This window comes from Chelonoidis abingdonii, chromosome 8, assembly GCF_003597395.2.
Source record: "Chelonoidis abingdonii isolate Lonesome George chromosome 8, CheloAbing_2.0, whole genome shotgun sequence".
NCBI lineage: Eukaryota > Metazoa > Chordata > Testudines > Testudinidae > Chelonoidis > Chelonoidis abingdonii.
In genome coordinates, this window is record NC_133776.1 from 59,371,064 (window position 1) to 59,511,547 (window position 140,484).

The 140,484-nt window shown below is 49.4% G+C and overlaps 4 protein-coding genes, 7 non-coding genes and 1 pseudogene across 18 annotated transcripts in view; 8 read left to right on the forward strand and 4 right to left on the reverse strand.

The window, feature by feature from the left end:
• Positions 1 to 18,960: 18,960 nt before the first annotated feature.
• LOC116820085 (40-kDa huntingtin-associated protein-like) lies at positions 18,961 to 22,243 on the forward strand. The gene has a single exon (XM_032772309.2). The coding sequence runs from the start codon at positions 18,981 to 18,983 to the stop codon at positions 20,001 to 20,003; it is 1,023 nt and encodes a 340-aa protein (XP_032628200.1). The 5' UTR covers positions 18,961 to 18,980; the 3' UTR covers positions 20,004 to 22,243.
• A 1,871-nt stretch (positions 22,244 to 24,114) lies between these two features.
• DKC1 (dyskerin pseudouridine synthase 1) lies at positions 24,115 to 41,327 on the forward strand. Of its 3 annotated transcripts, XM_032772311.2 has the most exons (15): positions 24,115 to 24,221; positions 25,115 to 25,179; positions 27,589 to 27,675; positions 28,476 to 28,567; positions 29,583 to 29,767; positions 30,539 to 30,603; positions 31,473 to 31,599; positions 32,271 to 32,401; positions 33,336 to 33,479; positions 33,876 to 33,996; positions 35,592 to 35,710; positions 36,786 to 36,889; positions 37,507 to 37,564; positions 38,392 to 38,553; positions 39,215 to 41,327. In XM_032772311.2, exons 1-15 carry the CDS (start codon positions 24,206 to 24,208, stop codon positions 39,287 to 39,289), a joined length of 1,551 nt encoding a protein of 516 aa, XP_032628202.1. In that variant the 5' UTR covers positions 24,115 to 24,205; the 3' UTR covers positions 39,290 to 41,327. The 3 variants fall into 3 exon arrangements, with proteins under 3 accessions (XP_032628202.1, XP_032628201.1, XP_032628204.1); XM_032772310.2 differs by lacking the exon at positions 39,215 to 41,327 and having other exon boundaries at positions 38,392 to 38,742; XM_032772313.2 differs by lacking the exons at positions 37,507 to 37,564; positions 38,392 to 38,553; positions 39,215 to 41,327 and having other exon boundaries at positions 24,119 to 24,221; positions 36,786 to 36,893.
• On the forward strand, positions 30,988 to 31,228 carry LOC116820104 (small nucleolar RNA SNORD17). The gene has a single exon (XR_004372552.1). It is a non-coding gene; the product is annotated as a small nucleolar RNA SNORD17 (small nucleolar RNA).
• LOC116820103 (small nucleolar RNA SNORD83) lies at positions 32,078 to 32,153 on the forward strand. The gene has a single exon (XR_004372551.1). It is a non-coding gene; the product is annotated as a small nucleolar RNA SNORD83 (small nucleolar RNA).
• On the forward strand, positions 32,456 to 32,592 carry LOC116820106 (small nucleolar RNA SNORA36 family). The gene has a single exon (XR_004372554.1). It is a non-coding gene; the product is annotated as a small nucleolar RNA SNORA36 family (small nucleolar RNA).
• On the forward strand, positions 34,691 to 34,939 carry LOC116820108 (small nucleolar RNA SNORD17). The gene has a single exon (XR_004372556.1). It is a non-coding gene; the product is annotated as a small nucleolar RNA SNORD17 (small nucleolar RNA).
• On the forward strand, positions 36,087 to 36,162 carry LOC116820105 (small nucleolar RNA SNORD83). Its single transcript, XR_004372553.1, has one exon. It is a non-coding gene; the product is annotated as a small nucleolar RNA SNORD83 (small nucleolar RNA).
• LOC116820107 (small nucleolar RNA SNORA56) lies at positions 37,190 to 37,325 on the forward strand. Its single transcript, XR_004372555.1, has one exon. It is a non-coding gene; the product is annotated as a small nucleolar RNA SNORA56 (small nucleolar RNA).
• Positions 41,254 to 84,771, reverse strand: MPP1 (MAGUK p55 scaffold protein 1). Of its 5 annotated transcripts, XM_032772316.2 has the most exons (13): positions 84,332 to 84,580; positions 69,280 to 69,423; positions 68,803 to 68,881; positions 67,167 to 67,252; positions 65,317 to 65,385; positions 56,683 to 56,879; positions 56,068 to 56,174; positions 53,285 to 53,365; positions 51,742 to 51,822; positions 49,913 to 50,115; positions 48,555 to 48,629; positions 48,182 to 48,293; positions 42,457 to 42,542 (listed from the first exon to the last, which is right to left on the reverse strand). In XM_032772316.2, exons 1-12 carry the CDS (start codon positions 84,431 to 84,433, stop codon positions 48,228 to 48,230), a joined length of 1,290 nt encoding a protein of 429 aa, XP_032628207.1. In that variant the 5' UTR covers positions 84,434 to 84,580; the 3' UTR covers positions 42,457 to 42,542; positions 48,182 to 48,227. The 5 variants fall into 5 exon arrangements, with proteins under 5 accessions (XP_032628205.1, XP_032628208.1, XP_032628210.1 ...); XM_032772314.2 differs by lacking the exon at positions 48,182 to 48,293 and having other exon boundaries at positions 41,254 to 42,542; positions 84,332 to 84,771; XM_032772317.2 differs by lacking the exons at positions 48,182 to 48,293; positions 84,332 to 84,580 and adding an exon at positions 79,994 to 80,060 and having other exon boundaries at positions 41,254 to 42,542.
• Positions 84,772 to 88,672: 3,901 nt separating this feature from the next.
• On the reverse strand, positions 88,673 to 92,810 carry LOC116820088 (uncharacterized). The gene is made up of 3 exons (XR_012656433.1): positions 92,454 to 92,810; positions 90,382 to 90,511; positions 88,673 to 88,880 (listed from the first exon to the last, which is right to left on the reverse strand). It is a non-coding gene; the product is annotated as an uncharacterized LOC116820088 (transcript).
• Positions 92,811 to 101,567: 8,757 nt separating this feature from the next.
• Positions 101,568 to 140,484, reverse strand: part of F8 (coagulation factor VIII) — a 67,441-nt gene continuing 28,524 nt past the window's right edge. The window contains exons 12-26 of one of the 2 annotated variants that reach the window (XM_032772321.2): positions 137,681 to 137,831; positions 137,118 to 137,327; positions 128,436 to 131,802; positions 126,633 to 126,798; positions 122,602 to 122,814; positions 121,192 to 121,420; positions 120,771 to 120,953; positions 119,699 to 119,815; positions 115,477 to 115,548; positions 114,267 to 114,352; positions 111,326 to 111,481; positions 110,656 to 110,800; positions 109,645 to 109,793; positions 108,406 to 108,582; positions 101,568 to 103,496 (exon numbers count right to left, since the gene is read on the reverse strand). In XM_032772321.2, the coding sequence (XP_032628212.1) occupies positions 103,341 to 103,496; positions 108,406 to 108,582; positions 109,645 to 109,793; positions 110,656 to 110,800; positions 111,326 to 111,481; positions 114,267 to 114,352; positions 115,477 to 115,548; positions 119,699 to 119,815; positions 120,771 to 120,953; positions 121,192 to 121,420; positions 122,602 to 122,814; positions 126,633 to 126,798; positions 128,436 to 131,802; positions 137,118 to 137,327; positions 137,681 to 137,831 (5,577 nt within the window). In that variant the 3' untranslated portion in view covers positions 101,568 to 103,340. The remainder of the gene's footprint in view (positions 103,497 to 108,405; positions 108,583 to 109,644; positions 109,794 to 110,655; positions 110,801 to 111,325; positions 111,482 to 114,266; positions 114,353 to 115,476; positions 115,549 to 119,698; positions 119,816 to 120,770; positions 120,954 to 121,191; positions 121,421 to 122,601; positions 122,815 to 126,632; positions 126,799 to 128,435; positions 131,803 to 137,117; positions 137,328 to 137,680; positions 137,832 to 140,484) is intronic. The other variant, XM_032772322.2, reaches the window with a different exon arrangement.
• On the reverse strand, positions 117,187 to 118,354 carry LOC116820102 (tRNA (guanine-N(7)-)-methyltransferase pseudogene; annotated as a pseudogene).

Below are 140,484 nucleotides of genomic sequence, written 5' to 3' on the forward strand. Positions count from 1 at the left end.
ACCATCTCAGGGCAAGGTAAAACACTCCCTCTATTTAAAAAAAAACAAAATGGACGATGTAGTGAAGGCATTGGTGCAGGCCACTGCGGCCCAACAAGAAGCTACCAGGGTGCAGACAGCTGCCCAGTAGGAGGCAGTGCGAATACAGCAGGAGACAAATCAACTACTGATGAGCCAGGCGGCTCAGGATCAAGCCACCCTGCATGAGGTTGTGATCCAGCTAAAGGCCCTGACCACCCTAACGCACAGCCCCCATGGGACTCGGCCCCTGCGGGCAAGCCACTACTTACAGAAGATGATGGTGGATGATGATGTAGAGGCATATCTCCTCGCATTTGAGAGAATGGCTCAGTGGGAGGCCTGGCCCCAAGACCAGTGGGCTGGTATCCTGGCTCCTTTTCTGTGTAGGGAGGCACAGAAAGCATATTTTGATATGACAACAGAAGCAGCTTCAGATTACCCCCAGCTAAAGGCAGAGATCCTGGTGAGGTCCGGCGTGACGACAGCTATAAGGGCATAGCGGTTCCATGAGTGGAAGTACCGAGACAGCAAACCACCGAGGTCCCAGCTGTTTGACCTGATCCACTTAGCCAGGAAGTGGCTGTGCCCCGAGACTCACTGGCCAGAGGAAGTCGTGGAAACCATAGTTGTGGACAGGTACATGAGAAGGCTACCGCCGGACATACGAGGATGGGTCAGTCAAAATGATCCCTCCTCCTGTGATGAGCTAGTTGCTCTCGTAGAGAGATATCTAGCAGCCCAGGAACTTTCTCGGACCACCGGGGAAAGGAGTCTATGTACCAAGGGCCCGAGTTGCCGTAGCTCTGGGCCGAATTATGGAGGGGAAGAAGGAGGCCGAAGAGCGGCCAGAGATCTTGGAGGGACTTAGGGACTGGGGGAGAAAGATGGGGGGTAAGGCCTAACACCCCGAAAAATAGGGGGCTGCCCCGAGCAGGGTACCGATGTTATGCATGTGGAGAGATAGGGCATATAGCTGCCCAATGCCCAAACCTAGAAGAGTCCATGCAATGCGACCTGGGAAATCTAGAAGAACCATGTGACCTTATAAATCTAGAAGGGTTGCAAAGGTCCCTCATAGATATACTAGGCCAGTTAAAATGAATGGTATAAAGACCACCGCGTTAGTAGGCTCAGGAAGTGCAGTCACGCTGGTCTCGGGAAAGTTGGTCGGGCAAGATCAACTATCCCAGGCCAAGCGCACAGGACTATCCTGTGTCCATGGGGATGTCAATTACTGCCCGACCATCCCAGTAAAGATAGAGATCCTAGGAAACCCAACTAGGGTGACAGTGGGGGTGGTCCTGAAACTCCCCTACCCAGTCCTCATAGGAGGAGACTTCCCAGGGTTTGGCGGTCTACTTCCTAGAGGGAAGTCAGAAGAAGGTAACAACCCAGAGAGCAATGGGATGGCCTCGATAGTTAGCAACCCCCTGGTCTTCCATGAATTTGCCCAGGATTTATTCTCACCCCCTGGGAAGACCAGGAAGACTTGGCGAGAAAGGTGGGCAGATAAGAGGAGGGGAATGAGAATCTTGACCCAGAACCAGAAGCCTATAGTTGTAGGAGAAAGAGTTGGCCCGACTGACAAGGGGACTAGGCAAGAGGTCGATGAGCCCGCCAGCAGCTGGGTCCAGTTCCCCAGGAACCTCCCTCGAGAGGGAGAGGGAAATAGAACCCCCTGAGTTTGGGCAAATTGGACCTTCACTGGAGAATTTTGGACAGGATCAGTCCAATGATCCAGTATATAACAATATTTGTAAAGAAGTAGTTAAGGTGAATGGGGTCCCTGTGGAAGGAAGAGCCAAGGATCCAGGGCCATATTATATGATAAAGAAGGATTTGCTATACAGAGTAGTCCGGATCCAAGAGCAAGTTGTGGAACAGCTCCTAGTACCACAGAAACATCAGAGGGGCGTGATGGAGCTAGCCCACAGCTATCTGTTCGGGAGGCATCTAGGGGTAGATAAAACCCTGGATTGAATTCTGCAGAGGTTTTTTTGGCCTGGAATATATGCGGCAGTCCAACGATATTGTGCTTCCTGTCTGGAATGCCAATTACATGGGCCCCGACTCCGCTTAAGGGCACCTTTGGTACCTCTGCCGATTACTGAAGTCCCCTTTGAGCAAATAGCTATGGACCTAGTAGGTCCACTAGAAAAATAAGCCCGAGGCCATCAGCACATACTGATGGTGCTAGATTATGCCACCCGATACCCCGAGGCCGTTCCCCTATGGAATACCATGTCCAAGACCATAGCTAAAGAATTAATCCAAATTTTTGCTAGAGTGGGAATACCCAAAGAAATCCTGATGGATCAAGGAACCCCTTTTGTATCTAAATTAATGAAGGATCTATGTGCAATGCTACACATACGGACCCTAAGGACATCAGTCTATCATCCGCAGACCGATGGCCTCGTCGAGTGTTTTAATAAAACATTAAAGAACATGATACGGGATGAGAAGAACTGGGACACCCTGCTACCGTACCTAATGTTTGTGATAAGGGAGGTGCCTCAGACTTCAACTGGGTTTTCCCCATTCAAACTGTTATATGGTCGCCATCCCCGTGGTATACCGGACATTGCCAAAGAAAGTTGGGAAGAACAGCCAAACCCAGGGAGAAATCTCATCGAGCATGTGTTACAGATGAAAGACAGGATAGCCCAAGTCACCCCGTAGTGCAGGAGCACATGGAGAGGGCACAAGGGGCCCAAAAAATATACTACAATCGCCAAGCGACAACTCAGAAATTCCAGATGGGAGATCGGGTAATGGTGCTCATACCCACAATGGAGAGCAAACTCCTGGCCAGGTGGCAGGGGCCATACAAGATAATAGAAGCCGGTGGAGAGGTCGATTACAAGGTCCGACAGCCTGGTCGCCAGAAGCTGGAACAAATCTATCATATCAACCTGTTGAAACCTTGACAAGACAGAGAAGCTCATGTGGTCACTCTAGGGTCACTGCCCCCTGAAAGCAACCCGCCTAGCCAAGTGGGAATATCCCCAGAATTGACCCCTGACCACGAACTGAGGTGATCCACATGATCAAACACAACCAGGATGTGTTCTCAGAAAAGCCAGGCAGGACTACTGAGGTTCACCATCAGATCCTCACAGAGCCTGGAGTGAAGGTGAATGTCAAGCCATACCGGATCCCAGAGGCGAAAAGAGAAGAAATCAAGACAGAAGTCTGGAAAATGTTGAAGAGTCTCATAGCCAATGGTCAAGCCCAGTAGTCCTAGTACCTAAGTCGGATGGCAGTATGAGGTTTTGCAATGACTTCTGGAAACTGAATAAAGTGTCCTAATTTGATGAGTACCCTATACCCCAGATAGATGAGTTAATTGATCAACTGGGAAAAGCATGATTTTTGTCCACCCTTGACCTGACCAAGGGTTATTGGCAAATTCCCTTGGCCAAGGCTGACAAAGAGAAGACGGCCTTTTCAACACCAGAGGGACTGTATCAATACACCGTCCTCCCTTTTGGTTTACATGGGGCTCCTGCAACTTTCCAATGGCTCATGGACAAACTGTTGCATCAACATGGCAAGTATGCAGCCACCTATCTTGATGATGTCATTATACATAGTCCAGATTGGGAGACACACTTGGGAAAGGTGGAAGCAGTCCTGGACACCTTGAGGAAGGCGAGGCTGACTGCAGATCCCTCCAAATGCACAATTGGGCTAGCCGAAGCCAAATACCTCGGGTATATAGTGGGGAGAGACGTGGTGAAACCCCAACTCAACAAGTTAGAGGCAATACAGAATTGGCCCCGACTAGTTCGGAAGAAACAAGTCAGAGTGTTCCTGGGGTTAGTTGGATACTACAGGCAGTTCATCCCCCACTTTGCCACCGGGGCATGCCCGTTAACAGACCTAACGAAAGCCCGTGGCCCAGACATAGTAAGATGGTCTAGCACGACGGAGGAGGCTTTTGCAGATCTGCAGACCGCCCTCTGCACCAACCCAGTGCTGGTAGCTCCAGACTGGGAGAAAGAGCTTATTTTGCAAACGGATGCCTCTGAGGTTGGGTTGGGAGCAGTTCTTTCACAAATGGTTGAAGCGGAAGAACACCCAGTCCTGTTCCTCAGTAGGAAACTCCTGCGCAGGGAACGTAAATATGCTGTATTAGAGAAAGAATGCCTGGCAGTAAAATGGGCCATTGAAAGCCTTTGCTACTACCTACTCGGACAGAGGTTTACCCTCGTCACGGACCATGCCCATCTGAAATGGATGCACCAAAACAAAGAGAAAAATGCAAGAGTGACAAAGTGGTTCCTATCACTACAACCCTTCCACTTCAGAGTACAACATAGGTCCGGAATCAAGCATGGCAACACGGATGGCCTTTCAAGGGTACACTGTTTGCCGACCCAAGTAGCCCAACCCTGTAGTGTTGAGCAGGGCGGGGGGGATATTATATGATAAAACATCAGGACAGAGGACAGACAGCTACAAGGGAGGGGTAGAAACCAGTCTCAGAGTGTTAAAAGGCCCTCCTCCCTATCAACTGGGGGATAACTACGGGTCAATCAGGTTCAGCTGAGAAGGGGTTACCAAGGTATAAATTAGAATCAGCTGAGAGGGAGCTACCTGAGATTAATTAGGATCAGCTGATTCCAACTAAGGGCTGCCTGAGACCTTTGTAAACCCTCCCCTGGGAGGAAGGACGGGGGTGGGGGGAGAGAGAAGGAGCCATTCTGCCAGGAGGTTAGGAGCAGCAAGACAGCGAGCCTCACCAGGAGGAGAGGCAGTATTCTCTCCCACAAGGGAGACGTATACTCCAAAAAGGACTGGTGGAGGAAAGAAACAGACTTCTCCTGGGTCCCAAGGGGGAACCAGATTACCCAAGCCTATCTCACCAGGGCTAAAAGCAGCGGAGGCTGGGGAGACCGAGAAGGTGCCTTGTATGAGTAAAGGGCAGCAGAACTGTGCTTAGCCTGTCCTGATTGAGGAGGTCACCCTCAGTGCTTAATTTGTTCTGAATAATAATAGAGGTTTGTCAGGGTTGAGCCCTGCCCCCTCTAGGCTTGGAAGTTTATAGCCCCAGCCCCACATCCATTATGAAATTAAAAAAAAACTTGCTTAAGCCCCGGCACCTCTTTCATTACAAATTAAGCACTGATCACCCTCAACTGAACTGCAGTTGCTAAGCAGGGGGTCTGCATGCCAGATCCCAGTGGACAAAGAGAGAGATAGGTGGAGCCCACGCTACCAAGCAAAACACCTGTCCCCCACCCTAAGAGTCACAGGCACTATTTGACATGTACCCCCTCCCCAGCCCTCCATTGTTTAAAGATAGAGCTGATTAAGCTCCATAGAGAGTCTTTTGTCTTTTTAAGTGACCACTAGAGCTGAAATCACTAATAATCAGGCATAAGTGCTTAGACCAGCTGCTGGACAGTGTTTCTGTGGAAGACATTGCTGGCCCAGCCTGTACTAGCAGTGAGGTTTACCTGCTGAGAGGTGAAATCACTGAGAGCTGGTGGAACCTCATGAGACCGACTTGCAGAGGTCACAGTGGCAGGTGGCAGCAGAAGGTGACTGCGCACGGCCATTGGCAATGGAGCAGTGAAGTGAATGGTGGCACACAAACAGCAGCAGCCAGAGCCAGTGGCTGGAGCAAGTGGTGAGCGGCTGGAGAAACAAGCAAGGTGTCTTCTCTCCCCCACCCTCTAATGTGAGAGGTGAACTCACATGAAAACTCCTCTGTACTCTGGGTATCCACTGACCAAAGACAACAACTCTGAGTGGGGTGCAGTGGAGCGAAAAGGGAGGGGCATGTTTGAGGAACATTTGGTTGTTGGACTACATTTTAGTGACTTTGCTCCAGAATGCTAGATTTGTGATTGGGAAACATATAAATATACATTTCCTAGTAGGCCAAGATTTTTAAAATACATTATTTGCCAAGGTCGTTATTTCACATCATCGCTATCTCAAGAAGTCATTACTTTGGGGAGCTTCTGTACTAAACATTTTTATTATATTATAATTAATTTGTACATAAGAATGGGCAAATTGGGTCCCACCAGTGGTCCATCTAGGCCAGTATCCTGTCTTCAGACAGTGGCCAATGCCAGATACTTCAGAGGGAATGAACAGAACAGGGAATCATTGAGTGATCCATCCCCTGACATCCATGCCCAGTTTCTGGCGAACAGAGGCTAGACACTCACAGCATGGTGTTTCATCCCTCCCCAACCTGGCTAATAGCCATTGATGGACCTGTCCTCGAGGAACTTATCTAGTTGGTTTTTTTTGTTTGTGTTTGTTTGTTTGTTTGTTTGTTTTTGAACCCTGTTATAGTTTTAGCCTTCACAACATCCCCTGCAAAAAGTTCCAAAGGTTGACTGTGCATTGTGTGAAAAAGTACTTCCTTTTGTTTGTTTTAAACCTGTTGCCTATTAATTTCACTGGGTGACCCTGTGTTCTTGTTTTAAATGAAGGGGTAAATAACACTTCCTTATTCACTTTCTCCACACCAGTCAAGATTTTATAGACCTCTATCATATCCCCTTTTAGTCATCACTTTTGCAAGCTATAAGGTCCCAGTCTATTTAATCTCTCCTCATATGGAAGCTGTTCTGTACCCCTAATCATTTCACTTCCTCTTTTCTGTACCTTTTCCAGTTCCAATATATCTTTTTGGAGATGGGGTGACCAGAACTGCACACAGTATTCAAGATGTGGGCATATCATGGATTTATATAGTAAAAGTGGAGGAAGGAGCTTGGTTTGGCAGACTGATCAGCAAAACCAATGCTGACAACCTACATGAAAAGGCTGCAAAACACCAGGCCTCTGGACTGCATCAAAATGCAGAAAGCCTTATAAGCCTGTCACTGTCAAAGACAATTTTAGAAGTACTGTTAAGCACGCTAGAGACACAACAGGGTTTATGTGAACAAACATGGCTGTGGTATCTCTTGCTTAAATAGAAATACTTTCTATTTAAGCAAGAGATACCACAAACCATACTGGAGGCCAATGTTAAGTCCACTGTCACTTGTTAATTCTGAAGTTGGACAGTGGTTCCGAACAAGACCGGCAAATGCTCACTATCTTTCGGCAAGAAACTCAACTGCAACAGTGAAAAACCCCGCAGTTGAAAAAGTAAAGAACTCTCTCACCACATTCAGAAAATGTGCATACATGGCTGATGAACGCACCAGTGCAAATGGGCATCAAGTATTGTGTATGTTATCTTGATGTCAGTGACAGGCCAATAGATGCATTTCTAAATGTTCAGGTTATAGAAGACACATGGTCCGCATCTATGACAAACCACATCTTAGAAGAATTAAATGCTTGTAAATTAAACCCCAAACAGAAGGCTGCTTGTGCATTTGATGGAACTGCAAACTCCTCTGGAAGACATAGTGGAGTACAAGCTTAGCTCAGAGATAAGTGTAACCCTAATCTCTCCTATATACACTGCAGAGGCCATTTACTCCAGCTAGCACTAGTACGAGCTGCAGACTCTTCAAAAGACATTTAAAAAGCCATAAATTTAATGTCTTCATTATATTTTGTTTTCAGCAAGAGTCCAAAAGGACTGAATGTCTTGGAAAACATAGGAGATACAGTGGGACTGAAGTTCAAATTAGGCCAACCTGGGAAAATTGATCCTTGGCTGTTTTAAAATTCTTACAGCTGTGATTACTGGCTTTGAAAAGTATCTACCGAGAAGGGATGGATCTAAATAGAAAGGCTGGTGGACTACTTTTGCTAATAAGTTCAGAGAAAACTATTGCCGTTCTTTCTCTTGTAAGTCTACTGTTGAAACCACTTGGGTCATTAAACAATGTCCTCCAGGCATCTGCTACAACAGTAGTAGGTCTTTGTCCAGACACAGAAGCTACACTTGGATCAATCAGAGAAAGATCCATTGAAAATGTATTGGAAGAAACAAAGACTTCATTGCAGAAGTTGACTAATGAAGGCACTTATACCGAATACTTAAGTGAAGAGGATAAGGGTTTGTTAAGCCAGCTGAAAAAGTACACAGACTTGATTCTTACAAATCTACAACAGCGTCTTCTGGATTCTATTCAACCTCTACATAGCTTTTACTGATGCCTGTTTTATGACACACTGACAGTTGAATGGAGTGAGATGCTACCAGCAATGGGGCTGTCATGTGATCAGGACAGAATAGAGAATTTGAACACAGAATGGAATATTGTATGGCAAACAAATGAAGATTTGACTTCAACTTATTTATTATCTCTAGTGGTTTGACCCAATCTTTGTGCTGTTTCCTTGGATGGAAGTAGGAATTCATCTCTTGCTACTCCCAGTCACAACAGCTATAGCTGATGATTCTTTTTCCTCACTGAATATAATTTTGTGTTCTGAAAAGTTGCCTTCTGCCTGATTATGAGCATATCATGAAGGACTGGAAGTACTGGACACCAAGAAGCCACCAAAGATGAATGCACTGTATTCAAGTAGTTTATTAACAAAGTTGTGCAAAATTACAACAGGCAACCAATAAGGATGTAGATGTAGTGATTCACAGAAGGCTTGAGTGGCCAACTTTAATATTTGTGATGATTTTAAAACATGATTTAATCTAATAAAATGCTTGTGAAACATTTTTCATTTTTTATTATGGTGCCATACAGCCTACTTTCACCCTCATGTGGTCTCATCCCTCTTCGGCCTTCACCCCACCCTGTATATTTGAACACCCTTCCTAATTTCAGTTCCTGTAGAAAACACCTTGGCCACTCCTGGTCTAAGTGCTATCTCTGAGAAGTCTCTTTTGAATATGGTTCCTGGGATAATTCCTGGGAGTGTGTATTCCTTTAATGGGTCATCAGCAAGTCTGGCTCCTCCACTGTTGCAGCTGAAAGGCTGGTTGTGGGTGTTCCCAACCTTACAACATATTGCAGTAACACACACACACACAGCAAAACTGCATAACTTCCCACACAATGATAGCACATACTATCCAACAAGATATTAATGTTCAACAGATCAAGCCTTTTAAAATAATACCTCAAGGCATATTTTGTGCCAAACAGATCATAATTATATGGCAGTGGTAAATATTGGGGTTCCAAGGTGCTGCTTTGAAGCACACCATGCTACACCTCAAAGAACCCATGCCAGGTTTTATACTCAGCCCAGTGCATGACTGGGGACAGTTAGTGCCAAAGGGATAAATAAAACACCTAGATTAAATTTATCTCATCAAGTTTCAGCGCCTGTATTTAAGGGGTCCCAGTTGCCAGGACACAGGCTCTGCTGCTAGTGCAGAATCTGCTGTGGAGACACTCTGGGGCCCAGCTGACCTCATGAGCCAATGATGCTCTGGAACCCTCCAGACTCAAGACGAAATTCAATATTAAAATAAGCAAATTCCCCTGCATACAATTTCCACTTCGCTGGATTCTAGCTCATGAACAAGGTTGCGTTCACCCACGCAGATGCTAATCGCTGTACCGGGAAGGGAAGCGAAAGTGGGGGAGGACAAAAACAACAACGTTCCACAGCCTCTCACCTGCCACAGGAACAGGTTCAAGCACACTAGGGACGGCAAGAAATGAAACCTCATATACGCCTCCTTCAGTGGGGCTATCCCTATTTAAAACCTGGGGAAGCTGAGGCACCAAGGTAACTCATCAGAAAGTCTGTGGCAGATTCAGGCATAGAACCTATGGATCTGATTTGCCATCATCTTTTACCTCTTACAGTCACTTACACCTATGCAAAGTGGATGTAAATTGCTACTATTTGGATATTTTATAACCCAGGTGCAGGGTAATGGAGAATTGAATCCAAAGTCTCTTGACTCTCAGATCCCTACTTTAACCACTGGACTGCACAGCCTCCACTGCAAGTGCAGTGCTCTTGCACCATACCCTCTGTAAGTCTCGCCTTAACAACATGCACCAGCACCCAGATAAAGATGGTGTGAGGTTTCTCTTACGGCTGGGCGGGAAGGAAAGATAAGCAGTTGCTACAGCTTCTGCAATCTGCTTTCAAATGAGATAATTCACATGGAGGGTCACTCCATGAAAGTAATCACAGGTTAAATTAAAACGAGCAAGAGAAATAGTGAGGCCAGACACTCAGCTGGTACATTTCTAGGCCCAGCGCCAGTGCTAGGCAGAAGTAGACTAAGCAATTGCTTTGGGCTCCCAAGCAGCTCAAGGGGCCCTGCTATTAATTATTAGCATGTGTTGTGAGGGACCCCCCCTCAAATATTCCTGCTTAGGGCCACCAATGGGCTAACACCAGCACTGTCTAGGCCACCATCCCCCGCCCACTATCAGGATGTATAAAGTCAACCCACTCTCTAGGCCCCCTCTGCTTTGAGCACAGGGTCTAGATTTGCTCACTGCTAACACACTGCATCTCTGTTGTGCTAGTTGGATGATTTCCTCCCCCAGTGTTCCCATCAGGCCTGGTCTATGACATCTGCTTGATGCCATGCGCCCCCTCTCCAGCCGATCCTTGACATTTCAGAATTGATGCATCACTGTCAGAGCTGTGGTGCGTGTATATGAGGTCTGAAGGGGCAGGAAGCATAAAACGGAGACTGGGGCATGGGGATTGTGGCTCTGAAGAGTGAGTCAGCTCCTAACCTGCTCACACAGCAGTAGGAAACCCCAGCAGCACTGCCAGCTCAGAGTGCTCTGCATTCTCTGAAATGGATGACAGCTCTGCCTTTAACGCCTTTCCGCTTGTTGGTTGCTATGAGATCACTGGTGGGATCAAAGGTCACGAGTGCTGGATTCCGATGCTTTTGAAAACAGAGTTCAAAATGATAGAACGAGAGGACAGACCCAAGTGTTGCCAACACACTAGAAGTTCATGAGCTCTTTGTTGCATCTGATTCCTTTGTGCCTACCCTGAACTTGACGCTCAGTAATAGTGTCACCAGTCATGACTTGTCTGATCTTCCTGCTGCCATAGCCCATCCATCGCTCTCTGGGGTGTATGGCTAACAGTGCCATACCCTGACTTGCCTTTCTGTACTATAGGGTGCTGGTATCAAATGCTGACCTGTCTCTGTGATAGGTTCAATGGAGTGCTCTCTTGCTCTCTCTCTCCAGTGCCACCCATCCACCCCTTTCTCTATAATAGAGTCCCCACAGTTGCCTCCTGTCATTGCCTGTCTCTCTGTGGTGCAAGGATGTTGTCCCCACTATTTCTGTAAACTGCACTCGTCAATATCAGCAATGGCTCCTGCTCTTCAGATCAAATGAAAACCCCATCGAGATCAAAAAACTTAAAGATAAATCTCAGAGAAAGTCTAAACACTGAGTGAAGCCTGATTTCTGCACTGACTGTGGTGGAAACTCAGCACAGAAATGTATTCTTTAAAACTTCCCAGGTCTGAAATCTGGGTGCACTGAAGCTATCCAGGAGCCTGCAATATCAGCCACACCAGCTCTCTGGGTGCCTAATGCACTCCTTGCAACGCTGAGTGCCCTGAAATTTGTGTGTGTGGTTTTGAAAACTTGGTCTTTAATGTTATAATTGCTCCCCTGCCCAGCCTCGCCCCATCCCACCCTTCTCACTCAGTTAGTCTTTTTATCTATTTGCATTTACAGTCGCTCAAAACTACGTCAAGTTACCACATGTGATGGCCAGCATGGAAACCACACTTGTTCATAGCATTTGGGAAAACAAGCTGAGGAAGCCTGTGGGCAGATCTCTGGGCCCCCTCTTGGGGTGTGTCAGCACAAGCTGCATTCAGCATAACCAAGTCCTTCCAGTGAGCAGGCTAAATGTCACCAAAGAAACAATCTTGTTTCCATTGCAGGTTACTGTAGCACTGAGAAATCCGAGGAACCTACCCAGAATTTCCTGCCCTAGTGCAGCAAACCTAGTCAGCCTTGCACTGCTCACAGTGAAGAGAGGGCTGCCCACTATCCCCAGCCAAACAGCAGACACCACTCTCTTGAGAACTCCATTCAGCATTACCTGCAGACAGCCAGTGTGCTTAAAGTGGATGAGGTTGCAAGGGGTCATGGAACTAGCACCTCTCTGAGAGGTGGAAGAATCCTTCCATTCACCTAGCTGCTTCTACAGTGCGGATTAGGTGGACCTCACTACATTGCACAGAGTGCAACATTTTTCACAGCCCTGAATGATGTAGCTAGATCAAGCTAATTTTTAGGTGTAGACCTGGCCTTACTTGTATGGGTAGTCCCATTGGAATTAGGTCACCCTTGTGAATAGGGGGTGGACAGTCTGGCCCAAAGCAATTATTCTTTTCCTCCTCAGTGCTGTTCAAAGTGCAAAGGAGATTGTTTTGGCTGACATGCCTTGAAACAGGAAAAAGGATGGAAAGCTGGAAGGAAGGGGTCCATGGCAGTTAGGAATGAGACCTGAGTTCTGCAAACAGGAAATGAGATGCTATAAGGCAGGTTTATGACCATTAAAGGTTTGGAACTGACTCTCTCTGGCTAATGAGAAAAACTGCTCTCTAGAGGTCCCTCTGGGATACTGGCAAAATGACAGATATTACTTAACGATTCTTCTTTGAGTGCTTGCTCATGTCCATTCCAACAGAGGAGTGCGTGCATCGCCTGTACCGTTGCAGGACATTTTTCTCCTACTGGTATCTGTCAGGTTGACTCTGGATTGGCACCTCCATGGTCCAGCATATAGGCACCTGCCCAGTGCCTCCTCAGTTCCTTCTTTCCACTCTTATCTGTTGCTCACCAAGCAATACCCCATAGTGATCTTCTTCCTGCAAATAAATTGTAAATAAGTGTAAATAGTTAGTTAATAGTTAGAATACTTGTAAACTCCTGCCCTGCGGGGCTAGTCTGCCCGGTCTCCAGGGCATGCCTTGGTCCCAGGGCTTCAAACAGTGTGTGGCATGCTGCAAACACATGTCAATAAGTGATCCCCACAACAGTTATTTGAAGTGCCTAGAGATGGTCACATCCAAGAAAAGTTCCAGATTTGTAAGAATTTCAAACCTAAATCTAAGAAGAAGACAGGTAGTTAACTGAAATTCCTCCTCATGGTGGTGGTGCTGTGCCCCTCTTCGGAAAGACAACCTGACCCAACACCGAGGGCTTCTTTGACAAAAAGCACGTTGGCATCTATTAGAGAAACCCAGTGTGGCCTGGGTACCCCAGTACCAACCGCCTCCCGGCACTGACACACCTCTCTGGAAACCAAGAAGGCAGCACCGACAGCATGGCACCGCTATCCATCTCTGGTGCCGAAGAAGAGGACAAAAAAGTCAGACTGGGGGCATTCCTCCATGAGAAAGACCCGCATCGGGCCACTCCGAATCAGTCACAACTCAACTGGAGCCATTGACTCCAGACCCAGCAGAGGACCTGTCAAGTCTGGTGCCAGTGGACTCCCCTCATAGGGTGAGCCATGAGGGGGACATGACCCTAGCAGTACCATTGACACCAGAGGCATGTGAGGAGGCGCAGAGCCTTCTGACCCTCCCAGGACCGCTCTCTCCTCTGGACAGTTCAGGCACCGCAGGGCCTGGTTCCAAGAAGACAAGCACCATCCTTGGGCAAGCCAGCAAAGATGGTGAGGCACCGCCCCCAGTCTTGCTCATCTTCGAGAGGCTCAACACTGTGGTCATGTTCACCACAGCTGCATCACTTCTCACCACAGCACCGATCTCATTCTCAATGCTGTATGCACTCCCAGCCTCAGTTGCAATTGCAGCACAGCTCATGGTCGTGCCACCACTCTGAATTGTGGCACCACTCCCCATCATGCCTAGTTGGCAGCCGGTATCAAGCAGGGTCGGTCCTGGGGCCAGTTTTGTTCAACATCTTTATTAATGATCTTGATGAAGGGATGGATTGCACCCTCAGCAAGTTCACTGGTGACACTAAACTGGGGGCAGAGGTAGATATGCTGGAGGGTAGGGATAGGGTCCAGAGGGACCTAGACAAATTGGAGGATTGGGCCAAAAGAAATCTGATGAGGTTCAATAAGGACAAGTACAGAGTCCTGCACTTAGGAAGGAAGAATCCCATGCACCGCTACAGGCTGGGGACCAACCGGGTAAGCAATAGTTCTGCAGAAAAAGACCTGGGGATTACAGTGGATGAGAAGCTGGATATGAGTCAGCAGTGTGCCCTTGTTGCCAAGGTGGCTAAGGGCATATTAGGCTGCATTAGTAGAAGCGTTGCCAGCAGATCGAGGGAAGTGATTATTCCCCTCTATTCGACACTGGTGAGGCCACATCTGGAGTGCTGTGTTCAGTTTTGGACCCCCCACTACAGAAGGGATGTGGACAAATTGGAGAAAGTCCAGGGGAGGGCAACAAAAATAATCAGGGGGCTGGGGCACATGACTTATGTGGAGAGGCTGAGGGGACTGGGCTTATTTAGTCTGCAGAAGAGAAGAATGAGGGGGGATTTGATAGCAGCCTCAACTACCTGAAGGGGGGTTCCAAAGAGGATGGAGCTCAGCTGTTCTTAGTGGTGGCAGATGACAGAAAAAGGAGCAATGGTCTCAAGTTGCAGTGGGGGAGGTCTAGACTGGATATTAGGAAACACTATTTCACTAGGAGGGTGGTGAAGCACTGGAATGGGTTACCTAGGGAGGCAGTGGAATCTCCATCCTTAGAGGTTTTTAAGGCCTGGCTTGACAAAGCCCTGGCTGAGATGATTTAGTTGGTGTTCGTCCTGCTTTGAGCAGGGGGTTGGACTAGATGACCACCTGAGGTCTCTTCCAACCCTAATCTTCTATAATTCTGCGATCACCACCCCACTCCCCATCACAGCACTGCTCCCACAGTGGCATCACTCTCCTTTTTGGTACCATTATTCAGCACCAAAGAGCACAGCACCCCATGATCGCTTAGGAGCAGGTCCTCAGGCTCCGAATCACAGGTGGAATCATAAATCTTGCGAGGGAGAAGACTCTAGGCCGATCATATATGCTCTACTGCCATGGCTCCGGGGCTCGTTCTGGCAGCATGGCCTCCTGGCCAGTGGCAGATGCCACTCCAGTGGCTGATGTGAACCCCTTGGATGACTCACATGGCCCAGGGCTCCCATACTCACACTCAGCAGCCTCAGAGATGAGGGCACCCCTGCCATCCCAGTCGGAGAGGGGTTCCTTCCCAGGGCAGAAGTTCGAGACTCTCAGGTCACAGTTACGGGTGATCTGCTGGCACCAGAGGACGTAAAAGGTACTGTTGTACTGAAGAAGTTATGACAAAGTTAAACTAAATTAAAAGATGGTGATTTGGCCCCAGCATCCAGTATCTATCACCTGATAAAATAAAATCCCTCACACCCCACCCAGCACCCCAGGTAAGTAAAACTTAACCCAAGTTTAAGGTGCAAACAAAGTGTTATTATTTGGGGAAAGTGAACACAGTTAAGCGGGAGAAACAATAAACAGAGTAAAACAGCACAGTGGTCAGAACTGGTTGGGTCTGAAGCCCGGCTCCCAAATTAACCCTTAGAAAACTTTGGGTATCCCTAATTAGAGTCCTTTTTATATTTGCAGGGTGACGGCGATGACTGACAAGTGAACAGTGGACAGCTGATCGGGAACCTCGTCCCTGCAGCCGCTGTTGGGCTCCGGACCTTCCACTGCCTTAAGATGGAGTTTGCAGGAGAAACATGGGACCTGGCTGAGATGGAGCAGATGGTATGGCTCAGGACACGCTCAGGATCCTCATGGATGGTTTGCAAGTGAGTGATGCTGACGATGTTGACTCTCGAAGCATGTGCAAAATGACGGGTTCACAGGCTGCCTCTATGGCAGACAGCCACCACTGCTGGGCGCAGCATCCTTATATATATAACTTCTATGACACAAAAGTTCTGTAGAGAAGGGCTGTTGTTTAGCCCTATTCAATATGGCGATGCCAACAAGATGGCATCCAAACCATACATGTGCATAAGCAGCACGCAAACATCATAACATTAACTCATTATAGCATAAGGATTCACATAACAAAACAAAAACCTGAAAAATAAGCCTAGAGTCCAGTAACTGTACAAGCCTCTTCGTCATCTTTGCCTGGTGAGGCAGTAGCAAGTATGACCATAGCCCCGATGCAAGATGATTACAAGGCTCACCAGGAGCTCTTGCATCGGATGGCTCAGAACCTCAACCTCCAAATAGAGGAGATAACAGAGTCAGCCCTGGCCCTGGTAGAGCTAAACAAGTGGAGAAGAAATACTTCATACTCCACAAGATATACGAATACCTGTACATTCATCCCTTGCCGGGTTCCCTGGTTGTTGCTGCAGCCAACAAGAGGAAAAGGCAAGGGGAACAGGGACCGTCACCCAAGGCAAGAGGCCAGGAAACCGGACCTTTTAGGGAGGAAAATATACTCCACGGGGATTCTCCAGTTAAAAATCACCAGGCGTTGTTCAGCAGGTATGACTTTAATTCCTGGTTAGCCATGCAGAAGTTTAAGGAGCTCCTACCATCAAACTCTAGATCAGAGTTTGCTGCCATGGCAGACGAAGGCAAGGCCATAGCCAAGCCATCCCTCCAAGTGGCCTTAGATGCCATGGATGTGATGGCCACGGGGAGGTTAACAAGACAAAGCTCCTGGCTTCAGTCATCTGGCCTATCCCATGACGTCCAACAGACATTACAGGACCTACCATTCGAGGGACAGTCCCTCTTCTCAGGACAAACAGATGCCTTGCTTCATAGTCTAAAAGATTCGAGGGAGATGCTGAAGTCACTGGGCCTTCACACTCCAGCCCCTCCCCTCCCCTTCAGCCCCATCCGGAAGCATTACAAACCTCAGCCCATGCACCATTTTTACCTGCCACAGCACCAGCAGAGACAACACTTTGGTCGACAAGGTAATAAAGGCTTCAGAAAGAGACAAAACCCTCACTCCTCATCAGCCTCAATGTCTGCGTCCACGAGACAATTAATGGGCAATAAGCAAAACTATTGAAGGTGCGCCCAAGGACGGTGCACCAGTCCATAACCTGGATGTCACCCAGAAGTGAAAGAGGGCCCTGGGTCCTTTAAATCACCGACAGAGCCCCAGACAGCACGGGCCTGGCAGCACGGAAAGGCTGGCTGGGGGATGCTGACCCTCAGCTCCACCCCTTCTACCCAAGGCCTTGCCCCTTTCAGGGCCCTGGTTAAGTTTTTTTTTATCTTACTTTCACTATTGATGTCACCTCTAAGTTTGTGGACCGTTTGTCCAGCTTTTACTGGGCATGGGCCAACATCACTTCCAACCGATGGGTGCTTCAAATGGTAGAAGTGGGATATACCCTGCAGTTTATTTCCTCCCCTCCTTCCCACTTCCTTTCCCTGTCCCTCTTCAGGGACCCTTCTCACAAAGATCTCCTGACCCACGAGATGCAGTCATTCCTAAGGATGGGGGCACTGGAGGAGGTTCCCATGGAGTTAAGAGGCCAGGGGTTTTACTCCTGCTACTTCCTGATGCAAAAGTCCAATGGGGATTTCAGACCCATCCTAGACCTTCACACTCTCAACAAGTTCATGAAGAAGCTGAAGTTCCGCATGGTCTCCCTAGCCTCGATTGTTCCTTCCTTAGATCCAGGGGACTGGTATGCCGCCCTCAACTTGAAGAATGCATACATTCACATAGCCATCTTCCCAGGCCACAGAAAATACCTTCCATGTGTGGTAAACCAGAATCACTATCAGTTCATAGTGCTGCCTTTTGGCCTGCCGAAGTCCTGAAAATATTCACGAAATGCATGGCAGTGGTAGCAGCCTCCATCAGGAAATGGGGAGTGAAACTCTTCCCATACCTGGATAACTGGTTGGTCAGCGTCAGTCCAAAGAACTAGTAGAAGGGCACAAAGACTTTGCACAGTCCATTTTCAGGAACTTAGGTCTCCTGGACAACAAACACAAGTCCACCTTCATGCCCATTCAGAGGAATAAATTTATAGGAGCGGTTCTTGACTCAAAACAGGCAAGGGCCTCCCTGCCAGAGAACCATTTCAGGGACACTGCAGCTCTCATAAATGGCCTGAAAGTGTACTTACCATCATAGAAAGGTGCTGCCTGAAGCTCCTGGGGCACAGGGCACTTATGTGGTGCAGCATAAATGACTCAGGCTGCAGCCTCTCCAATTATGACTGGCATCAATATACATACCAGGTCATAACCTGCTAGACAAGGTTGTCACACTTCTGCTGGTGTTAATCGGAGCCCTTGGCTTCAGTGGTGGCTGGATCAAGACACAGTGTGTGCGGCATTCCCTTTGCAAAGCCTGCACCTTCAAAGAAGTTTTTGTTTTTGCGGATACAGGCTAACCCAGATACCACTCCGAAACTTTGTTGTTTGCTACCCTCTTGTTTTGATGTGCTGGGAGCTGGGAGCCTCTTTGGACCGTTTTTATGTCGTTGGGAGGCCACTAGCCTATGCTTGGACTCTGTGAATGGATACACATTAATGAAGGCTCTGAGGTGAAGCAGGGAGAGCTGGATGTGCGGCTGAGTATGCTGGCGCATTCGGGGAGCTAGTGCTTGTCCCGGATGAGGTGTGCCCCTGGTTTGTGGGGCCTGCCCAGCACCGAGCCCGTGGGCTGCCTGTGTCACTGTGGAACGGTGATGCTGTAGCTCGGAGGGGCTGGGACATGCGCCCTGGGCCCACGATGGGGTTTCAGGGCCGATGAGCTGGGCTGCAAGGATCTGGGGCTGTTCCACGACAGGTTGGGCTACCACACCCCTGTTCCGCCTCACTCCCCAGGGAGCCCCGACCCCCCCGCCTCTCGGGGCTTTGGGGAGCCGAGCCAACGCCGCCTGCAGCCCCTCCCTGCACAAGCGGGGGGGGCAACCCCCCCGTTCCGATCCCAGGAGCCGCGGAAATCTCAGCCCCGCCTCTTGCCTGTCCTGGGGGGTGGAGCGTATTCTCGCTAGCCACGCCCCTTCCCTGACGGGGTCGTGCGCAGCCTCTTCCGCTAAGGCGGCTGCCCATTGGCTGGAACGCGACGGTTCCACTTCCGGGTGGAAGCCGGTGCGGGGATGGCGGCGGCAGGAGGCTCGGGCCCGGCCGGCCCTGGGGTGCTGGGAGCGGCCGGCGCCGGCTGGGACGGGGACTTCCTGGCGCGGTACCGGCTGGTGTCGGCCAAGCTGCGGAAGCGGTTCCTGCGGAAGCCGAACGTGTCGGAAGCGGCGGAGCAGTTCGGGGTGCTGGCCCGGGAGCTGCGGGCCCAGGAGAGCCTTCCCTACGCCGCCTGGTGCCAGCTGGCCGTGGCCCGCTGCGCCCAGAGCCTCTTCCACGGGCCCGGCGAGGCGCAGGCCCTGACCGAGGCCGCGCGCCTCTTCCTGCGCCAGGAGCGGGACCTGCAGCAGCGGCTGAGCCTGAGCGGCGGCTTCGGCGAGCATCTGCAGGCCTCGCACAGCTGTTTCGCCTTCGCCGCCCGTCTGCACCTGGAACTGGGGCAGCCGGCGCTGGCGGCCGGGCTCTGCCTGGAGCTGGGCTCGGCGCTGCGGGACATGGAGCAGCCCGGCCAGGCCGCCCCGCACTTCCAGCGCGCTGCCGAGCTGCTGGCGGCCGCTGAACTTCCCCTGGAGGCGCTGCACTGCCTCGGCGAGCTGGCCTCCTGTCTGCTGCTCACCCGCGACTACGACGGAGCCCTGGCTGTGCTCACTCAGGCGCAGCTGCTAGCCCAGGCCGGGCCCAGTCCACCCAGCGGTGCCTTCCTGGAGATGTTGGTGCGTTGCGAAGTGTCTCGGGTGCTGCTCCTGCTGCTGCTCCAGCCGCCGCTACCCAAGCTGCTGCCCGAGCATGCCCAGACCCTGGAGAAATACTGCTGGGAGGCCTTCGAGAGTGGGTTGGGAGCTGGGCAGCTCCCCCAGGCAGGGTACCTGCCCCCGGGCCTCTTCCTCCTGCTGCAGTCCACTGTTATGGCCTGTCAGGAGAAGGACCTGGAGGCGCTCAAAGTGCTGCAGGCCGAGCTTTGGCCACTGCTCAGCCCAGAGCAGAACCACCTGCTCCACCTGGTGCTTCAAGAGATGATCAGCCCCTCTGGACAAGGGGCCTGAGTACCCCCACTCAGACTGGCTTCAGTTGCCTGCTGCCACTTCCATAGGGGAGTCAGTCTCCCACCAGAAAGAGGCCTGCCCCACCCACCTGCTGCTGCCTCAGTGGGACTCTGAGTGCCGCCGCCCCCCCCCCCCCCAACAGCATCACCAGGGAGATAGGCCTTGTCCACCTTAAGCTGCCATCTCTATGGCATCTCTGCACCATCTGCCATCTCCACAGAGGCTAATTGCACCTTCACTGATCTGTTGCTATCTCCCTCATGTAGCCTGAAACCCTCACCAAGCATTACTAGAGAAATTAACCTCATACACCTACTGCGACCATCCACAGGAGAGAGGAGCCCCATCTGCTACCCTGGGAAATGGCCTTCCCCTCTGCTGCCTTTCTCGGCATCACCACTAGCATGACTTGTTTCACCCATCATGGGATTCTGTTTCCCACAGTAGCCACATAGAAGGTTGTTCCATTTTGGCCCATTACCACTACACAGCCTTGGGTCATCTTTCTGCTACCATCTGCATGTAGGAAAGGACCATGTGAGCTAGAGACTATTTTCCCATTGGAGACAAGGAACTTGGACATGCCAACGCTTCCTCTTTACTACTAGTAGTTAAAGATCTTTCCTTTTTCAGCCCCAGTGCAGCCTCTTTGCCATTCTCCTCTCACTCACAGATTCAAGACACCTGCTACTGCAGGAGATGACTTGATCCATTAGAAACTGTATGTATGCTACTACAGTTTGAGGTAGTAAGAGGTGGGATTCTTGCCATTTTTTTTCAGAGACTGCAAATGGCACTCATTTTCCAAACAGTCCACGAATGCCAGGATTCAGTCTTTTTTTAGTTTAAAATTCTCACGTTTGGAGATGTAATGTCTAGTGCACTTTTTCTGTATCAGTGTAATTCACACATGAGCAAGCTGGTAAAAATATAAGTTTCTGTTTAAAGTGTTAAGTTTAAAAAAAAAAAGTAAACTCATAACTCTTTGCATTTAAAAACTAAATTGGAAGCTAAAGTTTTATTCTGTACCTTGTGCTCCAGGTTCTGTTTCAATGTTGGCATCTGTTGCCTAAGAATTGTACTTTCTAACTACCTGGCTCTTGGTCCTAGCTCTTGCTCTATTAATATTATGCTGTAGATAGAACTCTGGAGACACCAATTTATCCTGAAGCCTTGTAGTTCTTTAAGATGTAATTCAGTAAATATTGTAGAGTTTTAAAACTGTTTACTACTCAATGCAGATATCACTAGCTACAACCTAGGCATTATGGGGAGTCACTGCTGCTGGCTCATTAGCCTCACTGCCTTGTTGGTTTCATTCAACAAGTAGGTAAAGATGGATGCAATGTGTTTAATTTTGGCATTTCCTACATATACTATATTACTTTATCAGGCCTGTTACAGCAGTTTAAAGGATTGTATTGGTGTAGGGGGAACATTTTCTTTGGCTCTCAGATATGTTTTTGCAACTCCTAAAGGGTATAGGAGTTGTGCATTCAGAATGGAGGGTAAACTTCAGCCTTGATGTATGTTTGAAAAGAACGTGAACTTTGATTAGTTTTTAGCACTTTTAACATTAACTTTTTCTATTTTAATGATGAAATAGAATAAAAAATTGGATAATAGACCCTTTCTGTGGTCTAACGAACTAAACCTGGGCCTAGAAGCCATAGATTTCTGAATTTTAAATCCTAGTTCTGCATTGTGACTCGGTAGTCTAAGACAAATCATTTAATCTTTGTGGGCCAGCTTTCCTACTTGAATTTCCATTCCCATTTTACAAATCTCTGGTGTAAATTTAATGTTTGTATGGCACTTATGTGCTGAAAAATGGTAACACTGCCCTGAGAAGAGCATGTTGCTGGCCATCTTCTGGAAAGAATGTTTTTCTGCAGAGGATGAACTTTAGTTGTGCCTTTCTGGGGTGGGTTCCCTTTAATCATATTTAGGCATCCTAAAGAAACAATGTTTTATTTTTTTTCTTTTTGTGAACTGGATTACCTTTGACACAAATGGCACCTTGTGGACCTCAAACTATGTAGTATTCCTACCTAACATGGTCGTCTGTATAAATAAAAGTGAGGCTGTTTTGGAAGTTGCTTAAAAAAATATTTCAAGTCTTTGTTGTAAGTGGAGACAAAACATCCCTGTAAAGCATTGGAAATTGATGAGTATTTTGTGTCTTTGTTGCTTTATGTGCAACTGCAAACTGATTTATACATATAAAAGTGAACTTTACATTATTTCTTAAATGTTTTGAAATGTAATCTTTACTGGCAGATGTTTTGAAATCATCAGTGCATTCACTGAGGTATGACTCAGTAAAGGATCTTCTGCAGAAAAGGATCTAGGGGTTACAGTGGACGAGAAGCTGGATATGAGTCAACAGTGTGCCCTGGTTGCCAAGAAGACTAACAGCATTTTGGGCTGTATAAGTAGGGGCATTGCCAGCAGATTGAGGGATGTGATCATTCCCCTTTATTCGACACTGGTGAGGCCTCATCTGGAGTACTGTGTCCAGTTTTGGGCCCCACACTACAAGAAGGATGTGGAAAAATTGGAAAGAGTCCAGTGGAGGGCAACAAAAATGATTAGGGGGCCGGAGCACATGATTTATGAGGAGAGGCTGAGGGAACTGGGATTGTTTAGTTTGCAGAAGAGAAGAACGAAGGGGGATTTGATAGCTGCTTTCAACTACCTGAAAGGGGGTTCTAAAGAGGATGGATCTAGATTGTTCTCAGTGGTACCTGATGCCAGAACAAGGAGCAGTGGGGAAGGTTTAGGTTGGATATTAGGAAAAACTTTTTCACTCAGTGGTGAAGCACTGGAATTGGTTACCTAGGGAGGTGGTGGAATCTCCTTCCTTACAGGTTTTTAAGGTAAGGCTTGACAAAGCCCTGGCTGGGATGATTTAGTTGGGAATTGGTCCTGCTTTGAGTAGGGGGTTGGACTAGATGACCTCCCGAGGTCCTTTCAAACCCTGATATTCTATGATTCTACTGAAGCATCTATGTACTGGAACTCAGAATGGAGTTTCCTGTCTTTATTATCCTGAAATAGTCTTCAGCCGTCAAAGCTTGTGTGTGTGCTGCAAGGCTTGAGTCTAGGTGCAGTGCCAGAAGGCAGGATAAGGGGGGGAAATGTTCGAGAGCTACTATTGTATGTTACATCTTAAAGATAAAACTATGTAAAACCAAAACTGCAGGTATCCCTCCTCTAGGGAAGACTCATAACCATGTACTGAACTGTGATGGGTGGGAACAGAGTGCTTCAAAGCACGCTGAGGCTAAGGGCTATCATAGGAGTGCTGAAAATGTTTTAGAAGGGCTATTCTAAACATAAAAAACTCTGTTCCTGGTTAGAGATTGCTTATTACATACTTTCGCATGGTGTGTGAGTCTGTAACATGCTCATACTCTTTTCCTTCTACTCTTTTAATCTGTATTATGCCTTTTTAAAGAAAGGAGAAACACCTCCTCCCTCCACTCCACCAGAGTTCACTCCTACCTGCAGCATCACGTTTACGACAGCCCTAGGGCTTGGCACTAGTCTAGTGATGTCTACAGGGGACTGACAGGAGCCAAGGCATTAGGCGTTTCCATAGCGCTGGTACGCCTTTCCCTTAAAGTGAAATGAGCATGTGCAGTGTAAACACGGACTCTGGCACCGCTTTCCTGTAGCAGTAACTTTTTTTAAAGATGTTACTGCTTCCCACATGCCGAAGAGTCAAATAATCTGCTTGCCTTAGGGGAGGTCTGGCGATGGCGCTCGGACCTGACCTCAGCGCCAGCTGGCAGGGTCAGTACGGCCCTCCCCGTGGTGTGCGGCTCCGCCAGGGAGGCACGTTCAGTATCGCGGGGGTGGGAGTGCCGAGGCGGCGATGCGGGTGGTGGAAGGGGGTGACCGGCGCCCCGCAGGAGCGGGCCATGAGGGGCGGAGGCGCTGTGCCCGGAGCCTGCCAGCAGGCTGGCGCCCCCTGCAGGGCTGCTGGCCCGTCACGTGACGGGAAGCGGGCCGGACGCCGCCTAGTCAGGTGGCGGGAAGCAGCACCTCAACTCCCCACCCCTCGCGGGGTCCTTGAGCACGTGATAGGGACGGCGCTTGCGGCGGTGCATCTCGGGACGGGGGCGGTGCTCCAGTCTCTCTTTCTGCGCTGTGGCGGGTGGCGGCCGCACGCGGCTCAGGGAGCGCGCGCAGCGAAGATGGCGGACGGGGAAGGTGGGGAGCCTGGCCCGATCAGGGGTGGTTCTGTCTGGCCCGAGCGTGGGGCCGGTCCCGGTCCCGGTCTCGGTCTCTCTGGCTGTCCCGGGCGTGGCCTTGCTCCGCCGCCTGGGCCGCGATCCGAGCCCTGTCGCCACCTGGGGCCGCTCCGCTCTGCCTGCACGTGGCTTGGGCGGCCTTGAGGAACTCGGGAGCCCCTGGAATTACCTCCGGGCACAATCGCTGGTGCCGTAGTGACACAAACCCGTTTCCCAGGCCCGGCGGGGTGTGCGCGGGTCGCGGGGTGTGCCAGCCCCTCGGCTTTCGTTCACCCGGGCTGTGTTGGAAATCTGTCAGCCGGCGTGTGTCCGACTGCGGGCATCCCGGCACGTGGCTCTGAGACTGGGCGGTGTGAGCTTCTTCCCGCTCCTACCCCGTTAATCTCCCTTCAACATTGACTCTGAAGCCTAATGAAGATATTTTTCATGCCCTCGATGATTATTTCATTGCCCATTTTTGTCAGAAGTTGGGAGGGGGGAGGAGCTCCTGTAATTGGGGTTGCTTCGGAAAGGAAAATGGTAAAAAGTGGGAAAGAGACAGATGGGGAGGAGGGAGAGAAAGAAAAGACAACGGAAAAGGAAGAAAATTGCAGTGTGGAAATAGTTGCTCTTAAATATGTGTTGCCTCTGAGTGATCTTGAAGGCAACAAAGAATTGAACAAATAATAAAGTTGCTTCTAAACCTTATATTGAACTAAGTAATCTAATTTTTCGGAGAGAAATGTTGCTTGTTTGTTAATTTTGCTGTTTTATATGCTCTTGCCACAGGAGGTTATCCTAGTTTAAAATGTTTGGATTTGGATGAGTTCTGGTATGAAAAATATTTAATGTACCTCTCTGTTTCAAATATAGGTTGTATAGCTAAGAAGCAGAAAAAGAAAAAGGATAAGAAATCTCTACCAGATGCAGATGTTGCTGTGAGTGGAGCTTTTTTTCTCTTGTATGGCTGAATTTGCCTCCAGGCTAGCTTGGTGCCTTGACTTGATTTCAAGTTGAGCAAAATTCTTGTTTAGGGAAGATCTTGGAACCTGCTTCACCAGTTTTCAGTATTTCTAGAAAAGGACTCAATGGCCCACTTCTGGAATCTCTTACTGTGTGAGTAATGGTTTAACAGTGTTTACTCACCTGCAATTTTAGGTCTTTAGTTGGAGGGTGGAGGGGACAGAAGCAGCAGGATAGAAGGTGAGTCGTGTTGTTTCCTGCCTTGGTTTTGGTGAGTGCTGCCCATGGGAACTCAAGGACTTAGAATGAAAGACAATTGGAGTCTTTGTCCTGAATCAGCACCTCTCCTTGCTCCGAGTGTGCATAGACAAATAGAACTGCCCTGAGTGAGGGCAGAAAACTGTAGCAGATTTTTAAATTCTTTATCAGCTTTGATCCCAGAGAATTTATAGTGTTGGTATCTCTTGGAGTAAAGCTACTTTTTTTCCCTGCAATAAAAGTAAATCTCTTGAGACTAAAATGGCTGCTTAGGATCCAATGGCGTGATGTATTTGCACTACAGCTGACTACAGGTTTAGTATTTTGCTTTCTGCCACCAACTCTCTGTATACATTTTTTTTATGAGTAATGTACCGAATACCTAAACCAGTGGTTCTCAGACTTTTTTTACTGGTGACCCCTTTCACACAACAAGCCTCTGTGTGCAACTCCTTTTATACATTAAAAACACTTTTTTATAATGGTGTTAAATATATAAAATAAATGTTGGAGGCTAGCAGGGTTTGGAGTGGAGGTTGACAGCTTGTGACCCCCCATGTAATAAGCTCATGACCGCCTGAGGGGTCCCAACCTAAATTTGGGTTACTGCTGATTATGCGGTATATGTTTCTTATGACTTTAAAAACAAACTTTGTATTTGTGGATAATCTAAGCCAGGGGTAGGCAACCTATGGCACGGGTGCCAAAGGCAGCATGTGAACTGAGTTTCGGTGGCACTCACACTGCCCAGGTCCTGGCCACCGGTCCGGGAGGCTCTGCATTTTAATTTAATTTTAAATGAAGCTTCTTAAACATTTTAAAAACCTTATTTACTTTACATACAACAATAGATTATATATTATAGATTTATAGAAAGAGACCTTGTAAAACCTTAACATGTATTACTGGCACACAAAACCTTAAATTAGGGTGAATAAATAAAGTCTCGGCACGGCAGTTCTGAAAGGTTGCCGACCCCTGATCTAAGCACTGTACACAGATGTACAATCTTTTGTCAACTCTGTATTATTTGATTTGAATATTAACTTAATTACATTTTAAATTCTGTTCTTATCAGTTTAATTAATTATCCTGGTTGGGGGAGGGAGGGAGGAATGCATGTGCTTAGAATGTGTCATTCAAAAGAGAAGCTGTCCTAAGTTGGCCTTTATTCATTTTTTAAATGGAAATAATCTATTATTGGATTGGGATTTAGTCTTTTTTTTTTTTTTTTTTTTTTTTTTTTTTTCACCCATTCACTCAGTCATCTGAAATCGAGAGAAGCAAAATAGCCTTAGTTAAGCAACTTCTCCAATAAAGACACTGGCTAATCCTGTCTTAACACATCACAATTTGAAAAGAGAAAAATGCTATGTCTACACTATAAACGGCTGCAGCTATGCTGCTGTAAGGTCTCCCGTGTAGCTGCTCTATGCTGATGGGAGTGAGCTCTCCCAACGACATAATTTAACCACCCCCAAAGAGTGGCGATAGCTGTGTTTCCTGGAGAGGGGCTTCTGCCAACGTAGCGCTGTCCACACCAGCACTTTTCGTTGGTGACATTTATGCCAGTTGGGATGTGGTTTCTTTTACACCTCTGACCAAAAAAGTGCTAGTGTAGACATCGCCTAAGTCAAGTGTTTGCTCTTCTGTAATGCGTCAGAGATTCTGCCTCCTATGGTCTTTTGGAGAATAGCTTTCATTCTCTGTTTATGACAATCCCACAATCCAGGGGTACGGAACTGAAACTTCGCTAGTGTTTTAGTGAGTGAAGAGAGCAGACTGGGATTTTTCTGCATTCAAACATGTAGCCATCCTTTAGTACTTTGACTTGCCATGGCGCTCTGAGGAGCTGCTTTGCATCATGTTTCATTACTTCAGTTCCAGCACTCTTCAGCTATACTTGGTATTATAGCCATAATCTCTCTGGACAATGATGGGTTTGCAGCCAAGTGGTGGTTCTGTGGATATGTTGCTTTGGTGTAGCTGTTATTGTGTAAGATGTGTTAGTAATAACTTGTGAATGTTGGCAACAATACAAAAGACTTGCAGTTGTAAAAAAAAAAAAGAGATAAGGCGCTTTGCATGTCAACTCCACTTCTCTGACCTGTGATATTTCTCCCCAGGACATACAACACACAGAGGAATTCTTCATCAAACCTGAATCCCGAGTGGCTCAGCTGGACACATCTCAGTGGCCCTTGCTACTGAAGGTAAAGAGGATTATAGGATTCAGTCTGTATGTATACAGATGTGTGCCTTAGCCTGCCAGCAAAGAAAATAGCCTGCATGGGAACCTAAGGCAGAGGGCAACCAGTCTTACACCAGGCTCCATGACCCAAATGTTGAAAAGCGCTTTCACTTTTGTGCCTGATCTGTCAAACTGCTTATCATAGAATATCAGGGTTGGAAGGGACTTCAGGAGGTCATCTAATCCCACCCCCTGCTCGAAGCAAGACAAATCCCCAGTGTTTTTTGTTTTGTTGATTTTTTTATTTTATTTTTTTTATGATTTTTTTTAACCCCAGTTCCCTAAATGGCCCCCTCAAGGGCTGAACTCACAACCCTGGATTTAGCAGGCCAATGCTCAAACTACAGAGCTATCCGTCCCCCCACTGCCTTATAATCATCTCTACAGGATTTACACCCGTCCCTTCTTTCTGCATAGGGATGATGTTTGTATAAGTCTCCACAGAGACCCTCATTCTGTACACAGGCACACTGGATTTGCTCTACTTCATAAAGCTTTGTTGTTCTACAGAGCTTCTAACCTTTGCATAGAGTTGGCCTTTTCTTGCTGTTGAAAGCATCCTTGAGGCTGCTAAGTCTGTTTCTAGGACTCTGCCAGTATGGGAGAGGCATTTTCAGTTTATCATAATTTAAATTAGGTCAGATTGTGTGGGTGTGTTGTTTTTTCTCATCTCCCCTGGAGAGCTGCATTCTAGGTAAAATGGGATTTGTTTCTAAAGACTTACTGTATTTGTTTATGGTACATGTTGTTTGGATTTTGTAGAACTTTGACAAGCTAAATGTGAGGACAACGCACTACACACCCCTTCCCTCTGGCTGCAATCCCCTGAAGAGAGACATTGCTGAGTATGTTAGGTACGTTTGTTGGGGAAAACTGTAACTTCTGTCACGGTTTACACCCTCGGTGTTTGGTGACTCTCCCAGCTTAAGTAGGTCTGGAAATAGTTAGTTTTTCTCCACTGTTGTTGGCTATACAAAATTCCTCTTTAAATTTGGTTACCAGTCTCACACATTTCAATTTGTTCTAGTTACAGATTTTTTTGGGGTAGATTCAGAAATGGAAAGTAGAGTAATGTTATGGTGTCTGAAAGCTATATGGCAGAGGTTGGCAGCCTTTCAGAGGTGGTGTGCCGAGTGTTCATTTATTCACTCTAATTTAAGGTTTCACGTGCCGGTAATACATTTTAATGTTTTTTTAGAAGGTCTCTCTCTATAAGTCTGTAATATATAATTAAACAATTGTTGTATGTAAAGTAAATAATGTTTTCAAAATGTTTAAGAAGCTTCATTTTAAAATTAAATTAAAATGCAGAGCCCCCTGAATTGGTGGCCAGGACCCGGGCAGTATGAGTGCCACTGAAAATCAGTTTGTGTCCCGCCTTCGACATGCATGCCATAGGTTGCCTACTCCTGCTATATAGCTTGTCCTTCCCAGCATGGTTCGCTTCCTGTTATTGTATAGTGGGTATTGTTAAAGAGACACAAGTAAATATACATCCACTGTGAAGACTTCAGTGGAGATGTTTGGTCAGGCTGGGGAAGTTTTCTCTTGTAGTATATATGATGCAGTCAGGCCAAGGTGGCAGCTAGGGCAAAATCTTCAAAAACAGAAGTTTAGAGTTAGGCTGTTTAATAAAAGTCCTGTTTTAAATGTAGAGCATCTAGCAGCTCCTTTGACCTCGGTGAGAGCTGTTGGTTGCTCGGCACTTTTGAAAATGTTCAACGTTATGAGGATCTCCTTTGGATGTAGTTTATGTAGTTTTTTCTTGGCTGCAAAATGTCTGTCTTTAGAAGCCAGATGCCTTGGTAAAATACAACTAGGATATCAAATGGCATTGGAGTTTCTAATCATCTGAGTGGTGTGTTCCAGGACAGGCTTCATTAACCTCGACAAGCCATCCAACCCTTCTTCCCATGAGGTGGTTGCCTGGATCCGGCGCATCCTACGGGTTGAGAAGACGGGCCACAGTGGGACTCTTGACCCCAAAGTGACGGGGTGTCTGATTGTGTGCATTGAGCGAGCAACACGGCTGGTCAAGTCTCAGCAGAGTGCAGGCATGTCATTTACTGCATTGGGGTAGTTTACTCTCTAGTTCTTTTAAAAGCAGCAAAGAATCCTGTGGCACCTTATAGACTAACAGACGTATTGGAGCATTAGCTTTCGTGGGTGAATGCATCTGACGAAGTGGGTATTCACCCACGAAAGCTCATGCTCCAATACGTCTGTTAGTCTATAAGGTGCCACAGGATTCTTTGCTGCTTTTACAAATCCAGACTAACACGGCTACCCCTCTGATACTAGTTCTTTTAAGTGGTCAGATGAAAGACAGACTGACTGCATTTTAATGATGAGCAGAGGATTCCAGTTCCAGGCCTCTAAAGCCTGCCTATTTCTAACTAAGGTTTGCTGTCCATTATGGCAGAATACAAAGCTGGGATGAACTGAAGGCCTGGTATTCTGATTTAGTAATTTGCTTATAGGCACTAGTCCATTTTCCTGAGCTTTGTGCTGTCACCATTTATTTAGCTGATCGGGTCTTGGAACAGCAAATTTTAATTTACACGCAAGAAGTGACCATTACTTTTATTCAGACTTGTGCTGTGCTGCCCTACACAATGAGTCTGGCTCCATAAATAAACCTGCAGCTTGGGTTTCTTTCTTAATAGATTCAAGGAGTTAGAGCTGTTTGTGCTTGAGCCTCTTCTAGAAGTCGGTGGCTGTTAAGACTGGCCTCTACAGATGTTTGAATTGTAATAACACCGACATGGCGGTGAACAATAAAATGCAAGTGGCCACTCCTGACTACTCTTCTGTCATTCTTTCAGGCAAAGAGTATGTGGGAATCATTCGGCTGCACAATGCTATTGAAAGTGAGATTCAGCTTTCCAGGGTAAGTCTCTGAATGCCTGAGCCCAGGTTGGCTTCCTGCTGTATTGTCTCATCAATGTACCTTGGAGATGTGGGTAGGAACATTCCTTAAAGAGCCATTGAGAGCATTTTGTTGCAGTGGAGGTAATAGAGTAAACAGCCCCTAATAAAATCAAAAGTGTGCAGCATGACATCATGTTACTTAATCAGCTGCTTAATTTGCATTGGTTCACTGTATATTTGCTGTCTTGTTTTAGTAGAATTGTCCTTAACAATTGCAATTCTCCCTTGAGTGTATGGACCTCAGTCCTTGAGATGTTGAAATGCCCTTGCTGTTTCACAAATGCCGTGATTGTGCATTTTAGAAGAACACGTTAAGTCTCCTCCTAGCAGGCATGTGGTGTATGTGAAGTGGTGATGAATCCATTCTCAGAGTGCTGCTGCAATGCCCTCCCTGCAGCATGCAGATTCCTGTTCTAGGATCCCCGTGCTGTGCAGCCTCCAAATACCCTCCAGCCTTTCATTGTTCTGCTGGGAGCCACTCGTGTGTCTGGCTAACTCTGTGCAGGAGAGGGGTAGAGCCAGCTGGGTGGGAGCCCCTCTTCATGGAGGCTCTGTCTCAACTAAGATAAGTGCTGTCTGATCACATGCTGCTGCCTGGTAAAGTAGCCCCATTGGTAGCTGGGGGAGTAATTCCTATCTTCGAGGGGTGCTTAAGTGGCTCAGATGGGCTTGCTTTAATGGAGTATGATCAGATACAACATGTGATATACAATTGGAAAATGATTTTTATTCCTAAATAGCAGCATGCTCTTGTGTCTAGATGTGCCGCTGGGATGGCATGGGTTGCGAAAGGGTGAAGGCTGACAATTCGTCTGCTTCTCCCCCTAGGCAATAGAAACTCTGACCGGTGCCCTGTTTCAGCGACCTCCCCTCATTGCAGCTGTCAAGAGGCAACTGAGGGTCCGAACCATCTACGAGAGCAAACTGGTAGAATACGACCCTGAGAGGAGATTAGGTAAAACAACACCTAGGTTCTCTGATAGCACTTCAAAGCATGAAAGTGCTGTTGTGGACTCTCCCTGAGAGGCTCTAGTGAACACACCACTAGAGTGGACTTGCTGTTCCTCTTCCAGGTGCAGTGATGAGCAGACACTGGATGGTCCCATTTTAAAATCCAGGCTTTAACTTGTTAATTGAAACTGGTTTAAAAGAGGTGTGTTCCAGACTGAACGCCAGAAGGGATGCAGTACACTACAGCCATCTAAGGAAAGGAAAAGTGCCCTGTGTTGATGATCCTGGGGAAATGTGATGAATGCCTCATTATGGTGGTCTCTGACAGAATCCCACCAGTGCGCCAACTTCCATGTGGGATGAGTTTCTTCCAAGTCCAGAGAGATGCCCTTAGACTGCCAGTCCCCACCCTCTGCAAGAGCTAAAATTGTCTTGAATATTTTTCCCATGATAAAAGTTGCTGAACTCTTGTTCCATGAAGAGCCAAATGATGCAAAATAGATGACATTAGCACTCTGTGCAAAGATGACTTACATCTATCACCCAGTACTGATGGCTCATTGGAGACACTGAACATGGAGCCAATCACAGGGCTCACTTTAATGCTTACAGGCAAGTGGTGTTAAATTCTGGTACCTGTGGATAGCTCAAAACTCTTCTCTCCCTGTATTCCAGGTATCTTCTGGGTGAGTTGTGAAGCTGGCACTTATATCCGTACATTGTGTGTCCACCTGGGCCTGCTGCTGGGGGTTGGAGGCCAGATGCAAGAGCTCCGGCGAGTGCGCTCGGGGATCATGGGAGAGAAGGTAGGAGGGTATGGCTGGCTTTCTTCTGAAAGGCCCTTGCTGTAAGTTATCTTTACCCAGAGTGTTGAGTTCAGTTCAGGGCTGCTGTCCCTGTTCTGGTAATTAAACTTTGGGACAGTGAGTGGCTGGGAGTCATGTCAAGATGATGGGAAGCTTTGCTTTCTGCCACTTCCGTCACTCAGCCCACAAAATGTCCACGAACTGAAAGAGCTCAGCTGCTTTCTTGTTGCGCTCTGGCTTTGGGCTGTTCAAGGTATCTAATGTAGGAACCATACTTGGATTAAAATGGGCACCTCTTTGTAATGTCCTTGAATACTGCTGTGTTGGGGGTGGTATAAAAACGTAGGTAGACTTTCCAGCATGGGCACAGATGGTCTTGGAGTTTGGAGAAACACTTCATTTGTGAAACAAGTTCTCTGATCTCTTCATAGCAGGAAGCCTCTTGGTGCAGCCACTTTTCCTAAGAGTCTGTGATCTTAGTGCCTGTTGTACTGCATCTGGAGTACTGAGGTTTCTGATAGGGTGCTTACTGCCACTGCAAACAGCGTTGTTGTGTGCACTATTTGGGGCACTAGGTAGCTCAGTCTTTCACATGCTGATGTTTCATGTGTGGGAAGCTAAGTTCATTTGCGGGTCGGGTCATAAATGAGTTTTTTGTGTAAACATTGTATACAAACTTGGCAGTTTGGTCAGGAGGGTCCCAGGACTGGAACAGCAGAGGTCACAGCAGAGGGGTGCTAGCAGAGTTATGTGGGGGAGTTTGCATTGCACTTACCTGCCTTGTTTATAGCTCTTGCTAATTCTATCTTCAACCCCTTTTAGGAACCCCAGAATTCATCAGTGCTTTTCCTGTTTGTTTTAGCCATATTTTCTTGGTCTGATTTGATTGGGTGGCTGGGCCAAGGGTTAACATAGGGAGCATCTCTCTCTGCAGGACCACATGGTGACGATGCACGATGTACTGGATGCCCAGTGGCAGTATGACAACAATAAGGATGAGAGTTACCTGAGGAGGGTTATCTTCCCCTTGGAGAAGCTGCTGACTTCACACAAACGGCTGGTTATGAAGGACAGTGCAGTGAGTTCCTGCATGGCTTTGGAAAATGTCGTCAGGTGCTGGGACAGTGGGGTTACACTAATGCATTTCACCCTAACTTCACCTCTAGCTTGGACAACTAATAACAAATAATTTTGGTGGTGGTGATCCAGATCCTCATAAACAACCACCGGCATCTCTTTCAAGGAGGCAATGTGCAGGTCTGAACAGAGGAGTAATGGCCAAGTCGTGAAGTTGGGGGTGGGTGGGGGTAGACTCTCAAGTCATATATGAAAAAACATTTTATCACTGGGGCAGCACCAATTGGTATTTAGAGTGGCAGAATAAATTTGCAGAGTCAGTGTTAGGCATTGGTTAAGATCATCAAACTTTACATTCTCAACCAGATTTGTCAGTCTTCCTCTTCCACCCTTACAGGTTAATGCCATCTGCTACGGTGCCAAGATCATGCTTCCTGGTGTTCTGAGGTATGAAGATGGCATTGAAATTAATCAGGAGATTGTTGTCATCACCACTAAAGGGGAGGCCATTTGCATGGGTAAGAAGAGGTCAATGTTCTTCCTCCAGCCACCAAGCTAGTTAGTTGGCAGTAAAGTCAGGGCAATACAGCATCTTCAGAAGCTTGTAACAAACATTGGTGGCCTGAGCATTTCATAGGGGGCGGGATGACACTCACCATGGCCGGGATCTTTCCTGGAGGGAAATAATTGGATGCTCTCACTGAGAGAACTCTGACTTGCTACCCTTAGAAGTGCGAGAACAACATTGCTTAGAGGTCAATGATGCCAGCTGAGAAATAATGGCTTAATTATAACTCTGGTATCTGTTACAGTAACAGATTTTTTTTATTGCTCTATAACAATGTATTTTTTATCAATTTAAATTCTCACAGTTGTGCGAAATTATGGGAGGACAGATAATTACTTAATGACAGACATTAAGATTCAAAAAGTTAGCGTTACAACTGTTAAAACACATTGTCAACATTATATATCAAAATGTACAAATATCCTTAAATCAAACTCTAAGTTTTTAGGCCAAGAAAGAAATCAATGGAAATATTTTATAGTGAAATTGACATTTATTGACACCTTAGCAGTAAAAGTCTAATCCTTCCAAGCCTAGGTATACCCCCTCCATTAAAATAAAAAACCTGCAGAAGATAGCGAGGTTTTTGTTTGACTTCTCTCTACTCCATTCTCATGTCCTGGGCTTTCGGGCACACACTGTATGTGAAATGATGATGAAGTTTATCCATTCTCTGAGTGCTGCTGCACTGCCTTCCCTGCAGCACCTAGATTCCTGTTCTAGGGTCTCTGTGCTGGGTAGCCTCCAAACATCCTCCAGCCTTTCAGTGTTCTGCTGTGGGCTACTGGAGGGTTTGGCTGGCTGCCTGCAGGAGCGGGACAGAGCCAGCAGGGCTGGAGCCCCTTTCCATGGGGGCTCCATCTCAACCAAGACGAGTGATGCTCTCTGATCACATACTACTGCCTGTGAACTCCTCTTTCCTAATAAATCTAGTATAAAGAAATGATGCATCTTGGATGGCTGCTGAATGGGTGTTTACTGTTATTTTGTAGTAATGCTTTTTTATTACCAGATACTTACAGCAAAGAATTGCCTGGGTAATAAGGATTAAGGTGCCATCCTGACTGGGCGCACATCTGGCAATGAGCAGTGCTCTGTGTGTGTGGTGCTTATGCCCTGTATCCAATACAGGATACCACTGAGCAGTGTAACAGTTCACTTCTGGCTGGTCTGTGAACCTGCATCCAGTGTTCTAGTGGGGGCTGAGCCACATAGTGGTTGATGAGCCCGCTACAATCTTGGCTACGAGAGCTGAGTCTTTTAGCTCAGGCAGTAGGTGCTCGTGCTTTTAGATCTAGAGTTCTCTGGTTTGTACTTCCCCGATGATAAAACCAGATAGGGAGTGAGTTACAAGTGGAAGCTTGTCCCGGGGTCGAGTTGGATGGACTTTTTGGGTAATTGTGTAGGGGCTGATGAAAATTGTCAATCTTGGGAATGCCATCTCTGCACCACCATAACGTTGAGTCATAGGAGATTGACTCCAGTAGCTGGCCAATATTCCTCTTGGGCCTCAATGTTCATCCTTTTTATTTTCCACTAATGCAGCTATTGCCCTAATGACCACTGCAGTGATTTCTACTTGTGACCATGGAATAGTGGCAAAGATCAAGAGAGTGATCATGGAAAGAGACACTTACCCCCGCAAATGGGGTCTTGGACCCAAGGTGAGACTAAGGGTGGAAGGCTGTGTGGTGGTGGAAGTGTCATTCAGCTATTGAGAAATTGGGTTTGAAGCAGCCTCTTACAAAGCTGCAGGTCCCAGATAAAGGGTTCCAGTTTGTCACCACCCATTTCCAAACTTTTGTAGTTTGTCTAAACCCTCTGGACCCAAGAAGATTAGAAAGGCTTGATCAGCTTTGTTCCTCCTGTGGGACTGTTAGGCTCCTTGGGCTATGTCCACACAACTATAACCATGTCCGAGGACTGAGCTGTCCCTAACCTGGTTAAGTTTGGTCTAGTTGGTGGTGTAGACTGGATCTTGACTAGGCTAAGCCAGGGTCAGACTGATTTTAGTCTGTGCTGCGAATCCTTCCAGGAAGAGCCAAATGATGTAAAGTAGCTGACATTAGCACTGTGTGCAAAGATGACTTAAATCTGTCACCCAATATTGATGGTTCGTGGAGGAATTAGAAAGATGGTCCATGGCCCACTCTTGAGAGGCTGAAGTAGTGTCTGTAAGAATGCTCCAAGTGCTCTAATGAAAGGTGCCACTGAAATTCAAAATAGCGTTAGAAACACAGTGAATCATGGGCGTGTGGCAGAGTACTAAAGCCTGTCAAAAGGGACTCCAGGAGCAGCAGAAATACTACTTCTGTGTCTCTTGCACAAGTCCACTTCCCCGATGCACATGTGATTAGCATTCATGTATAGCTGGGTCTGTAACAGTAGAAGACTAATTCCAATTTGCTTGCAGTTCCTTCTCGTGCAATGAAACTCTTATAAGCAAACTGGGATGGTAAAAATCTTTTCTGGAGTACTACTACTTTAATTAACCAGTGTTGCAAATAGAAGAATGACATCAGCTAAGAAATAAACTCCTAAGCAACAACGATAATTTGCCATGAGCTATCAGAGGCTCCTTGAGGGCATATTTGTCTCTCTCTGGCCTGATAAAGGTTTCATTGGGAACTTGGTTCTCTTCCACAATGTCTCGTCACATGCTGTTTGACTTCTCCAAGTAGAAATGATAGCTGCTTTGAAGCTAGAATGTGACCTCTTCTCTCTGTATTGTCACACCAGGCGAGTCAAAAGATGATGATGATCAAGCAGGGCCTGTTGAGCAAGCACGGCAAGCCCAATGAGAGCACGCCGGATTCCTGGAAGAAGGAGTATGTGGACTACAGGTAGTGCACAGTGCTTCGGAGACGCGTTTGAAAGACAGGGCAGAGGGGTCAATTGCATGCATTCAGTCTCTGCTGTGCTATCTTAGCAATATGCCCCAAGAAAATGGCATCCTGACTTCTGCTGGAAAATGTCAGTTTGGGGTACAAAAGGTCACCGGGGTTGAATGTAGCATGTTAAAAATACTGTCAGGCAATATAAGGCCTTTTCAAAGAATGTTAATTGCAATGCAGTTATTTGCCCTCCCTAGGGAGCACTGCCCTGGAGGAACAGCAGGGGGTGCTATTCCAGACAAACGAAGTGAGCAGACAGTTATCCCTTTCTAGCTTGATATCTGTGGCTCTAGAGGGAGTCAGTCTGCCAAATTAAACAGAGAAGGCTCTGCCTTTGTCCAGCACGGTTAGGCACTGATGCGGGCTGCAGGCTTTCTGTACACCACCGAGTGTTATATAACTGTGATCAGAAAAAGGAGCTGTAGTATGTCAACTGTGTAGTAGCAGGAGGCTGAAGGATGTAGTTTGGTTTGCAGCAAGCATCTAGGAGGGAGGGTAATAAATCTGAACATACAGGATTGATCGGCAGTACTCACACATCCGACTTGGTGTTTTCCTCCCTTCAGTGTTGCTGTAAAGAAAGAGGCAGAAGCCCCAGCAGCCATTGCCGAGAGGGTACCAAAAGTAAGTATCAAGCTACTTTCCTTTGACATCCGTTTCAGACCTGCGTATTGTCAGATGAACATCTCTGCCTTGGCAGATTGATCCTGTGACTTAGTGCTTTCTTATGTTATTGCTTTGGGGAAGGCAGAGTTAACATGAACTCTCCTTTGATTTGCCCAGCAGAGTGGACTTTCACATGCAGTCCGTATTCTGTGTGGTTAGTGTTACATCGGCAGGCTTTGAATTTGTTGAGGTACAAGATCTGGGAACAAGAGCCCTGAAGATGGCTCAAGGCCATGGCCCAGAATGTGAATGCAGAGCTGTGCCGATGGGATTCCAGAGGCCATGGGCACCAGCCCCTATTCTGCTCTGTGCAGTTCAACCCAGTTGAAAAAGCCCAACCAGCATGTGTGTGTTACCAAAGGAAGCAGGTTATCTCTGGGGACCAACCTTGGACCTGATTTTTGGGCTCTGTCACTTTGTGTACAGATGACACAGCAGAGACTGGAAAAATGTGGAGCCCTAAGCTGTAGATGGAATGATGTTATGGGAAGAACATGAGGGAGGGGTGTGGCAGGGATTCTTACAAAGCTTTCAGGAAACCATAGACAGGTTCCAGCAGATCTATAGTCTCATCACTGCTTTTGTAATGAGGGAACTTGACAGCATTACCGGGAATAAGGCTTGCTCTTACCACGCTCCTGAGGGTGCTGAGGCTAGGATAGGAAGGCAAATTGAGGAGGTGGCCTCAGGATTATGTGGGCTCTGTCATCTGTACTCCAGACAGGCCTCCTGTTACTGCTCAGCTGGGAGAGAGCTGATCTGATGCTGACTTTACTCTTAAACAGAGAAAGCGGGAGACAGAGAGTGAAAATGAGGAGACAGCAGTGGTGCCGTCCTCCCCGGCCACTCCGCTAGCAGAGGAGCAGAGCAGGAAGGAAAAGAAAAAGAAGAAAAAAGAGAAGAAAGCCAAACAAGCTGCTGAGAGCGAAGGAGAGCTAATGGAAGTGGTAGGTAGCTGGATGGTGCCGCAGAGCAGGCCTAGGAGTGTGGCTGCATGGCATGACTTGTACATCCCTCCCTGTGATACTTACAAAACTCGACACCTATTCAGTTTGTCCATGTATGTTGCTGCTTTCCCCCATCAGTATAGAGTTACAGCACTGCAAGTGTCCTCAATATAGCTAAGCTCAGTTGGCACCATTGTCTGCCCTTGGGGGCTGGCCTGCTGTGGCTAAGCAGATTAACCTGTAGGGCAGGGTGTGGAAGCAGCTGTTAACGTTCAGCTTGTTTAATGGGTTAGGTATAATTTGCCCCGGGGTAGCTTTCTCACAATTGTCTGGCAGAGATTATTACGCTTTCCTTTGGCATCTCTGGAACTGTGCACAGTTGGAGATAGGGCAGCATGCTAGATGGCTATTGATGTGGTGTGCCAATTGCTTCTCCAGTGTACTGGGTGCATTGCATGCCAGGCAGATTTTGTGTTAGGGAGCCTTGGATGGGGGAGGGGGCAGTATGGTATGTCACTCTTCCTTCATGGATGAGAGCTGCTGGGGGGTAGTTAAGATGAATCCTTCTATAAATAGCTCATTAGTCCTTGCTGAAAGGTGTATCGCAAATCAGCAGTGATTCCTTCCCAACCACCCTTCCTGAGCTCCATCTTCTCTGTAGGCCAGTGACACCAGCACCAAGAAGAAAAAGAAGAAGAAGAAGAAACAAAAGCAAGCTGAAGAGAGCTCGGAGTAAGTGGCTAGATCCCTCCCAGCCAGACGAGGCCGCCTGCTTTGGATGGAAGTTGGAGAGTCCTTAACAAAAGCTATTCCCCAGCAATGCAGAAACACTGACTGCAGTGGGGTGACGAGGCTCCCGATCCATTGCTTTATACAAACGAAAGCATGTCTGCAGGGTGGCTCAGCAAGCTCACCATAAGCCTCTCCTCATCCTGTTTTAAGGGTGGCTGGAGGGAAGAGTGCAAAATTTACCCACTGGACTGTTCTGCTAAGCTGGTTGCCTCAATGCATATAAAACTGTTCTCAGGGAACCAGCAGCTTCTGCTGAAGATGAGTCCTCCTAACCCCCAGTGTTTCGAGCTATTTCCACAGATGGAGATAATGCCCCCCTTCCTAATCCTGCCTTTCCCTCTGTTTGTGGGTCTGGGAGCCACTACCCTGACAGTCACAGAATGTTCTTACAGCTGAAGGAATTGGCCTGAGCCACTCATCCTCTTGGAGCAGTGTTAAGGGTCTGGATGATCAAATCGGCTATTTTAAGTGCTTTGGTTTTAAACTTGCAATGCTTGGCTTGAGTTTCAGCTAGCCAAGTGCTAGTGTCCCCCAGAGGAGAGGAGATGTTTTAGGTACACGTTTTGGTTTGTATAGGCTTAGAATTTGTGCTTGAGGTTTCTTCCATTTTGTTTCATAGTGCAAGGACCTGGCTCCATGTGCTGTTCACCAAACTCCCATTTCAATGTTATGGCTGCCGTGTCCACTGCTGCCTCGGCCCTCCTTTCCAGTATTGGCACCTAATCAATTCTGGGGGTTGGAATGGAGACAGGCCAGGTATGATCGGGAAGGTGTCAACTGTTCATACACTTTCTCTAAAGGGTAGTGTGTATGGAGATTGGAGGTCTTTGGCACCAGCCCTCGGCTGCTTGAAGCTGAATGTGCTATGGGCAGAAGATGGTCTGTTCCAAACAAAGCACCCAAGTTCTCTTGCTAGAGTGCCTTGCTGGTGCTGCTGGCTGACTGGATTTATCCCTCTACCGGTTTTCCCCCTTGAGGGAGGGGCTAGGATGCTCTGCACTGAGCTAATACCATCTGAAGTAAAGGCCTAAAGGTGCTTAACTTGTGTTGCTCTTTTTCCCTTGTCCAGTGCTAGGGAGACACACAAGTGGTGAGCACAGCTGGAGGCTGTGAGGGATTTAAGGGAAAAGAAAGTTGATTTGTATTTACTTTTTATAAAAAAAAAAAAAAAAAAAAATAAACTATTTTTCAAGTGTTGACTTGTTGCTCTTCAAGCTGGGTAGGAGGCAGTGCCTCAGTTAATTGGCTACCTGCAGACAGGCCTCTTCCCCATTCTAGCCTTGATGGTGCCTCCTTTCCTGTGGCGAAGGAGCTGCAGGGGAGAGGATAGTTGGTGCTGGCTGCTAGGACTGCCTGCAATGGTAATGATGCTGCTCTGGAATCTTCTAATTGGAACTGACTAAATTACTGATTGGTTTTGGTCAGCACCTGCCTTGGCCATCTTAGAACATGAGATTTTTCCAGTGGAAGGCCCTGTTCCCTTAAAACTGCCCTGAGGCTGTTTGTGAACCAACCCACATGCAGCAGCCTCGCTCCTACTGCTGGCCTTGCCCTAACTTCCTTCACAATAAGGCTAACTTGCTGTTGGGTGGGAGGGGAAGGGCGGTGAGCGCTGTCAGTATGGGTGAAGAAATCTCCTCCCAATTGAGTGTGGGGAGTAGTTTGAGCTTGTGCTGGTCCTGTGGCAGAGAATAAGCAGAGCAGTGATTCCCTCCCCCCTTCAGGGTCTGTATGGAGCAGTCCTGTAGATTTTTCTGCTCTTCAAGGGTAAAGAGGGCTGCAGCTTTGGGAGGCTTCCAGGCGTAGGGAAGATCTCACTGCAGTTCAGCTGGTTTCAGGGGGAGCAGTTTTTTGGATGGATGCTGCAGTGACCTGTTGAGCTCAGCACAAACCATAAAACCAAGCAAATGCTTCAACACACTTTTATTGCTGCAGGGTATTGCCTTGCTGTGGACTAGAATAAAGGTCCCTATTGCACATAATCAGGTTTTTTTGGCATCCTTAAATTGCAGATTTCAAACATGTTAATCCCCTTTCCTGCTAGCCTCCCTGACAATAAAGCACTCAAACTGGTCCTTTGAGCTTGACATTGATTATGGCTTGAAGAACTGCTGCTCCAAGTGGGCCATGTTGTTGCTGTGTAATGCAATGGGTAGATAACTGGGTCCAGTCAATCTAATTTACTGATTCCAGGGTGGTGTTTTAATTATTGGTGTCTGACTATGGTCAGAGGTGGTAAATCACAACTGCACAGGCTGACTCAGGAACTCCACACATCCAGCATGGAAGACCAGCCCCTAGGGTGACTAACTCCAGCTCACAGTTAAAAATAACTAGCCCTTCTGATTTGTGAGGAAAACCCTTGGACTACAAGCTGTGGTATCACTAGCTTAGCCTGAAAAAATAGCTCTGTGGGATTTGAACTGCCCCTTCCTCTCATGTGTATGCTGACTCTGAAGACTAGTGCTGGTAGGGCCAGGGTTTTTAAAGGTGCATTCTGTCCAGCTGCATCATGTAACTGTGTAAATGGCCAAAAAATGTTCAGAGCTCCTGGTGTTAGAAGTACCTCCATCCCATCTTCCTCAAGAGTGAAGCAAAGCACAAAATAGCTACTACTTATGGTGAGGTACTAGAGCAGGCTCCTATTTTCCCCCTCAGTCACTGGGAAAGCTTCCCTGTATGATCAGTAGGAGTGTTGCTGAGTGGAGGGGTACTATATGGCCCCAGCTGTGTAGCACTAGGGTACAGACCCTAAGATAAAATAGAATTTCTCCCCTAAACAACACCCCAGGTTGGAGGCTCCACCTTACAGTAGCACTGATGCATGAGGACTGGTGGCTTGTGGCCTGAGCTTGGTGACCCCTGTACTCCTACTGTGGGCATAATAGACCAAGTCAGACTGTGGCCATAGAATATTAAAAGAGAAGGGGGCTGGGTGTTGAGCTATGTAGATCAGAGGTTTCCATCATCCCATTCTGCAGGATGGGAGTAGCAGGAAGCTGCCAGGGTTGGACAACTGCTCAGTAGACCCAGGAGACAGGCACCCACTGGGGTGAGCTGCAGGCCTGCTCAAAAGCTTCTTGTAGCACCTTGAGGCTCTCATCCACACCATTGTTGACTATTGACAGGTCAAAGTAGTGTGCGTAGCAGTTGCAAATGCTCTCCGAATCCTTGCGTAGTTGCTGCAAGGCCTCCAACTGCAACAGAAGAGAGCCAGTGAGCTGAGGCTTGTGGGAGGGGTAGTGTGTCTGTGCAGAACCCCCAGGTCCAGGAGGTTGAGGCAGGTGGGTTGCCCCTATTGGTTTGGGAGGTACATGATGCACTAGGGGAGGGCCTCTGGCCCAGATGGGACATTGCACCCATGTCTTAGTGCAGTGGCTTGTACTGAGTACTGGTCTCAATAGGCAATGTCCCCTTACTCTTACAGCAAGTTCCCCTTGCAGGGATACTGCATTATGCCCTTACCGCTGTATGCACTGCAATTATAGCAGCTTATTTAGAGACTTGCAGGTGCTTCCTAAAGCTCTGGGTGCTGCATGCACCACTCCCTACTTGAGAAAGCTAGCTCTGTTTTGGGTTTTCCACATGCTACAGGCTCATGGCAGTCCTAGCACAGTGCACAGGAGCCAGCTCCCTGGGCTGGCCTGCAGAGGACATATACACCACAGTGCAGGTGGCAATTCCCATGTGAAAAGAAATCCCTTCAAGCTGGGTTACCAGAACACTTTCCAAGCAGTGTTATACTGGTCTAACTTCCCAGATGGGCACACAAGAATAACAGCACCTCGTCGCTATGGCGTTTTGAATATGCTATCAGCTACAGCAGAAGGCAGCATCCCTTCCTGACTGTAGGTGTCCCTCAGCAGGGAGATTAGACCCATACAGTTCTGCTGGTAAATTTCCCAGGGGAGACAAACTTCCTGAACCTGACTCTGGAGCAGAGCCCCAAAGGCTGAGAGGTGGGACTCTGGACAAGAGGTCTGTTCCCAATCCAGCTGCCAGCCAACAGCATGCGCTCAGGGAATTTTACTTACCCCCCACCCCTCAGTTTATTCAGGCAGCAGGCGCTTTACAAGTTGGACTATCAGTCTCTGTTCACAGGCCTCTCTGCCCCACTTTCCTAGCACCTCTACTGTTGAGGGCTACCTTTGGTAATAGCAATCGTCAGAGACGGCTGCATGGCACTCTGCAGCACCCCAAACTACTGCAGGCGCACAGGAGCCTACTCCAGCATCCAATTAATATCATAAATGGGAACTCCAGTACAACTTCCTTCCTGATTCTCTCTTTCAGAAGGGCAGTCTGTATCCAGAAAAATGAGGACTCTGGTGGCACCTTAGAGACAAACAGATTTATTTAGGCATAAGCTTTCGTGAGTGGGTTAAAAACAGAAAAAACACTTCTTCAGCTGCACCCACAAAAGCTTATGCCCAAATAAATGTGTTAGGCTTTAAGTGCCACCGGACTCCTTGTTATTTTTCTGATTCTTCTAACATTGTTCTTTCATCTCTATCCCTAGTAGCACTTGAAATTAATATGGTTCTTCTGTTTACCAGCATCATGAGCTCAACTCTGGGCAACAGTGAATTGCTGCAGCCTGTGCCCCTCTGGGTGGCGCTCAGCAGCCAGAGCATATTTAGAAGGGAAAAATACCCCAGCTCCTTGCCCTCTGAGCTGCCAGAGGTCACGTTTTGGCTCTAAACTCTCCCCTTAACTTACTAAGCAGTCACCTGAACTGTGAAAGCAGGCTAAATATAGCACTTGCTTCACCACCCAGGGCCTGTCCCCTGTGGCAGGAGACAGTTCTTAGCAATAGTAGCTCAGCCTTGTTTCACACTGGCACCTTCAGCAACTGCAGCCAGTGCATGGGGTAGCAGGCCCCTGGAGCCAGCTGGCCCACAACTTTTCAGGTAGCACAAGAGTTAGCCCTTACGTAACACCTTCCATTGGACAGCACTTCACAAACACACACTAATCACCTTGCGGGTGGCACTTCATTCAAAGACTACATCAGCCCTCCGGCCAGTGATGAGTTGCTAAAATTTTAACAACCGGTTCTCTATAAAAAGTTCTGATTTAAGGGCTGTGCCATAGTATGTATTTTTTGTACCAACAGGGTTACCATACATCTGTATTTTCCCAGGAGGAATTTTAAAAATTCCGCCCAGACGGTGATTTAAGAACCAAAAAGCCTGATATCTCCAGGAAAATACAGATGTACGTTAACCCTACCTAAAGTTCTTTTTTAAAAAGACGGGCCTGAACTAGAAAGGAGCTCTGTTTCACGTGTGGGTCCCCGCCACTCCCTGGGGGTGTGCTAGGGTGAGCAGATGGCCCAATTTTATAGGGACAGTCTCGATTTTTAGGTCTTTTTCTTATATAGGCTCCTATTACCCCCCACCCTGTCTCGATTTTTCACACTTGCTGTCTGGTCCCCCTAAGGTGCGCACATGTGTGGGTCCCAGTTGCTCCCTGCCCCCCTCGTTGAAGTAGATGTGCAAGGTTACTGCCCTGGGAACTGCAGGGCACCAGTGGGCATGGGGCAGGGCTAGCTGGAGGAAGGAGCTGACTGCGGGCAGGGGTGCGGCAGGTGGTGGCTGTGGGCAGGGGTGGCTGGGGCAAGGGGTGGCTGCAGGCAGGGGGGATGCAGCAGAGGGTGGCGCGGCAGGGTGTGGTTGTGGGCAGAGGGGATGCGGCGGGGGTGGCTGGGGCAGGGTGTGGTTGCGGCGCAGAGGGGATGGGCGGGTGGCTGGGCAAGGTGGTGCGGGCAGGGGGATGCAGGCAGAGGGTGGTGCGGCAGGGTGGTGTGTGCTGGGCGGATGCGCGGGGTGGCTGGGGCAGGGCGTGTTCGGGCAGAGGGATGCGGCGGGGGTGGCTGATGGGCAAGGGTGCTGCAGCAGAGGGGATGCGCGAAGGGGTGGTGGCAGGTGTGGTTGTGGGCAGAGGGATGCGCGGACGTGGCGGGCAAGAGGGTGGACTTGCAGCAGGGGGATGCCGTTCGAGAGGTGGCTTGGGCAGGGGATGTGGCAGGGGCTGTGGGGCAGGCGGGATGGCTGTGGCAAGGCAGGAAGTACAGCAAGGGACTGCTGCGGGCAGGGGATTCGCAGAGGAGATCGGCAGGGGCTGGCATTGGGCAGGAGCGGGAGGGGGATGCAGCGACGGCTGCTACTGGCCAGGGGATTGGCAGAGGGGCTGTAGGCAGGGAGAGCAGCAGAGAGTGCGGAGAAGGGGATATGGTAGTGGCTGGGGCAGGGGGATGCGCAAGGTGCTCGGGCAGGCTTGGCTGTAGGCAGGGGCATGGGCTGCTGGTGGCAGGGAAGATGCAGCAGAGTGCTGGAGCAGCAGTGCGCGGGCCGGGAGTGGGCAGTGGGATGTGATCAGGGCTGCTGCGACAGCGGCGCGGCAGAGGGTGCTGCGGGCAGGGGCGACTGGCAGGGGCAATGGGGATTTGGCAGGGCGCTGGCTGGGGCGGGGGATGCGGCAGAGGGTGACTGGGCAGGGTGTGGGTGTGGCAGGGGAGTGATGGGGATGCGCATGGGTGTGCTGGGGCAGGGTGGGATGCGGCAGAGGGTGACTGGGGGCCAGGGGGATGGGATGTGCAGGGCTGCTGGGCGCAGGGATGGATGATCAGGGCTGATGGGCAGGGGGATGCGGCAGAGTGACCTAGCGGCAAGGTGGATGGGATTGTGGCAGGGGGCTGCTGGGCAGGGGATGGATGTGGGCAGGGCTGCTGGGGCAGGGGGATGCGGCAGAGGGTGACTGGGGTGCAAGGGAGTGGGGATGTGGCAGGGGCTGCGTGATGTGGCAGGGCGGTGCTGGGCAGGGGATGCGGCAGGGGTGGCTGGGCAGGGGGTGAGGACGGGCCGCGGGCGGGGGTGCAGGTACTCACACCGGGAGAGCGGCTGGGAGCAGCTCGAGCAGCAGGACGCAGCCCAGGCCCAGCAGAGCAGCTGGGGAGCCCCAGGGCCAGAGGTCCCAGGAGCAGCAGCAGCAACAGGGCCAGGGGGCAGCCCACATGGCTCCCTCAGAGAAGCGCAGCGCCCCCCGGCGGCTGGGAGGAGGAATTACACGTTTCCCGGCCGGAGCCCATCAAAGCTTCCGTTGCCGGGAAGCCAGTTAACACGGGTTCTAAAACCGCTTAAAAATGTAACAAGCGGTTCCTGCGAACCGGCGCGAACCGGCTCCAGCTCACCACTGCCTCCCGCTGTTACATCCTCCTGATCAGACTGGCTGCAACCTAATCCCCAGCTCCAGGCCGACTGACAGCCAGCCCTGTCCAAGAGCTGGAGCAGGGGTCCTGGCCTCGGCTTGTTTACTCCTCTAGGGAGTAAACAAGGGAAAATGCAACATCCCACAGGGCTGACCAAGGCCCCCCTCCACTTCCCATCCCCCACGCAGGGCTGGCATTCCCACTCGCCCCCCTGCACATTCCTCCGTGCCCTGTTAGGGGTCACACCCCGCTTTTCTGGCAAAACTGCATTTGTCCACTTTGATCCAGTGGCAAGAGCAAACAGGACAAATGCCCAGTTTTGCCAAAAGAGTTGGGACGGCTGGGCTAGGGCTTAAAAAATGGCCTGTCCTGGCCAAAACGGGATGTGTGGCCAATCCTGCTCCTTTCACCCCCTGGTTTCAATGTCCAGCTATGCTCAGCTCTACCCTGCCATTGCCATGCAAACACCCTGCTTAGCAATGGGGTAGCTTAGCTGGACCACTAAGAAACCAAGAGGGCTAGAAAGACACGCGCCTGCTGCAAGCTGCAGCCTGGGAGCCCAGTGCTTTCTGAACAAATCACTGCATACCACCCCCCCACACGCTGTCATATTCAGTCGTAAGGGGCAGCAGCTAGGCTAGCTAAATAATCAAGAGAACATACGCTGTTCCATTTGCATAGGCAAGACTATTCAAGGCCAGGACAAAGGGACCCATCCAGCAGCACACCTAAGCCAGTCTCTCATACAATGCCCATCACCTGGCTGCTGCACAGCACCGGAGACTGCACCATTAAATACCCATGAGATTGAAGAGGGGCAGCTGATCTGGGTGTTACTGTTTTGGGCTGGCTGCAGTCTAATCGGTGTGAGCCCCACTGACAGCAGGAAGGTCTCTGCAGCTAGAAACTACTGCGAGTTGACAGCGCTTTGAGTCTAGGAAGTGCAATGACGTGCACAGGGAAGGAGAGCCTGAGCAGGGCAAAGTCAGAATCCATGAATGCCATGCCAGGGCCCCTTAGGGAGCCATCCAATTGGAAACTCAGCACCTTAGCTGGGATTCATTCATGAAGGAGAGGTTTTTGGGGAGAAGCTGCTGACAAACCCTCCGCCCGCACTGCCCCATCCCCTGTAATTCCAGTCCTGAGACAGCCCTCCCCTCCCCAGTTCTGGTGGGGGAGAATGAAGCAGCAGGGGCACCCTCCCCAGCTATGCTGCTGTCTGGGTGAAGGTCTAGCTGCCTTCGCTATTCCTATAGGCTTGGAGGCAGCCAGGCACTAGGGGAGAGCTATGGAAGAACACACATGCTGGACAGTCTCACTCCCTCGGCTCCAGCCACCACAATCCCTCTGAGGGCAGGGGAAGCAGCCCTGGGGGAGGGGCAGGTTTGCCTCATCTCACCTCCTAAGGGATTCCTTTTGCAAAGTGGGGAGATTGGGACCCACTGGGCCCTGGGTGCTGGCAACTGGCTGAGGGGGAAGAAGCTGTGCCCAAGTCTCTTGTTCAAGTTCAGGTAGCCACCAGCCTGAATGGGGAATCAGCTCCCAGCCCCCTACAAACAGCTGCTGTGCTCCCAGCTGGGGGGTGAGGGGGGAAAAGCACACCCATGCTCACAGCTTTGGAGTTACCTGGTGCTCAGCACTTTATCTCAGGGAGGTTTAAGTTTGGGGTATTTCAGGTGAACTCCACTCCTGCAGCTGGAAAACCCAGACACCCAACAGGGAACATGCAAGCTGGTTTCTGAACAGGGGACAGGACAACAAGTCCCCAGGGAGGAAAGGGAACAGAAACAATTGCTTGGGGTGAACTGTACCTTTGGGGTCCCACCACTGTGAGGAAAGGTCTCTTCATCCCCCCGGCCACAAGCCACAGTGGCCACGGAGGGGTGCAAAGAGGCAAATGTGCGCGACAGAGTGAGTATGGGAGGACATCAGGCCAGATGCACTGGCCAGCGTCACGCCTGCGTAATCGCTCCACCTCCCGCCACACCACGGCACCCACCTGATTGGCCTGGTCTGTTGGTGCGATGAAAACAATGAATGGGGACAGCTCGGCAGTGCGAACAATCTTTAGAGTCTGCAGATGGGGGGGCGAGGAAAGAGAGGGATGAGGAGCAAACGAATCACAGCTGCTCTTCAGGGCAGGGCAGGGCAGCTCTGCCAGGAGCAGAGCGCATGGCCCTTCCTGCCTTGCAGAGCACTGCCAGCTCTGCTGGATCCCTGCTGGAGGCCAGGATCCCCAAACATCACACTCAGGGCATCTGCTGGCCTCAGAGGGAGGCAGACAGCTGGCCACAGAGAGGTGGGTCAACGGCTGGCTGTGGGGCTGGAGACAGCTTGCACTGTTGCTGCTAGAGGCCTTTGGGCTCCAGGCCTGTCACATCAGCTAAGTATAAATTCACTTTAAAAATCCTTAGCTTGGGATGCAGCCAAGGACTCCGACTGCACCCTTCCAGGAGCTGCCATGCGGATGCTGGCCCTTGGCTGCAGGAGCAGCTGATGTTCTGCGAGCTAGACAGTGCCGACCTGAAATAGTGACACCTGAGGGCAGAGCAGAGCTAGCTCGATCTACCTCTGCAGGCCAGCAGCTGGTGACCTCTGCAGCTGTAATTATCCTCTCTCATTCCATTAGAAAGTTCTCAGGGACCCACAGAACAGGCTTCATCATTAAGGGCTGGAACAGTCAGCTCTGACTGAGGGGAGAGGTTTGCCTCCATGCCCCCGTCATTAGCTGAAGGCAGTAAGTCACTGAGTTGGGGCACAGACTCCCCTGTCTTTTCCACCGTGCCCTGGGGATGGATATGCCAATCTTGTGGCAGCTTCGCCATCTGCCTTTATGTTTTGCTTCTAGGAGGCAGGTGCTCCCTGCCATATCTGTGCAGCAGGAAGGTGTGGGGCCATCAGCAGCAGTCTCACCCAAGGTATCTGCCCAGTATAGGGGCACTAGGTGGAGTCCATCCATTGGTTTTATCTCTGTGGTTATTTTCCTCCCTCTATGCTCTTCCCCCCTGGCTACTGGCAGGTCCATAGCTCAGTCCAGCTCACTGCCCTCTACAGTGTCTCACTCTCCTAGCCAATGGCCTGCTCTTTCACTGCCTTGCCTTTTCACCCAGCCCCTCCTTGGGCTATGCTTTAAGGGATACATTTTTTATCCAGCCACTAACATCATGCCTGCGAGTAATGGGCCCCAGCATTCTGCCTGCCCAACTGGTGTGCACAGTTTGGAAGACAGGGCTAAAACCTCGTTTGCACCCTCAATTGCAAGTGTAGTTAAATGTAGGTGCAAAGCTGCCCCCACAAATTTTAGAGGTGCTTTTTCCAACTCTGACCCCTAACACGCTGCCCCCGTCCCCTCCTCACCTGGGGCTCAATGTCCAGAATGGCGACTTTATCCTGCTGGTGGATCTGATGCACTGTTTCAAACTTGGTGCCAAATATGTTTCCCTGGTAGCTCCCGAATTCCAGGAACTCATTGGCAGAGATGTCCCTGGTCATTTCCTCAGTGGAGATGAAGTGATAGTCCTTCCCATCCACCTCGTTCTTCTTCTGGGGGCGTGTGGTGTCTGGATGGGCGGGAGAGCTGGGTGACTGACCTGTGCTGCCACCCCACAAGGGAACCAAAGGGGCCAGCCAGCTTGGGCCAAGGTGACTACTGAACAGGAAGACTGTGGAGAGGGTGACTGCTGTGCCATTCTGCACCATGGGAAGCCTAATGCGTTCCCAAGAAGTGGGGCTCATCTGGGCCCTAGGGAGGCCAGGAGAGGGGAGCCAGAGCCAGAGGAAGTGAGCAATTGGTGAAGAGAGGCAGGGCCTGCACCAGCTTTAACCCTTTGCTGCTTGGGCAGAGCATGGATTTGCTGCCTGTAGTGCTTTGAAAGTTGCTCAGGTGAGGTGATCTGGAGCACTTCTGCCTCTCGCCCTCCTTACCTATGTCAAGGGCCTCCCAGCCCTGCCCCTAGCAATCAATAGGGCAAAGCTGGCGTTATTCATTGGCCAGCCAAAGTCACTGTAAGCAGCATCACTTGGGAAGAAGGACTCATGTTAGAGCCTGGACTGGACTGTAACTCTTCGGACAGTTAAAGTTCTATTGGTAACAAAAATCAGGCCCAGGAAGACCTAGGAGGCCTGCTTTGTACCTGACTAGGTGTCATGTTGATGGTGTCATTTAAAGCCAAGGGAAAACACTGACCTACCAGCTCTGAGGCCAGGCTCCTGACACCTCTTGTTCTATTTCTCCACTGCTGGCAGGAGGCTCCGAACAGCCAAGATAACCCAATGAAAGCAACCTCCACCAGCCTTTGCGTGCATACCAGGCCATTCCCAGCATGGGCCTGGCTGAATGTGCTCTTCTCCAGCTGGCCTTGCCATGTTTTCAGCACTGGCACAGCTCAGGAGTTATGGCAGGACCACAGGGTAATCAGCCCAATCGCTTTCCCCTATGGCAAAGAAAGATGCCCCAGGGAAAAACAAGCTGCCACCTTGCTGGAAAGTACAAGTGTGCTGGAGACGCTGCAGCCCCAGCTGGTCAAGGCAGGCCCCATTTACGCAGCACACACCCTGTGGGACAACACCACCTTCCCTAAATATGACTGCAGGCAACCTCCAGAGCCACTTTAGCAACACTGACAAACCAGACCAGACAAAACTCGCTCAACACAGTGGGTCACTGAGACATCCAGTGGCAGGAGCTTGGGTCTGATTTCAAGGCTGATTGCACTGAGGTTGTGCACTCCTGTATCTATGAACACATAGGGCTGAAACATTCTCTGATGGCATTTAGGGTGGTCCCGTTACTCTCGTGAGTCACTCCAAAGGAGCATCAATCACCTCTTCCTGCCACTTCATCCCCACAGGGGTTCTGCACGCACCACGGACGGTACAGAAAATCTGGTTTAGGAATGCCTCAGAGCTTCCCTATCTTTCTTTTTTAAACAGGGACTATTTTTGGTATCCCTCACCCACTAAAGCCCAGTGCTCAGTGACCATGAGCTCAAAGTGTGCAGGGTTCAGAGGGAGTTGGAGCAATCTCTGAACTTTCCCTGAAACAGCTTTTCTGCACATAAAACCCCTCAGCTCTATGCAGTCTGCAAGCAAGGCTAGGAGTGAGCACTGGGAAACTTGCCTTCTGAGGGCTTTAAAATGGCTAGTTCTGGTTGTAGAGCCCGACCTCACTGTGGGGGACTACTTACATGGAGCTGGATACCCAAACTTCTCTGGGTTCTTGCTGAGCAGGGCATTCTTAATGTGGCTACGACCTACCCCGCTTGCACCTGTGCAGGAGGATGAGAGAGGGATGGGAGATCAGTGCTCCCCGAGAGAGGCTTTTCCTGTGCTGGAGAAGGGGAGAGGGAGATGGCAGGAGCCATGTCAGGGGGGTAAGAGAAGAACTCCTATTCATAGAAAGGACCTCTGGCAGAGAAAGCAGGTAGGGATGGAGCAGGATGAGTTAGCAATGGAAATTCCATCCCTGTTAGGTCTCCCAGAAGGAATGGGATAATGACTGCCCAGGCCAGATAGCTGAGCCTCTTCCCCCCTTTGGAACGGACCAGACGCTGCAAAATGGGAGACCCCATGCTTTTCAATACAGCCATAACGCAGGGCAACACACTTCCAGTCCCAGAGCCAGCCCACTACTTCTCCATGGACTGGGCCAGGCATAGCCTCGGCACTGCCAAGTTACGTCTGGATCCTCCTAGGTGCCTAACGCCCAGTGAAACCAATAGGAGTTAGGCACCAAAATACCTTTCAGGATCTTGATCTTAGTGTCTACACAGTGGCACTCAGCAACATTAATCCAAATTACCGAAAGGAATGAATTTAAAATGAATTAATTCAACCACATCAAATTCCCGTGTGGACTCTCATTCAGAATTAGAGCAGTCTTAATTAAGTTTTGTTTAAAGTGAATTAAGATAAATCAAATTAAGGCCACTTTAATTCTGAATGAGAGTGTCCACACAGGGGTTTAAATGTGATTTAACTAACCCACTTTAAAAGCTAATTTAGAATAACTTTCCTGAGTGTCCCCATGTAGACATGCCCTGAATCTCATACCAAGGGATCTGTGCCATGCAAGGCTCAGGACATGGATTGAGTCCCACCCTGAGGTTTAAACAAGAGGCAGCTTTATCATTCTTTAAAAAAAAAAAAAAACCCCACCCCCTCCCACCCAGGGCTGGCTGCTCTTCCTCCAGGTGCCCTCTGCAGCACAATTCGCACCATGACTTGGGTACTGCTAACAGTGCCAGTTTCTAGATGCCCGACCTGGCCAGCACAGCTGTGCCTGAGGATGCCAGTTCAGCTGTTGAACGAGGGGATGGTAACTTTTACTGCACAGCCAGCAGGGGCAGCTCAAAACACGGGGAGAGTGGGGGTTTGGGGTGACTCTTGCAGCACCCCAAACCCTGACACAAATCTCTTTAGAATCCAGAGGACTCTCAATCCGAGGAGAATGAATTTTATTCAGGCCAGCTCTAGGTCATAAATCCACCAGCTGATGTTGTTTTAAGGATCAAGGGCTTGATCCAAAGTCTGTTGAAGTTAATGGAAACACTCCCATTGCCTTGAGATCAAACCTGTGTTAAAGGAGTAACTGACTAACCCTCAGCCAGCAGGGTTCCCCAGTGGAAATGCTCTATCAGGTTCTGTTCTGTCCAGGCCATTGTCAGGGTCGGAGTGGAGAGCGACAATGGCCAGAAAACCACAATGTGTACAGAAGGGGCAGGGCCATACCTATCAGTACCAGGGTCTTCCTCTTGAAGGCTGGCAGCTTCACCACCTCCTCATACGAAATCACATCCAACTGGTCGAAAACTGGGAGGAGAGAGGGGAAATGGAACCAAGAGAGCATCAGAACCAATCCAGATGCAAAATCAGGGCACATCCCTGCCCAGGGCCACTGGGACATATTGGCATCGATATAGAATACCACCACATAGCTCTCATATTGCACTTTGCATCAGTAGATCTCAAACTACTTTACAAAGGTCAGGATCATTAGCCCTCTTTAAAATATGAGGAAACTGAGGCACAGAGAGGGGACGTGACTTGCCTTTTGGGGGGCACAAAACTATTTCCAAATTCAGTGAATAGTCTGGGCTGGAAAAAAAATGGAGATTTTTTAAAGTCAAAATGAAATGCTTTGACTTTTCCTTCCAAAATGGCATTTCATTTAAACGTTTAGCTAATTTTTTAAACAAAATTAAAAAAAAAAAAAAAAGATGGCGCCCGAGAGTGAGAGGGAAAGGCACTCTAAAACAATAAACCCAAAATGATTTTTTCTCCTGGCCAAAACAAAAACAAAAACAAAAACAAAAACAAAAAAAAATAGGCTTGCTTTGAGCCTTTTTTTTTTTAAAAGATTTTTTCAGTTTGCCCATGTACCAAAAAATATCAATTATGCACTCAGCTCTGGTCCTGAGGCTCCCTCCTAGGTCACACTGCATCCCTTAGAAACTCAGCTGCAGAGAGAAATCAGCAAATGGTAACTTACTTTGGCGATTAATATAGGGAAACTGTTGTGACAAGGTGTGAAATAAACAGCTGATCCTCTCCTCTCCCCATTCAGTTCTGCCCAGGAGTCTGGACCCCAGAGGAGCCAAATTGGAATCTGCAAGACTAACTCTTATCTGAAGGAGTTATGGGGATCTTAGTTTATTCCCCTGAGGGAGTTGTGGGGATCTTTATTTATCCCCTTGATTTATTGCCCTGTTTGTCACCGTCTCCCAGTCTGCAGGCCAGGCCAGGTGCCAGCATGTCCCCAGGCTCTGGTCACATGACTCTCCACCCCGCACCACTCAGTTCTCTGGGGCATTGTTGGCACTGGCTTATTACAGGTCAGTTTCAGGTCCTGGTGCATTAACACCTCACTAGTCAAGCAGATCATCACTTAACCAACAGCGTTTGTTTGCTTGGCTTGGCTTGGCTGGGCTGGGCTTCTGGATGAAGGTGGTGAATAGAGGGGATTATCCCTGATTGAGGAACAGATTTCTGATCTGTTACAAAGTTTTAAGGAGAGGTGAACTGAAAACCGCTGACTTGCCAGGACCTGAGTGCAGGATTTGTGATGCGTCTGATGACGAGGGCCATAAATTAGCTCAGGGCCAGATTTCCAAGGTCTCCACTCCTACAGTCAAGGCAGCTCAGCACCAAACAAGGACCAGAATTTTAAAGGCGCTCAGCACCCATCACGTAACCACTGTGCTAAACTGTGGCCCTGGCTGTGGGTGCTGAGCCCTTCTGAGCATTCCAGCCTGTAATGTGTCACCGGGGTGCCATGGCAATGCTCGGGTGTCACTATGCACAGTGTAAACGATGACACAGTGCAGGGGAGAATTGGGCCCATAATTCCTAATGCAGAGCAGAGAGCTGCACTTCTGGGAGGGCAAAATCCCAGGGGAGAGGGAGCAAAGCAGGCAGAGATCAGGTGGGGGAGTCTGCAGGAGGGGCTGGACAACAGGCTTCACATTATCTTTAGTTACGGGTCTCTGTCCATCCCTCCTGAACTGGGATTTAACTCTGCACCCATCCCCAGCTAACACACTTGGGCCTAGAACAGCTGTAAAAACTCACAGATGGCTTTTTTACAAAGCTGAATGCCTAGTGGCAGCACCCCCCTCCTCCCTTGGCACCAGCCGCTGGGAGAGTTGTTCCTACATAGCTCTTTCGTTCAGTCAGGCTGAGAACACCGCTTGTTTAAACTCAGATGACATCCTCTCTCCTCCCTGCGTACACCCCAGTCCATGCCTGTTGCGACTCCACAGCAGCAATGTAAACAAAGCCAGCAAGTCGGGTGCTTTGCAGGCTGCTTTGCAAACAGGAGGAGACAATGTAAAGAGATCCCCGAGGGGAAAAATAATAGACTGTCATTTACCAGATGACTCAGGGTCATCTGACTGATTTGTACCCGAGGGGGCTCTTCCAGTAAAGTCAATGCCAGGCACGGCGCTGGGCAAGATGCCTTTCCTCCTGCTACCCTGGGGGTAGGTGTGGTAGCCTCCAGTAAGGAGACAGCTACCAGAGTGCGCACGGCCATGCTGTGCAGCTCTGACTGCACTGTTCCCAGGAGGGGAAGTTAAGAGATCCCAGGAAAGACAGAGGGGTAGCCGTATTAGTCAGGATCTGTAAAAAGCAACAGAGTCCTGTGGCACCTTAAAGACTAATAGACATATTGGAGCATAAACTCTCGTGGGTGCTTATGCTCCAATACATCTGTTAGTCTTTAAGGTGCCACAGGACTCTCTGTTGCTTTTTACAGGAAAGAGTTTTCACACGACCAGGGAGCCTATTGCAGAGGACATGTGGATCCCAGCCCCGTCACCAGGCTGCAGCACCCTGCGTACGCTGTCCAACCGATGAAACGACCTCACAGAGCCAGTGCTTGGTCTAAGCACCAGAGTCCTGTGAGCACTCCTGTCCTGCTGCCCGATGGGAAGGTGCATTGCGGCAACAGAGCTGCCAGGGTTGATCCTGAGCAGCAACAGACAGGGACTAATACAAGGAAGGAGGCTGCTTACTTGAGCTGTGCTTGGCCAGGTATTTGTCTTTGCACTTCTTCTTTTTCCCAAAGGGGCTGCAGCTCTGGGCTTCGCTCTGACTGCACTGGGTTGTACTAGCCACACGCCTGCAAGAGGAAAAAACACACGAGCGATGGGGGGGGAGTTCACATCAGGTCAGGTTTTGGTCCAAACCTAGCAACCCCCAGAAGCATCAGGATTTCCTCAATGCACAAGAGTAAGGAAAGGATACTCAGGGCTCACGCCAAAGGGGTCAGAGAGTATCTGCTTGCCAGATATAGTGTCCACACCAAGGTGATCAGGGCAGCACCAGGCTAGACACATGGGTCACTGTGGTCAAGGTCAGAGGGCGCCAACAGCCCATTCCAAAAGACACCGTCTACCTAGCTCTCTGCACTGAGCAGCTGGGCTCAGCTTCTCCAAGGAGCGGCACCTACACCGGTCTCATCTCTGAAACACATTCCACATGGATGCAAGGTGTGGATTCTGAGCCACCAGCTCATGGGCAGCTCCCATGCTGGAGATGCAGCACTTGGAGCTGTGCACAGAGCCTGCAACTGGGAGTCCCCCAGCCCCTTTCCCCCAGCTGCTTTCACCAGCAGCTCTGGAACATACCATTCTTGCAGTTCAGGGGAGGGGATCAGCCCTGCTGATTCCGTGGAGGACCCTTCTACCCGGCCCTGCCACCAGTTGCTGTCATCCTTGTTGATGATTTGGATGATGTCCCCGGTCTTGAACTTCAGCCCCGCCTCCTTGCAGGGGATCAGGCTGTCCATCTTGGGATCATAGTCAAACTGGGCCCTCATGAACATCTAGAGAAGAGGTCAAAGATCAGCTGGTCAATGCCACGTGCTTTCGGCTCTGCCATTTCTGCTACGCGACTCCTGTGACGTTCCCCAGCAGTGACTATACAAGATGGGGTAAGAAATTAACTGGCCCAAACCTGAGCTGCAAGTGTCGGGCACATCCCCATCTAATCTCCCCTTTCCCTGACCCCCTTTTCAGATCTTATCTGCAGACCTGATGAGCTAGAAGAGATGCCACAGCCTAGAGACAAAGGGGCCCAAGCACCAATCATTAGATTACGTCAGGGGTGGGCAAACTACGGTCCACGGGACCGTCCTACTTGGCCCCCGAACTCCTGGCCAGGAGGCTAGTCCCCAGGCCCTCCCCTGCTGTCCCCCGCCTTCCCAGACTCAGCTCGCTCACTCTGCCACCAGTGCAACGCTCTGGGCGGCCGAGCTGTGAGCTCCTGGGGCAGTGCAGCTGAAGAACCCAGCCTAACCTGGTGCTCTGAGCTGCGTGGTGGTGGTGGTGGTGGCGGCGGCAGCAGCATGGCCTGGCTCCAGTTGGGCAACGTGGCTGTAGCGCCGTCAGCCACCCGTGCTCCAGGCAGCATGGTAAAGGGGTCGGGGGTGGATAGAGGGCAGGGAAGTTCGGGGTGGTGGTCAGGGGGTGGGGGTGTGGATGGTGGTTGGAGGTGAAACATGGGACTGAATGGGGGCAGGGGTTCCGGGGGGGCAGTCAGGAAGGAGGGGGGGTTGGATGGGGTGGCAGGGGCAGGGGTTCTGGGGACAGTCAGGGGACAGGGAGCGGGGTGTGTGTGGATGGGACAAGGGTCCTAGAGGGGCCGTCAGGGAATGGGGGGGGTTGGATGGGGCCACAACCCCCTCCCCTAACTGGCCCTCCACACAATTTACAAAACCCGATGGGGCCCTCCAGCCAAAAAGTTTGCCCACCCTGGATTACTTACACACTCCCCTAACCTCCTTGGCCAACCCAGTCAGTCAGTCTATGGGGGTTTAATTCTACCTGAAGATCCACCCAAAATCTAACTCCATGCCTTCCCCTGGCCATCCCAGCAAACTGTGTGTCCTCTGACTCTGGGAATCCCTTGGGGAAGGAGGAATGGCATCATTCTTGGGGAAATCTAAGAGACCAGACAGCAAGTGTGAGGCCAGCACTGCCAGAGGTTGGGGCACAAACAGGGAAAGACTCACCTCCTGGGGGTGAACAGGAAGTTAAAGGTGGGATGAGTGGGGCAGAGGGAAGAGAGAGCTTTGAACTGCACATTAACCGCTACAGCCATTGCCTCAAAACAGGACCAATTCTCCTTCCCATTTCTAGTCCTTCCAATATGGGATGAGCCGGAGCAGATCAGGACCTTGTGGTCTAGTTGTCTCAGGTTCTCACCCTGCCGCTGGTCAGTCCCTCCACACATGCTATTTCCCCTCTCTCAGTGCTAAGACTCTCACTATTAATCAGAGCTAGTCCAAAACCTAAACGCAAGTCACTGAGAGCAGGGCACAGACAGGGTTACTTGGCCTGGAGCCAGCCAGATAAAGTACAGTAACCCAACAGCAGGCGGGACCGGGGGAATTCCTCTATATACTAAACATACACAGCTCTCTAGCAGGCACGGACTCAGCTATCTGAACCAAAGGGGCAGGAGAGCTGGCAGCCATGATACCATCGCTTAGGAGTCAAGTGCCAGAAGCCACAGAACAGACAGTGAATGTCTTCAAGCACAAAGGTCTCCGCATGAGCGTCGATTTGGGGAGTGAGGGCTGGAGTGGAGAAGTTTCCAGGGATGGGAATGACCTGATCCCTCATAACTAGACATCTTCTCCCATCCAGCCCTGAGGCAGCAGAGACTCTGCCCAAGGCAGCAGGTCTCAGAGGTTGGGTTTGTGTGTCCACACGTCCCCAGGAACAGCGGTTTTCCTGAGATTCTACCTTTGCTGTGTAAACTTCTCCAGCTGCTCCCTGGCCACCTCTCGGAAACTCACATCTAAGCTTCGCAAACATGTCCATCACACTGGCTTTAGCAAGCAGGGCAACCCAGAGGGCTCACCACTGGGGACCTTTACAGATAGAAAGGGCTCAGTGTGTGAGTACGGTCCTGTACCACTGCCCAAACCAGCTCCCTGCATCTCTCCTGTGGCATGTCTGTTCTGTGAACATTGCAGAGCCCAGAGCAACTGCAGAAGAGGAAGTTCATCATTAGCAATACCACTGGTAAGCTCCACCCACGGGGGCTTTCTGGCTGTGGGAAGAAACTTGAGCATAGCTGGGATTTTGCCATTGAGGGACAGCTTTGCAGGCACCAGACATTTGGTGCTGAAAGGTGGTGGTGGCTAAATCCACAACCCACGGAAGACCTGAGGTGTGTGATCAGCATATCCCATGATCACAGCTTGCACGTAGAGATGCTCATCACTGAGCGGCAAACCCGTAAGCAGGAGAGCTCTACTGGCCAAAGGAGGCCCCCTGTTTGAGATCAAATTTACCTTCATTCCACACAAATGTGGAGTTCACTCAACTGTTATTGCTGCGAGTTATTTGCCCTGGGAATGCAAAGCCATGACACTTAGAAAGTTTGCAGATGACACCAAGCTGGGAGGGGTTGCAAGTACTTTGGAGGATAGGATTAAAATTCAAAATGATTTGGACAAATTGGAGAAATGTTTTGGAGGAAACAGAATGAAATTCAATAAGGACAAATGCAAAGTACTCCATTTAGGAAGGCACAATCAGTTGCACACATACAAAATGGGAAATGACTGCCTACAAAGAAGTACTGTGGAAAGGGATCTAGGGATCATAGTGGATCACAAGCTAAATATGAGTCAAAAGTGTTACAGTGTTGCAAAAAATATGAACATCATTCTAGGATGTATCAGCAGGCAGGGCCGGCTTCAGGCCGATTCGCCCAATTCCCCGGAATCGGGCCCCGCGCCTCAGGCACCTTTTAATTTTTTTTTTTAAACTTACCCAGCAGTGGTCCTAGGCTGCAGCAGCATTTCGGCGGCGGGGGGTCCACTCCGGGGGGGTTTCGGCGACATTTCGGCAGCAGGGGGTCCTTCGGTGCCGACAACAACCCGGAGCAGACCCTCGCCATCGAAGTGCCGCCAAAGCCCTGGTCCGCCGCCGGGTATTCAAATCGGGCCCCGCCCTTCATAAAGCCTGTCCTGTCAGCAGGAGTATTGTAAGCAAGATGTAAGAAGTAATTCTTCAGCTCTGCTCCGTGCTGATTAGGCCTCAGCTGGAGTATTGTGTCCATCTCTGGGCACCACATTTCAGGAAAGATGTGGACAAATTGGAGAAAGTCCAGAGAAGAGCAACAAAAATGATTAAAGGTCTAGGAAACATAACACCTGAGGGAAGACTGAAAAAAAAAAATGGATTTGTTTATTCTGGAGAAGAGAAGACTGAGGGGGGACATTATAACAGTTTTCAAGTACATAAAAGGTTGTTATAAGGAGGAGGGTCATAAATTGTTCTCCTTATCCAGTGTGGACAGGAGAAGAAATAATGGGCTTAAATTGCAGCAAGGAAGGTTCAGGTTGGACATTAGGAAAACTTCCTAACTGTCAGGATAGTTAAGCACTGCAACAAAATTGCCTAGGGAGGTTGTGGAATCTCCATTACTGGAGTTTTTTAAGAGCAGGTTAAACAAACACCTGTCAGGGATGATCCAGTTATTACAAAGTCCTGCTTGAGTGCAGGGGACGGGACTAGATCTATGAGGTACCTTGCAGTCCTACACTTCTACGATTCTGTGATGTGGAAGCAGAGAACAGTGCAATTCGTGCTTGGAAAAGAAGCTACTCCCACATGCTGTCTGGAGTAAAATATTCTTTTTTGTCCCATCTTTAGACCATGCCAGATCAGAGCTCTGACAAGCAGGGCCTTGGAGATCTTCCTTCCTGAGCAGGATAAACCAGACTTTCTTTGCACAACATATTAAAATAGGGGTTGGCGAAGTACTGTCCACAACTGTCCTCACTTTTACTATAGAGCTGTGGCCTGTGAGATAACAGGTCCCAGCACGTAGTACACACAGTATCCCTTTGTTGCCAGAAGGCCAGAATTCTAGGGATCAAGATGGAGTATTGCATGCTGGGACTTGAAGACTCTGTGAGCCACATCTCGCACTAAAGACCATAAAGGGTCCCTGCAAGTGAGGCTCTCAGACTCCAGATTTGCTAGTGCAGCTCCCTCCATTGGTCAAAATTTGGATGGACCAACCTGAGGAGAGGCTGTAAAATACCAGTGACACTGGCCAATCTCTTGTTAACATAAGAACTCAGCGGGTTGTGACACCCTGTATTCCATGTTCACTACTTTATATGGCTAGAATATATTTTGTACAAAATATGCTTTGTGAGGTATCATTTGAAAACTCAATCTGCTGAATATTATTATCCTGTTGAAATATGCGTAAGATCACTGCATGTCAAATTATGAGATTTTGCTCTATGATCGTTACTGAAATATGTTGTAGTTCTGCGTAACACCTACAAACTAGTTTCTGAGAGACAAAGACTCACCGAAATATCATCATAATCAAACGAACCCTCAGGGACTATCACCTAGATAAGCAGCCATACTCTGGTAGGAAGGAAGGTGTAAGCGAGAACTTTACATATTAGCACTGGGAAACAATTGGAGGTCCCATGTAACCAGACTGTCACCTGACTCCCAGCTGGGGGCAATCCTCAAAGAAGGGAAAAATGGTGTAAGAATGGAGACCAACCACCACACAAATTACCTCTCCTTGCTACCTTACATCTCTCTGCTCATAACATCAATGAATACCTGAAGAACACTGAATTAAAGGGAGTGGTCCCAGGCCGAAAGGAAATCAAGTCTGTGAACTGAGAATAGCTTGCAGCATCCGGCGCGATGACAATGATATTTGCTTCTAATCTTATTTGCCTTGGCAAAGTTTAGGAATCAGCTTAGTTTTAACTTCTTATTTCTTTTGTAACCAATTCTAACTTTTATCCCTTATCACTTAAAATCTTTCTCTAGTTAATAAACTTATTTTATTGTTTTATCTAAGCCAGTGTGTTTGTTTGAAGTGTTTGGGAAACCTCTGCTTGGGATAACAAAGGCTTGTGCATAAATATTGCCCTTTGTTTGAATGTCAGACTTTCTATGAGCTTATATTGTCCAGGGGTCTACCAAGCAGTATAAAATGCACATTTCTGGGGAGATATGCAGTATCACCCTGTATTTATTCATGGATGGTGGGAGAGCATTCATGTATACATCTGGGAGTGATTTTACGTGCCAGTGGCTGTGCATGACCAGGCCAGAAGTGGCTGTTCTGACAGCAAAGCAGTGTAAAAGGCACCCCAGGCTAGAGAGTTAAGGGGACACAGCATTTCAGCAGTCCAGACTGTACCCTGGGGAATGCCACATGGGCTGAACCTCCCAGCTCTCTGAACCCCCAGTTGTCCAAAGATGGGGTGTGCGTGTGTGTATAGAGATATTTAATTCTGCCTTTGAAATAACCTAATTGTAAAGTGGGTCCAAATCAGAGCACTGGATCTAAAAACCTCAAACATTATCTGGGGCCTTGTTCAAACAGGAATTGTTTTGGGGCAGTTCTCTGGCCTGCATTATGCAGAAGGTCAGAGTAGACAATCACATAGTCTCTTCTTTCCTTGGAATCTAGGAAGTGAACTCCAGATCTGAACTGCACGTTGGACCTGTCTCCCCCAGAGGTGTAACCCAGATCCCAGTGGTGGAGTTTGAAATCTAGGCCAAGTCTGAATTTCAGAGCTTGCCTCTAGCTCTGGTTATGAGGTTACAACAGGTGGGACCTGTTTGCTCTTATCCTTCCATTCAAATCATTCATGGTGGTTTAGTTCAGAACGGAACCACCCCTGCAGTCTCTAAACAGCAATCTGATTGGCGCAAACTAATTGCTCTGCTTGGGGTTGGCTGCTTACAAGATGGGCAGAGGAGCTTGGGCAGAGGCTGGGAAGGGATAGTTTCGCTCCAGACAAGGTGATGGGATTTGCTTCATAGTGTGTAACCCTGTCAATCAGTCATACTGTGAAGTGACAGCAGCCATGAAGGACAGAGAGACTGATCACAATGGGCAGCCAAAATTGAAGTCATTAGACTTCCTAGCACTGAACTGTCACAAAGAAAGGCAGCAAGAGTGTCTGTGCATGGCCATTCAATGGCATAGACTGCTCCAGAACCCCAGCCAAAATGATATAAGGAAGAAATGAGAGAGACAAGGTGGGGGAGGAAGGAAATATCTTTTATTTGAGCCACTTGGTGAAAGAGACAAGCTTTCAACCTCACACAGAGGGAAGAAAATTTCAGTCTTCTGGGGAACAATGTCTCAGTGAGGAGGGTTTGTTTGTGCAAGATACTGCCCTGGTGTCCCCTCTCAGCAGAGCCTAGGTGCCTGCACACATCTGTTATTAAGTCAGTGGCACTGCAGCTGGTTTTGACAGCAACAACTAGGATAAGTCTCTAGCTAGAGAAGGGAAAAGAGGACAGAGCTTAATAAATAAGCAGAGATCAGAGCTCATCCTGGCAGGAACAGAGACGAAGGGGAGAGATGGGGAGGAGAAGATATTCACCTTTCACCTCATTGCTTAGAGAAACAGATTCCAGTAGGAGATGTGTGACAAAGGAAGAATAAAGATGAAATACAGGAAAGGGGGGCAGAATGACTCCAGGGCCATGTATGTTAATTAAAAAAAAATAACCTCACCCAATCATCCTTTTTAAGAAGAATCTGCCTGAGCAGAATATTTGGCTCTGGGCAAATGGTGACAGAGTAAGATCAGGGTGTTTCATGTTGCTAAGTTTACTGAACTAGGGTGACCAGATGTCCTGATTTTATAGGGACAGTCCTGGTATCCAGGGCTTTTTCTTATACAGGTGCCTTTTACCCCTATCCCGATTTTTCACATATGCTATCTGGTCACCCTATACTGAACTAACTTGAGGTCAAAGAGAGAGAAAATCTTATGTTAACTCCTGCAATTTAAATGTATGAGATGTGAAAGAGGTCAAATCACTGGAGACACATAGTTGCCACCTCGAAAAGCAGTTTTCATGTAGAATAACTAGCACTCTGCTGGGATGAATTTAGTTTAGACTCATTGCATGGAAGAGATACACTTTTGCCATCTGTAACTAGATAGAGTCTGTTAGCCTGCATAGTTGGTATCACACATTTATGATTGATGCCATCTATGACAGGTGTCATGCCCTGAGATATTGGGGGGCAATGGGGAAATAAACTAGCTGCTCCTAGATTAAGCCACAAGGAAAGCTCAAGTAGCTATAAGAAGGGTGGAAACTGTATCCTCTTGGAATCAGTCGGGACCCATCAGTCCTTGCCAGCCCCCTCTCCCCTCAGTCATCTCCAGAAGCCAAATGAGCGAGATGAATGCAAAGATGAATGGGCCAGCCCTGGCTGCTGAATCCCTGTGCTGAGAGCAGAAGCCTCGTAACAACATGCATTTCTGTTGCTATGGCAATGGCAGTGTGGTTGCATAGCCAAGAGCTGGGGTGTTTTGCTCTGCTTTCCCGCCACCCCCATTTGCTTCCGACTATCACATCAGCACCCCCGTGGCAGCAGAAATGACCCAACCCAGCCTGACTGCAGAGTAACAGTATTGCACCAAAGAAGCTGGAGCAGTACAACACAAGGCAGGGTTTGTCACTCTCTCCTCCAGCTAAGGAATCGGAGTGCAATCCTAGGAGCAGACAGGATGCTCCAGGCACAGGAGCCCATGTGTGTAAAGGGTCTTTGCAGTCTAACCCCACCACCACTGAGGCCAATGGGAATCACTCCCACAGAACTGAGTGTGGAGTCCAGCCTTTGGTATCTACCAGACCCCCTTTCAAACTACTTAACACAAGAAGTAAATATTGCTGTCCCCTTTTTAGAGATGGGGAAACTGAGCCACAGAGCGGCGCCATTCTGGGCAGTGTTATACAGAGTCTGTCTACACTGCAAGCAAAGGTGTAATCGTAGCACGGGTTGGCTTTAATCTAGCTGCCAAGGGTAACAATGATAGTGTACCCACGAAAGCACAGGCTTCAGCATGGGCCTAGCAGCCCGAGTACAACCCAGGCTCCCTGACCACCTTGTTCTCAGGGTGAGTAGCTGCAGCCTGCGTCGCTGCGTCTACACTGCTATTTTTACCTGTGCTAGCCAGATTCAAGCTGGCACAGGTTTGCCCACCTGTGCTACCATCATATCTTCACTTTGCAGGGCAGACAGACCCTCAGACTGGGTAAATCCTGCTCTCTTTTCCCCCATGTAAATGCACAACAGCTCTTACCCTGTTCAGAGTTTGTATCAGTGTAGCAGAACAGTTCAGCTCCTGAACCTGCACCCCAACCCCGTGACACCCCATGACTTCTCACCAGCTCAAAGACATCTGGTCCACAGGGCCACTTAGAGGACACAGCTGAACCTACCTGTAGTGCTGGGAGGCGGCTTTGCTGATTGGGGATGACTTTTATTGAGACCGTCCCCTTGGCTTCTCTCTAATGGACAGAAGGAAGGGGAAGAGAGAAGAGTTGGAGAATGTAGCTTCTAGATCAATACAGAAACCAGCTCAAGGCCCCCAGTGTGTCGTTAACCTCAGGGTGCACAAGCACTTCCCACTGACTCCAGGAAACCTACAGAGGGCTGGGACTGGGAGCCATGGTGGCAATACAGGGGAGTTGCCTTGTTTACTGAGTGAAGAGCTGATGGGAGCTCAGCAGAGCCAGAATCACTGTTGCTAAAGGCTTTAGCGCTGTTGAAGTCACAGTGGCTAACTTAACTAACTCGGGCCTAGAGCTGCATCTAGGTAGCCACACAGAGCAGAGTTTTGATCCTCTTTTAGCTTTGAAGGAGTCACCAGAATGAACTAGGAGAGAGAATTAAATTCACCCCATCTCTCCAGCCACAGAGAGGGTTCGGGGCTATAGGGCACTGACAGACCAGCCTGGGGAGAGGAGGGCAATTTGAACCAATTCTTCTTCCAACCCTTGAGACCGGCCCACCCACTGTATTGCCATTGCCTTGTGAACCAGTTCAGGAGAGCAGGGAGAGGCAGGGCCGGTGCAACCATTTAGGTGACCTAGGCGGTCACCTAGGGCACTGGGATTTGGGGGGGGCCCATTTTCTTCAGCAGCGACCGTGGCGGCCGGATCTTTGGCCGCCCCGGTCGCCGCCGGCATTTAGGCGGAGGGAGCTGGGGCAAGGGAGCGCGGGGAGGACCACCTGCAGCAAGTGGTGGGGGGCATGCAGGGGAACTCCCCATCCCAGCTCACCCCTGCCCCGCCTCCTCCCTGAGGGGGCCATGCCTGCTTCACTTCTCCCGCCTCCTAGCCTTGCAGAACCTAAGCTGATTGGCGCTGCAAGTCTGGTAGGTGGGAGAAGTGAAGCAGCCACGGCGTGCTTGGGGAGGAGGAGGTGCAGGGGTGAGCTGCTTCACTTCTCTTGCCTCCCAGGCTTGCGGTGCCAATCAGATTAGGCACCGCAAGCCTGGGAGGCAGGAGAAGTGAAGCAGCGATGGCATGCTCGGGGTGCTCGTGCACGGAGCAGGGGTGAGCTGGCGTAGAAGGGGTGCCTCAGGGCAGAGGGTGGGAAGCTGCCGCAAGGGGGCACCTCAGGGCGGGAGGGAGGGGGCGCAAAGTGGAAGTTTCACCTAGAGCGTGAAACATCCTTGCACTGGCCCTGGGGAGAGGGACAGGAACTCAGGGAGATCAGAGGCTGAGACCAGTGGTGTTAGAATAATCCACAAACTCCAAACAGCCCTTCCCTGCTCCTTCCAACAGCACCTCTAACAGGTCTGACGGGCTGGAGTTTTAACCATGGACAGGATGAGCGTTCAGCGTGTCCTGAGAGAGGCCCTTCTCTGAAGCTGGGCGGCCATCTACTGAATGGTGCAAGAGGATCATTGTGGCCCTAGCAGCTGGAAATCAGAGCCCGACTAAGCACCATCCCCCTAGCTCCCATGGCAGAGGGGGGTTCTGGTTTGACTGCATGGGGGCAATTTTAAATTGAAAAGACAACTGAACAACCCAAGCCCCACCATGGGTGCTGCATGCACAGCTCCATCCAGTGCTCTGAGCAGAGACGGCCTGCATTCGAGAAGTGGCCTGGCCTTTGAAAAGGCTCCAGCAGAAAGGGGAACAACAATCGTTCCTCCTAATGCAAGAGGTGTTGCAACATCTGCCGTGATTTGCACATTAAGAATGAATACAATCAAATAAGGCAACATGTGAAATGTGGCCAAATGAGTAATTCCTCAGGAGCAGCCTCCCAAAATACCTACCAGCATCTTCTGCAGCTGGTCGACCGAGTGGTTGCTCACACTTTGCCCATTGATTTCTACGATCTCATCACCCACATGAAGGGAGCCTGCCAGTGACGGGAGAAATTAACCCATGAAATTCACAAGTAAGCAAATACAACCCCCCAAAATTCTGGATCCCCCCCCCCACCTATTCACAAGTCTCTAAGAGACCTCAGACCAAATGGCTTCTGCATTCACAATGCATAGGCATAGTTGCTTTGCAGCATGCAACCATCTCTTGTAATTTTACATCCGATTGGCTCATATAGCATGGTTCTACCAAGGAGTCATTGTGTGTGTCAGTGCACATGCAGGCATATAAGCATGTGAAATACATACATGAGGGGAACACAGCTTCACTCCCTCCATACACACTCCTTTTTATTATTTTTTTTTAAATTGATCAAAAACTAAAGCCATTCATAGTAGCCGTTGATCTTGCATCATTCTGTAGTTTAGCTTGCAGTAAAAGCATTCTATTTTAGTGATATCCACAATGTTAACCAATATGTAATGTAAAGCTAAATGGTAACCTCATTGCACAGTCAAGTATATATAAACATTCTCTACCTTAAGTGCTCTCATTTTAGATATCTGTACAGATAACAAAGGCTGGATTCTGATCTCAGACATACAGGGATAAGCCAGCACTCCAATGACGTCACTGGAGTTGGTCTTGACTTATTCTGGTGTGAGATCAGGATCAGGCTCTTGTTTTCTACATGGACCTATAAAGGCCTCTAAATGGACCCAAGGCCACCAAAGGGCACTCCTTTTGTATGTACAGGACAGCTATTTTGCATGCAGTCACCACACCATCTGCAGGTGCCAGAATAAAAAAAGGAAACAATGCAAGTTCATTTACTTTGGCAACTTCTTTTTGTTTGCAGGACATTGGCACAGAAATTTTGCCATGTCTGTGCATTTTAGCAACAGAAAAAAACATCCTTCAAAATTGGTGGGATCTGATCCACACGGAGTGACAAAGAATCCATCAGCGAGATGAACAAAAATGGTTTCTGGTTCTGTTTGCAGGCATGAGCTTAATGACTGGTCCTGCCCCATCCCCCTCCCCCTTTTCCCATCAGAGAACATCCTGAAACCTCCAGGGCAGTGGTTCTTAAACTTTTGTACTGGTAACCCCTTTCACCTAGCAAACCTCTGAGTGTGACATCCTCCCCCCCTTATAAATTAAAAATATATAAAAAGTATTTAACACCATTACAAATGCTGGAGGCAAAGCGGGGTTTTGGGTGGAGGCTGACAGCTCACGACCTCACACGTAATAACCTCACGACCCCGAGGGGTCCCAACCCCCAGTTTGAGAACCCTTGCTCCAGGGCATTAATGCAGCAGCCACATGTAAAGAGCAGAGGGAGGTGATACAAGAGATGGAGAAAGGGCACTGCTGATATAAATCAAATGGAAAATTCACCAGCACCATGGAACTGTTTAATCCCTTTGCACTGAAACTGCCCAGCTCCAAAGATGAAACTGACAGGCCCTACTCAGCACCAGGGTGGAAGGAAAGGGCTAAAATTTCTGACTAAACGGAAGCCTTGTGTGTCTAGGTCTCAGTCAATGACGACTTCAGATTCTTGCCATTTGCTGTTACCTTGCCTATGTATCATGCCTCCATGGAGAATCCTGGCCACCATGCAGCTCTGCTTCTCATTCAACTTCAGTGTGATTCCCTGGAAAACAGGAAAATCTGTGATCATCTATTACATATCTAGGGTGAGACACTCACTTCTCCAGGTAAAGTCCATGCCTAGCCAGTATCCAAGACGGTCTGTCTCACTTCTCAGAGTCCGCTCCTGGCTCAATTCCAGCTGGGTTAATTTCCTCTTGGCAGAATAAATCAACAGGTGATGCAGCTTCCTCCCGGTCCCACTACACCCTGTGCAGCTCAGGCTCCAAGTGGGGTAGGCGGTGGCCAAAGCAGCACCCTTGTCCCAGTGGATCATCCCTACCTCACCCACGGACCTGGGAGCTGGACTGGATTGTCACTCTCACTGTGCATGCCAATGCACCAGTGGGTCTCACCCTGACCCCTGAGGCCTTAAGGGTTACCAAACTCTTGCCAGCTCACCATGGGTTCCTCGGTGACCTTCTCGAACTGGATCAGCCGGATCTTGCGCACCTCCCAGCTGTCCATGTGAGCTGGGCTGCCCAGCATGGCTGAGCCATTGGTGTAGATGTCCTCGGTCACAGCGTTTGATGGATACACGACAGCCTATCAGGGCAAAGAACAGGCCAGGGTTAGGGACAGCACTGGAGGCCCTGCAACATGCCCTTCTGTGGGAGATGAGCCTGTCTGGAATTCCCATGACGATCTCCTATGTGCCCAGGGGCTGTGGGTGGCTCTTCCCATGTTCTGCTGAACCCCTCAGCCTCAATATGCACTTTCTGGCCACATTACTGATGCCTCTCCTGTGAACAGAGCTGGTCAGGGAGCTGCCACCAAGCTGAAGAGCTGGGATTGCTGACCATCACTGCCCTTGGGAAGGTGAGGTCCAGGAATGCTGGAAAAGCGACACTCTTAGCTCTCAGGAGGAAGCTGAGCCTTGTGTCACTCCACAGTGATCCCTGCTGGCCAGCTCAGGAGTAACATTAGTGGAGCTCATTCTAGCCCAGACAGCAGGTGGGGCCTGTGTCCAAGAGAGACGGAAGAGTAAAAAGAAAGAAAAAGAAACATAAAGGACTTCAGCCAGAGAGAGACAAGCTTGATCCAAATGTCCAGCGTGTAAACAGAGCTGGAGGCTTGGCAACACTTGAGAAAGGCAGCCAGAGGGTTCCCAGGAGCCTTCTGCAAGGTGTTCTAAAGCTTAATAAGACAGCGTGGCAGAATATTACAAGCCTAGAGTTAAATGTCTGACAAAGTGGGTATTCACCCACGAAAGCTCATGCTCCAATATGTCTGTTGGTCTATAAGGTGCCACAGGACTCTTTGCTGCTTTTTTCTAGAGTTAAATGTTACTTTTTCTCACATGAGAATCAATCCAGAGTAACATCACTAAAATAAATAGAGTTACTCTGGATCCACACAAATGTAACTAGGAGCAGAACTTGGACTCTGGTTTCCATTAGTTTGAACCAACTCTCACCTCCGGTCCAAGCAACACAGCTGTCTGCAGGCTAAGCTCCTCACAGCACCTATTCTCCCCAGCACCCCACAGGGTTTTAAGCACTAAACTTTGCTGGATAAAACCGATGGATCACTGACACAAATCATGGTTGTCTCTCCACCCATAGATGCAACAACTCCATCTAGGAACCACCATGCCAAGAGCAGGCCTTCCAAAACTCACTACACCAAGGAAGCATGAACCAGTGTACCCAGAGTTGTTCACACACATTGCAAGTCCTAGAGCTCACCTGTAACTCCTGCTGTCCCAGCCCTGACAGCATATCCAGCTGGGATGGCTGTACAACTCTCTCAATATCACAAATTAACAGGACTAGATGGAGGATATTTCTCGAGCAGCACACAGCAGCACATAAATGGTTAAAGAACTGATACCTGGGTCAGTAGGAAGCATGGGAACTGCCTGAACTAGCTCCCACAAGGCCAGCTTCCACAAGGCCAGCTTTTGCAAACATAACCCCCTGAGCAATCTAACATCTCCCCTGCCTGCCAGCGGGGTCATGTTTCATGGAAGGACCAGACCTGCCTAACCTCGGGCTTTTGGGGTTGCTTGTCAGGCTCCCCGATGGCCTCTCGGAGCTCTAGGACTCTTGGTACCATTCTGGCCATGATCCACAGATGTCACAATTGCAGGTGCTGAAAGCTGTGAACAGCACATTGGATATAGCAGAGGTGGGATAGAGATGGGTCCTATCCAGGCAGCGCAGGAGAAAGAGTTTAAGCCCCACCACCAGCCAGAAACACTTGATTTTCCCAATTTAACAACAGTTACAAAAGAGCTAGCTGTTGGATGGCAGTGAGAACGTGGGGGGTGGGGGGAGGAGGTGTTATTTGCAGCACGAAATTGGAAAGGTGGAGAGATTCTCAAGAGCATTCTCACTCCCCATGACTGACCTGGTCCCAATACAGTGATGCTTTCCACTGGCCAATAAGCAGAAGGGAAGAGGAACCATCCCAAAGCCAGGTTGCAGACCATGTGTGTGAAGCTCTGGAGACTTAATCATCCCTTGGCCGGAGGATCTTACACAACGCACCAGTAGAAATCTATAAACAGCAATGGGCCAGATTCCTCCTGGGACAAAGTGGGCTCGACTCCACCAAAGTTGATGCAATGACACCACTTAGGCCCTTGGCCAGCATGCCGAGGGATCCTGGGAAATAAGCTAGGCACACAGGATTTCACCCAGAGTGCATCTTGCAAGTGCCAGGGGCCAGTGGCACCTCATTTCAGCCCTGCAGCCTCTTTCAGTTCCAGTCTTAGGCCCCACTCAGCCTGGCCAATGCTCCTCAGTCCTGACCCGCAGCTCCCCCTGTACTCCAGTCCATATCCCTGCAATGAGTCCTGCTTGGGCAGCTCACTGCTGACCTGCAGCCCCTGCTATCCCATGCTGGGCCCCAATGACACATCCATTGGCGGTGAGCTTGTCAGACATCCCTCGCCCCTCCCCAGCTGGCACTATACAATCATCCTCTTTAGCCAGCTCCCAGCACTCGCTAGGGTAAAGCAAACACCTCCAGCTGTTCCAGCGTAGATATTAGTCCACTGATTTTACTGCTTCAGGAACAATTAATGAGCTGCAGAGAGCAGCCCTGGCCAGGACCAAGCCCATTAACCTCTTCTGGTGCTGAGGTGGCAACATGCATTCATGGTTAATACGTAGGCAACCCTGGCTCCTTGCAGCAGGGGCTACTGGAAGGACATGTGTGTTAGGCTTCCCATGTCAGCATATGTCAGAAGACTGATGATCAGGCTACAGGAGCTCAGATCAGGAGTCCTGGCCAGCTCACACCAGGAAATGATTGTGGCTTGTCAGTTTTACTCCTGTACTCGTGATTTTGCATGTTGTATCATGTCACATGGAATTAATGCAGCCTGTCCTTGTTGCATGCAGTCTCTAGCATCCTCCGAGGTCCTGCTCTCCCACCGGACCCTGGGAGGAGTCCAAGATGGTGGCCAGTTGCTCAGCCCATGTGAAGCACTTTGCTTGTGCCCCAGGATCTCATAGAACCCCAACAAATTACACTGGAGTTAAAAAGAGATGGCACAGTATAATCTTTTCAAGAAGCCAGCAGGCTGCAAACAAACCACTCTACATTCCAGGAGGAGCAAGTTTAACTGAACCTGCTTGGGCTATGATCAGGATTTGAACTTGAGACCTTCAGTGCTAAAAGCATGAGCCTCTGCCACTTGAATTACAGGAATAACTCCCCTAGATTATAGCAGTAGTAGACACTCATCTTCTTATGTGGGCCAGCCACTAGGGGAAACAAAGACACACACTGTGTTAGTGTGTGATACAGAACCTCTCTGGGACAAATCTGAGACAGAGATCACCATGTGCCTTACTCTTATATCAATTTGTCTTCAGACATTTCTGCTCTGAACTCAAAACGTCTCTTCAACCAGCTGATTCAGCCACTCCCACTGCTCTGCTCCACTCCACTCACCCTCAGTCCCAGCTGCAAAGCACATTCAGAAGACACAGGATCAGACTTCGGTGGGAAATTGTTTTTCTCTAGTTTCCTTGATTTTTGGTTATTTTGTTCGTTTTTAAACTGACCTTGGATTCCTCTGCAACTTATCTGACACCTTGCCTGTACCCTCCCCTCCTTTCACCTTAGGGGTAAACACTAAGGACATGTCTACATGGGGAAAGGTTTGCAGGTTATACCAGCATCAGAGTGCCATTGCTGGTATCACTTATGGTTAAGGGTATAATTTGGTCACGGGTATTTTTAATAAAAAAGTCATGGACAGGTCACGGGCAAGAAACAAAAAATCACAGGCCGTGACCTGTCCATGACTTTTACCATAAATACCCCGACTGAATCTTAGGGAATGAGGGACGGTCTGAGGGGTGAGCACTGTGGGGGTGAAGCCTAGGGTGACCAGATGTCCCAATTGTATAGGGACAGTCCCGATTTTGGGGTCTTTTTCTTACATAGGCTCCTATTACCCCCCACCCCCATCCCAATTTTTCACATTTGCTGTCTGGTCATCCTAGGAAGCCTGTGCACTAGTAGTGGGGGGTCTGCTGCTGCTCCCACCACCACCGAGGTGGGAGCCCCAGGGGGCCGCTGCCAATCTGGCTGTCACCAGGGATGGCGGGGGAAGACCCAGGGCCAGCAGCTGCTCTGGCCACCCCAAGATTGCTGCTGGAGATGCTGAGCTGTGGCTGCTCCCGCCACCCCCGGGACTGCTGCTCAGGTGGTCCCTAGGGCCAGTCACATCAGCTGCTGCTCGGGTGGTTCCAGGGGCCAGCTGCTCAGGGCTGACAGAGCAGCGGCTGGCTGCAGAGCCATTTCAGCAGCAACCAGTGTGGTTGTCCCCAGGGCCACCTGAGAAGCTATCCCCAAGGCAGCTGCTTGGGCGACCCTGTGGTCAGCCACACAGGCCGCTGCAGAAGTCACAGAGGTTGCAGGAAGTCATGGATTCCGTGACTTCTGTAACCTCCATGACAAACAAGGAGCCTTACTTAAGGTTGGTGAATGAAATAAGTGATAGCAGCAGAAGCATTTTTTTTAACCTGTCTACACATTAGGGCTTCTGCCAGTTAGAATCATAAATCACACTTGAACTGGCACTGCTAGTGTAGACTGGGCCTGTTTTGGAACCAGCCTTGTACACAGAGAATGCAGACTCAGTCGGGTGCAGCTTCCTGTCTTCAAGAGCATGCGTGTGGGGATATAGGAACTTCTCTCCCTACACCACACACACACTTCACATTCATCTACACTACAAAACCACAATGCAATTCAACATGTGCTAGCAGATGCTGGACAAAAGGGGCTAGGGGCTGCAATAGCAAGGGCGGGGGGCAGGCAAACTGCAGGCCTAAGGTGCACTGGCAAAGCTGTGTGGGGAGTACAGAGCTCTAGGGGGAGATGGGGGCTGCAGGTCAGGTTTGAGGGGCATTGGTGGAGCTGTTTTGAGTGCTAGGACTGGAATGGTTGCGGGGGGAGAAGGGAGGGAATGGCTGTGGGTCAGGTTTGAGGCATGTTACAAAGTTGCCAACTCTCATGATTTTACCACGAGCCTGGTGATACGGCGATATTGGGTGCCTTATTCAAAGCCCCAGCTCCTGGAGTCCTGTGCTCAGATGAGAATCTGAGGTTTCATTTTAAAAAGAATGGACATTCTAACCTCCACGGTCAAAGAGAAGAGCTTGGAAATCGAATCTGAATGCATCCTAAAGGCTCAGAAACTAAATGCAAGAAAATGAACCGAAACAGTATTGTTTTTAAAAACAAATCTCATGAATTTTACACCAATCCTGTGACTCAAAGAAGGAGCCTGACTAATGATTTCTGAACATTTGGAGTTGGCCATGCTGCATTGGAAGAGTTGGGTGAGAAGTCTAGGGCAGGCATAGCAGGGTGGGGTGGGGTGGGACATGCTTCAGGACTGAGGTGCACTGGGGGACATACTATGGGGTGATGCTGCAAATCAGGTCAAGGGTGCATCAGCAGAGCCACACGAAGACCCCCAGACTGGAACCAAGGAAGATAGAAAGCTGCCCTGACAGAACTGAGGGTAGAATCCATCACTGGAATAGCAGGCGGTGCAAATCAGGACTATGGTGCATTCGCACAGCTGCGCAGATGCCTGGCCTGGACTCCTAGAGAGAGCTGCAGTCAGGATTGCAGGGCATCGGCAGAGCCAGATAGGACACCAGATTTATTGAAAGAAGCTATCTTTGAAAGCCCAAAAAATCATCTAGAAATTAAAAAGAGCCAAACAGGTTGCTTCTGCCAAATTTGTTAAATACCTTCAGACTACGGATCCTGCAGCCAAGCCTCAGACCCAGGTTGTGAACGTGGCTATTACAAGCTCCAAGAAAGCCTGGGCTTTTGGTGGAAGGGAGAACAGCTAAAATATCAGGTAGGGGGCTGGGTCTGCAATCCAGGCTGGGAAGACAGAGGGACAACCAGATGCTCATGGGTGGCGGGTGAACCTCCCCTTCAGGGAGACTATCCCCTGGCCTTCCCCCTTCTGCCTGAGGCACTGCCCGCTGGAGCCCTGAGGGGCCCCCCATGGCTGGAGGAGCCCCCGCCAGCCTCAGGGGACAGAGGGGGTCCTCAGGGTGGAGCATTGGTGAGGACACGGCCTGGGTTAGGGGAGACTTAGCCTCCCCTGGCCTATGATACGCGCCGCCCATGCAGATGCTTCTGGGTTCAGGGAGCAGACAGACAGCGGGAGATGAGGAACGACACATGGTGAAATTGCCCTGGGCCACCAGAGAGAGAGAAGGGGAAACAGAACTGTTCTGAGTCAGACAGCAGACATGCTGCTCCCTGTTTGCCTTCTCCAGCAGAGCTGGCAGGGACCTTTGGGAAGCGGGACAAAGTCTCACTCTGGCCCCAGCCAGAGTTCAAAGTGCCTCCAGGGGAGCAGAGTCAGCATGGCTTCCCCTCTTATCTCTCCTTGGCTTCCTCTGCATATATGATACAGCACGATTCCAGTACATCAGCAGCCCTCAAACGCCAGGCTCAGCAAAGCAGCACATTCCAGTCAGCTGAGCTCAGGCACTGTCACAAAGGTTGGGGCAGCGTAGGAACCTCTGCTCCTCCCCAGCCCTGACCTTTGCTTTCAGCTGAGGAATGGACAAAACACCCTGTCCAGGAGCTGACTGATAGCAGTGAATCAGCCTGGCGGCATATTCAATACGGTCACTGGCTGGCTATGACTGACTGTAATTTATATAGGGCCTTTTACCCAGACAGTCCATCAGACTGCATGGGGCGAAAGCAAACAATCTGCATTTGAATACAGCTCAGTGAAAATGTCTATGCCTAGGAACAAAGCATGCAGGCCACACTTACAAGCTGACGGACTCTATCCTGGAAAGCAGTAACTCTAAAAAAGATTTGGGGGTCGTGATGGATAATCAGCTGAACAGGCGCTCCCAATGTGACGCAGTGGTCAAAAGGGCTAATGCTAGCCTGGGATGCATCAACAGAAGAATCACAAGTAGGAGCAGGGAGGTTATTTTACCTCTGGATTTGGCCCGGGTGCAACCGTTGCTGGAATCCTGCGTCCAGTTCTGGTGCTCACAATTCAAGAAGGATGTTGATCAACTGGAGAGGGATCAGAGAAGAGCTAAGAGAATGATTAAAGGATGAGAATATCAAGCCGTACAGTGATTCATGGAGCTCAGTCTGTTTAGCTTAAAGAGAAGGTGAAGGTGTGACTCAAATACAGTGTATGATTAAGGCTGAAAATCTTTCACAGAGGTCATGGAAGTCACAGATCCTGGAACTTTCTGTGACCTCCATGACTTCCAGTAGCTGACCCCAGGACGCCCCAACAGCTGAGGCCAGCCACACCAGCCGCTGCTCCAGCGGCCCCAGGCAACTGGTCCCAGGCACTGCCCTGGAGCAGTAGTCCGGGAGCAGCAGCAGCACTCCAGGCTGTCCCTGCCCAGAGGAGCAGCAGTGCTGGTGGAGCCTTGGGCCACCCCCAGAAACAGCATTGGCAGCAGGGCTCCGAGCTGCCCCCAATCCCCAGGAGCGGCAGAGTCAGCTGGAGCACTGCCATCCCCCGACCCCAAGCAGGTAAGGTTTTGTTAAGGGTATTTTTAGTAAAAGTCACAGAAAGATCATGGGCTGTGACTTTTTGGTTATTGCCCATGATCTATACATGACTTTTACCAAAAATACCCGTGACTAAATCGTAACCTTATCTATGAGTACCTATATGGGGAACAAATATTTAATCATGGGCTTCAGTCTAGCGGAGGAAGGTCTAACCCGATCTAATGGCTGGAAGCTGAAGCTGGACAAATTCGGGCTGGAAATAAGGGGTACATTTTTAACAATGAGTGTAATTAAACAAGGGAACAATTTATCAAGGGTTGTGGTGGATTCTCCAGCAATGCCAATTGTTCAATCAAGACTGGATCTTCTTCCAAAAGATTTGCACTAGAAATTATTTTGAGGAAATTCTCTAGCCCATACTATACAGAAGGTCAGATTAGGTGATCATAATGGACCCTTCTCACCTTGGAATCGATGAAACTTTATGAACACTCAAATACTTCCCACTGAAATGCAGCCACCAGAGTTACAAACTGACCGGTCAACCATATCCCTGATTTGGAACTGGGAATACGCAATCAAGCAGCAGCCACGACAAAAAAAAAAAAAGGCAGATATAGTACAGTGCTGTGTTAAATGTACAGTACTAAATAAATAAACGGAAAGTTTAATAAAAGATTGACAAGGTAAGGAAACTGTTTCTGTGCTTGTTTCATTTAAATTAAGATGGTTAAGAGCAGCATTTTTTTTCCTGTTGAACAAAGTTTCAAAGCTGTGTTAAATCACTGTTCAGCTGTAAACTTTGGAAAGAACCAGAATGTTTCGTTCAGAGTTACGAACAGCCTCCATTCCGAGTTGGTGCTGCTGATGAAACAGAAGCACTAAGGGATCGTGTGTAATGGCCTTACCGGGTTAGGGGAATGTGACCATAGGGACAGTGTCACAGCCTGCTCAGTGTAAACCTCCTGCCTAGCACACACCCGCAGCATTGTTGTTCCAAAGCTTTGGCCTTGTATAGCCTGTGACCTCTCGACCCTTCGAGAGTCGAGGCGATGAGGGTCTGGCAGAGCCGGCTGCTTACGCAGGGCTCTCAAATCCCTCTGAGGGAGAGGAAACATCTGCAGGAGGGCTCAGAGTTCAGGAGCACTGCGAGGAGCCAGCTGAAGTTAAAATACAGACTGAACGCCAGCTCAGCAGAATCCAGGAAGAGAGAATGTGGGTTACTGCTGTACCTCACTGGAAATGGGATCCAGGTCAAGTCAGAGCCCAGGGACAACACAGCTCCTGAGCTCAGTGCAATAGCTGTGTAATGGGTGGCAAAGGAGGAGGCACTAGGAGCTGCTACTCTGTACAAAGTGGCCTTGATGGTGCTTAGCAAATGGGCCATGCTGCACTGGGTACGGTGATGGAAACGTGCCCTGCTAGGGCCACACGTTCCAAGGAATGGGGGAGCAGTGCATGCACTCAGCCACCAAATGTACCAACCCCGCCCCCAGCATTCTATTGAGAGCAACATAGAGCAACCAGATCACCCCCGGGATCTGGACCCAAGCTCTGGAGTGTCTGAAATCCAAACCTGAATTTTGCAGTGGGCCCCCATTTCAAAAAATGGGCTGAACCCAGATCCCAGGCTGGAGAGGGGAGACTCCTTGGAAAGGGCAAAGAACTCTCATCCCTCCAGGTCACACGGGTCCTAGGGGAGGGGCGGTGCAAGCAGCCCCAGCTTAGCAAAGGAGGCCAAGCTTCTCCAGCCAAATGCTGCCAACCTTGCTACAGCAGGCAGGGAACACACTGGCAGGTGATCAAGCATTAACTTCACAGCAATTAGATCATTTGAACAGCCATCACCCTTGTCCAAAGATCAACCAGCATGGTACGCTTTGCTAATGCCTGGCCCCCTGAAAGAGGATAAGGGCCATCTACCTCCACTACCTGCTTCACTCTCGGTTACTTCTTCAGGTCAACTTTGAAAGACCAGGTCACCCAAGGGAAGCCCTGACTAACAAGGGCAGATATAAAGTCACCCCGCAGAAACCCAAGGGCGCTGCTGGCTCTCTGCCCACTCCAGGCTGGCACAGGGACCCAAGGAAACAGCTGTGCAGTGACAAATGAGGTCAAAAACACACAATGATCTAGGTCTTTCTCTAGGATCACCCTCCAGGCAGGGATCACTGCACAGCCAGCTGCAGACGGGAGGCAGGCTCCACTGCACAAGTCTACTCCCTTCACAGCACCCTCACCGCTGCCTCATTGCAACAGGCCATGGCCACGCACAGACACCGTAGCTGTCAGTCAGTAGCCCTATCATGCACTGGGAATTAAACTGCCATGCGGGGGATGGATGGTGTAGCTCAGGGGAAGATTAAAGTGACACAGAGCCCTTTGCACTGAGCTCCCCAGTTCAAACCCAGCCAAGGCGAGTGGAGGCTGGAAGCTGCTGCCAGGGGTTTTTGGTGGATCCCAGTCCAGGGCCATATGATCAAGCACCCTGCAAACCAGCAACACCATTGGCACATCAGACCATAAGATCGGTCATGCTGAGTCAGACCAAAGGTCCGTCTAGCCCAGTATCCTCTCTGCCGACAGCACCAGGTGCTTCAGATGGCGTGAATAGAAGAGGCAATCAAGTGATCCATCCCATCATACTGTCCCAGCTTCTGGCAGCCAGAGACTTGGGGACACCCAGAGCATGGGGCTGTGTCCCTGCCCATCCTGGCTACTAGTCATTGAGCGACCTATCCTCCACACATGCCCCCTTCACAGCAGCCCCAGCAGATGCCAAGGAACAAATGGACAATGGAGACAGAACTCCCCTCTTGCCGGAGCCCCCCGGCTCAGGGCTGAGGCACGCTGGCAGGGCAAGATGGCTGGGGGAAGCCTGGCCCCTGTGCTTACCCTAGTGAATAAGAAAAGGCATTCTGCCTCCAGGGGCCTCCTCTTGCCTTTTGCAGGATACAAATAATCCTCCTGGGGAGCCACTCAGATCCCAGGGCTGCCAACCTGGCACCTTTCTCCATCAGCCCCTGCACACTTCAACAAGAGACACAGCCCAACAGCCACTTATCCTAGAATCCCAGCCCCCATCTGGGACAGAGGGCAAAGGCAGAGCCCCAACACCAACCTACGCTCTCTCTAGCAGAGGGCCACTGTTCCGGCCCAGTCTCACAAGCCTAGTGTATCAACAGCACAACTCGACCAGTCTCTCCTGCCCCTCCCCAACATCCCCATGGCACCCACTATCTGTGCACAAAGACAGTAGAACCTCCCCACACCTTACCCTGCCATCTGGCTACTGATAAGGGGTTACTTGGAGGCACAGGACCCTTCCAAAGGGCCAGTGCTTCACAGCCATCTCCTGCGTCTGCATGTAACTGCAGCAGGAGGGCTTTGGCAGACTGGGACAGAGGGCTCCGTGGTTTCATAGGTCGAGAGGTGGAAAGAGCACCTGGCTGCAGTGTATGATCCAGTAACTAGAGAGAAAAGAGGAGGTAGCATGGAGTCAGGAGAAGCCATGGAGACCCCACCAATATGGCCACAGCAGTAAGCACAGGTGAAAGGGTTAAGCGTCAATGCACGAGGGGCCAGGGACCCTCTCCCTTCGCCACTCCCACCCAGTATTGGGAGCCAGCGGGGAGCCCATTGCGACTGAATTATTATTTAAAGCACTGTCAATTTAAAAAAACATTGCAATGAGGGCAAAACTGCCCATTTTGAACTTTTTGGAACAGAACATTTCAATTTTCCTTTTTGAAATGACTTTTCATTGCAATTTGCTTTTATTCTGAAAAATAGTACGAAATTTTAAAAGATGCAAAATTGGAATGCTTTGATTTTGTCAAAACAAAACAGGCTGATCGACATAAAGTGATTTTTTTTCCAGAATTTCAGTTCACAAGGAATTCAGATTTTTGTTATTTTTATTTTCGATCCAGAAGAGAAGGCATTTTGAAAGTGCGAAACTCCCCTTGAAATACCCATTTCTCAACAGCCCTACTCATCACCCAACCTCAGAATTTCTGGCCTAAGAGCTTTGACATTGGCTTAAGTGGAAGCAGGATGAGACCCTTGAATGCATTTGAGGTTGGCTCTGTTATTAGTATTTTACAAGCATTTTCTCACTGTATCTTCAAATGCCCCATGGAAAGTTTGTGATGGGTGGTGCTAGGACTTAGGGAAATGTATGGCTGGAGTGAGGAGGGAATGCAGAATAGGATTTTGCATTAATTTGTATTGCAACAATCCAGTCCCCTGTTCCCAGAGAGCAATCTTGACTCCAGGGTGGTCAGGCTTGCTACACAGAAGATTTCATAAACACTGTCAAAACAAAGAGAGAGAGGAACAATCCATTCACTCCATTTGACCAGAGTTTAGAGTGTGGGGCAGTTACAGAGGTCCAGATCCTCAGGTGCCTAAATACCTTTGAAGATCTGGGCTAGATAGCTTCATAAATGGGGGGAGGACTGCAGCTTTGCACTGCCAGAGATGGCTCCAAGACTGTACGGCTGGAGATTTTTCCATTGCCTGAAGTCCCTAAGGGTCTGTCTACACTTGGAACTGGAGGTGCAATTCCCAGTTTGGGGCGACATACCTGAGGCTACCCTCGATTTTCAGCACACTGGCTCCATCATAGCTTGTGCGAGTATCTCTCTGCAAATTGAGAGTTACAGCCCCAGCTCGAAGTGTAGATGCACCTTCAGATTCTAACAGCGAGCCTGTAACTAGCCACACACTCAGCATTTTCTCCATTTCTTTGAAGTGCGAGGTCTTGGTGACTAGGCAGTCTGATTCATGGGCTCAGAAATACATAGCCCCCTCCTGGTGCTGTTACGAAGGCCTGTCCCAAATGTCCTGATACACATCAGGAGACCTTTAAGAAAAAACAGAAGAGCCCTGTGCCATCCCAGCTCACCATCAGCCCTGCTGTTTATGACTTTCACCCTCCAGCCCCACACAGCTTCTTCGGATTTCACATGACTAATTGCATGTCCCTTGTGTCACTCTCTCACTGTGGCTCCTAAAGGGTTAAAGACACTCTGATGCAGAACAGGGCATAAAAAGGAAAGACTGGGGAGCAGACACATAGTGGGTATAAACTGTCACAGCTCCACTGAAGTCTATGTGGGCGCAACAATTTACACCTGCTGTGGAGCCAGCTGTGGGATTCCAGGCTGGTGAGATGGGGGGCAGGAAATGTGAAAAGTTTCTTTGGTTTGACAGAAGGACCAAATCCCATCTTCCACACAAGATCATTCAGCTTTCCTCATGGTGCCAGATTTCAGCCACCAAAAAGAGAGAGAATCCAGAGTTCTGGATGAAAGCTCACATTTAACTCACTCATGATGGATAGTTGTTTTTCTTTCTATAGCTTTATTGCACAACAGGGTGGGTTAAGGATAAAGTTTCAGTCTGGTCTCCAATTTCCTCCCTGCTTTTGTGAGTTTAAAAAGAGAAGCAGTCATTGCTCAACTGCACAGCTTTGCAGCCTGAAAGCTGCACACCCTAACAGTGCTGAGATTCCCAAGCCTTCTGGGATAACGGGCCAGATCCTCAGGCAATGTAAATTATCAGAGCTACAGTGACTGCACTGGAGATACCCCAATTTACACTAACTGACAAAATAGCCTTGAAGCAGGGGGGCACACTGCAGATGTTTTCTTAACCAATGCCACTGCCATTCAGCCAGTGCTGTTGTGTATGAAGCCTCCCACACAATGATCATTGTCTCAGGAGTAGGAATTAGGACGCATGTGCAAGATTGGCTTGCCCCAGTTTCCCAGGGCTAAAATCCATTGCCACATCTCCTCCAGCTTGACGTGTGGACCTGCTTGCTGGAGGTTGCTCAGCAGCTAAATCAGCTCATGTGACAGGCAGTTCCAGTTCAGACCAGCTACAACTTTGCAGCAAAAACAAGAGTCTCATTTTAGCTTGGAACTGCAACTTTCGTCCTCCCATTCAGCTACCCATTCCCTGCCCAGGAGCAAAATGGCAAATCCTCTTCCAAACTAGCTTCACTTGCCTCCCCCCCGCATGCCTATCCACCTAGAGAGGAGAGCCACCCATGAAATGCTGCAGCGTGATGGCAACAGGGAAACAGAGCAGGACAGTTCATTACAGATGTAGGTACAGCTGTCAGCCCCTCAGCTGTCCCCCACCCCACTAAGAGATCTAAGGACAGTGAATACCACCTCCTTCCCTCACACCCTGCTTTTGCATCTGCAGCTCTCCCTGCCCTCAGATTAGGGTTTCCTCACTGTACCCTGGCCTGGAGGCAAGGGCTCCAAAACCAATCAATGCTGTCCTCATGTCAGCCAGGAAGGTAGCACTGGAGTAACACAGAGCAAGCACTCCCTCCCTGTTCTTCAGCCACAGCACCTCCCAGCTCTAACCCCGATCCCACTCACAGCAGTTTTACACTGCTCTAATGCTGCTGTCTTCAAGGGAGTCGCCTTGGATTCAAACCAGAGCAAACAGGAGCAGGATGAGGTCCACAATCTCTGCCAGCGCCGTGGACAGAGTGGGGGACGGGGGAGAGGCAAGTGAACTGGATTCCTAAACACTGAGATCCTCAGTGTTGTGAAGAGCAGCTTCACTGAAGCCAGTCTCAACCCTTCAGTGACCTCACAGAAAAGGCTACACATGCCCAAGGGCCAGAGACTAGAGTGAATAAGAATCAAGAGATTTTGCAATAAGCACCTTCCACCTGTGGATCTCGCACTGGAAGAGGGATCATTATCCCCATTTTGCAGATGTAGAAACTGAGAAATGGAGCGGTGCAGAGACTTGCCAAAATTCACACTGGGAGACCCAGACCTCTTAGCTCCCAGTACCCCCACTTTGCCAGCTGTAGGGAGGGAAGTGAAATGTGATTGGCGCTGTACCACAAGTGTACATCAAACTGCTTGGTCACTCAATTCTACCCCAGGGAAGTTAGCAGCTAATAGTGTGTTCCCAGTGAGGGGAGCCCCCAAACATAAAGTGTCCTGGGGCTATCGCCCCACACTGTATAAGACCTGGCCAGGGCCGCCCGGGGGGGGGGGGGACAAGTGGGGCAATTTGCCCCAAGCCCTGGGCCCCGCAGGGCTCCGGGAGCCCTGGCCCAGAGGCGGTCAGGGTCTTCAGCGGCATTTCGGTGGCAGGGGCCTTCAGTGCTGCCGAAGACGTGGAGCTACTGAAGGGCCCCCCACCGCCGAAGACCCAGACTGCCGCCAAGTAAGTAAAAGCGCTGCGGCTGTCCCGCTTTGTCCCAGGCCCCCTGAATCCTCTGGACGGCCCTGGACCTGGCTGCTAGAGGCCCTGGGCACTCTGCTCGGCTTGGCTCCCCCATCCCACTCTGCTCGGCTGGGCTCCCCCATCACACTCTGCCCTGCCGCTGGCTCCCCGGCTGTCGCAGCTTCCCAGGGCGTGCTACCCTACTGCGGCGGCCTGCCGCTGTCCCTGCCCCAGGAAGCGCCCGTCTTACCTCGGGCTTGGGCCGGCTCTGCAGCAGGTGCTCCAGGTACAGGTCGGAAAGCGCTGTCCGCATGCTGCTCACGCTGTCGCCACGGCTCGACTTGAGAGTCATGCCGAGCTCTCTGCTGTCACCCGAGCCGGCTCCTTTGCGCAGCGGCCGCTCCCACGCCGACTCCAGCCACCTGATCCGGTTCCCCTGGCTCCAGCAGAGCGGGCCGGCTCCCCGCTGCAGCAGCGGCTTCCGGGCCGGCTCCAGTTCCTGCGCAGGCTCCTGGGTGCAGACCCTGCGTTCCCCGGCCGCCTAGTACCGGAACGTTAATTCAATAAGCCGACCAGTGCCTGTAAAGCTGCTACGGGGGGCGGGATCCGGGGCTGGCCGGGCGGCTGCGTTCCCTGCCTGCGGGCTCGGGATGCTGTAACCGGCCGGGCAGCGTGCGGAGCCGGCGAGGAAAGGAAGCGCCGGGCTGAAGCGAGGGGGCGGGAGCTGGCAGGGTCACTCCCCGTCACTGCCCTGCAGGAGGAATGTCCGGGCCGGGGTGGCCGCGGCCCCTGCTCCCGCTGCGGGGGGAGAGACCGATACCAGGAACTTGGAGAGAGGCGGCTGGCAGGGGGCGTCCGAGCAATGGCTGCGCTTCCCCGCCCTGCACTAGAGTAGAAGGAAAACAAACGGGCAAGAAGAGGCTAATGGGGAAGCACAGCTTTCCCCAACCCCCAAACCTCCACGCATCCCATCCAATCCCCACCTCTCCAGCTCCCAAACCGCTATGCACCCCCTCCAATCCCCACCTCTCCAACCCAGCCCTCCCACTCCCAAACCGCCATGCGCCCCCTCCAATCCCCATCCCTCCAGCCCTGTCCCCTCCCACCCCCAGACCACCATGCACCCACTCCAATCCCCGCCTCTCCAGCCCTCAAACCGCCGTGTACCCCCTCCAATCCCCATCCTTCCAGCCCCATCTTCACCCCCAGACTGCCTTGCACCCCCCTCAAATCCCCTTCCTCCAGCCCTGTCTCCCTCACCCCCAAACAGCTATGCACCCCCTCTAATGCCCACCCTTCCAGCCCTGTCTCCCTCATTCCATGCAGCCCCCAGGTCCCATCCACAAACCTACTGCTACTGCCCTCCTACTCCCAGACATCCCTGCCCCTCTCCCATCCACATCCCCCATCTATTCTTACAAAGTGCACCCCAAAATCCTTCAACCTGCATACATTCATTCATTTTCCCAGTTCCCCTGCCACTGCACCCATAAATCCAACCACTGCCACCTGAATATTGCTCCTCCAAAACCCATGTGTCCCCAAGTCAGCCAGGTGCCCCCCACAAAATCCATCACTACAGCTCAGATGATATCTACTCCAACATCCAACTTCCCCAAAATATCAATCTATCCATATCCCAAATACCCCCAGTCATCTACCCCCACTCTCTCCCCCCAGGGAAGGAAGACACAAAACAGTCCCCAGCCCTGTGTGCCAGAGAAAGAAAGTAAGTGATGTGGGGATGGGAGAAAGAGAGAGAGAGCTGGGCAGGGCGGCTCCAGGCACCAGCATGCCAAGCGCGTGCTTGGGGCAGCAAGCCGTGGGGGGTGCTCTGCCAGTCGCTGCAAGGGTGGCAGGCAGGCTGCCTTCGGTGGTATGCCTGCGGAGAGGCCGCTGGTCCCGCAGCTTCGGCGGACCTCCCGCAGGCTGTCGCCGAATTCGCAGGACCGGGGACCTCCCACAGGCAAGCCGCCAAAGGCAGCCTGCCTGCCGTGCTTGGGGCTGCAAAATGCCTAGAGCCGCCCCTGGAGCTGGGTAAGTGGGTGCTCCAGAGGGAGCTGGGAGATGAATGGACTGCGCTAGAGGGGATTAGATGGGGGCTCTGGGGCAGAGTGAGGAGGGAGCAAGAGAACAGGAAGTTACTTAGGCTGTGAGCTCCTTGGGGAAGGAACTGCCTCTGTGTTCGTACAGGGCCTAACGCAGAGTGGTCCTAGGCTAGCCGCTACCACCTGGCTCTCCGCTCACTGACACTGAGCCCCAGGCTGTGCTCTGCTCTTTGGTGAATGACACTTGGATCTCTCTCACTCCTTTGATGTAGAACCTCTGTGCTGGGCCTGCAGTTGGACCTGTTATGTCTTGGCATGGAGCTCGCACAGGCCAGTCTCCCACTACATGTCTGGTCAAATGGGAGGAGATCATGAGGTGAGATTAATCTAATAACCTGCCCAGAAATGTGAAGTCCCACTCCCTTGGGATATTCTTAGCTCACCCCCTGCCACACTAGAACCTTTCCACAAGCAGCAGGTATTTAGGTGCTTGCATTGAGACATGAAGCACAAGGCCCTGGGCACACTTGCAGGAGTGTCTAAACCCCTTACCTGCAGCCACTGCACTCCCAGCCCAGCCCCATCACTACTTTGGGTCAAATTGAATGTTTCATTTAATTTTTGAGGTTTTTTTAACCTTTTTTATTTGTTTTTGAAGTAAAATTCAAAATGCCATTTGTTTTGAATGGAAAAAAATCAAAACTTTTTATTCTGAAAATGTAAAAATGAGCCCTTCAATCTTTTTGGATTTTTTTTCAACAAAACAGTTGGGAAATTAGCTGCAAATTTGTGAAATGTTTCTGTTGACCTGAACCTGCATTTTCTGATGGGATAAAAAAATTTAGTCTGAAAATTTTGCCCAGCACTAAATGAAAAAGCTACAGTCTCTGAAAGGACAGTCACAACGGGGTTACATTTCAACCCTCAGTCTAGGAGACCCAAACTAAACCAGCCCACTGCTCTGTACCCTCCAGGCATGTGATATGGATATGCGCGATGTATGCTCAGAGATAGGAATCAACTGTAAAACTAGAACGCAAAGTCTGAGGGTGTTGAGATTTGCCCGCCCATCCCACAGCCAGGCCCAGCTGTGAGGTCTGGATGCTGAGCCCAGTTTTCCTGAAGTCTGGAGGTATTCAGATCTGGTGTTTTGGTTCACGCTGGTCTCTAGATGCAAGATCAGCAAGCCTGTGCTTTCACCATCTCCCTGAAAGCTGATAGGGCTTTCATGCCTCTTGGGTCACATGTGTCCCCTTGCCCAATGCTTAGAGGCATTTGGTCCGAGAGAGCAGGAGTTGAATGGAGAGTCAGAAGACCTAGCTTCTATTCTCAGCCCTCCACTGACCTTGTGCAAGTCATTTCCTCTCTGTTCCCCCTCCCACCCTTTGTCTGTTTTGTCTACCTAGATAGTAGGAGACAGCTGATACCCTGAAGAGGTTACAATGTTTGTTCAGTGTCTAGTACAAGGAGACCTTGATTTTGGCTGGGACCTCTAGCTGCTAAAAGTCCCTCATGTCACAGTGCAGCCTGCTTGGGAGGGACAAGCACCAAGACTCAGAATTGCACCCAGGAAGGTTTTATCCCATTAAAATGGCATCTTTTAAAAATAAATATTTTAAACAAGAATTAATCAACACTCTTGTATATAGTTTTGTGGAGCTCACGATCAGTGCCTTTGAGCCATGTGTGGCAAGAGACCCTCCCCTTTCTGTAGCAGAGCCATGTCCTGACTGATGGAAGCCAATTCTGTCAGTGTGTGTGCCCACAGATTAAGGCATGGTACATGGACACCAGCAGGGTTTGAAGATCTATGTACTGGTAACGGCCCCATAGGAAGATGAGTTGACAAACCATTTTGCTCATTTAATGTGATCCCTATTAATAATAGACTATCAGAAAGTAGAAACAGAAGATCTATGCATTTATCTATACAGAGACCCTCAGGAAAATTAATCGGAATTAACTCAAGGTGTGAATTTAAAGTGGATTAGTTAAATCCTATTAAACCCCGTGTGGATGTTCTTATTCAGACTTAAAATGACCTTAATTCAGTTTAGTTTAATTCCCCTCAAGTGCATTAATTAACCTCAAGTGAATTAAGCTAAACTGAATTAAAGTCATTTTAATTCTGAATAAAAGCATCCACAGAGGGGCTTAATGTGATTTAACTAATCCACTTTAAATTTATTTCAGGTCAAGTCTATACTTACAATTGATGTCATCACAGGTCTCCACCCCTCTGACCGACAGAGCTAGGCTGACCTCAGACCCAGTGTACATGCAGTTAGAATGCGTCAGTTGACATAGCTGCCCTCGTATGGGGAGGTGGTGGTCTGACTCCGACTGAAAAACCCCTTCTGTCAGTGTGTGTTGTGTCTACATTGTGAGGTTATACTGGCATAGGTACAGTGATGTAGCTATGACAGTATAGTAGTGTCCTTAGTGTAGACATGCCCTCATCAGATTAGCTTTTCTGAGTGTCTCCACATAGACAAGCCCTAAGAGTTATTTGCAAATACGAAATTCAATTTGGGTGTTGAGATAATGTTTTTCATTAAGATAAAACCACCAATGTGAAAAGGAAATAAGTAACAGCACATGCTGATCTCCTATTTGTGGAACACAAACACCTAGAACTTCCTGGGGAAGCTTCCATCAGTGGAGCCATGTGCGCCTCGGCCCAACTGGCATCTCATCGCTGGACTGAGAGGACATAGGCATGTCCTCTGGTCTCTTCAGTCCAAAAGAACTCTGAGAAACCAAAGGAGAAAGGAGAAGAATGTTAAGTCACCGAAGACAGGAAACAGGGAGAAGAGGAGGAGGAGGCAGGAAGGGGAAGGAAAATAAGGGTAATGAAGGGTAATGAAAATAAGACTCAACTTGCTGTAACTACAACTTTCTCCTGCTTGATGGAATAATGCTTCTGGCCATGGCATTTAAAAGCCAGAAAGTAGTATGAGTTGTGGGATATGGGGACAAAGAAGAGAAGGCCTGTTCTAGGTGACTAGAACCATAAATCTTTCAGAGGATGGCCAGGACTTCGGTGAGGGCCACCTGTCACACCTCCTGAATGGAATAAAACAAGACTGCTCATGAGGGGACCAAGTGCAGGGCTTCTTCACAACAAGGCATCCAATGCCCTGGCTCTGCAAATGCTGTTTTTAAAGAAAGGAAATTAATTGTGCCCCAATCAAACCATTTTACTGGAAACATACTCCACAGAGAGTGAGGGCATGCATCAGCCATTGCTGTTCTGTGCAGGTTCTTATATCACACTCCTCCCTGTAGTAGCTGAGAACCTTCAGTAGCACATTCAGCAGTGTGACTAACACCTGGCACTTGGTGTTTATTCTCTCAGCCTCTCCCCAGGGGGAGACGTGTGCAGTCTTGTTAGGGTGGGGCAGTTTGGGGGGCGGGGGGCGGGTGATGTATTTTATGTAAGAGAGGCAGGTCAAAGAAGTGTAGCTTGCACTTGGAGCAGAAAGTAGGTGGGGAAGTCTGGTTCCTGGGGGAATTCATTCCACAGTCTCAGACCCTCCGCCCCCAAGAAAGCTGTCTCCTGCACAGATGAGCTTAACCCTTGTTGTTGAGAGTTCCATTGTGCTAGAGCAGTGGTTCTCAAACTTATTTGATCGCACCCCCATTCTTTGTGTCTGTAGTCGTTTATGCCCCTCCTGCCACACAAGTACATATACTGGCGCCCTGTTTTGAAGGCAGAGCAGACAGCAGCAATACCTGGCTAGGCACCCAGCTCTGAAGGCAGCACCACCTCCAGGTAGGGTGACCAGATGTCCTGGTTTTATAGGGACAGTCCCGATTTTTTGGTCTTTTTCTTATATAGGCTCCTATTACCCCCCACCCCCTGGCCCTATTTTTCATACTTGCTGTCTAGTCACCCTACCCCTAGCAGCAATGTAGAAGTCAGGGTGGCATGATATGGCATTGCTACCCTGACTTCTGCACTGCTGCTGGCTGCGGCACTGCTTTCAGAGCCAGGCACCTGGCCAGCAGTGACCGCTCACCTAAAGCTTCCCATGCCCCGCAGGGGGGCATGCCCCCAGTCTGAGAACCTCTGTAGAGGAATGAAGCTATCAACCACAGTCTTCATCCCAGAGCTCTAGACAAGAGGAAACTAGTCTTTTCTTCCAAGGGAAGACTACCTGTTTTTTATATAAACATCAGCCCTACAGTATTGGGGCACAGAGGGGGGCTGTGTAATGTGCACTCAGCGCTAGGCTATGCACACACTTACGTGATGCAACAGAGAAGGAGCATGATCCCCAAGGCAAGGGGGAAGATGTACAGAGCTGCCCGGGGGAAGGACCCACGGATATGGGTCCAGAGATCGTCCATGTAGTCTGCCAGCCAAGACCTGCGGACTCCTGCAGAGGTGACACATTCTAGTCAGCAAAAGGAGCAAGGTGATGGAGGGATAGAATAAAAAATCTGCTACAGGGATGTTCTTTGTGAAAAAACACCACAGGGAAAGAAGGTATGTGGCACCTGATCCTGTCTGTGGGAGATCCAATAAAGTATCACACTGGCGAGTCCCTGCTGCTTCCTCACATGCCCCGCCAGTTATCTCACCCACCTTGTCTCTCCATAGCCCAGAGAATGAGGAATGGATAGCTCTGAGGACTGGTGTTGGAATATGGCACCTGACCATTCTCCCAGTGAACTCAGTTGACCTCAGTAGGAACAGGATAGGGCCCAAGGCAATTTGCATCTCTAGGTCACTTGTTTCAATGTAAATGAGGCTGGTAGTGCCCATCTGATGGCTTGTTAGTAGCCTACGTGGAACAAGCTGGTTGTCTGGTAATATAAGAAGGTTCTAACTTGGTACAGTAGAACCTACAGACATTCTTCTGACATCTGTGAAGCAACGGAGATCCAGATCCCATGTGTCTTTTCTTGGCAGACTCCTTTGTCCCAGAGCCACATGAGGGTTGGATCCTGGGCTGAACATAGATACTTGGGAGAAGGTGGGTTCTGTCTCATTAGGTTTTGGAACCTGGAACGCAGGTTTTGGGAAAGCTGAAACTACCTGAATAGCATTCAGAAAGACTGGAACATCTCTAAGGACTCATCTGCCTGGGGACACTCAGGAAAGTTAATTCAAATTAACTTTTAAAGTTGATGAGTTAAACTTCATTAAAACTCTATCATTCAGAATTAACATGGCTTTAATTTGGTTTAATTTAATTCTGTGAATTAAGCAAAATGGAATTAAGGTCACTTTAATTCTGAATGAGAGTGTCTACACAGGAATTTAATGCAGTTTAACTCATCCACTTTAAATCCACACCTTTAGTTAATTCAGATTAACTTTCCTGAGTGTTCCCATGTAGACAGACCCCAATATTAATTGTTAAATGTTGCGGTTTTCTCAGAGTTATTTGAACAGAGACCAAGAGGACTCGTTTTAGCTGGCCCAAGGAGTGAGATTTTTCATAAAAGTAGATTTAGAAAAGGACCAATAAATCAGAACTTATTCTGAAGCATGAATAGTATAATTCAGTTCCTGTTCCATTCGCCCCTTTTGATCCTACATAGCCCATAGTGTTTAACTATTAGAACTAAGAATACACTTATCTTTTCACTTGCCTAACCTTGTGACTGTCCTTTGCCATTATAAGGAACAAGAGCTCAAGGAGGAGATAAGTCTAGTGTCAGTGCCCTCGATGCATGTTATTTTTAGTTCTATACAAAGCAATCCAAGAGACAATCCTTAACTCTGAGCCCATCTTACAAAGGAAATGGAGGGTCATTTGGTGGCAGGGTAAACAAATTATATTCTGCCCTCTTGAAATATCCACACACCCCTTTGGCACAGGACAGGAGTGGAGAAACTAGCTATGATGTTTCATAACCACATTACATGTCCCCCACCCAGTTGGCAGTAACCTGCCCCCTTGGCAGCAGTTTTAGCAGAGTGACCACAAACTGAATGGATCATGATGACTGAACTCCTCTCTTGTCGCTAAAACTGGTTCCTCTTAGGTCCAAGTGTACATAGCTTGGGCCAGTGCTGTAGATGCTCTTATGGATACACTGAGAATTTATAGTTTCAGAACTGCAAATCCTGTCCCTTTCTCCAGCACTGAACTGACTTCAAGGGAACAATAAGCCTCACATCCATCGTGTACCTCAGCTTCCAGATCCCAGACACCAGGAGAGGGTGGGGGGTTAAAAATACGTCATCTATGAGCACTAGACAGGTCTCCAGCACAATGGATCTGGCAGTACCGTTCTTTACTTCCAGCCCATAGAGCTGGAGGCCTGTCTCTACATAATGTGGCTTTAGCTGCTGCTTTTGCTACTTACGTTGGATTTCCTGGCCTGATGCTCCTCTCTCTCCCACAGCAAAGGGGTAAACTTTCCCCTTCTCCTGCCAAGTCAGAAGTCTTCCTGGGACTGGTTTCTGGGCTCCCTGCTCTCTGATCCTGAAGCGGTGCCTGGGTGGGTGGGAGATAACCTCAGGCTTGGAGGTAGACTGGTAGCAGGTGGCAGAGACAATCAGCTGGACTAGCAGAGGAAACACAGTCTTGTGCAACAGCAGTGCCATGGCTTCTTCCTGCCAGGGGACTTCTCACAGGGCTGGATTCTCCTCACCTGGTTCCACCTGGCCTCTCTCACACTTGCCAGGCCCTAGTCTTGATCTTTAGGCATTCTTTGACCACAAGAAGAATGAAAAGTGTAAACAGGTTGGGGTTTTGTTATTCTGAGAAAAGACTCATCAGTTACTAAGGAGAAAATTTCCCAAATCCATTCCCCTTATTACAGCAGAAAAACGTATGAGCCCAACATGCTGGTGAGTAACTGTTCACACAGGGCCTGATCCAAAGCCGAGTGATGTCAGTGAGAACCTTTCCACTGATTTCAGTGGCCCAAATAATGCACAACTGTGCCTGTAGTGCCTGTTTGGATGCGCTTATACAGGCTTACGAGGGTGCAAATTGCAGTCCATCTTTGAAAGTAGTCCCTTAATTCTCTACTCCCTGGCTAGCCAGTCAGACGGGCTCTTAAGTGTATTCTTGCTAGAAAGAGCATCTCACTAAGACAGATTCTGAATTTATTAATACAGAGGCAAGGCCTGAGCTATAAAGCTGGGATTCCAACATCCCCACTGTTTGGGGAAGTCTGGATCCAGGATTTGGATGTCTACAGAATGATCCATGGACTCACACCTTGTCATCTGATTGCAGGCATAGCTAGGAATTGTGCTGTTATGAGCATCTCTAAAAACTTTCTTGTGCATCCCTAGGGGAAGAAGGGCTGTTTGGATTCATGCTTTCCTTATCCTAATAGTGCATGAGGCAGGCTCATAACAATGAAACTACTGCTGTGGGAGCCTATAAATGCAGAGAGCAAACTACAATCCTGCAGCTAACCATGGTATAAACAGCAGGGAAGAGAATTACTCTGAAATATGAAGAGAACCATTAAGATCATAGCCAAGATAGAAGAGAACCTATTGAATCAGCCAGTCCACACCCCTGCCAGAGGCAAATGGAGTCCCCCAACAGAGAATATATCTGATATTAAATTGACACTGCATCTGAACATTACAAATATTGCTGGGAGACAGGAGTTGCCAGACAACAGCAGTGCATCCTCTTTACCCTGCCCCCACAAGCTGCAGATGCTGCATGGAAGATACAACAGACAATGACTTCTCAGATATCTGACACTCCTGAGGGCATTAAATACATTCAGACAGCATGGGGGATCTTCAGTGTAATTGACAGCTCCCTGATTCAGCTCATACAAGGAGAAGGCTGATCCTGTAGTTAAAGTACTGGGCTGGGTTCAATTCCTGGCTCTGCCATGGGCTTGGATAGGTCACTTTGTCTCTCTCTGCCATGGTTCCCCACCCCCTGTAAAGTGGAGATAATAGCACTGCCCCACCTGATGGAGGTTTTGTGAGAATGAATACTTGGGAGGGGCTCAGATGGGGCTCGTAAGTACCTGGATACATGTAATAATAATAATCCTGAGCTCTTCTATAGCATTTTTCAGGTGTACTCTACACAGGAGGCCAATGCCATGATCCCCATTTTACAGAAAAGGAAACTGAGGCACAGAGCGGGGAAGTGACTTGCCTAAGGTCACCCAGCAGATCAATGTAGTGTGGGAATTGACCCCAGCTCCTATTCACTAGGCCCCCTCCCCTCCCTCTGGGTTGTTTCCCATTTTTGGGTCTGGTTCTGTATTTTGTGAAAACATAAGACTAGCCATATTGGGTCAGACTAATGGTCCACTAACCCAGTGTCCTGTCTTCCAACCGTGGCCAATGCCAGGTGCTTCAGAGGGAATGAACAGAACAGGTAATAATCAAGTGATCGATTTTATGCAGCATGGGATTCATTCTGGGAATAATAAATTGTTGCTAATTAATGTTAATTGTCCCCTTACATCAGTCTCCCATATCTGTTTTCATAGAATTGGTACTGAGAACCTACTGTTACAGCAGCAGGGTTTGACATTACCAGTATCAAGTGTCTCCCCTGGCTAGTGTGCTTCCTGGTCATGCACAGGATTGAAATGAGCAGCACATTTTAGGTCGAAAAGTAATTTCCTTTTGGGATATAACAGGAAGAAAGTTGGGGGTGGGTTAGGCCTTCCTGGAAGTATTGAGGGTCTGTCTGTTAAGGTCAGATAAGTGTCCCCCACCTGGTCAGTTTCCTGGGCCTACAGAGCCCCCTAAGTGTACCACAGGTGATCGATTTCCTGGGCCCGCAGGGTTCCCAGATGTACCTCATGTGGTCAATTTCCTGGATCTGCAGGGTCTCCCAGGGATGGCTGGGTCTGGATTCTGCTGTTTCTAGAGTCCTGACCAAGAGATAGAATCATAGAATATCAGGGTTGGAAGGGACCTCAGGAGGTCATCTAGTCCAACCCCCGCTCAAAGCAGGACCAACGCCAACTAAATCATCCCAGCCAGGGCTTTGTCAAGCCTGACCTTAAAAACCATTTTTGCCCTGATTCTCTTGTCATTTGCCGTTTTATTTGGGGGAAAAGCCCTTTTTAGCCAGCATTTTGACATTGTAACAAATGGTTTTTTTGGTGCCTTTCAGTGTCGGGGAAATTTTTTTTTCTTTTTAAATGCTTTAAGAAATTAAAATGTATAGAGGGAGAGGAATAAAAGCCCAAAGCAAAGACACTGTAAGGAGGCGCCCTGGCTCCCCGTCGCACCTGAGGGGAACGAGCCAGAGCAGACACCCCCATGGGCGGAGCCACTACCGCCTGTTCCCGCCCTCCGGAAGTCAAGGGGCAGGAGAGGAAGTATAAGAGCCGGGGCTCAGAGCTCAGTTCAGTGCTGGCCGCCGAGGAGGATGGACGTAGAGGCCCGAGCTCCCGCTCGGCCCAGCCTACCTCAGGCCCACTACGCCGAGGAGCGCTGGCGGGAGCTGCCCCGGGCCCACTATCCAGAGGAACGCTGGCCGAAGTTGCCCCGGGCCCACTCTCCCGAGGAGCGTTGGACCGACCTGCCCCGCACCAAGTACCCCGAGGACCTCCAGCCGCAATGACCCTGTGCCGGCTATCTGGAGGAGCCACCGGACCCTACGGCCTCCCAGATTTCCGAGGAACCCATGGTCTGGGACCTGCCGATGGCCGTCGAGGAAGGACAGGTACCGGGAGAAAGGGGGATTGGAAGTAGCCCGGGGGCGGCTGACCACAGTCAGGCCGCAGAGGGCCCCGAGCCTATGGTCGTATGTACCGGCCACGATCCCTACTGATCACCCAGTCAGTGTGTTTCGATGCGGATCCCCACTGACCGCCTTAGTGGCGACAGCCGCTACTAGGGCCCCAGGCTGGAATGCAGAGGAGTGGGTGGGCCTGTGTTCCCCCTGCCACCTGTAACCGGGTGGCAGTATCCCCCTTCACCCAGAGCTACAGTTTGTCTGGTGCCCCGCCTGGAGCAAGGGGCCGGGGGCCCCTGAAATGTTTGTTGCTCTGCCCTGCTCCAAAGGGTCAGAGCCCCTGAACTGTTTGCTGCTCTGCCCTGCCTGAGGGCTTGGGCCATAGACTTTGTTTGCTCAGCCCCCTAAGCTGAGCCTGGACTGTTTGCTGCCCGCCCTGTCTAAGGCCAGGGCCTATAGACTTCTGTTTGTTCAGCCCTCGAGTACGGGAGCGGAGTGTGAGCCGTCCGGCGGCCTGGAAGGAGGCACCCTGGCTCCCCGTCGCACCTGAGGGGACGGAGCCCGAACGCACCAGCTTACAGACACCCAGAAAAAGGTCACTGGCCTCTTGGCAGGATCCAGGATGGCCTGTGCATAAGGAATAGACAGCGTAGTTCTGTGTCACAGCAATGACTATGACCCAGATTCTCAAGCTGTGGCTGTTGCAGCTCAAGAGGTAGTTGCAGAGGTGGTCTTTGCGTTCTCCCAATCCTGGGCCAGCTGCGTTGACAAGCCAATTCCCTGGCATAATCTAGAACAGCCTGAAGGCAGTTGTAAACAATACCAGGTGTACAAAATATCTCTTATGCCCCCTGTGCTGGCAGGTAGGAGTAGGGGTGTTGTAGGAGCCAGTATACCAGCTCTGTACTACTGATGAGCCCTATGTGATACTCCTGTGGGGCCAAAATCCACCAGTAGTGCAGCACCAAGCAGCAAAGGGTTTGGGTTTGCTGTTTGAAACCAAGTTACTTACATGGATACCTGAAGTCTAAGCAAGATCAACCCCAAGAAAATAGGAGAGGAAGAAGAGGCAGAAAGACAGAGAGAGGCTAGAAAAGAGGGAAATGGATAACCTGACATATGGCTTTGTGAGGGAGGGGGATGAAACCATCAGTGAGATATCTCAGAGAAGCTCCCAGGTGATGGATAATCCCTCCAGGCTGTTTCTTGAAAGAATGACCAGGGTTTATTTTGTAACACAGTTTATCAGACTCCCCTGACCATAAACTGAGTAGGTTTCTGTAATCCTGAGATGCTGTTGCAGGAAAGACCCTCTCTCCCCAAATCAACCTAATTGCACTGTTAGCACTTGCTACCAGTTTACACCATGCAAACACTTTGGGTCAGATCCTCAGCTGATGTAAACTGTATGGCACCATTCTACTGAATGCAACAAAGCTACAATTTACATTAGCTAAGGATCTGGCCCTTTAACTCTGTAGAACCTTTGAATTCTTGTTTTGAGATGACATTGGGGCTGGGGATTTGGGGAGCTCTGACTCATATGGCAAGAGGAAACTAGGTCTTGCTTCCATTCCTGGGGAAGAAGATACATTTAAAGAGACAGTTCTGGAAAGTAGTCCAGGAGCCGTCAGGCTTTACAAATCCACCACCCACAATCCAGCACTCCACAGCCATTACTGAGTCAAGTGACTTCTGGGCAGCTAGAGTCGCCGCAGGAGACTTGTGACTTTTCCCATGGACTGCAGGTTTAGTGCAGTTTCCCTGTTGATACCCTGCTGCCTGGAATTTCAAGGCTGGCTTCATACTTTGGGAACACTCCAGATTGGACACTTCCTGGGTTGACCTTCTGTCCAATTGATTGATTCTTTTAGATCTCTTTATCACTATATTTAAAAAACTCAGCATCTGGGATGAGGTCAGCCAGTTGTGACTCCTGCTTTGAGCAGGATGAAGCTGGCAAGAGAGCACCACCATCCTTTCAATCAACAAAGAGTCCCATGGCACCTTATAGACTGAGTTAGGACTCTTTGTTGCTTTTTACAGACCCAGACTAACACGGCTACCCCTCTGATACTTGACATCCTTTCAATGTGTCTCACTAGCCCTGCAGCCATTCTCCACTGGTGCCCCTGATTATACCCTCTCACACCTTGATTCTGGCCACCGCCCCCTTTCAAGCCAAGACCAACCATTTTGGCCTCCTGGCCCCTTTCCAGCTGATTTTACCAATGTCAAAGAAGCTGCAGTGACTAAATGGAACAGGGAGACCAGGCTCTAGTCTAATAGCTTCAGAACACAGCTGGTAAGGACAGGCCTATCACTGGACGAGGTACCTGTCACTCTAAAGTAGGCCACACTTCCTAGGGGACCCAACCCCACTTTCATCCCAGGGTGGCTTAGTACAATGACAGGAACTTCAGAGCTGCCTAGCCATCTGGTCCATGTCTCTGCCAGTGCAGGATGGATCCCTGCAGGGCATGTCAGATGGCACCCAGGGTTTCTTTGGCACTAGCTTGTGAGCTGCTGGTTCATATGAGGAGGGTGGCCCATCATGGAAGGGTATCAAGGAGGAAATCACTGAGCAGTGCAGTGGCCCTAGCCAGCTATGTTCTGACACTGAGCAAGTTGGAATGCCTGGATTCAGTGTATATCCTGCAGCTGCGCTGGGTTCTGGAAAGATCACCTTGGAAAGGGGCATTGTTTGGTCTCCTGTTCCTAAAATAAAAGATAAGATCAGCTTGCAAGCCACTGAGAGATGGACTGTTCCAAGTCCTTCTTCGCCACCAGCCACACAGGCAGGAGTTCCTTGCTCCGATGAGCATGAGGAGTCGTCCTGCAGGCTGGTCACTCTGTTCCCATGAGCAGGTTATTATTGTGATGATGCAGTTGGACTGAAATGTAATCGGATCTCCTGCTCTGGGCAATAGTCATTGCAGGGGCCAGTGAGGAAGGGATCCTCTGGCAGCTCACATAAAGCAATGCAGCATCACCTGGGGGCATTATGTTTGAAACCTCCCGTCAGCTGAGGTGTCAGATATTGGCTGCTGCTGCTGAATGTGGGATACCAGGGGGATGCACTGATGGCCTGTGTGGTGGCATATCCTTCATGCCTATTGAATTACACAGGAATCCTGCCCTGCGCAGCACTGTAAGAGCAGGATGCTTGTGTGTTTTGATCCCCAGCTGACCACTCAAAAGAGTGGAGTGTTAGGGCACAGAGGATGGATGTTCCATGTGCCTCCGCCAGCTGGCAGGCCTAATCTTCAGGCTGCCATCCTTGTTAGGATCTCTAGGATCTACTGAAGATACTCTTTGTTTGTCCTGCTGCCTTGTCCCATTGAGCTAGCACTGCTGTAGGGAACACTTACCACTGTCTATTACAGCCCAGCTCACAGCCCACAAGTCACCCAGGGGCAGGGAAAGACATTCCTCCATTGAGACCAACCTGCTTCAAACTTTGTGTTGCTTTCCTCCAATAGAGTAGCTGTCCTGGCCAGCCAGCAACATCTCAGAATCTCGCCATGCCTCCCATGCAAAGAGCTGTTATTACAGTCCCCAGGAAAATCATTGTCCCACACATACGCATGCACACACATCTGTACCTGCACACGCATATACGCACGCATGCACGCGCACACACAGAGAGATACTAATGAACTCCAGAATGTCAAGGCTGTATTTCTCATCTTTTACCAGGGCAATACAAGGGCAGTACAATACATTACAGAGCAAGGACTGAGACCCTCTTACTGTCAGGCCATCAGATCCTTAAAAAAAATTTTGTACAGAGCAAATTACCAGGTACTCACTGTCAGAGGCAGCCCTAGGGCAGTGAGGCCAAGCCCCTGGGGAACAAATCAGGCGTCTGGTTCCAGATGATGGCCAAGCTGCAGAGTGACAGCCCCAGAGGACATGTGCATGTGCTCATGCACATGCGCACACACACAGACACACACACCCCTGATCACATCTGATCTTGGAGTCTCCCATTCTGGGTTCTAAAGCTGTCATGTGGAACCCTGCTGCTTTTATGACGTCACCCCCGCCCTTCCCTTCCCAACACCTGCCTTGGTTAAAGTAGATTGAAACAAAACAGGGAGCTCTCACATCACTATCCAGCTGTGGGGGGAGGGAGTTGAGTTGATCCTCCACACACACCAGTCAAGAGGGGGTTAAGGACCAGCCCCTACCCAGGCTTATCAGACCCTGCCAAGGGTTCTATAAAAGGGAGGAATGCAGGGAACTGGGTGCCACCCAAACCAGATGGGGCACTGTGTTGGTAGTAGCTGGAGCATGGTGTGCACCACTCGCCTCAGCTCTCTGGGCTGTTATTGCTGTTGAGACCCTATTTAGTCACCCAGAAGAGTGGGAGCCGCAACAACCTGCAGCACTGAAAGCCTGCTTCCCTCTCCCGTGCATGAGGAAAGGGCCGTGGAACTAGTTTTCTTTTGTCTGGACTGCCTGCCATCCCCTGGCAGGGGACAGGCCTGCTTACACGGCACCAATGGAAGGGAGCACCTCAGAACCGCACCAGAAAACTATGTAAAGAGGTGAGCCAGGCGCCCACTCTCACCCAAAGGGTCAGCCTGAGACCTAATGCAACAGGGAGCTCCAAGCCAGAGAGGAGGGGGACAGCAGGGGAGCTGTGTGCTTTACCAAGCCAGGGAGAGGGGAGGGAGCTCCCCCTCCATCTTGCTGCCTTGTACTCTCACCCCTGCACCGCCTTCCCCCTGAATCCTTGGCAACTGGACAGAGTTGGCAGTGATCCCCAAAGAGCAGGCTGACAATAGCTGGTGAACCATCACCTGTCTTCCCTGAATTCACTGGGTTTAGTTAAGGGAGGCCAGGTGCTCTCCAGCTTTTCCACCCGGTGGATCATTTTTCGAGAGAAGGACCCACTTCCCTCCCCAACGCCTCAACATTAGCTCATCTAATCTCACTAACTGATATGTTCCCCAGGTTCCTATTGCTGCAGCCTCAATCCTCTGCCAGACTCTCTAAACGTTTCACGCTCTGACCTGACGGAATGCGGCAAACCCAGGGCCTCACAGCTGGATGGTATTTTAAAGGGGAGGCTTCTCGGTGAAACAGATATTTTCACCGAAAACAAAAGTTCACTTTTGTAAAAAATGATCGGGCTTTTGTTGGAGTAAAGGAACTTGTTTCCGTTTTTGTGATTTCTCTCCTGCCCCCCCTCCCCAGTTTTTAGTTTTTCAACAAAAATCTAAAAAACTGCAAAGAAAATTTTCAAACAAAAACCCACATTTTTTGACATTTTTCGGAGTGGGGAAAAAATGATTTTCTGACTAGTTCTCGTGTAGAGCGTTCTGAATGCCCACTGGAGCTGAGCAGAAATGTGCACGGTCTAACCCCTGAATCAACCCTGGTATGAGACAAAATGGGGTTGTCTGGGATCAGTCAATGAAGGTCCCATGAAGCAAATTCAGCATCAGCATCCTCATCAGAGGATCCCTCTGCTTCAATATTTCCATTCCAAGTAGATTGGTGACTAAAAATATTTTGCTGCTAAACTTTACCTAGCTGTGAGAGCTTTTATGTGGTCTGCATTGCTGGCACTGGCTTCCAATAGCGAGTGCTTGGATTGGTCACAAGCTCTGAAAGCAAGCACAGTGCCATCTGGCTGGAGTCTGGCCTTTATTAGGATTACCTCAGTAAGATCATTCTTATTTTTGTTCTGTTCAGTTTAAACAATGTCTGCACAGTTTGGTGATTTGGTAGTTGTAACATCCAGGAAAAATGTGCCGGGGGGGTGGGGGGGGGGGAAGAAGAAGTGAAAAGGTCACTGTAGGTGGGCACCCATCTGAAAACACTGGAACCTAACTATAACCCACCAGGACCATAATATTGAGGGGTCCACGCCTGCTCTTTTCCTGGCTGTGTTCCAGAGGTGGGGGTCAGTCTGGCTCTGTGCCTGTCACAGGCTAGCACTGTTTGACTGAAAGACTCCACCCTGGTGACCCTGCTGGAAAAGGGTTAATTGTGTTCTGCTGAGTCTCCAAGTCAGGTAACTCATTATCCCACTTGCATATAAGGGAGGTTGGAGGGGCCCTCTGGGGACTGAGGATCTGGGGTGTAGGCTGAGCAGTCAAGAGGGAGGAGCCTTAGGAGCAGCCAAGCCGGGGAGACAGTCTGAGCTGAATGTTATCTTATTGTGGCCTTGTTAATAAAACCAACCCTCAGGAAGCGGTGAGTTTGGATTCTACACAGTGTGTGGCCAGTGTGTATAGTGCAGGCTGGGAAAGGGACTGGATCACAGCCTGGCAGTCTATTCTAATCATAGAGCTCCAAGCACTGTTTTTTCTAATATGCTGGCAGCAGACACTAGCATAAGCCAAGATGGGCCCAAGTCACGCAGTTTGGATCCAGGCCCAGTCTACCTAAAGTTAATGGGGAAAGCAGCCACTGGGTTCAGCCAAAGCAGAGAAAGAGCATAACATCCAAGTCCAGCTCCCGTTCCAGATTCCCCTAATGTTTGGTGGTCAGTGTGAAGAAGCAGTGTGGACTAGATGGCCTTACTGTAAAACGTCCCCAACTGAATGGAAACCTCCAATGGCCTCTGGCCTGACAGTTCATCTGGGCGGGGGAGGGTACGTGTGTGCGACAGGAAGTATCCTTGTTTGTGACAATCTGAGAGCCTGCCTGGGCTGCACTCTTCGTGTTATCAGCGCATGAGGGGCCAAAGTCCCACAGCAGGCTACCGTGAGCACAGACAGGGAGAAAAGCCCCAGGTGGAGGAGGGTTTGCTCCAGGAGATGACTGCCAACAAGAAAGCAACTTGCAGAAGACAGAATGGTGGCACTGGGCCATGACAGGAGCACTACTGACTCAGCAAAGGAAGGGGAACAAAAGGGCATGTGAGGCAAATCCCACAGCCCTGAGTCAGGCTGCATGGCCGCTGGCTTCAGGCATTCTGCCTAGCTAGCACAGCCCCAGCCTGGACTCTGGCAGGGGCCACTGGGTGCACTGAACCCCAGCTGACTGCAAAATGTGGCCCTTGGGCGACGTTCTTATCTCTCCCTCCAGACCACGCCCTCAATCGCTCATGCTGAGGCCAGAGCCAGGTCACTGGCAGTTTATGGAAAATAATGAAGCAGATCTCAGTGGCTAATTAATTATTAGCTGCTGTGAATGCTGACGCTAAGCCCCATGGGGGTTTCAAGGCTGGTTGAGCCTGGGGAAGAGAGGTTGGGAGTGACGGCAGATGTTTGCTGGAAAATTACTGTTTAATTATTTAGTGCTATGTTCCGACTATATGGCACACAGTATATGAGAAAGAGAAAGACGGGGAAGGGCAGGCAACCCATAAACCTTTGCAGGATCCTTTCTTCCGATCACTTGGAATGCTCTGTGCCACATTCCCGACCCAGCTAGTGTAAATGCATGAAACTCCATTGAAGTGAATGGTGCTGCTTCTGCTTAGACCTGCAGTGAATGTGGCCCTTCATATGGGCTTTGAAGATCTTCCTCTTTGGGTCGCTCCAGGCTTGGTGATGGTTCAGTGTCCAGCCAAAGCTAGGTCCTCTAATACAAAGCTGTCAGCACATCAGTAGGTTTGCTGGGTGTCACAGCCTAAGAACTCCGTCCTCAAGGCAATGTGGTTTTGCCACTTGCGGGGGTGTATCCTTAGATACCTGGCAAAGAGCGGAGGATCCAGGGAGTTCACCACGGTGCTGAAGTGATTTTGGTTGCCCTGGAAGATCTGAAAGGAGGAAGAAATCATTGGCACTTTCTCTGCTCTGCCATGTCAGGGCTGCTCACCCCCCCAGTGGGGAAAGATTCAGAGATTCATCCCAGGAACCAGCCCCTGCATGTCAGTGGAGTTAATCTAGTGGGGAATCTCACTCAGCTGGGGGTAGGACCAGGGCCAGCTCCAGCATTTTTGCTGCCCCAAGCGGCAAAGTGGGGCAATCGGTAGCACTTCGGTGGCAACTCAGTTGTGCCACTTCATTCTTTGACGGCAATTCGGTGGTGGGTCCTTCACTCCCTCTTTACTGAGGGACTTACTGGGAGGAGGAATAGCTCAGTGGTTTGAGCACTGGCTTGCTAAACCCAGGGTTGTGAGTTCAATCCTTGAGGGGGCCATTTAGGGATCTGGGGCAAAAATCTGTCTGGGGATTGGCCCTACTTTGAGTAGGGGGTTGGACTAGATGACCTCCTGAGGTCCCTTCCAACCCTGGTATTCTATGAATTCCCACCAAAGACCTAGCTGTGCCTCCCCAACCACCTGCTTCCTTTGCTGGCCTTGGGTAGGACAATACTAAGGAAGGCAATCCCTGTATCTGAATGAGGCGAATTATTTCAGGTGGTGCAAGCAGAGGACCATACCAAGGAAGATAACAACAGAGGTGGAGGATTATAAACAGCAGGGTCTATCAGATTGCAGCAGAGATTCCCAAGGAAAGGGGTAGGAGCTTCATCACTTGGGAAATTTAAAAATAAACAGGACAAAGATCTGGAGAATAAACTAGAAGAATCAGTTCTGCACTGCATTGGGTGCAGACAGCTAATTGCTCTAATAGGCTTTTTCTATCACTCTGTTACAGCCCAGGTGTAATGTATGGGGTGGTGTTTGAAATCTTTATTAATGTCCTGGATGTAGGTATAGAAAGCATACTGATCAAATGTGCAGATGACACAAAGCTGGGGGGCGAGGCGGGTGCCAACATTTTGGAGGATAGAGCTAAAATTCAGAGGGAACTTGTTAAATTGGAGAACTGGGCTATAGACAACAAAATGAAATTCAACAAAGGCAAATGGAAAGTGCTGCACTTAGGAAAGAAAAGCCAAATGCACAGATACAGAATGGTGCATAACTGGCTTGGCAGCAGCACTGCTGAGAAGGATCTGGGAGCTGTGGTGGATCACAACCTCAACATAAGTCAGCAATGCCATGCTGTTACAAAAAAAAACAAATGCAATTTTAGGTTGCATTAACAGAGGCATAGCATGCAAATCACAGGAGGTGACAGTACTGCTCTACTGTCCAGTTTTGGTCACCAATGTATTGAAAGGATATAGTGGAACTGGAAGGGATCCAGAGGTGAGCAACAAAGATAATCAAAGGGATGGAATGTAAGCTGTATGAGCAAAGGCTGCAGGAATGGCATAAGTTTAGTTTGGAAGAGAGGAGATTGGGGCGGGGGGGCATGTGAGAGCAGTCTTCAAATATTTGAAAGCTGCCATTAAAAAGATGGAGAAGTTTTGTTCTCTCTTGCCACAGAGGGCAGGACAAGAGGCAATGGGTTCAAACTACAGCAGAGCAGATTTAGATTAAATCTCAGGAGAAACTTCCTAGTTGTATGAACAGTAGGACAATGGAACAGACGCCTCGGAGGTTGTGTAAGCTCCTTCACTGGAGGTTTTCAAAAGGAGGCTGGAAAGCCATCTGTCTTGGATAGTTTAGACACAACAAATCCTGCATCTTGACAGGGGGTTAGACCAGATGGCCCCTGTGGTCCCTTCTAACTCTCTGGGTCTATGATTCTTATACACAGAGGGAATACACATACTGATAGACTGTTCACAGAATCATAGATATCAGGGTTGGAAGGGACCTCAGAAGGTCATCTAGTCCAACACCCTGCTCAAAGCAGGACCAATTCCCAACTAAATCATCCATGTTGCTGTGTCACGAGTTTGTGCCATCTCCCGGCTGCTGCAGAACACACTGTAACCAGTTCTCCTCCATTATCCCCATCCCCCTGGGCCATTGCACAGTCAGGATTTTACCAAGCCCCTTATTCTGGCCTGCAGGTTTCTAATTTGGGGGTGATGCGTGTTTTCAAGAAGTCCCTGTACTTTGCTTTCTGACAGGCCAGGTGGCACAAGTGTATTTACAAGCAGGGCTGGTGGAATTCTGCACCACCACAAGGCTTCACACTGGAGCAAGTACCAATGGACACAATGGCAGGAAACCAAACCTTAGAGCTGGGCGAAATTTTTTGGACAAAACTCTTTCTCACCTAAACTGGATATTTGGGTCGACAGAAATATTTCATGCATTTGTGTCAAGTTCTCTGCATTGTTTTGGTCAAGAAAAAATGCAAAAAATGAAAAACAGATATTTCAATTCAAAATGACTTTTTGTTTCAGATTTTGCTTAAATTTTATTTTTAAAGGATTAGAAAATCTTTGGAACAAATGGAAAAGTAAATCCACCTCCCCGAGAGGCTGTAGCTAGGTTGACTTAGAATTCATCCGTCAACACACACAAGGCAGCTTGACCTAAAGTGTTTACACTAAAATTTTGCTCCCATTGATGTAAGTGCTCCATTATGCTGATTGCACGAGAAGCGTACAGTCAATGTTGATGTAGTTAGGTTGACGCAGGTGAGTGTGAAGCTTACATTGATTGTTATTGGCTTTCAGAAGCCATCCCACAATACCCCACACTGACAGTACAATTGGTACAAGCGCTCGTGGGGCGGATTTGTACTGCCAACACAAGGAGCAAAAGCAATTTAATTACTGTGCATGCCAACATAACTAAGGCTTGCTCTACTCTACATACTTACTTTGGTATAACTACGTGAAAAATACAACCCCCTGAGCGATTTAGTTCTGCCAACCTGTATAGACAGCACTATGTCAAGGGGAGCGCTTCTCCTGCAGACACAGTGACCGCCTTTCATGGAGGTGGCGTTATTAAGCAGACAGAAGAGCTCTCTCCCATCGGCTTAGAGCATCTTTGCCACACGTGCTGCAGCTGCACCAATGTAAATTTGTAATGTAGACCTGCTCTTAGGTCGACATAATTTTGTAGCGTAGACATGCCTTAGTGTTGTCTACAGAGGGATTTTTAGGTTGGCTTAATTGGTCACTCAAGGATTTTTCACACCCCTGAGCAACGTTTGACTAATATTCTAGTGTAGACCAGCTCTCACCCTTAAATAGGGGTTTACAGCTGGCTGAGGAGGCTGTTTTGGGAGGAGCCCCTCATTGTTATGCTGAAAGCTACTAATGGCTCTGACTAATGAGTCTGATCCAATGGCTGTGCCAAGTGCTCTTTTTCAGGCTCAATGGAAGGAGCAAATAAATCTCTTTATGTAGGAGAGACAATGGAGGGCCTGCCCAAAGTACTTGGCAGTTCAGTGGACTGAGTACAAACTCAGGGGCCAGGAAAGTGGTTTGGAAGCCTGTGTGTGTTAGCGACAGAAAGCCAGCAGGATGACTGGAGAAGCTGTGAATGTGATCCTGAGAGAAAGCTGAGCTCACTTGAGAGTAAGAACCTAATTGTCCAGTATTACCCTAGAAAAGCAGGACTGTCTGGTTTATGTCCCACTTCTGCACAGAAAAAAATGGATGTGGTTTTGTTCAGATGGGCGATGCCCATCTGAAGAGCAGTGTGCTCTTAACAATGGCATGTCCCCCGCTGCCCCCATGCAGCATGTGTGCACTGTGCATCCAAGGTCCCGCCAGTGGGGGGTCACACAGGCAGGGGTGGGTTCATGCCATTCCCAGAAGTACTGGAATGTCCGGTATTCAGGAATGAGTGAGTGGTCCCCTACTGGAGGGGCAGAGGTGGGCATTTTACAGCCAAGAAACTGCTTACTGTTGTTTCTTTCTACCTTTTCAGAGAACCAGGACTTTGTGTGCGTTCTTGACACATAAACAGGATTGCACCAAGAACAAACCTGACTCCTAGCACCTACTTCTCCTGACTCCTAGCAACGACTTCTTCTGACTCCTAGCATTGATTTCTCATCCTAGCAGAAAAAACCCTCTAATTGCTCCATCCAAAGAGACAACATCACAACCCTGGCAGTACACTGCTGCCAAGTGGCCCTTGAGTTGCCCATGACAAAAGTCCCAGGAGTTGCTGTTGGTTAAATAAAGGTACAGAGAGATTGCCAGCCCCTCCCCAAGTGTGAGCCCAGGAGTACCAGCAGGGCCATCCTTAGGATTTATGAGGCCCTATGCAGTATTATTAAACTGGTGCCCCTATGCCCGATGGCAGTCTGGGCTCACATGTGTATTTTAGATAAGGGGGGTCTTTTGAAGGATTTATTTAAAAAACTATATGCCTGAAGAGCCAAGCATTTAAGGCTAAAGATGAATACTTGGACTGTGCATCTAAAAATCTATGCAAGGATCTTTTAGAGATGTGATTTTATAATCTTCAGCAACACACTAATGAAATATTTTTAAAGCAAATTTTAAACTAAGGTTCTGTAGACTGACATGTTCTGAGTAAATATTACAGTCATACACAACTGTTTTTGTCACTCAATCCAGAAACTGACAAGGTATACCTGGGGATTGGCAAATGCCTGTTAAATGGCTTCATTACCATGACTGGCTCTTTAATAATTTCAGTGTTGTCCTAATAGGTCTGGCAGGCTGAAAGGCTTTTTCATTTTTAAGTACTAGATCCCCTCCAGAGGAAGACTCACTGGGCTGCAGCAGCCAGCTGTGGTGGGAGCCTGCAGGAAGGGTCCGAACAGGGATAGGAAGAGGTGGAAGGATAGACACTAAGACCCGGGGTGCCCCATAGGTTCGGGTCACCTAGGCAGCATAGCTGCATATGCCTAAGGACGGCCCTGAGTACCAGTGTCTGTGATCCCTTGGGCTTTCTCTGGTCCCCCATGCACCAGCCTGGCTCTGTTTACCTTCTCCTCACCATCCTGGAGAACTGGAGTCCAGTGCGAGCCATCCTGGCTGCTAGAGACAGCAAACTCCTTCACAAACATGTTACTGAAGATGGCTCTGGCGCCTTGGGTTACAATTCCAGTGACCCTCATGATCTTCTCAAAGTCCACTTGCAGCCACTCATTGGGGCTGTTCACCTGGGGAATGACACACCAGCCTTCATGTCCTCTTTGGAAATACCCACCAGACACGGTGCAAATGGTTCTCTCAGTTCTCAGCATGTCAGAACTTTTACTTAGGCATGTCCAGTCTCTCCCACTGCTCTAAGAATGTCCTCAGCTCCAGGGAGCGAACAGGCCAAAGCCTTTTCTATGCTGTAACCTTGAACCAAGTTAGTAATCATCTCTGGACATGGTTAGTCCTAAAACTTCGGAACAATCTCCGCCAGCCAGGTGTTGCCCTGCTAGACTGGCACATGACATGCTCCTGGAACCAAGTGTGGACACTTATTTCCTTGTGTGGGTAGGAGGTCCTGACAGTATCTGAGTCACCTGGTTGGCCAGCCCTCCTTCTTAGTCTCTTTGCAGTCGGACATCCCAAAATGCATTGCATCATGCGCTCTGCTGAGGCATAGTGGGATAGCTACCCTGATTTTCCCACAGTGCCATGATACAAACACGGCAGGGAGCATGATTGATGCAGATGCACAAACCCATTGGAGATACATGTGTGTTGTGAAAAAGGCTGCTGTGTGGACACAACTCAGCATGGTGTGTTGTAAGCATGGCAGATGAGAGTGTCGCAGTCACAGTTTACTTGTATTGTGGATGAGGTCTGAATGTTCTACATGGAGCTGCTGGATCCAAAGAGACTTTGAACTCAACTGGCCTCACTCTCAGAGGGGCTGAGCCCCCCACTAATGTCAGTGGGCGGGAATGGTGAGTGCTCAACATTTCTGAACATCAGGCCAGGGATCGCAGATCAGGCTAAGTGCACTCACTGTTCCTACTCTCATCTCTGTAGTGCCTCCTGCTGCGAGAGGCCAAAACTGGAGTAGTTATGATCTGTCCCATAGCCAGACCTCCTGCACCGTGCCATACAGTGCCTCCTGCTCAGACTGAAGTAGCTATAATTGACCCACAACTACTGCTCCTCTATCATTCTGTTGGGAAAGGTGGAGACTGTGGCGAGCCAGTGCTCTGCCACTAGCTCAATGCTCCTGTGGGGTGGGAAACCCCCATTTAATGCCCCTTGGTTACCTTTGGCTTCCAGGCATTAGTCCTCTCCTGCAGGTTAAGTCGGGCTTGGGAGGGAGCCCAGCTGGAGAACATGTTCTCACTGTAGGAGGAGGCAGAGATCTGCTGGTTGGAGATACTTTTGTTCTCCATTCCTAAGGGCATGGAGCAGCCTGGAAGATAATTGAAGCAATAGAAATCAAGATGCTTTCTGGTTGCCCATTACTCACATTTGGTGGCCTACTAGCCAACATATAGGTGGCAGCATCTGTTATCAAAGCAAGACCAGCTGTCACAGGCCTGGTGTGCACGTACCTTACCTGGCTATATCTCATCTTCTGCCATCCCCCGCCAACCCAGCTCCCACGTCTCCAGAACAGACCTGTACATAGGACACACACCCAACACCCAAAGCAGCTCCTGCTCCCTCCAGCCTGCTCTCGCCAGGGGTAGGGGCGGAGCTGTTCTCCTTGAGTCACTCAGAAGGAAATGTCTGTCACTCCCCAACGTGCCTCACATAACCAGTCCCAGGGTGTGTGGGAGCGGGGACTCCATCCGCTCACCTGCTCCCCATCACTCCCCTAGACTGAAATGGCAGCTGACTGAAAACCAAAAGCAAACAGGGTTCCAAGTGCAGCCTTAAAACAGGTGAGGATCAGTAACTCTTTCCAGGAGGGCGTTCTCAGCGTGGCTAACATAACCACGCACAGCCGCAGCATCAGCACCGAGGGCTAGCTCTGTGCTCTTCCCAGGATAGCCATAGCCATCAGCCAATAAGGAGATTTTCAAGCATCAGTTACCTACCAGATGTCACTCCCTCTTCCTGTCCTCATAGCTAATCTTGGTGTGTCTGGTGCCAGCCCCACCACCAACGTTGTCTAACCCTGCCAGGCCCTGAGCACCTTTGTCTCTCGCTGAAATCAGCGGTAGTTAATAGTTTAACCCCTGCAGGCCCTTGCCCCCCTCTGCTCCAGTGTTAGATTTTAGAGGGACTGAGGAGGAGCCAGGAAAAGAGGGCCTCATGGTGGGACTTACTGTTCAGATCACAGCCAATGAGTTCCATGCGCAGAGTGGTCCGAATGCTGTAGTGTGTGGGGTGGAGGCGGATATACCGGGCTATGATTGGGGGGTTGAAACGATTATTTTTCACCGCCGTTGCATCCACATTCCCAAAGAATACCTGCAGGAAAGGAAGAGATAGGGCTCTGTTACTCCAGTGCATGCAGAAGGAAGAGGACAGAGCTCTACAAAATAATACGTGGTAAGGAGATGGTTACTCCAGTCTGGCACTTATTAACCTTACCAGCTTCATAAGACAAGGATAAGGGCTCAGTGAAATAAATATGAAACACCATTCAAATGGATACAAAGAAATACTATTACTCAGAATTAACCTCTGGAACTCACTGCCACATGATGTCACTGAAGAGTAGGTTTACAAATAGTCAGACACTTATATGGACATAAACACATGCCATAACATGAAGTAGGATGCAATTATTGGAGCAATGAATCCTCACTTATCACCTGCTGGGATTAGGAAGATATTTACCCCCTGAAATAGCATTGTATAATTATATGAATTGAAGGGGGTTCAGGCCGCTGTAGAAGACAGGATGCCTGCCTTCATCACATCCTGGTCTATCAGTCAGTTCTAGAAAGATGCAGCATCCTTTTCAGATCCTACTCTCTCTCCTTTACTCACCATCTGGGAGCTGGTGGCGTTCCCCTTGTATCTCTTCCACCTCTCCCCATCAAGGCCATAGAAGATGACGAACTGGGAGATGTAGAGGCTGGAGAGCTTTTGCCGGGCCCCTTGGGTCTTTATGCCATGAAGGATCATGGGACGCAGCAGATCCACCTACCGAGGGAATATAGAGAGTCATTTCCTGTAGGGTGATTGCCCATTGGTATCCGCTGCCAACCACAGTGTGACTTGCGCATGAGGTTTGATTCCTCCCAGTTTTGGAGCTTCCCTCCCTGATACATTTGGGGAGGGTGTTGCAGAACCCTGGCTCATTGAGCAAGGATAATCTGTCAGGACCAGGCTGGGGTATCCCACACAATCAGTGATTGCAGAGACCACTGGGAGACCTCAGTCCACCCTCTCATCATCTTCCCCTCGGCTACTCAAACCCAACCAACCTTCTGCGATGGCACTGATAAACCCTAAGAAATATGCCAATCTACCTCTCTCCACTCACTCTGCAGCCCCAGTGGCCCCAGTCTCTCACAGCCAGAACGGATATTAACCAGCATTAGGAAAATCACACCCACAAGTATGAAGGGTTGAATAGACCAAAGATTACTACCCCCTTTGAGGAAAGAGGAGCCTCAAGGGCAGGGGACATGGTCTTCGGTTTGAAAAACCAGGATAGTGACTCAGGACGCATGCTCTACCAAACCTGCGAGTAACCGTAGGCAAGTCACTTCAAGCCTCGGTTTCCCCATCCATACAATAGGGATAATACACAGGATTGCTAAAAGGTTGAATGACCATTTGTGAAGCATTCTGAGATCCTTGGATGGAGCATGCTATAAGAGTATTATTATTGTGTGTGTATTGTCAGGAAATTATCACAGACACTGTGCTGGCACATTACAGTTTTATCTGCTTTGTTATAATTATCTTAATATGATGGTGACTTTTGTGAGTTTAACTTCCCCTCCACATTTTCACAGCATAGTTCTGGGCATTCAATACAACTGAAAAGGGATGAATTTAACACTGGTAAAGGAAAGGCTGTTTTTAAAAAAACAGTAGATCATTATCCTTTGGAACTCATTGCCACAAGATATGATGGAGTCCAAGTGTGTAGCAGGATTGAAAAAAGGATTTGATATTTATATAAATAATAAGAATACCCAAATTTATATTAGATGGGATAAAAGAATATAAGAAATATCAACTTTCAGACTTCAGGGCACAAGTCAATCCCTAACTGATAAGGGTCAGGAAGATTCTTCCCTTATGGCTCGGTTATTCCACAGCTGTCCGGTAGGGGATTTTGCACCTTCCTCTGAAGCAGCTGGTACTGGTCATGGTTGGAGACAGGATACTGGACCAGATGAACCGTGGGCCACAACTGGCCTGGTAGTTCCTATGCTCCTGTTTACAAATGTGTGTTGATCTGGTGTTTATGTGAATCGGGGATGATTAGTGTTGACTAAAGTGAGGCTGGCTATGATAGTTGTCAAGATTTTAACTATTAAAGCTGGAGGATTGCTCCCATTCTTAGGGCTGGTGTCCTCACACACAGCACTTTGAGGATTGCAGTGTTACAGTGCATCACTTAACTACTGTTATGGGTGTTACATCAATGCAGGAAAATCCACTTTAAAAATAAACATGGAGGGCTGCACATCTGTTCTAGTCACTAATAGGAAACCTTTCACCAAAAGGGAATCTAGTATTTTTCTCTCTCTGTGTAACATGAAATATTCTTGTTTTCTCTATCAGAGGGAGGCAGATACTAGTGACTTCACTAGCGTGCAGGTGAGATGCTAGGCACAAGGTGCAGGGAGAGGATAGGCAGGTGGAGGGGACCCTTTCTGAGGCACTGGGAGTCACACGCTATTTCTAACTCCAGCAGCACATCCATCTGGGGACACTGAGGTTAAGCTCCAGAGGATGCAGAGCAGAGGTGAAAGTAAGCCAGTACGGTTTGGTACGGCATACTGGCAAGAGCCAGTATGCCAGGCCGGACCAGACCGGCTTCCCCAGGCTGGCGATTTAAAGGGCCCAGGGCTCCCTGCAGCAGCCAGAGCCCCAGGCCCTTTAAATTGCCACCCGAACGCTGCTGCTGGAGCCCCGGGGTAGCGGTGGCAGGGCTCTGGCGGTGATTTAAAGGGCTCAGGGCTCCAGTGCAGTAGTGGCAGCTGAAGCCCTGGGCCCTTTAAATCACCCCTGGGTCCTGGGGTTCCCAGCCGCCTCTGCAGCTGGTAGCTCTGGGGCTGATTTAAAGGGCCCAGGTATTTAAAGGCCTCACCTCTTCTGGTTGAGGCCATGCTCCCTGCTCAGGACTCCGGCATACCGGTAAATCCTTTAAGTTACTTTCTCCCCTGATGTAGAGCATGTGGCACCAGACTGAGGTCAGGATGGGAATGCAGAATCTGGCAGGAGGGGACAAGTGGGGAAAAGGGTAACTTAAACCTGCAGGAAAAAGTGCGTATGTGTGTGTAGGAGGTTTGAGGTGTGTGTGTGTGTATAGGGGGCTCAGAGGGGTGTGTATGTGTGTGTAGGGGGCTCGGAGGGGCGTGTGTGTGTGTGTGTGCGTTGATGGTTTGGAGGGATGGGTGTATATGTGTGTGTGTAAGCAGTTTGGAGGGGTGCGTGTGTGTGTGAGTGTGTGTAGGAGGTTTGGAAGGGAGCGTGAATGTGTGTGTATGTGTGGAGGGGGCTTGGAGGGGCATGTGTGTGTGTGTGTGTAGGGGGTTTGAAGGGGTGTGTGTGAAACATCGCAGTCTGGCAATGGCCTGAATAGCTTGAGGGCACTGTAGGTGTGGTAGTGGAGAAACTGGGGCTGAATTGCTCACTGCCTTCTTCTGTAGCCTATCCACAGCGCAAATGGCTGGTGCCTGCAGGCATCAGAGGCTATTATTCATTTCACTTAACAATGCCTCTTTCCTCCATAAGTGAAACCTACCTGAATCCAGGAATTGCCGCTGTCAGTGCTCCAAGCATTGACCGACCCTGAATAATCTAACCGGGCCAGCCTAGGCGCCCATTGACCTGTGGAAGAAGAACACAAGAGAGATGGGGAAGCCATTGGGTGAGTTCACACACTGCCATGGAAAGACAGGTGTGGTGACTACAGCACCAGTGGCAAAGTCAGAGCACCTCACTCAGTGGGACTGTCTGCCTGCCCCTCACTATTCAGACCTGGTTCAATGTCAAATGGGAAGTCTGGGCTTAGATTAAAAAGACAGAGCAACACGGAGTCTGGGTAACCTCTATTCAGGCATCTTTGTGCAACAGAGCCCTGCTTCCCCCATTTACTCTCCCTTTAACAGTGGCCACCATCCTGCCATGGGACTGGGTCTCCCCATGCATCACATGCTGTCTGGGCTGTAGGAGGGAGGGATAATTCAGTGGTTTGAGCATTGGCCTGCTAAACCCAGGGTTGTGAGCCCAATCCCTGAGGGGGCCATTTAGGGATCTGGGGCAAAAATCTGTCTGGGGATTGGTCCTGCTTTGAGCAGGGGGTTGGACTAGATGACCTCCTGAGGTCCCTTCTAACCCTGATTTTCTATGATCTTCTTGTGTAGAGAAACAAGCATCTTGACCACACTTCTGCTATAACAATGGCTAATGGATTCATACTGGACTCCTCGGGGGCTGGAGGAGGGTGCTCTCAGCTGACAGAAGAGGTGTTCGCTGGCCACTGCAGGCAGGGAAAGCTAACGTTGAGATGAAGTAGTGAACTAAACAGTAAGGATGTTTTAAGAAACCTGTTTATTGCAGATGCCTCATCTAACTGTGGTTGCAGTGGAATCATCCCAGGTGTAGAAGGTATGGGATAAAATCACCAAGGCAAAGCAATGCAGCATGTTGAGGCCTCTAGGAATCAAGAAAGGGTTTAAAACCCAGTTGAAAGGGGCCAGGGAAGAAGGCATTCTAGAGCTGGGTCCTCAGAGCCAATAGTATGGCCATTGCCAGCCCCCATCTGCTCCCACCACAATTCCTTCAATGCCGGGATGGTATCCAGCAGGAGGCAGGAACCGCTCCATAAAAAAGGCTTTGTCTCGACTAGGAAAGTTGATTGAGTAGGTCAGGCCTTGCTAGCATGTGTTGGCTAAGCCTGATGAAAACTTGATCTTCTTCCTGGTCACAAGGCCAGAAAGTCCAGCACTCACCGTACTGCCCCGATGCTGTGATCTGAGCATCTGCAATGTTCCCGGAAGCCAGGCCAAGGGGGTTCTGGCACTCTGCAACAAAGGGGAAGAGAGAAGCAAGAAAATTGATGGGCTAGAAGCTAAGGTCTAGGTGAGCCTTCAGTCTTGGACACTGAGTTAGGTTCCCAAGTCTGGCTCAGCACAGCAGCCAAGGAGCCCATACAGCACTGCTTGCTTTGCACCATGGTGTGTATTTCAAACCATGTATTTGCTAGATTCACATCTTGAAGCCTCCCCTGGGGCTAGTGGCTATTGTACTCAAGTGATATCACCTGACATAAGGGCTCTCAGTTAGTGCTGGGCCAGCCTTTCGGAACAAACCCACAACCCAAGACAAGTGGGGGCTTGTTGCAAACCTAGAGGTCAGGCAAGGCTTGCTGAAAGGTGCACCAAGTTCTGTGGGGCTTCGTGTGAACCTGGGCCAAGTTTCCAGCCACAGCTGGGCTTCAGGGGGTGGGCCCTTCAAGATTTGGAGAGTAAATCACATGACATCCAGTAGTTTCAACTAAGAACCAGGCCAACTTGGCAGATTCAGTTAAGCATCATTGAACTTCTTGATTCACTGGAACCTGGATTCCAAATTGAAACTCAGGATGTGGGGACCCACATGAACCAAGACAGACAACGGCTTGTGCCAACACTGGAGAATTCAAAGGGCCAAGTTCCCCCCATCTCAGTTCTCTCCATCAGGTGCAGCTCTGGACATTTCGCTGCCCCAAGCACGGCGTCATGCCATGGGGGGCGCTCTGCTGCTCGCCGGTCCTGCAGCTTCGGTGGACCTACCTCAGGTGTGCCTGCGGAGGGTCCGCTGGTCCCACAGCTCTGGTGGAGCTGCAGGACCAGTGGACCTCTGCAGGCACGCCTGCGGGAGGTCCACCAGAGCCGTGGGACCAGCAGACCCTCCACAAGCATACTGCCAAAGGCACCCTGCCTGCTGCCCTCTCGGCGACTGGCAGAGCGCCCCCCGCGGCATGCCGCCTCAAGCACGCGCTTGGCGTGCTGGGGCCTGGAACCACGCCTGCTGATCATGTCCTGCTATCTGTGACCCACCACCCTGCACAGCTAGGGTATTGAAAGCATCCCAAGATGGCAATACTCGTGTCAATGCCACTTCATTGTGCTACAACGTCGCCATGTGATGGTGCAATGCTGCAGATCAATAGTGCTAACAGTCACTGTGCAGTGCAGATATCAAGAGGCATCACAGTGCAGTGACATGACAAGTCTCCTGGAAGTTTTGATGGGGGTTGAATTTAAACATAGTGTCAGAGATCTTAAACTCGCTTTAAAGGGGAGATAGAACCACCAACCCTTGTTTTTTGCCAGCACCATAGTGACAATACTAAATACAGCAAGATCAGAGAGAAAACTTCCACCCAGCCCTAGGTGTTAGTAACCCTAACTGCTACAGTTATCACAGGGGACTCCAAAAGCCTGAACTCAGGTCCTGGCATGTAAGTAAGGTAGGAATTGATTTTCTAGCATTTTAAAAAATTCTTTTCTGATTTTGACCCTTGCGGGTGATATCAACTTTTATTATTGGTTTATAAGCCAATGCAGGATGGTATCTCAGAGAGCCCTCGGATACACTCTCCTCTCGTTGGGTCACTGGTGTGACAGCTGTGTTGACAAATGTCTCTTCCGTGTACTGATGTCTGGCTCCCAAGCCTGTTTTTTTGGGGGGGGGAGTTCACGCTTTATTCAGAAATCGAACGTGAGTGAAGCTGCAGCCGGCCCTGCCTGGCACAGTCTCAGAAGTAAAAGCAACGGCTCCAGGAGTTCATGGGCAGCAGCAGGCAGGGCTAAGGGGATGCTTGGGACACTCCTTATGCTTTTCTCATTAGGAGAGGCACTAGCCTCCCTGTATTCACGACATCGAGGGCTGCCTCTGGCGTCGTGATCCGGGCCAGGCCACCAGCTCGTCTGCCCCGGCAGCACCAGGTGAGGGGCACAGGCCTCCCCGGAACGCTGCACAGCTGCAGGACGCGGTCCGTGACGATCCGTCTCTCGGGTCTACAGTCACGTGTCCGGAGCCCCCGGCACGGCTCTGTGCCCAGTGCCTCCTGCAGGGCTTCGGCTTTGATGCGCTGGAAGACTGCAGGGAAGGTCTTGCCGCTGTTCTGTTGGACTTTCTTTCCCTCCTCGGTGGAGGTCCCCAGGCGCCTCACGATAGGGTCACCGCCCAAGTCCTCCAAGGGCACCTGGACGAAGAGCGGGTGCCCGCTGAAGTGCCCGACCATCCACTCGTGCACCTCTTCCACATCAGTGATAGTATACACCAGGCCCCCAACGTGCAGGACATAGGCGTATTCAGCCAGCAGCGTAGAGCTGATGATCCGCCACTTGTGCTTGGTCTTCTTGAAGTGCGGGTCCGGGAAAAGGAAGAACATCTTGGCCAGCTGCCCCTTGTGAAAGAAGTTGGGCAGGTGCTTCATGGCATTGCTGCAGATACAGGCGATGTTCTGGTACTGCCCGGGATGGGATGCTCTCAGAGACTGGATCCAGTTGCAGACGTAATCCGAGACCTTCACTCGGATCTCCAAGCCCAGCATTAAGGTGTTGGGGAAGAGGGGTGACAACTCGACCAACAAGCCCCCATAACCGCAGCCAATATCAGCGAATTCGACTTGCACCACAGGCTTCGCTCTCTCCTCGGAGTCCTTCGGGTCATCGTGACAGTCATCTCTGGTCAACAGGGCGAAGAACTCAGGATAGTGCTCAGCCCAGTTCATTTCCTCGGGTTTTGTGGGATAGCGCAACATGTGGTCCGCCAGGGGGTTGGAGTGAGCCTGCTACCAGTAGAAGCGCTTCTGGGGCGGGGCTCCCGCCATGGCACCCCCCGGGACCCTGTGCCAGGCCCACCACCCACGTGGAGCCCGTGTGGCGAGGCCACAGCTGGAGTCGCAGGAACCTGTTGTTGCTAGACAGTTTCTTTTAAACACAAGTTTCTAAGAACATCTTGGCTGACACCGCCAATCTTTTAAAGTCCCTTTGCTGTGCTGCGGAGCACTGAATTGTTTATTTCCATTATAACTTAGACCCTTAAAAAATCATAGTACTTGACACTGTCTTTTCATGTCAAGCCCTTTCCAGTAAAAAGTGGATTTTGAATCTTAAGTGGCTTTTAAATTTATCTTTAAACAAAGCTTTTTCTGGCTCACATTTAATGCTCCCTTAAGAAGAGGAAAGAGACCTTTAGTATGTAAAGCCAACTATCCTACATCTTGGCAGAGGGTTAGACTCGATGACTCTTGTGGTCCCTTCTAAGCCTATGATTCTATGATTCTCTTAAGTATAACAAATCAATCCTTTCCTTCTGTTGTGAAACTAGTATTTTAAATGAGGTGGAAACTGATTTACACTCTTGAGCTGGCAAGGACTTCACTGCAATTCCCAACAGATTTTGCACCACTTTACATGATAAAGAGTATTGCTGAACATGACAACCTGTGGCCAGCCTCTGTGAGTCACACTGCCTCTTTGTGCCTCCATTTACCTATCTACAAATGGGTATTTCTCTATTCATTAGCCAGCTGGATTGGCGCATACAGGGGTGGTGATAAGTGCATGCACATTTTTGTACGTGGTCCATAGCTTCTTCGGGTTTGAAAAATCAGGCTGCTGCGGGCAAATTTTTAAAGGTGGTTCAAGCTGGCCTCCAGTTTTGCACCCATAGTCATATACCCCCTATTGGATGGGGGGTGTAATTCACTGCAGATGTGAATGACAGCAGGTAGCTATCCTGCTGTCTTGTCTGTAGGCTTAGTCAGGTGGTTAGATTGTTCAGTGCTGTAACTCTCATTCGCCCACAGCTGACTGAGGGTGAAAACCGGTGTGTCCAACTTTGAGGGCTATGAGGGTAAAATATTCAAAAGCACATAAGTGACCAGAGCCCTGTTCTCCAGAGTGCCTTAGGCAGGTACTTCTGTACCTATGAAAATGCTCCCCCCTGCTCTCTAACATGAAATTCTCAGGAGGTGAATGTTCTCAGCGAAGGTGACCAGGGCCGCCCAGAGAATTCAGGGGGCCTGGGGCAAAGCAATTTTGGGTGCCCCTTCCATTAAAAAAAATACTATATAATATTATATTCTTGTGGGGGCCCCTGCAGGGCCTGGGGCAAATTGCTCCCCCCACCCCCTCGGGCTGCCTTGAAGGGGACTGTAGAACAAGAAGAGTCACTTACTCGGGTCATACACAAGGAACAGGGCGCTCATTCCAGCCTGCCGGTGCTCTCCAACCTCACACTCCACCCGCCAGATTCCTGGGTGGGAGGGGCGCATTTCCACTGTCCCAAAGACACCTGGGTGAGAAGAAGAGGAGGGACAGCAGAACGAAGGATTATTTCTTTCTAGCGGATAAGAGCAGGCAGTGGGCAGATTGTGCTGCCATGATGCCAGTTGCACTGGACTACTCACAGAATAAAGTACTGCCCAAGGGTGGTATGGGTGCCAGGCTGCTTCCTGAGCCTTAACAGAACATTGGCTGGGTCAAATTGTTCCCTGGTGTAACTTCATCAAAGCCAGTGCAGTTAGACAGGAATGAGTCTGGCTCAATAAATGCATTTGAATTTGATACTTAATAATAATTAACAAAAATATGAATTGTTTGTATTACATTGCACTTAGGAGCAGGGGCACCAGAACGGGAAAGCCAGGGGGCCACGCCTCATCACTTTTTACCAGCCATACAGCTGAGCAACAGGGGTTACTGGGTGGAGAGGAGTGAGCGGGGGGTGGGATCTTGGAGGAAGAGGCGGTGCGGGGTGGGGACAGTGTGAGGGCAGGGGCTCATGGAGAAGGGATGGTGTGAGGGTGGGGCTTCAGAGGGGAACGGCCAATGGGGGGGCTGGGCCTCGGGGTAGTACAGCACTGGGATGAGGCCATGGTTTGGGCGCCTGTGCCCCCCCCCCACTTTTAGGGTGCTTCCACCACTCATTCCTAGGAGCCCTAGTCATGGACAAGGACAAACAGAACAAGACTCTTCAAAGCCAGTAAGGTTGCATGAGCTAATGGCCATTTGGATCCACTTCTTCGAGGCAGGGTTGGTTCCAGGGCCTGTTTCTCAGGCTGAGAGGCACTCATCTATTTAGGTACCCTTGATGTGAGGATGGTGCCATGTCCACCCTAATCACAGTGCATCAGTTGCACTAAGCTAGATGGGCACTCTTTGGAGCTAGGCTGCTGGCATGCCTGCTTCTCCCGCATCAGTCCTTTCCAGGAGACAGGTTAGCTCCCAGCACCTGGGTCAGCTCTTACCAGGATAGAGGTTGTAGACTCCCATTCGATACTCGTGGTTCGTCCTGATGGCAAACTGTTGCCCGTGAAAATAGACCGAGTGGATGTCCTCAGTGCCGCCCACATTCAGCAGGTACCATCGCACCCTTTGGTGCTGAGCCATCACCAGCCCAGGCAGTGCGTCCATCACGTAACCATTGATAGCTGGAGAAGAAGAGCACACTTGGGACGTGCTGCGGCAGGGGAGTGGTTCAAAGTCTGCAGATAACTGCAGCCACGCTGGAGTAGGCTGAGGTCCCTCTTGCTGTTATCCAGGGGATGGGTAAGGAAGGGGATTCTGGAGCTCTGCTAGTTAGACTGCTGCTGTAACAGCAGCCCCTGCAGAGTTTTCCTCCTACGTGGGCTGGCTGGGTAGGGAGGGGAGAGAAGCCGGAGCTCTTACCATGGAAGTAGCTGCTCCTTCTAAAATCAGGATCATCCGGCTGGATCTGGCAGAGGGGTGGGCAGTTCCTCTCCATGTTCTCGGCGAGATACCAGCTTTTGGTCTCATCGAAGATAGTGAAGAGCAGAGAGAACTCCTGCACCTCCAGCTGCCTCCTGAAGGCAGGGCTCAAGACACCAGGGCGGCAGATAAGCAGTGGCCCAACCAGGCCAGAGTGCAGATCCTTCTCCTAGGAGGGGAAAATAACCAGAGAGTAATGGGAATGTAGAGTCCACTCCTAACTTCCACCCCATCCACAATGTGGCTACTCAGAACAACATTAACCACTGTCAGGCAGGACTCTGGAAGCATGTGCTTCATCGCAGGATGGCTCTCTCTGCCTGTCAGATTCCAACAGCGCCCTGTGAGTGCTAACCAAACTCCAGCAGCATGTGCAGCCTCAGACTAGACAGACAGGTGAAGAGGCCTTGGCTATGAATGCTCCTAACTCACAGCTCAAAAGCCAAGAAATGGAGAGGAGCAAGGCATGTGCAGAGCCTGGTGCTGGGACTGGGAGAAGCATGCTGGGTTTCAGCAGGGGGCAGAAGCCCCCTCCCTCTCTGATCCCAATCTGACATAGGGGAGGAATGCACACTTAGAATTGCTCTGATTTGATTTATAGTTCTGACTTGCTGGGTTCCCTTCCCAGCTCTACTGCTGATGCAGTGCCCAACCTTGTGCAAGTCGCTTAGTCCTTCTGTGCCTCAGTTGCCCCACCTGGAACACTTTGGACAATGGTACAGGATGTTGTGAGCATTAGTTAGTCTGTGGCTGAGAAGGACCAGATTTTTAAGTCTGACGGCTGCTCTATCCATAGCCTGCTCGGGGCCAGTCATAAGGATGCTCCAGACATCCCCCCTCCATGGCTCTGCACTGCCTAAGGACTCACCAAGGCAGGGGAAGTTTTGTACCTCTGGGTCACACAAGCAGCCAGAGAGGGGCTGAGGATCTGGCCTGTGAAATGTGACCAGGTGGTAGGAAAAGCTTTCTAACTCTCAGGGTGATTAAGCTCTGGAACAGGCCCCCATGGGAGGTTGTGGGATCTCCATCACTGAAGGTTTTTAAGAGCAGGTTGGACAAACACCTGGTCTAGAGTTCCTTGGTTCTGCAGGTGCCTGGACTTGATGACCTATCGAGATCCCTTCCAGCCCTACGTTTCTATTTCTATACACTCTCAGACCCATTCATAAATGGTCCAATAAAAGCCCCCATCAATGTGTCACAGAAATATCCTATGCAGTAGTGTCCCAGGCACCAACCCCCTTGGGTCTGCATGGAACAGGGGAGCTGAGATTCTAGCTGAGAGGCAGCTGAGGGCAGAGATGGCTAGCAGAGAGACCAACAGGTTTCTCATACATGGTTCCCACCTACCAGGTTAACGCTGGAGAAGTAAGCCCAAGCCTTGCAGTCAAACTCATTGACAGTGGGTGCCATCTGGGGCAGCACCTTCCAGGAGTACTCGCGGAGTTCGCCGGGCTGCACCGCTTCCTGGCTAGGTGTGTTGTTTTCCCCCAGGCCTCCTTGGTAGGGCAAGAGGTTGGAATGGAAGGAGTAAGGCCGGGAAGCTAGGTTCTTGAAGCTAACCTGCACCGTGGGGGAAAGAAGCAAAGAAAAGGGTTACATTCCTTGTGGGAGGAATCTTGGAGCCGAGGCACTGCCTACACTCCTTCTCTGGGTAGGGCACTGGCTATGCCCCATACCCTTCCTGCTGTTGTTCTTTAGTGAAGCCCAGTGAGACAGATACTAGCCTCAGTTCTGCTTGTGCATCTCTTACTGGAGTCTCTGGGAAAGGTACATGTGTTTTTATGGGCAGGATTTGTGTTTTCTCCCCAGTGTCAGTCAAACACAGGCCAGTCCTTGCCACTGCTTTTTCCCCAAGCTCTAGCCTCTGGCTCCATACTACCTGATCTTTTCTTCTTCGCCAGTTCAGGGTTGTGCCACCCCCTATTGTATGTGTAAGCAGAGTCTGCATGAGCTCTCCCCTGACATCTAGTGGTGAGCTGTGGAAAAGGACTTCAGGAGCTGATCTCGTTTGCGTGGACACATCCACCCTGCCTAGGTGCTCAGCATGATGTGATTACGGACTAGATTCATAGATTCATAGACTCTAGGACTGGAAGGGACCTCGAGAGGTCATCAAGTCCAGTCCCCTGCCCTTATGGCAGGACCAAATACTGTCTAGACCATCCCTGATAGACATTTATCTAACCTACTCTTAAATATCTCCAGAGATGGAGATTCCACAACCTCCCTAGGCAATTTATTCCAGTGTTTAACTACCCTGACAGTTAGGAACTTTTTCCTAATGTCCAACCTAAATCTCCCTTGCTGCAGTTTAAGCCCATTGCTTCTTGTTCTATCATTAGAGGCTAAGGTGAACAAGTTTTCTCCCTCCTCCTGATGACACCCTTTTAGATACCTGAAAACTGCTATCATGTCCCCTCTCAGTCTTCTCTTTTCCAAACTAAATAAACCCAATTCTTTCAGCCTTCCTTCATAGGTCATGTTCTCAAGACCTTTAATCATTCTTGTTGCTCTTCTCTGGACCCTCTCCAATTTCTCCACATCTTTCTTGAAATGCGGTGCCCAAAACTGGACACAATACTCCAGTTGAGGCCTAACCAGCGCAGAGTAGAGCGGAAGAATGACTTCTCGTGTCTTGTTTACAACACACCTGTTAATGCATCCCAGAATCACGTTTGCTTTTTTTGCAACAGTATCACACTGTTGACTCATATTTAGCTTGTGGTCCACTATGACCCCTAGATCTCTTTCTGCCATACTCCTTCCTAGACAGTCTCTTCCCATTCTGTATGTGTGAAACTGATTGTTCCTTCCTAAGTGGAGCACTTTGCATTTGTCTTTATTGAACTTCATCCGGTTTACCTCAGACCATTTCTCCAATTTGTCCAGATCATTTTGAATTTTGACCCTGTCCTCCAAAGCAGTTGCAATCCCTCCCAGTTTGGTATCATCCGCAAACTTAAAAAGCGTACTTTCTATGCCAACATCTAAGTCGTTGATGAAGATATTGAACAGAGCCAGTCCCAAAACAGACCGCTCCTGATGACCTTCTGAGGTCTCTTCCAACCCTAATCTCCTATGATTGCTTGTCCAAATGATCGCTTGTGGTTGGTGTTGGCTCCCCGGTCTCCTTGTTATTGGGGCAGGAGTAGTTGTTATCCTTGTTGTGTGAACCGAGGGCTGGAGAACTGTACCTGGCATACCCCGATGAAAGGACTCACCCTCAACTGAATGGCACTCACTAGGCAGGGGACATGGGTTCCAAAGCCCAATGAGTTGAGAAAGGGTGGGGATAAGTACTTGTATTTAGTGGTGTGGGTCTCGTTTAAGGGTCCTAAGCACCATTTGATTCTCTCTCTCTCTCTCTCAGGTATAATAAAAGAACTAATTTAGACTCAATTGAGTGTCTTATTATGTGCTACAGAGCTGAAATCACTAATACCTAGGTCTAAGTATTAAACCTACTTTGGGACAATGTCTCTATTACAAGAGACTGCCTAGTGTGCACCAACTGTGAAGCTCCTGCACTAACAGCTGAAATCACTGAGAGCTGTGTTAAGTGGTGGGCCCTGAAGACATCTTGGTGAGTGGCTAGCTGGGTGGCTGGTGTAGAGGACCAGAACAGAGCTCCTTAGAAAGGTGTGGCAATCGGCTGGTGGGGTGATGAACAAGTGCCTGAGCAGTAGAGCATGTAAGGTGCCTCCTTATACCCTCTTCCACCTAGGATGGGAGGTGAACTCTGTGTATGAACCTCTGAACTCTGGGGCTGCACTGGCCAAAAGACAGCAACTGTGAGTGGGGTGCAGAGAAGGGACGGGCACGTTAAAGGGACTTTTTGGTTGCTGGACTTAAGAACCTGAGGGGAAAAGGATACTGCCCAACTTACTTTGGGGTGGGCCTTTTGCTCATGGTTTATGTTTATGAACCCTAGTTGTGGGATTTTCCCAAATTAAGGCTGAGTTACTTCCCTCCTTTTATTAAAAGTTTTTGCTACATTCAGACTCTGTGCTTGCGAGAGAGGAAGTATTTCCTCTTAGAAGTGCCCAAGGGGTGTTGTGTAATTGTCCCAGGTCACTGGGTGGGGGCTTGAGATGATTTTATGTTGTATTGGTGAAAAGGAACCCCTAGATACTGAACCTGGCCCTTGCTGCTGCTGGCTTCACCTGGCAGAAGGGTTACAAATGCTAAGAATCTCCCTCTTCCTTGATACATATGATGAGTACAGGTCTCATCCACATTGGAGTGGCAGGGTGTCTTTGGACTCAGTTTCAGCCAGTCAGCAAGAAAGGACCCCAGCCTGGATCCCAGCTTTGCACACTGCCCAGCCAAACTCGCACTATCACCCAGCTCAGCCAGAGCTGTGTGGGAAAAGAGGCCTTGTCTGCATGAGCAAATTACACCAGTTAAGCCTAAGGTGTGAACTGAAGGTGATCCAATTTCAAACTCTCTTGTGGATGCTGTTATTTGGGTTTAGCTTGAGTCCAGTTGGGACAAGTTGATGCTAAACTGAAATAGGCCCCTCTTAAACCAAAATAAGAGTGTCCACACAGGAGTCTGCACTAAATAGATACGTTTAGCAATCTATTAAACTGATGCAACTTGCTCATGTAGGCAAGGCCTGAGTTTATACACGATTCCTTAGTTTGGTCCTCTGCTCTTTAGGAAGGATGAATCAGAGCCTGATTGCACTTGGAGACTTGAGTGTCTCCCATGGGAGCCATTGTGAATCCCAGTTAGCTTTCTTCCCTTCCCTGCTCCTTCTGCCTTTTCAGAGGCTCTTTCCCTGAAGTGCCATGTGGTATTTCTACAGAGACTGCTCTTGTGATCAGGAGACCCTCATCTGTGACCTGAACCTGCTAAATGACTTTGGCTGAGCCACTTCACTGCTCTGTGCCTTGGTTTCCCCTCTCAGCCTTTGTCTATGTGCATTGTGAGCTCTTCGGGGCAGGGACCATTTCTCGCTATCAGTCTGAGCATCACAAGGGGGCCCTGATCTCAGCGGGGGCCTCTAGGTACCACAGCCCAGCTCCTCACAGATATCTAAGTGCTGATCAGTGGGAGTTAGGTGCCTGAACACCTTAGAGGAGCTGGGACTGTGTTAGCCCCACAGAATACCCTTGCACTGTCAGCACAATGAGAGCCAACACACCCAAGGAACTGCAGGGGAGTAAAGTGAATGTGACAGATCTCAGCCATGGCCCTTGACTGGCAATTTTCTAACTCCAGCCTATGGTGCAAGACAGCCTTTTGGTGCCAACAGGTTCCGGCACAAGAGGTAGCAGGAAGACCCACCTAGAACTAAGGAGGGGCAGCTTTGCACTGGGAACCTCCTAACTCCTTTTAAGGAAATGGGGATTTTCCTTTTCAGTCTCACTCACCATTATGACATCATCAACTTCTGCCCTGATGTATGGCCCCAGGATTCCCAAGTGCTCATCCAGCTCCCCACGTGCCAGTGGCTGGGTGAAAGAGTTGTCCAGGAACCCTCGGAAAACCACTTTCTTGTACCGCTGGAGGGGCTTCCTCCAGCCCCTACTTGGGCCGCTGCAAGAACAAGAAAGGACCACACCCTGTGGGAAGGCGCCAGCCAGGCTTGATGAGTGGAAGGCTTGAGGCATGGACATTGGAATCTGGGCTCTAATGCCTCTCTTCACTTTGACTCCCATCACAGTTTTAGTCCCTCGGCTAACTCCCCAAACAAGCACCTCTGTTGGCATTGTGATCTCGCTATATACCTGCTCAGGCAGAAAGTCTGAATGTAGAGCCAAGCCAGGAGCCACAGGACTCCGACTGTCCTTCAAGAGGCAAAGCATGAACTGACTGTGACAGTGATCAATGTAGCTGTCAAGACACGTCGGTAGAGTCCTGCAAATCTGTGGCTATCTGCTTTATATCCACAAACTGTTTTGCAGATACAAATTGTATCAGCACGGGGCTCTACATGTCGGCATATTCTCTCTGGTGCAGCTCTTCTTTGACTGGAATCCATTCGGAAGCCCAGGGGCTGAGGTACAGTCAGGTACTTACAGGAGCTCCAGCCTTTGCTGTCTTGGACTCTCTCTAGGTTCTAAGTGTTTAGTGCTCATAGCCATGCTGGAGAGCAATCCAAGTGGGGTAGCATTCAGACTGAGAGCAGAGGAGGTAGCTAAGAGTACCCCTATCTTCATTTTGCAGGTGTTTCACTGGCTCCTCCTCTGAGTCATTTTTTTGGACATGGCTGTGGCCAGCTCAGCAGCCACACAGCACACAGTGCTACATGGAGGATGCTCCCTTTGGCGTCCCCCAGCAGTATGGACAAACTGTCAAGTAGGGGAACTAATCATAGACCAATGTGATGCTTATTCTTCAACTACATCTCCTTAGCATTGCCAGGTCTATAGGAAGCCAATAACTAAGTCTGCGGCTCCAACTCCTGCCCCTCACCTGGTAAGGCAAACTGATACTGCAAACCACTGGGAGGACACATTACAGCCAGAATCCTTGGGCTCAAGCTAGGGAGGACGTGAGCTCCTCAACAAAGTGGAGCAGCAGATAGCAGGGCAGAGTTCAGTTGACTGCTGCCAGTTGGGCTGCTACACTTGGAAGGAAGATCAAGCACTCAAGAGGAAGACAAGACTCTATTGGGGTGGAGCATCATGAATAGAACAGCCTGGGCTGGAACTCAGTGTCTGTCTCGTGGTGGGGCCTGTACCCTCATAGACTCATAGACTTTAAGGTCAGAAGGGACCATTATGATCATCTAGTCTGACCTCCTGCGCAATGCAGGCCACAGAATCTCACCCACCCACTCCTGTATCAAACCCCTAACCTATGTCTGAGCAATTGAATTCCTCAAATCGTGGTTTAAAGACCTCAAGGTGCAGAAAATCCTCCAGCAAGTGACCCGCATCCCACGCTGCAGAGAAAGGCAAAAAACCTCCAGGGCCTCTGCCAATCTGCCCTGCAGGAAAATTCCTTCTTGACCCCAAATATGGCGATCAGTTAAACCCTGAGCATGTGGGCAAGACTCACTAGCCAGCACCCAGGAAAGAATTCTCTGTAGTAACTCAGATCCCACCCTGGATGGATCTCTAAGCCTTGTCTGGCTTTGTCCATCCATGCTGCTCTGTAGAAGGGAAAGCAATCAATAGGGTGGGAAAGATGCCTCATGCAAGGGGAAGGATGTGTCTGATAAAACTTACTTAACTTTTAGAAAGTGTTGGGGTTTCTGGCTCTCATATTCCCACAGCACTTCGACAGCTGCAATGAAATACTGCTGGACCCTCCCAGTGAAGGTGCGCGGATCTTGGTCCTCCTCCCCGTAGATGTCAAACTCTTCAGTGTCTCTCTCAGGTTTGCTGTAGTCATCATAGTCTGATTTTTCCTTCTGGGGCATTGAGATGTTGGACTTGACCATGTTGTTTAGGGCACTGGGTTCTCTAGAGGTGTCAAAATATTCCTCGGATCCAGGAGTGGAGCTCCTGTTCTTTGCTTTGCCGATGCTTTCCCTGCTGCTCTGTGTCCCATCTACCTCCTGCGCCTCCTTCTTTAATTCTGGTGTCTGTATTTTACTACCTGAGAGGGGAATAGCATCTTCCTTTTTAAACACTTGATTTTCTTGGTGGCTGTGCTTCAGCTTCCATTGGTCCCCTTTAAGGGTCTGGTTGAGAGCCAAGCCATCTTGGGGAAATGGATAGTTTCCTTTGGAGGCCTGTTTTGTCAGGATCTCTGAGGCCTCTTTGCTTGCTGGAAAATCCTTAGATTCAGTTCCTAATACTTGGTCCTTAACAGCACTAGATTCGAGCTCCTGCTGCAGTTTACCGAAGATCCACGTTTTCTGCAGCTCCCGCTGGTCCAAGGTGCTCACTTCCCCATCTGTCACATTTCCCTTGGGCTGCAAGCTCAAATGTGCCTCCCAGTCAACACCTCTTTTATGCTGCATTGCAGTTACTGCAGGTGTCTCAATTCCACTCACTTGCCCCACAACCTGTGTTGAGATGGGGACCATACTCATTGTGTGCTCTTCTGCAGATGCAGTGGGCTTTGTGTCTGCCTCAGTTCCTACCTCCTGTTCCTCTTTGGTAGTTTTCTCACTGGAATAGGCAGAGATAGCACTAGTTTTCTCCTCCTCTGACTCTTCCACCTTCAGAAAGGAGTTACCTCCTCTCTGAGTTGTATCATTTTCACCTTGTTTGTCATAGTGTCTCTCTACTGCTGGTGGCTCATGACTGCTGGCATGGTGTTGAAGAGAAGCTGACACATTCCTGATATATCCTGTGGGGTTATCAGTGCCAGTTGCTCCATGATCTTTTGCTGTTGTGGCTACCAAGAGTGGCCTTGCAGCACGGGGGTTTGCTCTGTCGTTGTCACTTATCTTGATAGTGCCTCTGAACATAGCTCCGATTCCTCCTGTATGTTTGCCAGAGTTATGCCTTCCCTTCAATGCTCTGGTTTTATCCTCCAGTCCTTGCTGCACCTCTGTTTCTTCCAGTAAACTTCTATGTGATTCCAGGGACCTCTTTTTTACATGAACGCTGCATCCCTGAGAGTTTTGATCACAGGGCTTGTCAGCTGTCCTTTGCACTAGCTTTCCAGGGGTCCGGCTGTCCGAGTCCAACTCCATTCTCTTACCTTTATGGAGTGTTCCTTCTTTGTCTGATGAACTGGCCTCCAGGAGACCTGTATCATTTATCAAGTCCACTAGCTCTGCTGGAGGCACTTTCCTGTTGAGATAAACTTCCTCATTATCTAATAAGCTGTTGTCTTCATTTGTTGGCTCATCTGAACTTAGTGCAGTAACCTTGTGTTTAAGAAATGTGTCCTTGCTGCTTTGTAAAGGGCCCTTTTCAAGCTTCCTCTCATTAGCCATAACATTTAATTTGAGTAAGTCAACGTTCTCCATTTCAGACATTTCCTTGCTTTCTGTAGCTTCTTGAAACTTTGTCCCCAGTATTAATTCATCGCTTTCTTGTATAGTAACATCACTGGTGGCAAAAACGTCATTGCGGCCCAGAAATGTTTTTTTTAGAAGGCTTGTACTGTTGGTAAGTTTATCTGGGGCTAGCCTGATGCTACTTTCTGCAGACAAGGAGTGTTCTACATTTGAAAGACCCAGACCATCACGAGATTTATCCTGTCCTGATTCATGGTCCAATGGACAGTTTTCTGCAAGGCTCAGATCTGCTGTATCATAGGTATCTAACAGCGCAGTGTTAGTCCTACCAAGGAGAAGATCTTTCTGATGTGGTGTAGGGGTCCTTTGAATTCCTGTATCATTTGAAGACTTCTCAACAGTCTTTTCAAAGAATACTTCTCCATTTGCAGCTGATGTGTTCTCCTGAAGCATGGTACCATGTGCTGGGCTATTTAACTTTCCTTCTTGAGAAGTTTCAAAAGGACCCAGTGATGCCTCTTCTTGAAGCCTAGTGTCATTTTCTAACCTAGTGTCCAATTGTATCGGTGCACCATTGCTTTTAATAAATGCTTTCCCACTGTTCACATAGGCGATGACATGTATACTTGTGTTATCTGCTGATGTGTCTAATGATGCTGAAGTACTATTCCCTTTAAGGAAAGTGTTATCATTAGTTGATGAAGTCATTTCTGTAGCTATTGTATCATTCCGTGGTATGTGTGTTTTTAAAGATGTAATCTTGATTTCTAGAGGCATTTCATCATGTAATGGAATCCTTTCTTGAAACCTAGAATCATGTTTTGAGACATTCAGTTGCAGTGAACTATCATTCCCTTGAAGACCAGTTTCTTCAGCATTAAAAGAAGATTCCCGATGGCCCATCACATGTGCTGATTCTTTTAATTCTGCCAAAGTAACATTCCCTTTAAGAATTTTTTCTAAGTTGGTTAATGGAGCAGTTAGTTGGAACATCACATTGTCTACTGACTTGTGCAGCTCTAAATTCTCTTTAGCCATCTCTACAGCTTGAATTGGTCTATGCTTTCCAAAGAAGAGAGTATCTCCTTCTGGATATGAGCCAGCTGCTGCAGCTTTTGCTGAACTTGTGTTATGATGGACCACTTCACTTAAGCTTGTTGAGTTTCCTTCAGGAGAAGGGTGTCCAAATCCTTGGTCAGGGCTGATCATTTCTGACAATCCTACCTCTTCTGAGAAGGACTCATAAAATACTGGCTCAAAGCTAGTCTCTGTTTGAGAAGATAGGGAAAGGCCATGTAGATCGGACAGCACGGTTGTGCTGTTGGAAGAGGAGTCCATGGAATTCTTCCTGCTGTTTTGAAGTCTGTTATTGAATTTGAGGGGCTGGCTGGGTTTTCTCAAGCAGGGTGTTAGCTGGGAGTTGAGCGTCTCTGTTTCCTTTTCGGAAGAAGTGACATTACGATGCTTTCTCAGACACAGCCTGTGCCATCTTTTATTCTTGGGGAAGCCCCTAGGTTGAAGGCCATTGCCCTCATTTGTCAAGTAACCCGGTATCAACTCATAATCTTCCCCATAGGAATACAGTTCTGGATCAGTGTTGCACTTGGAGACTGTGAACTTTGCCCACATTCCTCTGTCTCTGAAGTCAGGATTCAGGCATGCCAGCATCCATACGCCTATCCCAGGAAAGGTCAAAAGAATAGCATTAGTCCAACATATCAGGAAATCTCAAGAGTTATCACCCAGCTGGTGCTCCCTCATTAGCAAGCTCTGTATTTTAAGAATGCTTATGGCATAAGCCAATGACATTCTTGTTTCCACTCCCACTGAAATCTATCACACGCTGGATTCACCTGTCATGCATGTGTCCATGTGCTGCAACATTTCTGGCAGTGTTTAGAATTAACCCTGGCAAGGATTTTTAATTGCTTTAATGCTCCCTAACAAACCTAATTAATTGAATGCATCCCTGGTACCATAACCTTTACCTGGTATGTCCCCACAATGGCTTCGGTGGAGAGTAGCTATGAAGTGGTTAATACAATGGCTGCAACTTTACATGTAGGTGCTAGTGGGATTCCAGAATCAACCCATCAAAGGTTTGGTTGGTGCTGTCAGATACACTGTACTGGTTCTATGGTATAATGGTCAGCATTCTGGACTTTGAATCCAGTCATCTGAGTTCACAAATCTCAGAAGAGCCAATACTTTGTTGGTTGTGCAAGGGTGGCAGTGGACTCTCCATCATTGGCAATTTTTAAATCTAGACCAGCAGTTTTTCTGAAAGATCTGCTCTATTTCAAACAGGAATATTATGGGGCAGTTCTCTGGCCTGTGTTCTGCAGGAGGCCCTTTGAATCTATCAACCTATGGTGCAGAATGTCTTCTGCACATGATGATCTCCTGAGTCCCTTTTCTCTCCTGCTCAAGTTAAAAGAAATCAAAGCCCCTCTATCACAAAGCCTCTCTTCCCACCCCCCTACTCTGACCAGCTCATTCCTGCCTGGTCAACTCTGAACAGCCAAGACTGGATATAATAACAATCACCTAGATTTAGATTATTCTAATAGAGATTTAGATAATTCTCCCCATGAACTGCTGATTTCTGGGTTCCCTCCCCCCTCCTTCACTAGAGAGGACAGGGCCTTCTCTTGCTTTGGGGGGCTGTGCTGGTCCTGGTCACCAAATAGGCTGGTGCCATTCACCCATTCTAAATGCACTTACATAAATACAATTATGCCACTTCCTTATTCTCCCCAGGGTGAGCAAAGGGACAAGGATTAAAGCCACAAACACAACTCTGAGTGACCAGTGCCCATGTGGCTGTTTCAAATCAGAAACAGGAAAAGGCTCAAGGGAAGCTGGCATTGATTGCACAGCACACTGGCATCATAACAGGCCTGACCCACCTCCCATAAAAGTCGGTGACTAGACTGCCTGTGCTGCAGGGAGTGTCTGATCCAGTGAGTGGGACAGGCAGGTTAGGGATGAGGAAGAAGAAAGGCCAGCAGGTAAACTCTGAGATTAAATGACTGAGTTAAATATGTGGGTTGAGATCGGGCTAATTGCCTAAAGGATGTGGACACTGGGTTGTCATTCATTCCAATGGAGCCTGGGCGCACACACCTTGGTATGACTTTGGCAATCTCAGCCATGATCCATGATGGGAATTATAGTTACTACATTCAAGCTGTTCAGTGACTTGTTTTAAGGGCTCAGCAGACACACTGACAGATGAAAGGTAAATGGAGGAAACTGGACTGCAGCGCTGAGATGCACCAGATGCTAAGGGGTGCCAGATGAAATTAGGCTCATTCCACAGAACTGTCCCCAGCAGCGTTTCCATCCCTCACTAAGAGTGATTTTCCTGACACCAGCAGAAAGTCACAGGCCCAGCACTTTGGGATTCACTATCATTTGGGAACTGGGGTGGGAGGCTGGAACAAACTTGACAGAGCATATATGGAAGAATCTGCATGCATTATAACAGAACAAAAACACTTAAAATAATCTCAACTAGGCACTAAAATATAGTCTGTTCTCCAGCCGTACACATTGTCAGTAAGATTTGTTCTGAGCTTTTAAAAGGCTGCAAGAATGTTGGGTGCTATTTAAAATTTAAATCTGCGTATATATGTAAGCAGAGTCAGGATGAGCTCTACCCTGACATCTGGTGGAAAGAATTTCAGAGAGTGTATTTGCATAGGCACGCCTACCCCATCCCAGACTGCCGAGCAGTGGGACTGCTTTGTGACAGAAATGACTCAACCCTCAGTATGGGTGGTACTTGCTAGACAAGGGACATGGGTTCCAAAACCAGTAAATTGAGAGAGCTGGCGGACAGGTTATTTGTGTCTGGTGGTGTAGTCTCCTTGCGGAGCCAGAAGCACCAGTTTCCACCGCGCCCTCCTCTCTCTAACTGTGGAATGTCAGAATTGATTTTTCCCTTAAGAATCTGTATACGGTTACTGAGCTTGAACTCACTTTGGGCAATGCGTCACTAGCACTGGGGCTCCCCTACTAGAGCTGAAATCCTAAGAGCTGAAATTACTGAGCTTGAGAGCACTGAGTACTGTGCTAACTAGTGGAGAGCCTGAAGCTTATACTGTGGAACAAGCAGCTGGCGGAGTGGACGTGCTGGAGCGGATCATGGGACAGGCTGCGTGGAGCGGACTATGGCCTGGCAGAGCGCGAGTAAGCTGTGGGACGGGTGGAAGCGCCCACAGAGCGAGCGGAGCCAAGCAGTTTGCGGGGACAACTGGAGCAGCTCACGGACGCTGGTGAGGCAGAGCAGCTGGTGGACGCGGAGCAGTTTTTGGGGGCCCGGGCTGGAGGGCAGAGTGGAGTGCGCTGGTAAGCGAAGCAGTTCCGCGAGAAGGCAGAAGCAGAACCCACGAGGAGGCAGGGGCAGTTGGCCCGGACCATGTAAGGTGCCCTTCTACCCCGGCTGGGTGGAGACCTCTGCAGATAGACTCTTTGAACTTTGGGGCTGCCTGACAAGCAGGACAGAGACTTTTGGATTGTGGGACTTTTGGGACTGTGGATGATTTGGGGGGTTGCTGGACTCAACGAGTCCAGGGGAAAAGGCATGCTCCAATTTCCTGGGGTGGGTCTTTGCGCGTGGTTTGGTCTAGGAACTCTCGTTGAGGTGTTTTCCCAATTTAGTGCTTGTTGTTTATCTCATGTAATTAAACTTTTTCTGCTACACCAAGACTCTGTGCTTGCGAGAGGGGAAACATTGCCTCTTTGAGGCACTCAGGGGTGTGTAAGATTTTCCCAGGTCACTGGGTGGGGGCTCGAGCTGGTTTGGCATTGTGTTATTGAAACAGAACCCCTGGATACTGAACCCGGCCCTTGTTGCTGCCAAATTCAGAGGGGCAGAAGGGTTGCACATATGCTGTGCTGGACTGATCTCACTGCAGTGTCATGCAATGGCATAATGCGTACTGGTAAAAATGTGGAGCTAAATCTACCCAGGCTCTGCCCACAACTACAGAAAAGCTGAAATTCTGCTAAAACTATCAGCAGTGAAACAGTTAATGATGCAGGCCTTGCAAAACCAAGCGGAAACCACAGCTGACTTAAAACAATTCAAGGCCTTCTCTATACATTAAAAGAAACAAAACAAAAAAAAGGCACAAGCCTAATTTTAAAAAGAATAATTTGCAGATTACTTTGACAAGAAACAAATAACAAATTACTGAATAGAAACAGCACTCCCAGGTGGTGGAACCTTGTTTACTATGTCTCAGTCCAGATGTATTTTTAAAACTATTTTTAATACAGTACATTTGATGGGGGTGAAAGGTGCCAGATTGACAACCCTGGGGATTGAAAGCCTGTATTTATTATAGACAAGATACAGCATATGCAGACACAGCATATGCTTGTTCCACACTGTCCTTGTCGATGTATCCCAGAGAGGCACCCCTAGAAGGGAAAGGTGTGTTCATTCTTACCGGCTCATTTAGGCCCTGATCTTGCCAGATCCAGGCGGGCAGATTCTTACACTCTTGCATAGTCCCAGGGAAGTCAATCAGGATGTGCACAGACAGAGCTCCTCCCTCGCGGAACAAGGCCTGAGTCATTTGCCTCTGTTTTCAGATGGCCACCAAGGAGGCCAGTGCTGATGGTAGCTTTTTATTACCACTAGCAATGGGACTTGAGCCTTCTAGGCACTTCACATAAGACATTAGATCACCATTAGATGGTAACAGCATTTACTTTGTCAAATCAGTCCCCTTGAGGCAGAAGGCTCTGCATCCCATCACCCATCCCACATGGGATTCTGTAGGAGTGGAACACTCCAGTTTTGCAACTCAAGAGTAGTGATGTCAAGTTAAAGGTGCTTGTTGCATTCCATAAGGGGGGAATCCGAGTGGCCAGAACTGTGGTTGTGGCTTTTCTAAAGTCTTTTGGGAATGACCAATCAGCTTCTGCCCCGGCACCTGAATAAAGTACTCTGGGAATTACTCTCAAAGTTCCTTGCTCAAAAACAAAAAAAAGATTTAGAAGTTTAACTATTTTTTAAATGTAGAGTTTTTATAGGGGTAATGTCACAATAACATTACATCTCTCAGCATTCTTCACATCATTCGTTAGTGGCCAAAACAGGCACAAAATGTAACTGTGTCTGTTGTATTTCTCAGCTCTGCTCTGTTGTTTCTCTGGAACTCAAGAAAGATTTCAGAGACTGAAAATGAAGTCCTTCTCTGAAGCTATAATCTTCAGGGTTTGACTGTGATTTTTCTTCATCTATACACTGGGCACCAGGTCATGGTCAGCATCACGCCAGCAAGGCTGATTCTTCACAACTGTGTTCAAACATGTTAAACTTCTGTAAGAGTTTGTTCTGATGACAGGAGTACTTGTGGCACATTCAAGACTAACAAATTTATTTGAGTATAAGCTTTCATGGTCTACAGCCCACTTCATCGGATGGACAGAATGGAACATATGGTAAGAAGAGGTTTTTTCTCCTGCTGATAATAGCTCATCTTAATTAATTAGCCTCTTAGAGTTGATATGGCAACTTCCACCTTTTCATGTTCTCTGTATGTATATATATCTTCTTACTATATGTTCCATTCTATGCATCCAATGAAGTGGGCTGTAGCCCAAGAAAGCTTATGCTCAAATAAATTTGTTAGTCTTGAAGGTGCCGCAAGTACGCCTGTTCTTTTTGCGGATACAGACTAACATGGCTGCTACTCTGAAACCTGATGTAACTTCTAATGTAACTTCATAGCTAGCTGGGGAGGGGAGGGAGAAGGGCAGAACCAGATGCAACTGGAATTTACTTGCTCATGCAGTTTCAGTTGAGTTCTGATTAATCTCTCTCTTTCGCTTACTAAAGTGGTTATTTTTCTAGCTGATCCCTATAGTTCATGCACGTAAAATGCTCCTGATGGAATATGCTGACCTGTCTCTGTTAACATATACTGCACAGCAGCTGGGCATAGTAATTTATAAAACAATTAAAATTATTAACCTGGCTTTTCCATGCTCATGAAGACGGTTTCTCCAGAAAGTGGAAAGAGGGTGAGCGTGTCCTTAAAGACCATGTTGTGTTTGAAGGTGTTTCCAGAGAAGAAAACAGACAGGAAGTCTGTCTGGGCACCGACACTTAAGACATACCAGTACACCACTTGATGCAGGCAAAGTTTCAGGTGCAGGTTGTCAAAGACGTAGCCATTAATACCTGGAAGAGGCATCGGGTGTGAGAAGTTTTATCAGTGTTTTGGTCTCACATGGCAGCTAACCTTTTATATTTTAGCTAGGTGTGACAATACAGTTAAGACTTCAGTTCATTCCCTGACAACAAGCAGGTGTTGATCACATTCCCGCTCCAGAAGGAGCCCAGATCAGGACAGTCATGACCAGTTTACAATCAAGAAAGAACCCAAGACCAAGTCATTCACTGCTAGCTAATATCAGCTAACAATGATCTACCATAACTGTGCTGAGCCAATAAGTAAGATAGGTCCTTATGTATGGATAATCCTGGTTTTTCCTTCAGTCCTCCACTTACAGCTCCCACCCTGGGATACTCACTGTGGATAACATTTGAGGCATAGAAATCAGGATCCTGGGGGTTCACAGTAGCTGCATCTGTGCAGAACCTCTGTATATTTTCTGCCAGGTACCAGCTATGGTTTTCATCAAAGACCGAAAACAGCACAAACCTCGTCTCATCCGACATCATCTGGGAATCACAGAGGAAGGGGGTTATTCATAATCTGGGATGGCTCTGGCCTGGGTGTAAACTGACACTCAGAGGTCACAGTGTGCCTGCCAACAGATCACCCAAGACTGGGCAGGACGTTGGTACTGCAGCCAGGCCCACCAGGTGGCAGCCTTAGCTGCTGTGCCCAGCAATGCATATAATCCCTGCCTGACCAACAGCCTGATTGCTAAAGGTCTATGGGCCCCTGACTGGATGGATAGGAGCACTCTCCCTGGGTGCCTGGACTATAGAAAGGCCCCAACAGGAAGAGGAAGCTGTCTGAGCAACAGACCATTGTCTGCTGGTTGCTGCCTCTCCCAACCCTGCCTCACCTGACCTCACCTCCCCAACCCACTGACCCAGCCCCTGGGCTTCGATCTTTTGCCTATTGACCCCCAGAGAGCTCTGACCATTGTCCTGACTGCCTCTGATGCAGACTGACCTGCTGCTACCCCATCACCATGCACACATTTGACTCGTGCTCTGGCCTGCTCCCACCCTGCCACTTCAGCCAGGGGGCATGACAGTGCTCTCAGCCAGCTAGTGGAGTCCTGTGGCTGCACGTCCTTTGTGGGCATGTATCCGGCATATGACTGCTGCTAAACTCCAACCTAGAGCCTCACGGTATGTAGGTAGCAGCTATATTAGGTGAGTTCAGAGATGGTCAGGGGTGAAAGTAACTTAAAAGAACTTACCGGTACTCCGGAGTCCTTAGGAGGGGGCAGGGCATCTACCAGAAGAGGCAGGGCCTTTAAATACCCTGGTGCTTTAAATCAGAATTTAAAGGGCCCAGGGCTGGGGCTGTGGTAGCAGCAGCTGGGAGCCCTAGACCCTTTAAATTGCCCCCAGGGCTACCAGCTGCAGAGGCGGCTAGGAGCCTGAGGGGTGATTTAAATGGCCCGTGGCTCCAGCTGCTACTACCGCAGGGGACCCCTGGGCACTTTAAATCACCATCAGAGGGGCCCCTGGCCTCTGGCAGAGCTTTAAAGGGCCTGGAGCTCTGCTGCAGAGGCGGCAGCTGGGAGACCCTGGCCCTTTAAATCACCGCCAGAGCCCCGCTGGTGCTACCCTAGGGCTCCAGCAGCAGAGCTCAGGTGGTGATTTAAAGGGCCCCAGAGGGTAGCAGCAGCGGGAGCCCTGAGCTCTTTAAATGGCCATCCAAGCCGTGCTGCCGGAGCCCCAGAGTAGCAGCGGCAGCCGGGGGCTCAGATGGTGATTTAAAGAGCCTGAGGGTCCAGTAGCCACTACCGACCCGGGTCCTTTAAATCGTCCCAGTAGCCTGTTGGAGCCCTGGGGTAGCTGCGGTGGGGCTCTGGTGGCTATTTAAAGGATCCGAGGCTGCGGCAACTGCTACTGCCCCAGCCCTTGAAATAGGAACCAGAGCCCTGCCGCCGCTGGGGCCCTGGGGTGGTGGCAATGGGGCTCTGGTGGCAATTTAAAGGGCCAGGGGCTCGGCCCCCGCTATCACCCCGAGCCCTTTAAATCATCCCCAGAGCCCTTTAAATTGCTGCCAAGGGAAGCCAATCCGCCCCCACATAGCGCACAGAATCTTGCCGGTACGCCATACTGGGGCGTACTGGCTTACTTTCACCTCTGGAGATGGTAGATTCTAGAGTGAGCTGCAGCAGCCAGGCTGAGCACGAAGCTGCTCTATGTTCATATTAAAACCAGGATTGGGAGAAGCTTTTTGCAAAAAGCACAACTCATGCCTCAATCCAAAGAGAAACACTGGAAATGTGCCATAAAAGCTTGTTCTTGCAAGTCTCCTTGCCCAGGAGTGCGCTCTGGAGGAGCAGACACGTGTTAGATGCTCATCCAAAGCAAACATCTGAAACTTTGGGGCCAAATTCTACCTTCACTTGACACCAACACAACCCTGGCAGTAGCCAAAAGCCCAGTCACTGACTATACATATTCGGGATTTAAGAAAACATCAATAGATTTTGTTGTCAGAGCTCATTAATTTTAACTCCCAGTGTCTTAAGAGGACATTGAAGGGGTCAGCACTCTGTAGGATTGGGCTCTTGCTCAGGGCCACAAAGACAGGACTAGAACAAAAACAAATAGTCTGTCTCATGAACAGGGTATGTGATACTCTGGGGAGACGGGACCAGTCCCACCTGTGCAATAAGGGATTTGCTGCTTCCCCTCCTGAAGGGGTAGGACTAAGGGGCCAGGTGACAGTGGACCTCATCAAAGGGCTGAAAGAGCTCAGTCTGGGATGTGCAGCCATGAGCCAGGGTTTGCAAAAAAAGCCAGGTTCTCCAGGGGCACCAGCCTGGGGCTGAGTGCCTTGTGTTGGAACAGGGAAGACACCAAGGTAACCTAGAAAGGGGCTGGGACCAGGATACAAATGGTGGGCTAAAAAGACACCTATTGGGGGCAGGAGAACCTTTTTGTTTGTTGGGGCTTTTAGCTGGATTGTTGTTACCACGGAAGGGGTCATGTTCATTGTGATGTGGCTGGAGGGCCAAGCCACATCTCCAGCATTGACCTGTGTTGGAGAGCTGAGGTGATCCACCTCAGGGAAGGAAACTGAGGTAGGGAGTGCTGGCAGTGCCATGCTTGGGCAAAAAGGAGTGCTATGGGGTGGTCATGCCTTATGACACACTCCCTTGCTCTTAATGTTGCT

Coding starts and splice junctions, on each gene's coding strand:
- LOC116820085 (XM_032772309.2), top strand. CDS start 18,981: ATGGCGGCGGCAGGAGGCTCGGGCCCGGCCGGCCCTGGGGTGCTGGGA.
- DKC1 (XM_032772310.2), top strand. Junction 29,768..30,538: donor CAAGTCTCAGCAGAGTGCAG/GCATGTCATTTA, acceptor TCATTCTTTCAG/GCAAAGAGTATGTGGGAATC. Junction 32,402..33,335: donor CGGGGATCATGGGAGAGAAG/GTAGGAGGGTAT, acceptor CTCTCTCTGCAG/GACCACATGGTGACGATGCA.
- MPP1 (XM_032772314.2), bottom strand. CDS start 84,433: ATGACTCTCAAGTCGAGCCGTGGCGACAGCGTGAGCAGCATGCGGACA. Junction 56,175..56,682: donor TCCCCTGAACTGCAAGAATG/GTATGTTCCAGA, acceptor TTCCTCTTGCAG/GCGTGTGGCTAGTACAACCC. Junction 51,823..53,284: donor GAAGACCCTGGTACTGATAG/GTATGGCCCTGC, acceptor CCTCCTGCACAG/GTGCAAGCGGGGTAGGTCGT.